The sequence below is a fragment of the Panthera uncia genome, chromosome D1 (assembly GCF_023721935.1).
Source record: "Panthera uncia isolate 11264 chromosome D1, Puncia_PCG_1.0, whole genome shotgun sequence".
NCBI lineage: Eukaryota > Metazoa > Chordata > Mammalia > Carnivora > Felidae > Panthera > Panthera uncia.
The window spans coordinates 93,165,189-93,287,200 of record NC_064808.1 but is presented as its reverse complement, the minus strand read 5'-3'; the positions used below and the strand labels follow the sequence as shown (position 1 = coordinate 93,287,200).

The following is a 122,012-nucleotide window of genomic DNA, read 5'->3' as shown; positions in this document are numbered from 1 at the left end:
CGAGGCAGGCTCCAGGCTCTGAGCTGTCAGCACAGAGCCCGACGCGGGGCTCGAACTCACGGACCGCGAGATCATGACCTGAGCCAAAGTCAGATGTTTAACCGACTGAGCCACCCAGGGGCCCCCCAAAATTTTTTTTTAAAAATAAAATAAAGAGTTCTCCATTGTCTTAGTGTAACAGCTAGCCTTGGGGACTCCCTTGGCCAGATAAAAGAACAAATTAGATCTAAGACAGAAAGAAACGTCTCCATCCAATGTAAATTCCCCTTAAAATCTGGTCTCCTCTGCCTGTTTTAACTTCCCTTTCCCTACTAGATTAACGGAGATCACTCTGGCCTAATATCTAGGTTCAAAGTACTAGGTTGCACGTGTTAACTGCTGAAAGCCAGGAAATGAAGTTAAGAAAAGTGCTGGACCTTCCAGGGCTCTGTTATCAGGCTCTGTCAACCTTAGGCATTTCTAGACAACATTCCTTAAAGAATGGGTAGGAATGTATCCTACCCACCTCATCCCACCCCCACACACTGCAAAAGAATTTGCATCCCTAGACAGCAGCAGAGCTTTTAAATTCTATAAAGCCTCTACTTTCAAAAGATCCTACCGAATTTAGAGAGTAACTAGAAAAAGTATTTGATTATATTTACAACCTTCCCTTTGCAGAGGAAACAAATGACCAAAATTCCTCTGAAGCCCTCCTATAGATGATGTGCAAAAGACCAATATTCAGCAGCTAATAGAAGCCAAAATTAAGTTATGTACCCAGAAAAAAAAAGGCTTTTGTTAAAATGCTTTATACAGACTTCATAAAGGCATAAATCACTTGGCTCCTATTTTAAATTTCTTCCCGATAATAAAAGAGGCAAGTTTAGTTTAAAAGATGGACCAATCCTTTCATATTCAGGCTATAAGCCAGTCACTGGGGAGTTAGGAACAGCTGTCTTTATTTTACAAATATCTATAAAACTAGAACTACAGCTCTAGAAACAAGTTAGAGCCCATCGATCCCTACCAACCTCCAAACCTTGAATATTCCTCTCAGAATGTTTATAAATGTTGTAAAACACCAGGATATGGGAACAAAATTGTACTTAAAAGTAAATTTCAGAGTCCAAAGTGCTAACCATTACACTATGGCTTTTGAAAATTACTTCTGAAAAGTAAATTTCAAATAACAATTACCCTGAAACTCTAGAAATTCTTTTTTTTTTTTTTTTTTTTTTTTTTTTTACCTTCTTTGTCCATTGAAATGATAAATCTTATGTCTTTGGAATGTAAACACAGCCCACAGTCTCCTGAGGCTGAAGAAAAAGAGGGAAGTATTTAAAAATTGCACCTGTAATGTCCTCTTCATAAATATCAGTAAAAACAAAATTAAGGTTTTGTTTGCATCTTGTATTTTTGTGTGTCCGTGGATGTTATAGATGAGATTTTCTCTACCTCCGGATGGTATTGCTAAAATTTGTAAACGAGCTTTATTTAGTTGGTTTAAAGGCAAGCACTTGTAAGGATTGCGCATTCTAAAACCCCGAAGGATAGAAACTAACCCAAATGTTTCTCAGTTTTATGTGATTTGGGAAAATATTTGGTATTAAAGCTAAAAACTTCAGGAGTAGAACCCAGTGATTCATTTCTTACATATGACCCCTTATTCCTGAAGCCAAGACAACACTCTATGTTAACTAACTTCAATTTTAAAAAATTTAAAAAACCAAGAGAATTAAATAGATGTAAATCAAATAAAAAGCTTTGTATAAACTTTTAGATAGCCTTTGGTAACCTTAGATTTTAAAGTTTTGCTAAGTTAAATGATGAGTAAATTTCATAGATCATGGAGGTCCTTTCTAAGTAAGGAATCATGTTCAGTACTTAACGTTGCATTATTGTATCTACTTTTCTCTTACTATAGAGAATCTAAAGCTATAGAGGATCTAAATTGGGTCTGTTAGTAAACATACACTTTACTGAAAGATGAAAAAAATATTTCAAAAAACTGTGAAATATATTCATAAATTTGCCAGCGTAAAGAGTTCTGGTGTAACCATTCACAATTGCTTACTATTTAGTTTCCACTAGAGATTAAAGTTTCTAAGCATTAAGAATTCTAAAAAAATTGGGGTGCCTGGGTGGCTTAGTCAGTTAAGTGTCCAACTTCAGCTCAGGTCATGATCTCACCATTTGTGAGTTCGAGCCCCACATCGGGCTCTGTGCTGAGAGCTCAGAGCCTGGAGCCTGCTTCTAATTCTGTTTCCCTCTCTCTCTCTGCCCTTCCACAGCTCGTACTCGCTCTCTCAAAAATTAATAAATAAACATTAAAAAAATGAATTCTAAAAAATGTAACTGAGACTACTACAAATAATAAGGGAAACAATTCTGGAAAGTAAGATGTTCTTTGTTTGCTTTTTGAGAGCAAGTCTGAAGAATAAAAATATGTATTTGTTAGGAAAAGAAAATTTTGTCCTAAAGGGAGACTGGTTATTGAAAGAGGGAAAATTTAGGACAAAATCTGAATATTAAAAAAAAAATTGAAATGATTTATATAGCATGAATGTTTGGGAAGAAATTTTGTGTGTGGTCAGTATTGGCTAAGATTAGAGTAAATTTAAGTAAATGTATTTTAATATCTAAAGCACACTGACACAAAGTTTTGGTTTTCCCTTTGTTAAAATACAAAGTTTTCTTGAATTACTGTCTGTCTGCTCTTAAGAAACCATAAACAAGTTTTTCTTTACCTTTTTATCTGCCTAAAAGACAATGATTCTGTTTGCCATAATAATTTGCTATATTTATCAGAACTTTGATTACATAAGAAAACTGAGTCTTAAGAGTAAAATAGCTAGGGGTCCCTGGTTGGCTCAGTTGGTTGAACGTCAGACTTTGGTTCAGGTTATAATCTCACGGTTCACAGGTTTGAGCCTGCTTCAGATTCTCTGTCTCCCTGTGTCTTATACACTTATACACTTATCTTATATTGGATAAAGGGTTAGCATCTAAAATCTAAAATTTTAGAAGAGACATTTCTCCAAAGAAGACATCCTGATGGCTAACAAACACATGAAAAGACATCACTCCTCATCAGGGAAATGCAAGTCAAAACCACAATGACTGGGTCGCTCAGTCAGTTAAGTGTCCGACTTGGGCTCAGGTCATGATCTTGCAGTTTGTGGGTTCGAGCCCTGCATTGGGCTCTGTGCTGACAGCTTAGAGCCCAGAGCCTGCTTCAGATTCTGTGTCTCCCCACCGCTCCTCCCCCGCTCACACTCTGTCTCTGAAAAATAAACATTAAAAACATTTTTTAAAACTACAATGAAATACCTCACACCTGTCAGAATGGCTAAAATTAACAACTCAGGAAACAACAGATGTTGGTGAGGATTTGGAGGAAGAGGAAACATTTTGCACTGTTGGTGGGAATGCAAACTAGTGCAGCTTCTCTGGAAAACAGTATGGAGGTTCCTCAAAAAATTAAAAATAGAACTACCCTATGACCCAGCAATTGCAGTAGTAGGTATTTATCCAAAGATACAAAGATGCTGATTCAAAGGGGCAGCGCTATCAACAATCGCCAAATTACAGAAAGAGCCCAAATCTTTCCATATTGACTGATGAATAGATACGGAAGACATGGCATATATATACAATGGAATACTATTCGGCAGTCAAAAAGAACGAAATCTTGCTATTTGCAACAAGGATGGAACTAGAGTGTCTTATGCCAAGCAAAATAAGTCCGTCAGAGAAAGACCAATATCATATGATTTCACTCATGTGGAATTTAAGAAACAAAACAGATGAACATAGGGGAAGAAAAGGAAAAGTAAGATAAAATCATGGAGGGAAACCATATGAGATAAATACAAAAAACAAACTGGGGGTTGCTAGCGGGGAGGTGGGTGCAATAATGGGCTAGATGGGTAATGGGCATTGGAGGGCACTTGTTGGGATGAGCACTGGGTGTTCTATGTAAGTGATGAATCATTGGGTTCTACTCCTGAGAACAATACTATGTTGTATGTTAATAAATTTAAATTTTAAAAAAATGTAATATTTTAGTTATTTTTTAATGTCTATTTATTATTGAGAGAGAAATAGAGCATAAGCAGGGAGGGGCAGAAAGAAAAGGAGACACAGAATCCGAAGCAGGCTCCAGGCTCTGAGCTGTCAGCACAGAGCCCAATGTGGGGCTCGAACTCACGAACTGCGAGATCATGACCTGAGCCAAAGTTGGATACTTAACCTACTGAGACACCCAGGTGCCCCTAATATATATATATATTTTTTAGGTTTTTTGGTTTGTGTTTTTTTCCCATTTGTTCATTCGTTTGTCAAATTCCACATATGAGTGATCATACGGTATTTCTCTTTCTCTGACTTATTTTACTTATTTGCTTATTTTGGTTATTTACTTATTTTGACCTATTTGCTTATTTTGCTTTAGATACTCTCCAGATCCATCCATGCAAGTGGCAGGATTTCATTCTTCTGGCTGAATAATATTCCATTGTTTATATATTCCACATCTTCTTTATCCATTCAGCTATTGATGGACACCAGGGCTGCTTCCATAACTGGGCTATTGCAAAGTTGCAATACACATAAAGGTGCACATATCCCTTGGAATTAGTGTTTTTGTATTCTTTGGGTAAATATCCAGTAATGCAATGTACTGGATCATAAGGTAGCTCTATTTTTAACTTTTTGAGGCACCATCCTACTGTTTTCCACAGTGGCTGCACCAGTTTGCATTACCACCAACGATGCACAAGAGTTCCTTTTTTCACCACATCCTTACCAATACTTGTTTCTTGTGTTTATTTTGCCATTCTTACAGGTGTGAGGTGATAGATCATTGTACTTCTGATTTGCATTTCCCTGTTGATGAGTGATATTGAGCATCTTTTCGTATGTCTGTAGGCCATCTGTAGGTCATCTTTGGAAAAATGTCTGTTCGTCTCTTCTGCCCATTTTTAATTGGATATTTGTTTTTTGGGGGTTGTATGAATGAATTCGTATATATTTTGCATACTAAGCCTTTATCAGATATGTTATTGCAAATATCTTCTCCCATTCAGTAGGTTGCCTTTCAGTTTTGTTCTCTTTGCTGTGCAGAAGGTGTTTACTTTGATGTAGTCCCGATAGTTTATTTTTGCTCGTTTCCTTTGCCTCAGGAAACATATCTAGGAAAGTGTTGCTAAGACCAATATCAGAGAAATTACTGCCTGTACTCTCTTCTAGGGCTTTCATTTTTTCAGGTCTAACATTGAGGTCCTTAATCCATTTTGTTTAGTTTGTGTATGGTGTAAGAAAGTGGTCCAGTTTCATTCCTTTGCGTGTTGCTGTGCAGTTTTTCCAACACCATATGCTGAAGAGACTTTTTCCCATTGCATATTCTTACCTCTTTGGTCGAAGACTGACTATATAATGAGTTTATTTCTGGGCTTTCTATTCTGTTCTATATTTTTGTGCCAACACCATACTGTTTTGATTACTACAACTTTGTAATACAGCTTGAAGTCTTGAATGGTGATACCTCCACTTTTGTTTTAATTTTTCAAGATCACTTTGACTATTCGGGTCTCTTCTGGCTCCATATAAGTTTTAGGATTATTTGTTCCAGGTCTGTGATTATTTGTTCCAGGTCTGTGAAAAATGGTGTTGGTATTTTGACAGGAATTGCACCAAGTCTGTAGATCGCTTTGACTAGTACAGACACCTTAACAATATTTGTTTTCCCAATTCATGAGCATGGGATCTGTTTCCATTTGTCTGTATTGTCTTCAATTTGTTTCATAAATGTTTATATTTTTCAGAGTACAGGTCTTTCACCTCTTTAAGTTTATTCCTAGGTATTTCATTGTTTTGGGAACAACTGCAAATGGGACTGTTTTCTTAATTTTGGCTGCTTCATTATTAGTGTATAGGAATGCAACACATTTCTCTATACATTGAGTTTTGTATCCTGCAACTTTATTGAATTCATTTATCAATTCTAATAGTTTTTATGGGGTCTTAGGGTTTTCTATATATATAGTATCATATCATCAGCAAGTAGTGAAAGTTTTACTTCTTCCTTCCTTACCAATTTGAATGCCTTTGTTTTTTGTTGTGTCGTTGCTATGGCTAGGACTTCCAGTACCATGCTGAATAAAAGTAGGGAGAGTGGACATCCCTGTCTTGTTCCTAACCTTAGACGAAAAGCTATCAGTTTTTCCTCATTGAGTATGATGCTTGTTACGGGTCTTTCATATAAGGCCTTTATTATGTTGAAGTACGTTGCTTCTAGGCCTACTTTGTTGAGGGTATTTTTCATGAATGAATGCTGTTCTTTGTCAAATGCTTTTTCTACATCTACTAAAAGGATCGTATGGTTTTTATCCTTTCTCTTATTGACGTGATATATATTGATTGACTTGTAAATATTGAACCACTCTTACATACAGGAAATAAAATCCCATGTGATTGTGGTGATTTTTTTTTTTTTAATGTATTCTTGGATTCAGTTTGCTAGTATTGTGTTGAGGATTTTTGCATCTATGTTCATCAGAGATATTGGCCTGTAGCTGTCTTAGTGTGTGGGTATAGGTGTGGTGTCGGTTTTGGTATCTGGTTTTGGTATCAGGGTGTTACTGGACTGATAGAATGAATTTGGAAGTGTTCCTTCCCCTTCTATTTTTTTTTTTTTTTTTTGGAATAGTTTGAGAATAAGTATTAACTCTTCTTTAATGTTGGGTTGAATTTGCCTGTGAAACCATCTGGTCCTAGACTTTTGTTTGTTGAGAGTTGTTTTTTGTTTATTTGTTTGTTTTTTGTTTTTTACAGATTCAGCTTCATTGCTGATAATCAGTCTGGTCAAATTTTCTATTTCTGATTCAGTTTTGGTAGGTTGTATATTTCTAGGAATTTATCCATTTCTTCTAGGTTGTCCAGTTTGTTGGCATATAATTTTCATAATATTCTCTAATAATTGTTTTTATTTCTGTGGTGTTAATCCTGGTTTCATTAATCTGTTGTTAGTTTTGTTTTTTTTTTTTGTTTTTTTTTTTTTTAGCTTCTATATCATTTATTTCTGCTCCAGTCTTTATTATTTCCTTCCTTCTGCTGGTCTTGGGTTTTGTTTGTTCTTTTTCTAGCTCCTTTAGATGTAAGGTTAGGTGGTTTGAGATTTTTCTTGCTTCTTGTGAGAAGAAAAGCTAATAAAAACAAGATAAAAGGGGCCAGCCAGATGCCCTGAGGCTGGATACTCCCCTTGCATACTTTTGGCTTCGGTAAACTTGTTTGCCTCCTGCATCCACCAACAGCCCAGAGCGCCACTGATAAGGGCCCCCTCCCCTTTTTCTTTTGTCTCTCAACTCCCTACCATCCCAGCCATGAAAGGAAGCTGATGCCACAGTTTGGTGTTCAGCCTTTGGAGGTGACTCTGCTGGGCCAGCACCAGTGCACAATAAACAGTCTTTCCTGATTCCCTGAGTGCTTGTGGCTTGTCTTTCCTGGGCACCGAGTATTTGCTGTAACACTTGAGGTAGGCCTATATTACTATAAATGTCCTTCTTACAACCACCTTTGCAGCATCCCAAAGATTTTGGACTATTGTGTTTCGTATTCATTTTCATTTGCATGTAATTTTTTATTTCTTCTTTGATTTCTTGGTTGACCCATTCATTGTTTCACAACATGTTACTTAACTTCCCTGTATTTGTGCTCTTTCCAGATTTTTTCTTGTGGTTGATTTCTAGTTTCATACCACTGTGGTTGGAAAAGTTGCATGGCAGGACTTCAGTGTTCTTGAATTTGTTGAGACTTGTTTTGTGGCCTAACATGTGCTCAATTCTGGAGAATATTCCGTGTGTTCTTGAGAAGAATGTGTATGCCACTCTTTTAGTATGAAAATTCTGAATGTACCCATTAAGTCCATCTGATCCAGTGTGTCATTCAAAGCCTCTGTTTCCTTGTTGATTTTTCTGCTTGGATATCTGTACATGGGGTGTTCAAGTTCCCTTCCATTATCATGTTACTATTGATTAGTTCCTTTATGTTACTGGTTTATGTATTTGGGTGCTTCCAAGTCTGGGTGAATAAATATTTACAACTGTTAGATCTGGTTCAATTGTCCCCTTTATTATTACATAGTGTCCTTCTTTATCTCTTGTTACAGTCTTGGTGTTAGTCTATTTTGTTCAATACAAGTATTGCTGCCTCAGCTTTCTTTTGACATTCATTTGCATGCTAAATGTTTCTCTATCCCCTCACTTTCAGTCTCCAGGGGTCTTCAGTCTGAAATGAGTCTCTTGGTGGCAGAATATATATGGAACTTGTTTTTTTAATCCATTCCATCACTGGATGTCTTTTGATGCATTTAGTGGATTTATATTCACAGTAATTATATATGCCCATACATACATATATTACATATATAATATGTATGTATGTATTGCCATTTTCTTGTTTTGTGGTTTTTATAGTTTTCCTACGATCCTTTCTTTTCTTGCTCTCCTCTCTCATGGTGTGTTGGCTGTCCTTAGTGATGTATTTGGAAATCTTTGTCTTTATTCTTGACATATCTATTATTGGTTTTTTGATTTTTTTGGCCACCATTAGGCTTGTCTGTAACATCTGCATATAGCAGTCTATATTTAGTTGGTTGCTTAAGTCTGAATCCATTCTTTCTCTCCACTGCCAACCCCACATTTTAGGTATATGGTACCATACTTTACATTCTTTTATTTTGTGAGTCCCTTGACTGATTTCTATACATATACTTATTTTTACTGCTTTTGTGTTTCCTACTTTTCTTGTTTTCATTTGTGGTTTTTCCTGTCCATTCCACGAGTCCCCTTTAACCTTTCTTGTAGGGCTGGTTTAGTGATCATGAACTCCTTTATTTTTATTTGAGTAACTCTTTATTTCTCCCTCCATTCTGAATGATAGCATTATTGGGTATTCTTGTCTAAAGGTTTGTTTTTTGTTTTTTATTTCAACAATTTGAATATATCATGCCACTCCCTTCTGGCCTGCAAATGTTCTGCTGAAAAGTCTGCTCACAGCCTTAGGGGCTTCCCCTTATATGTAACAGTCATCTTTTGCTGCTTTTAAGATTCTCTCTTTATATCAGGGAGCTGGGGTGGCTCAGTCAGTTAAGTGTCCAAATTTGGCTCAAGTCATGATCTTACAGTTCGTGAGTTCCAGACCTGCATCAGGCTCTGTGCTGCTGACAGCTCAGAGCCTGGAGCCTACTTCATATTCTGTGTCTCTTTCTCTCTGCCCCTCCCCCACTTGTACTGTTTCTCTCAAACATAAACATTTAAAAAATTTGTTTTAATTGTCTCTATCACTACTTTTTGCCATTTTAATTACTATGCGTGTTGGTGTAGACCTCTTTAGGTTGATTTTGTTGGGCGATCTCTGTGCCTCTTGGATCTCGTTTGCTTCCCTGGATTAAGGAAGATTTCAGCTATCATTTCAATTAAATTTTCTGACCCCTTTCCCTTTTCTCTCTCCTCCTTCTGGGATCCCTATGATGTGAATGTCATTACACTTGATGGAGTCACAGAGTTCCCTAAGTCTGTTCTCAATTTGCATAATTTTTCCCCTCTCACCTGCTCAGCTTTATTACTTTCCATTACTCTGTCCTCCAGGGTGCTAATTCATTCCCCTGCTTCCTCTACCCTGCTATTTATTCAATCTATTGTGTTTTAATTTATTGTGTTCACCTCTGATTTAAAAAAATTTTTTTAATGTTTATTTTTGAGAGAGAGAGAGGACAAACGGGAGGGGCAGAGAGAGAGGGAGACACCGAATATGAAGCAGACTCTAGGCTCTGTCAGCACGTAGCCCAACTCAGGGCTCAAAGTCATAAACTGCAAGATCATGACCCGAGCAGAAGTCAGACACTTAAGTGACTGAGCCGACAAGGCTCCCCGGTACTTTTTTTTTTTTTTTTTTTAATCTCTTTTAAGAGTTCCTGATATCTTAAATTCTCAAGTCCAGTGAGTATCGTTATGATCATTACTTTAAATTCCCTATCAGGCCTATTACTTATGTCCATTTTGCCTCTGGTGATTTGGTCGTGTTCTTTCATTTGGGACATAGTCCTCTGTCTCCTCCTCTTGTCTCTGTGTCTGTTTCTCTTAGGAAAGCCTGCTACTTTTCCTGCTCTTGAAATAAAGGCTTTATGAAGAAGAGGTCCTGCAGTGCCCTGCAGTGCAGTGCCCCTGTTCCTGAGAATCTGGCACTTCAGAGGTTGTCTGCTATTTGTGTTTGTGCCCTGCTGTTATGTCCTGGCCTTTTCCCTTCAGTCTGCTAATTTGCAGAAGTGCTCTTTGCCTGTTGTGGGCTATGGTTGGTTCCCAGCCAGGGTGTAGTATATAATTTTATCAAGGTGTGTGCCAGTCCTGCTTGTGAAATGAGGCCTATTACCACAGCCAGGGCTAGGGCCAGCCTGGGCAAATCTACAAAGCGTGCATGGGTGTGGCATGCAATTTTCACAAGGTATACCTCCAACTTCTGCAGGGCCTGCTGTCAGGTCAGGATCGAGGCCCCACACAATGCATGGGGTGTTGGCAAGGATTGTACCAGTGTCCTGGGGGAGGGGACCCACAGTGCTGGAACTGAGGCAAATGTGACTGGAATGGGCAGATCTGCCAAATTGCAGGGTGCAGGCCTTGGTGTAAGCAACTTAGGTATAGTAACTGTCAACACTGCTCTGGTTCCCATAGTTGGCAGCATGTTTATGCTGGTGGTCAAGGGAGAGAGTCTACCAGCTCCTTTGTTCCTGGTGAATTCTCTCAGGAATCTCTGCTCCTCTGGGACATGCTCCAAAATGAGTGCACTCCCCCCTGAATATCCCAGGCATTTTCAAAACTGCTTCTATGCTATATCTCCAAGCTTGTTTGTTGTATTATCTTTTCAAGGGTGGGGACTCAGGTTCCTATCACCCTCTGGGCTCTTCCAGAACACCCTGCTTATTTTTAAAATCTCAGGTCTTAAGTCATGTTGGTTGTAAGAATTGAGGAAATTCAGCCTCTCTGGTTTTCAAAAGCCAATGTTATGGCAACTTGTCTTCTCATTGTGGGCTCCCCCAGTGTAACAGTTTCTCTCCACTCTCTGCACCCATGAGTCCCTCCCTCCCATAGATGGCCCATGGTCCTTTTAGCTTTCTACCATGACTCTGCCCTTTGTTCCTGCTTAAATATGGTGTCTCTATATTTAGTGGTGGAGTTTGTTCTCCTAGTATTCATGTCATTTTCTGCGTTATATACACTAATGTGGGTGTTATGTACTTGTATCCATGGAACAAGGTGAGCTTCAGGTCCTCCTACTCTGCCATCTTCCCAGCAATCTTTTTCTCCAGATTTAAGTGAACTGTTTCTCTTAAGCTATCTGCTGACTTATAACTGGTAAACACCTTTGAACACTCTTTTCAAAGAGTGTTCAAAGAGAAACATCTTTTCTCCCTAACTGAACTCTCAAAACTTCAGACTCTCAAGTAAGTACTCCTATATTTTTATAGCAATATATTTATCTGCATAAATTCAGTAAGAGTATATTCTTCTTATGACAGGACATTGTTGGAAAGAAGGCTTTGACTGGCATATCATATTTAAGAGAGACATGCATAGATTTATATATCACCAGACAGCTTTAAAAAACTAAGATTCATGGAGCCAATGGGCCCCTTGGACATATTAGCCTGGCACCTTTCGTTACAGAGTCTCTAGCAGTTTAACTGGTTGAATAAAGGTCCCCTCCTGGCAGGTGCAAAAACCTCAAGATATTTGAGGGACCTCTAAGACATGAATTCACCCAAATCCACAGGTACTGTAGGCAAATTCTGATAGGAAGTATTTGGCTTGGTTTCTAGCAATGAGATGCTTTTAAAAGTTCAGTCTAGAGATTCCTTATGAAAATTTCCAAAGCAGGTTTAAAAAGTCTGTATGGCCAACCACTATTCTTGCTACGTTTACGTTGACATTCAGACCAAGGTTGTTATTGTTAAGATTTTATTTTTAAGAAATCTGAGCCCCATATTGGGCATAGAAACACATAACCTTGAGATCAAGAGTCGTACGCTCAGGGTGTCTGGATGGCTCAGTCAGTTAAGCATCTGACTCTTGATACTGGCTCAGGTCATGATCTTGCAGTAGTGAGATCAGCTGCCGCATCAGGCTCTGTACCAAGCATGGAGCCTGCTTGGGATTCTCCCTCTTCCTCTCCCTGCCCCTCAAATAAATAAACTTACCAAAAAAAAAGAAAAAAAAAAAGTCATTGTGTCTACTGACTGAGCCAAGTGCCCTTGTTTGTTTGTTTTAAACCAAACTTATTTTGCAAACAAACTAGTGTTAACTTGGCTATCTTTTGTGTAAAAGAAAAGGGAGGGGGCAGTTAGAGAAAATACTTCAATAACACATCTTTGTAGGTATTAGATTTTAATGCTACTCATTGTAAACTGGACTAGATCCTGATTTATTCTAATATCCTCCAATGTCTGGCTACAACTCTCCAAGTTACCATTTTTTTTCTCCCACCTGACTTCAAATCATTTGAGAACTAAAGCCGCCCTTTGTCCTGAAGCCCTGTGAATTAAGTATAAATGACTTGATGCAAACTTCAGAGAAATCACCACAGTACCTCATATATAGAAAATAGAAATGCCTTGTATTTAATACCTAATTACTTGAACCAGAATATACTTGCTTTACTGCCTCATGAAATGGGTTTGGCTTATTGTCAGGACCAAGAGACTAACTCAATGAGATGAAACCACTTACCAGCTCATTTTTTTAAGTTGTATCTTTTTTAATCTAAATGTAATTAACATAATATTTCAAGTGTACAATACGATTCAAAAATTCTATACATTACTCAGTGCTCGTCATGAGAAGTGTACTCTTAATCCCTATCACCTATTTCACTCCCTCATCTCCCCTCTGGTAACCATCCATTTGTTCTCCACAGTTAAGAGTATGCTTTTTGTTTTTTGTTTTTTCCCTTCTGTTTCTGAAATTCCACATATCAGTGAAATCATAGGATCTTTCTCTGACTTCACTTAGAATTATACCCTCTAGATCCATCCATGTTGCAAATGGCAAGGTCTCTTTTTTATGGCAGAGTAATATTCCACTGTATATATACCACATCTTCTTTATCCACTCATCTATGGATGGACCCTTGGATTGCTTCTATATCTTGGCTCTTGTAAATAATGTTGCATTAAACATAGGGATGCATACATCTTTTCAATTTAGTGTTTTAGTTTTCTGTGGGTACTCAGAATTATCATATAATCCAGTAATTCTGCTACTATTTTTAATTGTTTTGAATAATCTTCATCCTGTTATCCACAGTGGCTGCACCAGTTGTATTCCCACCAATAGTACAAGAGGGTTATTTTTTCTCCATATCCTTGCCAACACTTGGTGTTTCTTGTATTGTTGATTTTAGCCATTTTTACAGGTGGGAGGTGATATCTCATTGTGGTTTTGATTTGTATTTCCCTGATGATTGATTTTGAGCATCTTTTCATATGTCTGTGGGCATCTGGATGTCTTCTTTGGAGAAATGTCTCTTCATGTCTTCTGCCCATTTTTGACATTTTTGAATTGGATTAGTTGTTTTTTGGGTGTTGAGTTGTATCAGCTCTTTTATATATTTTGGATACCAACTTTTTAAGGGATATGTCACTTGCAAGTATCTTCTGCCTTTCAATGGGTTGCCTTTTAGTTTTGTTGATTATTTCCTTTGCTGTGCAGAAGTTTTTTTTTTTTTTTTGTTCTTTTTTTTTTTTAATGTAATCCCAATAATTTATTTTTGCTTTGGTTTCCCTTGCCTCAGGAGACCTATCTAGAAAAATGTTGTTATAGACTACAGCAGAGAAATTACTGCCTATGCTCTCTTCTAGGATATTTATGGTTTCAGGTCTCACATTTCGATCCTTAATTCATCTTGGGTTTTTGTGTATGGTTATAATAAAGAGGTCCAGTTCCATTCTTCCATATGTAGCTGTCCAGTTTTCCCAATATCATTTGTTGAAGAGACTTTTCCCATTATACATTCTTGTCTTTGTTGTAGATTAATTGACCATATAATTGTGGATTTAGGGGCTATTCTGTTCCATTGATCTATGTATCTATTTTTGTGTAAGTACCATACTGTTTCGAGTACTGTAGCTTTGTAGTGTATCTTGAAATTTGGAATTGTGATACCTCCAGTTTTGTTTCTCTTTTTCAAGATTGCTTTGGCTATTCAGGGTCTTTTGTGGTTCTGTACAAATTTTAGGATTATTTGTTCTAGTTCTATGGAAAATGCTTTTGGTATTTTGATAGGGATTGTATTAAATCTGTACATTGCTATGGGTATCATGGACATTTAAACAAGATTCTCATTCATGAGCACTGAACGTATTTCCTTTTGTTTGTATTGTCTTCAATTTGTTTCATAAATATTTTATAGTTTTCAGAGTACAGGTCTTTCACCTCTTTGGTTAAGTTTACTATGTATTCTACTTTTGGTGCAACAGTAAATAGGACCATTTTCTTAATTTTTCTTCTGCTTCTTAGTGTACAGAAATGCAACAGATTTCTGTATATTGATTTTTGTATCCTGTGACCTGACCGAATTATCAGTTCTAGCAGGTTGTTGTTGAATTCTTTAGAATTTTCTATATATAGTATAATGTCTTCTGCAACTAGTGAAAGTTTTACTTCTATACTGATTTTGATTCCTTTTATTTTCTTGTCTGATTCCTGTGGCTAGGACTTCCAGTACTATGTTGAATAAAAGTGGTGAATGGACATCCTTCTTTCTTAGAGGGAAAACTCACACCAGTGAGTAGGATGCTAGCTTTGGGTTTTCCACAGCTGGCCTTTATTATGTTGAGGTATATTCCCTCTAAACCTTTGAATTTTTTAATGGATGTTGTACTTTGTCAAATGCTTCTTCTACATATATTGAAACAATCACATGGCTTTTATCTTTTCTCTTGTTGATGTGATATATCACATTGAATTGTGAATAATGGACCACATTCCATCTCTGGAATAAATCCCACTTGATCGTGGTGAATTTTTTAAATCCCACTTGATCGTGGTTTAGTTTTTTGCTGTGGGATTTGGTTTGCTAATAGTTGGTTGAGAGTTTTTGTATCTATGTTCATCAGAGATATTGGCCTATAGTTCTTTTCTTGTGGTGTCTTTATCTGGTTTTGGTATCAGAATAATGCTGGCCTTATAGAATGAATTTAGAAGTTATCCTTCCTCTTCTATTTTTTGGAATAGTTTAAGAAGAATAGGTATTAACTCTTCTTTAAATGTTTGGTAGAATTCACCTGAGAAGATATATGGTGCCAAACTTTTGGGAGCTTTTTGTTTACTGATTCGATCATTGTCAGTAACTAGTAAATTTCCTATGCCTGATTTAGTTTTGAGAGGCTATGTTTCTAGGAATTTATCCATTTCTTCTAGGTTGTCCAATTTGGCATACACTTTTTCATAATAACTAAAATCCTTTGTATTTCTGTGGTGTTGATTGTTCTTTCATTTCTGAATATGAGTCCTTTTTGGTTTTTTTTTTTAATGAAACTGTCTAAAGGTTTATCAATTTTGTTGATCTTTTCAAAGAAAAAGTTCCTGGTTTTGTTGATCTGTTCTATTGTTTAAGTCTACTTCATTTCTGCTCTAATCTTTATTTCCTTCTTTCCACTGGCCTTAGACTTTGTTCTTCTAGCTCCTTTTAGGTCTGAGGTTAGGTTGCTTGAGATTTTTCTTGCTTCTTGAGGGTAGGCCTGAATTGCTATAATCTTCCCTCTTTCTGCTGCATCCCAAAGATTTTGGACTGTTGTGTTTTCATTTTCACTTGTCTCCATGCATTTTTGATTTCTTAGTAACATGTTATTTAACCTCCATATATTTGTGTTCTTTCCAGGTTTTCTCTTGTGATGATTTCTGGTTTGATATCACTGTAGCTGGAAAAGACGCACTGTATGACTTTAGTCTTCTTAAATTTGGGGAGACTTATGGCCTAACATGTGATCTATTCTGGAGAATGTCCCATGTGCACTTGAAAAGAATGTGTATTCCACTGTTTTAGGAATGTTCTGAATATATCTGTTAGATCCACCTGGTCCAATCATTAAGAGCTACTGATTCCTTGTTGATTTTCCTGTCTGGATGATCTGTCCATTGATGTAAGTAGGGTGTTAGAGTCCTCTAATATTATTGTATTACTATTTTGTTAATAGTTGCCTTATGTATTTGGGTACTCTCATGTTGGGTGCATAAATATTTACAATTGTTACATTTTCTTGTTGGATTGTTCCTCTTATTATATAGTGTCCTTCTTTGTCTCTTGTTACAGTCTTTGTTTTAAAGTCTATTTTGTCTAAGTATTGCTACCCCAGTTTTCTTTTCACTTCCATCTGCATCATAAATTCTTTTCCATCTCTTTTAATCTGTGTGTTTAGATCTGAAAGGAGTCTCATAGACAGCATATAGATGGGCCTTTTTTATCCATTCAGTCACCCTATGTCTTTTGATTAATTAGCCCATTTACAGTCAAAGTAATCATTGATAGGTATGTACTTATTGCCATTTTGTTGTTTTATGGTTGTTTTGCAGTTCTTCTCTGTTCTTTCCTCCTCTTGCTATCTGGCGGTGGTTTGATGCCTTTCTTTGATGCCTTTGATCTGCAAAAAAACAAAAGAATCCAAGCACATCTATTATAGGTTTTTGAACTGTGGTTACCATTAGGTTTGTATATAACATCCTATGCATGTTAGGTTGATGGTTGTTTAAGTTTGAACCCATTCTAAAAGCACTACGTTTTTACTCCCCTTATCCCCTGCATGCTTTATGTATGTCATACTTTACATTCTTTGTGAATCCCTTTATTGACTTTTTAAATAGATCTAATTGATTTTACTGTTTTTGTGCTTTAACCCCTGTACTGGTTTTATAAGGGACTGATCTACTTCTATTATGTTTGCATGTACCTGAGAAATCTTTTCCTTTCCTAAGAAAAGGATTATGGCCTGCCTTTCCACTCAAAGAATTCCCTTTAGTGTTTCCTGTAGGGCTGATTTAGCAGTCAAGAACTCCTTTTAGCTTTTACTTGAGAAACTCTTTATCTCTCCTTCTATTCTGAATGATAGTTTTGCTAGCTAGAGTATTCTTGGCTGCAGGTTTTTTCTTTCAGCACTTTGAATATATCCTGCCACTCCCTTCTGACCTGCAAAGTTTCTGCTGAAAAATCTGACAGCTTTATGGAGTTTCCTGTGTGTGTGTAAGTAGGCTCCATGCTCAATGAGGGGCTTGAACTAACAACCCTGAGATGAAGAGTTGGATGCTCCACCAACTGAGCCACGCAGGTACCCCGATATTTCCCTTGTACGTAATTGTTTTTTCTCTTGCTGCTTTTAAAATTATCACTACTTTTTTGCCATTTTAATTGTCTTGGGGAGGATCTCCTTGGGTTGGTATTTGGTGGCTCTCTGTGCCTCCTGAATCTAGATTTCCAATTCCTTCCCCAGGTTAGGGAAGTTTTCAGATACTTATTGAAAGTTATTGCCCCCTTTTTTCTCTCTTCTCCTTCTGGGATCCCTAAATGTGAATGTTGTTACACTTGATGGTGTTGCTGAGTTCTCTTGGCCTATTCTCATTTTTTCTTTCTTTTTCCTGTTCAGGTTGGTTGCTCTCCATTACTGTCTTCTAGCTTGCTTCTCTGTTCTTCTGCTTCCTCCGGTCTACTATTTATTTACTCTAGTGTATTTTTAATTTCAAGATTCTTCTCCCTGGGTTTTTGGTTTTCTCTTCACTAGAACCTGGTGCTTCAGAGGGGTCTCCTACGTGTGTTGCCTGTGCCCCACTGCTGCGGTTGAGCCACATGTGCCTTCAGTCCAGTTGGCTGCAATGGCCCTCTTTGCCCATGGTCATCAGGGTTTGGTCCCTGTGCTGTTAAGGAGCCAGTCTGGGCTTGAGTTGAGTCAGCTGGATCCTTGCCTTAGCCCATTTGCTGGAACCGTGGTTATGCTGAACTACAGGGCTCTCCCTATGTTGTCCCCAAGAGGCTTTCGTTGGTGGGCAGGGTCAGCAGTGAGAGATGTCTACTCCAGCCTTCTGCTGGGGCTGCAGTGACCTTGAACTGCTAGACTCTCTTTGTGCTGCCCCTATGAGGTTTCTGTTGGTTGGTGGGGCAGTCAGATTGGATGTCTGCCCACAGCACCCTGCTGGGGCTGCCCTTGAACTGCTGTGTGTGGTTATCTTCTCCTTTCCCCAGGGCAAGAGTCACTTTGGAGTGGTACTGGCCCCTGTTGAGGCTGTTTGTGCAATGAGACCCTTGTGGATCCACTTTGGAGGAACTCCTGTGGAGGGAGGCAGTACAGCAGAATGCAGGGGCAAGGCAAGTTGTTAGCAAGGTAGGTGCTGAGCATTCCGCACTGGTTCCCGTAGGTGTCAATGTATCTAGACTGGGGGGCAGGGGAGAGAAAAGACCCTGTCAGCTCTTTTGTTCTTGAAGAAGTCTCCTAAAGATCTCCCCACTTCCACCACAAGTTCTGAGATCAGTGAATATACCTCCGTCTCATATGCCTCAGGCTCCTTTCAAACTGCTGCTTCTGTGCAGTACTTGGGTACGGTTATTACGCAGTCTCTCTAAGGGTGGAGACTCAGTTTCCTATTGCTCTCCAGCTGAGTCGAGCCCATTGATTTTTTTAAAGTTCCTGATATTAAGCCCCACTTTTGTTAAACATTCGTGAAGTTAAGTCCCTCTGGTTTTTAAAGCCAAGGGAGGACTTGTCTTCCCAGTGCAGGTACCCCTGTGGCTGCGGTGCCTGCCCCATGCTCGTGGTGTCCCTTCCATTTGTGGTCAGTCTCGCAGACTGGTTTGGTTCCCGCACCTCCACCCTTTCTACCATTTTCAGTGTAGCCTCTTTATGATTTTCTGGGTTGGTTACACTGATGTGGCTTTTACCTAGGTGTATCTGCTACCAGCTCAAATTTTAAAGTGTGCAACTTCAGGGAAGTTTCAGAGGAGGTAACAGGCCCGAGGCAGGCTGTCCGAAGATGAACCACTTTGCCTTTCCCTCAGAATAACCTTTCAGGCCAATCAAGACCCTGTGGGCTCAAGAGAAATCTTTGCTCCTCCCTTGACTACATGAGTCTAAATTGGCAGTCTTCTCCAGAACAAGGGTGATGAGCAGAGATGAATTTTATCTGAGTGAGCCATCTATATGGCAGGGCAAACATCTAATTACCAAACTGCCCTATCTTGTGAAGTGCAATCCTTTCCTCTGAAATCCCAGACCCCTACCCTTTTCTCCTTAGTTCAGGATGACCTATATACCTCATTTTGCCTGTCTCTGGAATTTCCAGGTCTGGGTAGGTTCCCCATGTGTTGCTATTAAATTAGATTTTCTCTGGTTAATCTTTTTTTTTTTTTTGTCAGTTTGATTCTTAGTCCACCTAGGACCGTCAACAGGACTTCTTGTTCCCTGATAGCTTCGGCTATCCTTTGGCATTTGCTGTTCCATATCAATTATGGCATATATAATTTTCTTTCCTCAAAATACTCAGCTTCAATATATCACAGGTAAGTGTTTGACTTACAAATCAAGTAGGAGTATCAGTGTTACCTAATTTTCCTTATTAGTAAAGTCTAACTTGTTTCCCTTGTTAGCTAAAAATATTAATATAAATACAAGTTTAACATTTTCTGCCCACCCCCAGTGAATTTGGGGACCACTCATTTGCAGCAGTAATTCTCATCCATGGATGATAATAGTAGGACATCATCCCCCAATAGGGAAATACGTCCTTTCATTTAAATGTATTTAACTTATATAAGTATTCACTTTTCTGATTCAGTTCTCATCATCAAAAATGATGCTTGAATGATTCATTCCAGAAAAGTCTCATGCATTTTCATCACTCTTATCATTTCAGAAGGAACATATGAATAAGTTGTTTACTAGCAAATACTGTAACCTACATGATAGACCAGTCATTCTAATTACGCTTTAAAAGGAACAGAAATGAAAACCATTGACAGGAACTTCCATTACTGTTCTTGCTGCTCAAGCATGGAAAACAAGAATTCCCCCTTCCACATCTGCTTATACTAAGGGTCATGCTTCACCAGAAACTTGTCTTAGTTCTTGAATAGTAAATACAAAACCAAATTTTAGTCTCAATAACAAAACTATATTTGCTGTGGCTTTCATATATCTAAATAAGCTAAAACCTACCAAATATTTCCAGATTGTCTTCTAGGTGAGAGTGTGTTTTTCAGTAGATGTCTTCTTGAAGTTTCTGAGCCCAATATGCTGAAATTATAAATATATACATAGCTATGAATTCTGGGACATAACAGAATGGCATTATAGCCAGAATGCTGAGAACTGTCCTGCCCTACAGCCCAAGTTCATCTCTGCAATATATCACAAAGAGCCACCATTACAGATGGGCAGTTAAACTGTTCTGATGATTACAAATTATCACAGCGCATGACTTCCAAATTTGGGAGATGTTTGTCAAAATATGAATGTGCCCTTCAGAGTGTTTCCCACCTGAGAGAATCATTTATCAAGCATGTCATGGCAGCCAAAGGCTCAGAACTGATTGTTGCTTTAGAGGGTAGACATTGCAGTTCTGCGTTTCATTGTCTACTAGCCAGATGATGGTATGACCCAGTACACATTTTTTCAAGACTACGCTTTTGGGAATTTAATGTTAAAGAGACAATGTATGAGAGCTTTTGTTCTAAATTGTGAAGTGATTTGTTGGAAAATAAAAGGAAGCTAGGGAGGTTGAATTTTCCAGAGCAACATATTCTTCTATGTTTAACATAGCCAGAGGCCACCTTAATTCCTAATAACATTCCCAATTTTTTCTTAATGAATCGTGAAGAATATGGCTATTTATTTCTACTTTATTTAATACATTAGCCTCTTCCAAGCTGATATTTACACACACCTCCTAGTCAGAGCACTTATAGAATTAGGATATAAATTAAATTCATCATTCCCTCATTGCCTTTCTTTTCTCAACATCTCATTACACAATAAAATATTTGGCTATTAGAAGATCTACATCAATGTTGTTTATAAATAGGCCTCTTAAAATGCACTTGACAATATATTTTCAGTTTAAAAATCTAAGTTTAAGAAGATATGGGTGATATCAGTGAAAATGACAGAGTAAGGACCTCTGAAAACTCTCTATAAAAGCAATGAGGACACTGGCAAAACTTATCAACTCTGAAAAACAATCAAAGATTTAAGCAATTCGGAAACATCTTCAAGAGGAAATGGCAAGAACAATGAGACTTTTGACATTTTAACTTGCCCTATTCCCATCCAACACCTATGCTGGCCATGAAAACCAACAGCCCACAATCATAGCTAAAATCAAGTAGCCTGGCAACCACTGGAAGTAGCAGAAAGGAGCCGGTTGTTAAAAAAAAAAACAAAAAAACAAAAAAAAACCAAAACAACAAAACACAATAGGATAACCAAAAAGCTCTGGGTTAAAAGAAAAAACTGAGGAATAAGATACCTCTATGGAGCTTTGACATGCTTTGACTTATTCCTGGGAATGTAGAAGTCCATGCAGATGCATAAGGTTGTATGCAAGGCCAGTGCCATGCACGTGCTCAGGAAAGAGCTAAAAAGGTCCTAAGTCCTCCCTTCTGGCTACATTCTGCTTGAGTAGAGCCTCAAGGTTAAAGGGAAAACAGAGTTGTAAATGCCTGGCTGAATGTTGAAGGCATGGCCAATACACACACACGGCCCTTTTGCAAAGACTGGAAGACTTAATGATTCTAGACATCTAAGAAAATCTGTGTCCAATCATTGGCTCACCACTAAGCTAATCAAGCAGAGACTTCAGCCACACAAGACACTACAGACCACACATTTAGTTCAGAAAAACCCTAGACAAAGAGCAACAACAAATCCTGTGAAGAGAATCTGCTTTCCAGAATCGCAACATTATGTTATTTAAAATGCCCATTTTTCTGTAAATGGACTAAATGCTCTAATCAAGACATATGATGATGGGATGGATAAAAAAGCAAGACCCATCTATAATTTCAGACCTAAAGACACAGGCAGGTTGAGAGTGAAGGGATGGGGGCACCTGGGTGGCTCAGTTGGTTAAGGGTCCCACTTTGGCTCAGGCCATGATCTCATGGCCCCCACGTTGGGCTCTCTGCTATTAGCACAGAGTCCACTTCAGATCCTCTGTCTCCCTCTCTCTCTGCCCTTTCCCAACACGCACGCACACTCTCTCTCCCTCTCAAAAATAGACATTATAAAAATTTAGGGGCACCTGTGTGTTTCAGTCAGGTAAGCATCCTACTCTTGGTTTCAGCTCAGGTCATGAGCTTGTGACTTTGTGGGTTTGAGCCCTGCACTGGGCTCTGCACTGGCAGCATGGGGCCTGCTTGGGATTCTGTCTCCTTCTCTCTCTGCCCCTCCTGTGCACTTGCTCTCTCAAAAATAAACATTAAAAAAAAAAAAAACCCAACCTACACTCTCCAGAAGAGATCATAGGTCAGACCACAAGACAAGTCTCCACAAATTTGAAAAGACTGAAGTCATACCATGCATCTTTTCTGATCACAATGGTATAAAACTAGAAATCAACCACAAGAAAAAATCTGCAAAGAGCACAAATACATGTATGTTAAATAATATGCTACTAAACAATGAATGGGCCAACTGAGAAATCAGAGTGGAATCAAAAAATATAGAGAGACAAATGAAAAGACAATAGTCCAAAATCTCTGGGATGTAGAAAAAGCTGTTCTATAGGAATTTTATAGTAACATAGGCCTACCTCAAGAAGAAAAATCTCCAATAACCTAACCTTACACCAAAAGGAGGTAGAAAAATAACAAAGCCCAAAACCAGTAGAAGGAAGGAAATAAAAGATTAGAGCTGAAATAAAGGATATAGAAAATAAAAATACAACAGATCCATGAAACCAGGAGGTGGTTCTTTGAAAAGATCAACAAAATGGATAAATCTCTAGCCAGATGCATCAAAATAAAAAAGACCCAAATAATATCACAAATGAGAAAAGTAATAATTAATAAAGAAATACAAACAATCGTAAGAGAATATTATAAAAAACTATATGCCAACAAACTGGACAACCTAGAAGAAACGGGTAAACTCCTAGAACACAGCCTACTAAAACAAGAATAAATAGAAAATTTGAACAGACCAATTACAAGCAATAAAATGGAATCAGTAATCAAAAAACCCCCAACAAACAAAAGTCCAGGACCAGGTGGCTTCATAGGCAAATTCTACCAAATATTTAAAGAAGAATCAACATCTATTCTTCTCAAACTATTCCAAAAAGTAGAAGAGGAAAAAAACACTTCCAAATACATTCTATGAGGCCAATGCCCTGCTACCAAAACCAGATAAAGACACCACACTCACACCCGCAAAGACAACTACAAGCCAATATCTCTGATGAACACAGATGCAAAAACCCTCAACAAAATACTAAAAAACTGAATCCGACAATACATTTAAAAAAGTCACTCACCACAATCAAGTGGGATTTATTTCCAGCATGCAAGGGTGGTTCAATATTCACAAATCCATCAACGTCCTACATCACATCAATAAGAGAAAGGATAAAAACCATATGATCCTTTTGGTAGTTGTAGAAAAAGGATTTGACAAAATACAACATCCATTCATGATAAAAACCCTCAACAAAGTAGGTCTAGAGGGAACATACCTCAACATAATAAAGGCCTTAAATGAAAAACTCACATCTAACCATGGGGAAAAACTGAGAGCTTTTCCTCTAAGGTTAGGAACAAGACAGGGATGTGCACTCTCCCTGCTTTTATTCAACATAGTGCTGGAAGTGCTAGCCACTGCAATAAGACAACAAAAAGAGAGAAAAGGCATCCAAGTTGATAAGGAAGAAGTAAAACTTTCACATGATACCATATATAAAAAACCCTAAAGACTCCACCAAAAAACTATTGAATTTATTTGTCAGTTCTAGTAAAGTTGCAAGATACAAAATCCATGTATAGAAATCTACTGCATTCCTGTAACTAATAATGAAGCAAGGGAAAGTGAAATTAAGAAAACAATCCCATTTGCAATTGTTCCAAAAGCAGTAAAATACTTAGGACTAAGCTTAAGAGGTGAAAGACCTGTACTCTGACAACTATAAAGATGAAAGAAATTGAGACAACTCAAACAAATGGAAAGATATTCCATGCTCATGGTTGAGAGAAAAAACATTGTTAAAATGTCCATACTACCCAAAGTAATCTACAGGATTAATGCAATCTCTACCAAAATACCAACAGCATTTTTTCACAGAACTGGAACAAATAATCCTAAAATTTGTATGGAACCACAAGAGACCTTGAAGAGTCAAAGCAATCTTGAAAAATTAAAACCAAATTGGAGGTATCACAATCCCAGACTTCAAATTATATTACAAAGCTGTTGTAATCAAAACAGTATGGTACTGGCATAAAAATAGACACCTAGATCAATAGAACAGAACAGAAAGACCAGAAATAAACCCACAATTATGTGGTCAATTAATCTACAACAAAGGAGGCAAGAATATGCAATGTGAAAAAGTCTCTTCAGCAAATGGTGTTGGGAAAACTGGACAGCGACATGCAAAGGAATGAAACTGGACCACTTTCTTACAATCAAACCCCAAAATAAACTCAAAATGGATTAATGTGAAACCTGAAACTACAAAAATCCTGGAAAAGAACATAAGCAGTAATTTCTCTGCCATCAGCCTTAGCAACATTTTTCTATGTATGTCTCTGAGGCAAGAAAAATAAAAGCAAAAACAAACTATTGGGACTACATCAAAGTAAAAAGCTTCTGCACAGCAAAGGAAACAAAACTGAAAGGCAACCTAATGAAAGGGAGAAGATATTTGCAAATGACATGTCCGATAAAGGCTTAGTATCCAAAATATATCGGGAATTTATGCAACATTCAAAAGACAAATAATCCAATTAAAAATGGTCAGAAGACATGAACAGACATTTCTCCAAAGAAGACCTACAGATGGCCAACAGCCACATTAAAAGATGCTCAACCATCAGGGAATTTAAAATCAAAAGTACAATGAGATCAGGGCACCTGGGTGGCTCAATTGGTTGAGCATACAACTTCAGCTCAGGTCATGGTCTTGCGGTTGGTGAGTTTGAGCCCCACATTGGGCTCACTGCTGTCAGCACAGAGCCTGCTTTGGATCCTCTGTACCAACCTCTGCCCCTCCCCACTTGCGTGCACTCTCTCTCAAAATAAACATTAAAAAAAGAGTACAATGAGATATCACCTCACATCTGTCAGAATGGCAATATAAACACAAGAAATAAGTGCTGGTAAGGATGTGGAGAAAAAGGAACTCTTGTGCATTGTTGGTTGTAATTCAAACTGGTGCAGCCACTCTAGAAAACTGTATGGAGTTTCCTCAAAAAGTTAAAAACAGAACTACCCTACAATCTAGTAATTGCACTACTGCATATTTACCCAAAGAATACCAAAAAACTATTTCAAAGGGATACGTGCACCCCTATGTTTTTGGCAGCATTATTTAGAATAGCTGAATTATGGCAGCAGTCCAAGTGTCCATTGACCGATGAACGGATAAAGAAGATGTGGTACATATATACAATGGAATATTACTCAGTCATAAAAAAGAATGAAGTTTTGCCATTCGAAACAACATGGAGCTGGAGAGTATAATGTTAAGTGAAATAAGTCAATCAGGAAAGAAAAATACCATATGATTTCATGCACATGTGGAATGTAAGAAACAAAACAAGCAAAGGAGAAAAAAGAGACAAACCAAGAAACAGACTTAACTATAGAGAACAAACTAATGGTTACCGGTGGGGGGGGGGGTATGGGTGAACTAGGTGATGGGATTAAATAGTACATTTATCATGAGGAGCACTGAGAAATGTACAGTTGTTGAATGACTATATTGTACACCTGAAACCAATATAACACTGTATGTTAACTATACTTAAAAGCTTAATAAAAAGAAACAATATTAAAATAAATCCATTTCAATCAGGTTTTGGTCTTCACCCCTCCATAATTGAAAGTATTCTTAATGCAGTCACCCATGACTTCTAATATTGCCATGTCCAAAGTCCCTTCTCTGTTCTTGACTTACCTAAAGTCTCAGTAGCAATTGAAACAATTTTTGAAAATCAAGTTTGCTGATGTATAATTTCCAAAATGTACACATATTAAGTGTATAATCTGATATACATCTCTGTACCCATCACTACCACAACATCTAGAACCTCTCCATCACCCCAAAAGGTACCTTTATTCCCCTTCCAATCTAACCCCACAATCATCCTGACCCTAGACAACAACGGACATGCTGTCACTATATATTTAGATTTTTCTTAGAGTTTCAGATTAATGGAATCATATATGATGTATTCTTCTTTTGACTTATTTTGCTCGGCAGTTTTTGAGATTTATCTGTTATTGCATCTATCAGTGATTCATTCCTTTTTATTAGTGAGTAGTATGGAAATTGTATAGACAAGCTACAATTTGTTTATCCATCTACCTGTTGATAGACATGTGGGATGTTTCTGGTCTGGAGCTTTTACAAATAAAGCTGCTATAAACATTCATCTTGGTGTGGACATATGTTTTCGTTTCACTTAGATCGATGCTTAGAATGGAACTGCTGGATCATAAAGTATATGTTTAAATTTATAAGAAATATCAACCTGTTTCCAAAGTGGATGTACCATTTTACATTCTTAGTAGCAATGATGAGAGTTCTAGTTAGTCCACACCTCACCCATGCTTGTCATTGTCAGTCTTTTTAGTTTTAGTCTAATAGATGTTTTCTGACATCTTGTGGTTATAGCTTGCATTTCCCTGATGACTAATGATACTGAATATCTTGTGTTCTCATTAACAAACTGCATATCTTTTTAATAAAGTGTTCAAATCTTTTGCTTATTTTTTATGGGCTGGTTGTCTTATTGAGATGCAAGTGTTCTCTACATTCCAGATAAATCCTGGGTTGCATATATGTATCATATGTTTTTTTCCCCACTTTATGTGGGCTTGTGTTTTCATTTTCTTTTTTTTTTAATTTTTAAAATATTTGTTTATTTTTGAGAGAGAGAGAGAGAGAGAGAGAGAGGAAGGGGCAGAGAGAAAGGGAGACACAGAATCCAAAGCAGGCTCCAGGCTCCAAGCTGGCAGCACAGAGCCCAATGTGGGGCTCGAACTCACAAACCATGAGATCATGATCTGAGCTGAAATCAGATGCTTAACAGACTGAGCTACCCAGGTGCCCCACTGTCTTTTCATTTTCTTAATGGCGTTCAAGAAGTTTTAATTTTGATGAAGCTCATTTTATGAAATGTTTTCTTATGATTCATGCTTTTGTGTCCTAAGAATTATTTGCCCACTCCAGAATCTCAAAAGATTATATTCCTTGTTTTCATCTAGAAGTTTTGTAGTTTAATGCTTACATTTTGGTCCACGATTTATTTTAATATTTATATGTGGTGTGAGGTCAAAGTTAAAGTTCTTCCTTTCTAATGGATATGTGGTTGTTCCAGCCCCCTTTGTTGAAAAGAGGTTTTTTTTTTTCCTTCAGTTACCTTATTTCTTTTGTCAAAATCAATTGACAGTATACGCATGGGTCTATTTATGGACTCTGTTCTGTTGGTCTCTAAATTTTGACATTTCCTTGCTTACTTTCTGTGATGCTATATTCTCCTGGGTTTCCTCTTTGGCCAGTTCTCATTTTTTTTTTAAACATCCTTCTCCTGGTTTTCTGCTTTTATAAATGAGGTATCCAGGACTTCATCCTAGGCCTCCCTCTATTTTTCTATCTACACACCCTCCCTTCATCAAAGATTAATAGGTGTTAATTAGAAAAAAAGAGTAGGAGAAGTGGAGAGAGGGAATGGAGAAGAAAAAGAATAAAAATGTGTTAGAATGATGAGCAGGGGCAGAGCCCAGGAGATGAGAGAATATGATGCATGGAAAGTACGTATAGCTGAAGTCTAAAATGTGAAGGAGAAAAGCATGAGGTCGGACTTCAAGCTGTATTACAAAGCTGTAATCATCAAGACAGTATGGTACTTGCACAAGAACAGACACTCAGATCAATGGAACAGAATAGAGAACCCAGAAATGGACCCACAAACATATGGCCAACAATCTTTGAAGAGCAGGAAAGAATATCCAGTGGAATAAAGACAGTCTTTTCAGCAAGTGGTGCTGGGAAAACTGGACAGTGACATGCAGAAAAATGAACCTGGACCATTCTTCTTACACCATACACAAAAATAAACTCAAAATGGATGAAAGACAGGAAGCCATCAAAATCCTCGAGGAGAAAGCAGGCAAAAGCCTCTTTGACCACGGCCACAGCAACTACTTCTTACTCAACACATCTCCAGAGGCAAGGGAAACAAAAGCAAAAATGAACTATTGGGACCTCATCAAAATAAAAAGCTTCTGCACAGCAAAGGGAACAATCAGCAAAACAAAAAGGCAACCGATGGAATGGGAGAAGATATTTGCAAATGACATATCAGATAAAGGGTTAGTACCCAAAATCTATAAAGAACTTATCAAACTCAACACCCAAAAAACAAATAATCCAGTGAAGAAATGGGCGAAAGACATGAATAGACACTTCTCCAAAGACAACATCCAGATGGCCAACTGACACATGAAAAAATGCTCCACATCACTCATCATCAGGGAAATACAAATCAAAACCACCATGAGATACCACCTCACACCTGTCAGAATGGCTAACATTAACAACTCAGGCAACAAATGTCATTGGCCAGGATGTGGAGAAAGAGGATCTCTTTGGCACTGCTGGTGGGAATGCAGACTGGTGCAGCCACTCCGGAAAACAGTATGGAGGTTCCTCAAAAAATTAAAAATAGAACTACCCTACGACCCAGCAATTGCACTACTAGGTATTTATCCAAGGGATACAGGTGTGCTGTTTCGAAGGGACACATGGACCCCAATGTTTATAGCAGCACTATCAACAACAGCCAAAGTATGGAAAGAGCCCAAATGTCCACCAATGGATGAATGGATAAAGAAGATGGAGTATTACTTGGCAATCAAAAAGAATGAAATCTTGCCATTTGCAACTATGTGGATAGAACTAGAGGGTATTATGCTAAGTGAAATTAGTCAAAGAAAGACAAATATCATATGATTTCACTCATATGAGGACTTTAAGATACAAAAGAATGAACATAAGGGAAGGGAAGGAAAAATAATATAAAAACAAGGAGGGGGACAAAAACATAAGAGACTCTTAAATACAGAGAACAAACAGAAGGTTGCTGGAGGGGTTGTGGGAGTGGGGATGTGCTAAATGGTAAGGGGCATTAAGGAATCTACTCCTGAAATCACTGTTGCACTATATGCTAACTTGGATTTAAATTTTAAAAAAAATTTAAAAAAAAAATTTAAAAAAAAAAAAAAAAGCATGATGTGAGGCAATACAAAGTTTAAGAATAGTCCTGGAAGCCATGCCAAGTTTGTACCTAAACCTGTGAGCAATTAGAAACTGACATAAGATGTGTAAGAAGTATTTAATGGTTGTGTAAATAAATAACCACACAGTCGTTAAAATGGAGTTTGTGGAGGCGTCTGGGTGGCTCAGTTGAGCGTCTGACTTCAGCTCAGATTATGATCTCACAGTTTGTGGGTTCAAGCCCCGTGCTGGGCTCTATGCTGACAGCTCACAGCCTGGAGTCTCCTTTGGATTCTGTGTCTCCTCCTCTCTCTGCCCTTCCCCTGCTCGTGCTCTGTCTCCATCTCTCTCCCAAAAATAGATAAACATTAAAAAATGTTTTTAATAGAGTTTATGAAGGATATTTTGCCCCTTTTAAAAATCCACATTATGTTTCATCTGGGAAACAAGATCTGTATGAGCTACATAAAATTTATATTTTAACAGGAGCACTTACAAAGAATAAAAGAAAAATGTACCACATGTTTAACAGTAGCTATTCCCAAATGTTAGATTGCAGACAGCTTCATTTTCTTCCTTTTGCTTTTCTATACATTCCATTTTTTTTTTCTAATTAGTCTGTGTTAATTCTATAATGAGATGCTTTTAAAAGCATGCTAGAAAACAAATGACTCATTTTTAGAAGAGGTGCCAAGTTACTGTTAAGAATAATTAATCTGGGCTTGAGTCTGTGGGGCTGTGGTTTAGGCAGCGTGGGGAGCCCAGAAAGTTGCCACTTGGAGCTCCAATCCTAAACTTCCTATCCTGCCCTCTGTATGTTCTAGATTGGGGCCACCCCACACCTAAGGCAGAATATGGCGGCCACAAAGAAGACAAAAATGTCACTGGAGTCCATAAATTCTAGGCTCCAGATCATTATGAAAAGTGGAAAGTACGTGCTGGGGTACAAGCAGAGTCTGAAAATGACCAGACATAGCAAAGCGAAACTCTGGTCATCCTCACCAGCAACTGCCCAGCTTTGAGGAGATCTGAAATAGAACACTCTGCCATGTTGGCCAACACTGGTGTCCATCACTACAGTGGCAATCATACTGGACTGGGCACAGCATGTGGGAAATACTGTCAATATGCACACTGGCTACCATTGATCCAGGTGATTCTGATAGCATTGGAAACATGCCAGAACAGACTGGTGAAAAGTAAATCGTGCAAAATTTTTAATAAAACTAGCCAGAGCTTGTTTTAAAAAGAAAATAAAAAACTAAGCTGAGTGTCATCACCACCACGGCAGAGTAGGAGACCCCACCCTCCATCCACCCATAAAGATCAACAGCTGGCTATCCACAAACAAAAATGGCTCTGATCAAGTTCAGGGTCCACTTGAACTTCAGCAAGCAACACAGTGGAACAAAACCTGAGAACAGCCACACAAAAAAGAAAGAATAGGACTGCTTTGCCTGCATCATCCCATCCCCCAGGCCAATACTGCACAGCACTGAGTGTTCCCTCAAAGGCAAAGGGAGAGCAGGGAGAGCGACCAGCTCCCCCAGTCTTTTGGGGCACTGCACAAAGAACCCACTTTGGTCTCATCCCACCCAGAGACTGAAAAGGCTGAGACATAATGGAGGTAGCTAGGAACAAAAAAGAGCAGAGCTGCCTGCAGTAGCCACACAGCAGGAGTGACTGTGGTTCCCAGTGACCTGCTCCGCAGAGGACAGCAGTAGCTTTTGCCACGGAAGAAACCAATGACCGACACAGCCACCGCGGACCCCTACAGATTGCACCACTGAGGGTTTCCCCGGAAGGTTTTCCTAATCACGGATGCCAGCTACCTGAAGCCCCCGTAACTCTGTCCCCAGTCCCACTCCCTTCCAGAACTGCTATCCATGCTGGCAGCCAGCCCTGGCCTCTGTGGCTGTGCGAGTACACGACACAGCCTAGGTGCTGGAGGCTGACCCCTCGCCGCTGTGTGCACATTTGGAGCTAGCTAGCCCCTCCAGCTGTGCACCTCCATGCTGCCGGCCTGATTTCCACCGCCAGCCTCTGCCAGCACATGCTGGCACCCACGGAGAGATCTTACGGTCACTAGAGTGAACACCAACAGCCAGGGCCCCGACGGCTGCTGATGGGCCTGGATCCAGCCCCGTCGCCCGGCACTGGCCTGCACCAGGGGGCTCCCCCGCAGCTAGCCCCTCTAAGGACGCGTGTGTGTGCCTCCAGGCTAACTCCCATCACTGGCTTATATACTGCTCTGCTGTGCCCACAGGGAGACGCTGCAGCTACGGAGTGCATGCTGACAGCCAGAGCCCCTGCAGCTGCGAGTGTACTCGCACTTGGCCATGGTACCTTGCCGCTGGCCCTGGCCACCACCACCACGTCTGATCCAACCGCTGCCACTACAGGGCGTTTGTAGCTGGTCCCCACAACTGAGTACCTGTGCATCTCCAGCTCTGGTCGCCACCGAGGCCCACCCTGGTCCCTGGCCACTGGACCTGAAGGCACCGCCGAGGACTCCAACAGGCCTTGTAGCCATGCCATCCCTCTGCAGTCCTTGTCTAGAATCATGTAGTTATCGTCACGGACCCCAGCAGGCTGAGATGAGACATCACAACCGCTGGACCTGGACAAGGCCCTACACGTGGTGCTCTGTGCTGCTAGAGCCAGGTTCCACATGCTTAGCTTGTCCCCACCCACAGGGGTAGAGGTCTTTCCTAACCAAAGACAGTCCGTAAAGTCTGGAAGAGGTGACTGTGCCTTCCAATGTGCAGATATCTGTATAAGGCTAGAGGGATGGTGAAGAATCAGGGAAACATGCCACCACCAAAGGAACATAATAAATTATATATATATACATATATATTATATATATATATACACATACACACAGTTATATATATATATGTATATAGTGATATATAAAGTTATATACGTAAGTGTATTAATCATATATCAATAGATATAAAGGGAGAAACAGACAGAAATACAGCGAAGGTAGGGAACTCAATACCCCATTTTCAACAATGCACAGAGCATCCAGACAGAAAATTAATAAGGAAACACTGGACTTGAACTATATTTCAAAACAAATGTTTCTAACAGAAATATATAAAACATCCTATCCAAGAGCAGCAGAATACAGATTCTTCTCAAGTGCACGTGGAACATTCTCCAGGATAGATCATACGCTAGACCACAAAACAAGTCTTAGCAATTTAAAAAATATTGAAAATCTACCAAGTAGCTTTTCCAACTTCAGTGGTATGAAACTAGAAACCAATTTTTTTTTTAAAGTTAAACTAGGAAATTCACAAGTGTGGAAATTAAACAACACGCTTCTAAATAAGCAATGGGTCAAAGAAGAAATCAAAAGGGAAATAAAAAAAATATCTTCAAACAAACAAAAACAGAAGCAACACAACTTACTGGGATGTAGCAAAAACAGTTCTAAGAGGAAAGCTTACTGATAAATGCCTAAATTAAGAAAAAAAAGAGATCTCAAATAAGCAACCTAACTTTACACCTCAAGGAACCAGAAATAGAACAAACTAAGCCCACAGTTCAAAATTAACAGAAAGAAGGAAATAGCAAATATCTGAGCAGAAATAAAAAATAGAAAAATAAAAAAAGATCACCAAAATTAGGGGCTGGTGTTATGAAACGATAAATAAAATCCATAAACCTTCAGCTAGACTTACCAAGGAAAAAGAAGACTCAAATAAATAATACTATAAATGAAAGAAGGGACATTACAACTGATATACAGAAAGATAAAGGATCATAAGAGACGATTAGGAACAATTATGCCAACAAACTGGACAACCTCAAAGAAATGAATAAATTCCTAGAAACATACAACCCACCAAGACTGAATCAGAAGAAATAGAACATCTGAATACACCAATCCTGAGCAAGGAGGTTGAAATAGTAATCAGAAACCTCCCATCAAAGAAAAGCCCATGACCAGATGCCTTCATGGATAAATTCTACCAAACATTTAAAGAAGAATTAACATCAATCCCTATCAAACTCTTCCAAAAATTTGATGAGGTGGGAACACTTCCAAATTCATTTGAGAAGGCCAGCATTACCTTGATACCAAGACCAGACAAGGACATGACAAGAGAACTACAGGCCCAAATCCCCAATGAATACGGATGCAAAATTCTCAACAAAATACTAGCAAACTGAATTCAACAGCACAGTGCTCGCTTCGGCAGCACATATACTGAATTCAACAGCACATTATAAGGATTATGCATCATGTCAGGTGGGATTTATCCCTGGGATGCAAGGATGGCTTATTTATCCTATAAATAAATAAACGTGATATACCACAATAGAATAGAATATAAAAATCATAAGGTCATCTTCATGACAGATCATCATCTACAGAAAAATCATTTGACAAAATTCAACATTCATTCATGATAAAAATTCTCAATAAAGTGAATACAGAAGGAAAGTACCTCAACATAATAAAGGCCATATATACAAGCCCACAGCTAATATCACACTCAACAGTGAAAAGCTGGGGCGCCAGGGTGGCTCAATCGGTTAAGCGTCCGACTTCGGCTCAGGTCATCATCTCACAGTTCATGGGTTCGAGCCCCGCGTTGGGCCCTGTGCTGACAGCTCAGAGCCTGGAGCCTGCTTCAGATTCTGTGTCTCTCTCTCTCTCTCTGCCCCTCCCCTACTCGCACTCTGTCTCTCTCAAAAATGAATAAATGTTAAAAAAAAAATTTTAAAAAAACAGTGAAAGGCTGAAAGCTTTCCCTCTAAGATCAGGAACAAGATAAGACTCCTATTTAACATAGTATCGGAAGTCCTAACAGAGTAGTTAGGCAAGAAAAACAAATAAAAGGCGTCATCAGAAAAGAAGTAAAATGGTCTCTGTTTGCTGATGACATGATCTTGTAAATAGAAAATCCTAAAAACCTCACCAAAAATACTGTTACAATGAAAAAATTAGTTCAATAAAGTTGCAGGATAAAAAATCAAAGTGCAGAAGTCAAATGCATTGCTGTACACTAACAACAAACTATCTGAAAAAGAAAGAAAACAATCCCATTTATAATAATATCAAAAAGAATAAAATACTTAGGAATAAACTTGACCAAAGAAGTGAAAACTATGGAGACACTGATCACAGCAACTGAAGAAGACACAAATAAGTGAAAAGACATTTCAATTCATGGATTGGACACATTAATATTGTTAAAGTGTTCATAATTTCCAAAGCAAAACCCAAAGGTATTTTTATAGAAATAGAAAAACAATCCTAAACTTTGAAATGTAATCCTGAAACTATAAAAATCCTAGAGGAAAACATAGAGAAAAATCTTGATATTGGTCTTGACAAGACTTTTTCAACAGGACACCAAAAATACAAGCAACAGCAACAACAAACCAGTAAATGGGAATACATCAAACTAAAAAGCTCTGCACAAAGGCAACCTACTGAATAGGAGAAGATATTTGCAAATGACATTCAACAAAGGGTTAGTATCCAAAATATATAAATAACTGACACAACTAAATACCCCCCAAATAAATAAACCAATTAAAATATGGGCAGGATGAGCAGAAGGCACGGACAGACATTTCTCCAAAGACGACGTACAGATGGTCAAAAGACACATGAAAGGATGCTCCACATCACTCATAATCAGGGAAATGTAAATGAAAACTACAATGAGATATCACCTCATACCTGTAAGAATGGCTAACGGTAAAAATCAAAAACAAAAACAAAAAACACAGGAAACAACAAGTGTTGGCAAGGATATGGAGAAAAAGGAACCCTCTGGCACTGTTGGTGGAAATGCAAACTGGTGCAGCCACTGTGGAAGACATTACGGAAGCTCCTCAAAAAATTTAAAATAGAACTAGCCTATGATCCAGGAATTGTACTACTGGGTATTTACCCAACAAATACAAAAACACTAATTCAAAGGAATACATACACACTTATGTTTGTTGTAGCACTATTTACAATAGCCAAACTATGGAAGCAGCCAACTCTCCATCAATGCATGGATTGATAAAGATATGCATCAATGCATATACCGATAAAGAAGATGCGGTATATATATACAATGGAATATTACTTGGCCATAAAAAAGAATGAAATCTTGCCATCTGCAACCACATGGATGGAGCTAGGGAATTTAATGCTAAGTGAAATAAGTCAGAGAAAGGCAAATACCATATGATTTCACTCACGTGTGGAATTGAAGAAACAAAACAAATGAGCAAAGAAAAAAAAGAGACACAAACCAAGAAACAGATTCTTAACTATAGAGAACAAACTAATGGCTACCAGACGGGAGGTGGATGGGGGGATGGGGATTAAAGGTTACACATGATGAAATAAAATTAAAAAAATTAAAAGCTCTGCACAGGAAAAGAAATAAGGAACAAAATGAACAGGCAATCTATAGATGGGAGAAAATATTTGCAAACCACCTCTCTGACAAGGAACATCTGAAATATAAAAGGCGCTCATACAAGAGCAAAACACACACACACACACACACACACACACACACACACACACAATCTGATTTAAAAATGGGCAAAGACCTGAATAGACATTTTTCCACGTAAGACATACAAATGGCCAGCAGGTACATGGAAAGGTGCTCAGCATTACTCATCATCAGGGAAACGCGGATCGAAACTGCAGTGAGGTATCACCTCACACCTGATAGGATGGCTAGTATCAAAAAGACAAGAGATAACAATTGTCAGCCAGAATGTGAAGAAAAGGAAACGCTTGGTGCGTTGTTGATGGGAATGTAACTTGGGGCAAACCACTACGGAAAACAGGATGGAGGTTACTCAAAAAATTAAAACTGGGAAAAATGTAAAAATGGAACTCTCATACGATCTGGCAGTTCCATTGCTGAGTGTATATTCAAAGGAAATGAAATCACTATCTCGAAGAGGCATCCGCACGCTTGTGCTCACTGCAGCATTACTCACGATAGCCACGGCATGAAAACCGCCAAAGCGTCTGTCGATGGATTAATAACACACACACACAGTGGAATGTTTAGACAGTCTTTAAAAAGAGGGAAATCCTGCCATTGCAACAATACGGATGGACCTGGAGGGTTACTAGGCTAAGTGAATTAAGTCGGACAGAAAAGACAAATACTATCTGATCTCTCTTAAGTGTAGAATTTGAAACAGGTAAACTCACAGAAGCAAAGAGTAGAACCGTGGTTGCCAGGGACTGGAGATGGGGAATTGAGGAGATGTCGATCAAAGAGTACAAACTTCAAGTTATAAGCGGAGTAAGCTCCAGGAATCTAATGCACAGCACAGTGACCATGGTTAACAATACTGTATTATTACAAGTGCTATCAGAGTAGATTTTGAATGTTCTCATATTAACACCAATGAATGATGTTATGTGATATAGAGGGTGTGTTAACTAAACTTTTTGTGGTAAACATTTTACAAAAGATATGTGTACCAAATCATCACAATTGTACATCTTAAACTTACGCATACCTTATACGTGATTATATCTCAGTAAAGCTTAGGGAAGACAAGTATAGTTAAGCTATAAGTTTTATATGTTCCAAAGTTTGAGTCTTATGATTTTATTTCTACTTCTGAGCTCAGTGTTTGGTAGATCTTAGGCATAATAGATGAAGAAATAAAACCTTATGGGACGTCAAACAATCAGCTGGTGAGAAATAAAATGTCTGGATTGAAAGTGCTATTCCCTAAGGAACATTCCCTAAAGGACATACAAATTACAACACCCATGTCTGGTTCAAACTAATGCAGACTGCTGCAAATACTTCCTTCGAATCACTTTCAAATATTTGTTTAAACCTTCTCGGCTTTTGATCATGTGGTGTAAATGAATGAGAGCATATTTTGAAATGATCTGATCGTTTGGGACAGATATTCTACTTACATAAATACAAATTGCTGCTGTTATGTTTCTGCCTCACACTCGAGTCCTGAGCCAGCTTTTTAAATTTTATATATAAATTTGCTCACAAACTGGTAAGCCAAAGAGACATAGCGAAGGCAGCGAGCCAGGCAAATTTGCATCTGGATTCTCTGTAGGACTCTGGGTAAGTGTTGTCTTGCAGCTTCAGAGGCAAATTTATTTGCGTCGCACAGATGGTTGCCTCAAGAACAGTTTGTAACACAAATGGCTATTACAGTGTGTCATTCTCATTAATGTAGAGCCAGATCAGTTTTGCCCCAGTTACAAATGGATACAAAGTCTATCTGTTTCAGGCTTTCAAATATACACATACATATATATTGAAGTATATTTTATATACATATATGTGTGTGTATAGATAGATAGATAGATAGATAGATACTATATATCTACTTTAACTCAGGAAGTAAAATAAGGATGGGTGAACAATTATAACTCATGCGTCTGCCTCTCTCTTGAGGAAACACTTTTAGGAGCTGGCATTCCGTTGTTTCCTCAGTCACTCCTTGCGACAGCTGCTACTTAATCCTCTCTTTTGTTTCCTGCTTATTTCACATCTGATCACGACTCAAACTAACTTCTCCTGAGGTAAAGCTATGACAGCCAAGAGGGTCTCCACGGACTTGTGCTCAGGTGGATTTAGTGTGATCGAGAAGATCATGGAAAGCTTTTCAGAGGAAGTTTCTCTTGAACCAAGTCTTGGAAGATGCAAGGGAATAAGGTAGACGAACGAAAATGCATTCTATGGAGAGGAAGGCATGGTATACTTATTAACTCAGGCAAAGGGTAAATCTGGAGCTGAGAAGCAATAAACTGATACCCAGCTTAGTGTACTTACAGACACACGAGTTTTCTGACTTAGCTGGAGTTAAGAGATGAGCCTGGAGAAGTGACAAGATCATGAAGGGACTAGATTATGTAATGAGCGTGATTTTACAGACGTAGGCATTATTTACAGAAGTTAGTGTGATTGACAACCATTTCGCCTTACTTCATATTTTGAGTTTTCCTGTCGGATTTGAACCCACCCCCGTCTTTCTGGCGTGGGTGATCTAGCAGTTGACCTCTGTCTCACCCGGTTAGCAGTGCTCTTGAGAGCATTATGAAACGCCCTCTAAGCTTGTCTCACATTCTCCCAGTTCAGTTCCCAACAACTGCCTGATTTGCTCATTATGCCTAAAACTAGAGAAATAAGAGTAAGAAAGGAGATAATCCCTCTCTTTAGCAGAGCATTCCATGACAGACCGTATCAGAAGCTGCTAGCCTGAGCTTGGATTGGCTGCCCTTGGGTGAGACCCCGGCCCCGACAGCAACAGGAAAGGTGGCTGTGGTAAAAGTGCAGAAATCACACAGTACAGAATGTGGCTGCCACAGGCCACACCTTCAGCAGAGGTTGTGAGTAGGGCCTTTCCACTCTCACCGGGCCACCCGTACGGCAGGCACAGCACTGGCATGGGATGAACACTCCACTCTACCACTTTGCCAGCTGCGCTGCCCTGAGCAAGTGACTTAATTTCATAAAGCACCAGACCTAGAAGCTTTACACTGAGAAGGAAAAGGACTTAATTTGCAGACTGACTGTGAGATTTAGAGGTAATATATATATAGTATCTGTTTCACAGTAAGCGCTCAGTAAATGGTGATACGCATATCAAACGCTACATTTTTAATTTTTCAGAAGCACGTAATGTTTAACCCAGTTTACAGACGATGCTGTTCCTGACCACTCCCTCTATTGTCGAGCATTTAAAGTTTTTCCAATTTTCAATTTTATAATTAATGCTGCATTAAACATCATCATGAATATAGTTTTATCTTTTGAATTATTTTAAAATAAATCCTTATGACATTCCTCATTAGAACAATGGATGTGAATATTATTTCTATGCGTTTAATGCATATTGTCCAATAGGGATCCAAAATGAATTAAGGAATAATTCTTACAAATGTTGAGTTAACCAGTTATCTTGAACACATACCTAAACTATTACACTTACTTGTTTACTTTTTCTTTTATAAGATGTAAGTGATATTTTATTACCATTTGGATTTGTGTTATTATGATTAACACTATTAGATTTAAAATGTTTATTTTTTAAAAAATATTTTTAATGTTTATTTACTTTTGAAGGAGAGAGAGTGGGGGTGCAGAGAGAGAGGGAGACACAGAATCTGAAACAGGCTCCAGGCTCTGAGCTGTCAGCACAGAGCCCGACGCGGGGCTCAAACTCACAAACCAAAAGATCATGACCTGAGCCGAAGTCAGATGCTCAACCGACTGAACCACCCAGGCACCCCTAGATTTAAAATGTTTATTAGCTGATATTCCTTCTCTGTGACTCAATGTACCTTATTGATGAGGTTTACAAAGTATATGATATGCATATACAAACACATATATACACACATATTAATCTCATTTATGACACTCATTATATATTTTATGTGTAATTTCATACATTAATAGATTTTCTACTTTGCCATACTCTTTGTAGCATCTGTTTTGGATCAGTTCTAGATTTAAAATGCATTCTAACATGTGGAAGAAATATTCCCTTTACTCTTTTTTTTTTCTTAAAAATTATTTATCATCAAGATGGTTGCTTAGAAAGACTAGTGAATGAGAGAAAATAAAAAATGACTGGAAAAGAAAAAGACAAGGAAAAAATCAAAAATTGTTGGAATAAAAAAGGGTATGAACAAACACATGCTGCAGGGATTTTAAAAAGAATATTGTGAACAACTTTCTGCCAATTGGAAAATGTAGACACAATAGACAATTTCCTATAAATATAAATTGAATTTATTAAAACTGACTCAAAAAAATAGAAAACTTAAAACATGGGGAAAAAAAAAACCACCCTGAATTAGGAGTTTATAATGAATGTACAATCAATAGCGTAGCTAAATACATGGATAAAAAGCCAACCAACTTATATGTAGCTTCTGAATCATAGGGTTAGTTTCTAGATTAAGCACCAGGACGTACTGAATTCCTAAAACTTGATCTAAAACTGATTTTATTACAATTTGAAAAAGCCCCATGATGCCCCTCTTTCTCTAGTGCCCTAATGCTACAGACTGAATATGTCCTTCCAAAATTCACATGCTGATCCCCAATGTGATGATGTTAAAAGGAGGGGTCTTTGGGAGGTGATTAGGAGTGAAGCTCTTGTGAACGGAATTAGTGCCCTTATAAAAGAGGCCCCAGAGGGGAGATTCCTTATCTCTTTCTCCACATGAGAACACAGGGAGGTGAAAAACAAAACAAACAAACAAAAACCAAAACAACAAAAAACACAAAAACCAAACCAGAAACAATGGCCATCTAAGAACCAGGAAGTGGGTGCTCACTAGATACTGAATCTGCTGGTAAATTGATCTTGGACTTCCTAGCCTCCAGAATTGTCAGAAATAAATATTTGTTGTTTTTAAGCCAACCAGTTTATAGTATTTTTGTTATAGCATAATAATATGCTATTATGTTACAGGTGTTTTGTGCAGAACACCTAAGTATGTGCTGATTTTGCTTAATGGTTAATCTAGGGTTAACTCTCTCTCACAGTAGAGATATAGTTTACCTGGATTACCATTTAATACTATCCATGTTATACTCTATGGTATGCACTGAAAGTCTATGTCTCCCCAAAATTCATATGTTGAAGCCCTAACCCCGAATGTAATGATATTGGGAGGTTGGACCTTTGGGAAGTAATAAGGTCATGACAGTAGAGCCCTCATCAGTGAGATTAGTGCTTTTATAAAGAGTCATGAAAGAAATCATCTCTCTCTGCCATGTGAGCATGCAAGAAAAAGGTGGCCATTGTTAACCAGGAAGAGGTCTTCACCAAGAACGTGACCTGCTGGTACCCTGATCTCCACCTTCCAGCCTCCAGAACCAGGAGAAATAAATATCTGATGTTTCAGCCACCCAGTGTGTGGTATTCTGTTAGAGCAGTCTGAACAGACTAAGACACTACACCATACTAGTAGGACAACTAGTAGGAGGGTATATGAATATCCATGCTCTGAAATATATTTGCACTTCTACAATTAAAATATTCAAGTAATCCAATAGGAGAAGGGTACCCAAAATCTAGCCTTGATATTGTGTCATTTACTTACTGAGGGTTTTTCTTACTGTTCTATTGAAATATGCATCAGGATGCTTTCAACTGAAAGTAACAGAAAAACCAAGCAAAGCGATTTGACTCAAACAATAAAAAACCGGCCAGCTGGCATTTACATGAGGTCCAGGGATGGGGCAGGCTCCAGGGTTGGTTGGTTGAGCGACTCACTTGTGTCATCAAGAACACAGCTTCTTTCCCTTTCTTTGCTCTATAACCACAGCGTCTGTATGAATCCATGTCTGGTTTCCCCTCCAGGTTGGAGGACAGCTACCAATTACAATAAAGCTTGCTTACTCCTTTATTTACATCCAGCAGATGAGAGAAATTGCCTCTCCCTAAGCCACCAAAAGAGGAAGTCTTTATCTTCAGTTTTTGGGGACGAATTTACATTTCCCCAAAAACAATGGTAGGGCTAGGTCCTTGAAACAATCACTGGCTCCCATCCAAGTACTAACCAGGCCCTACCCTGCCTAGCTTCTGAGATCAGATGAGATCAGGCGTGTTCAGGGTGGTATGGCCATAGACATGAAAAGCCCACAGCTAATATCATCCTCCATGGGGAAAAGCTGAGAGCTTTCTCCCTGAGATCAGGAACACGACAGGGATGTCCACTCTCACTGCTGTTGTTTAACATAGCGTTGGAAGTGCTAGCATCAGCAACCAGACAACAAAAGGAAATCAAAGGCATCAAAATTGGCAAAGATGAGGTCAAGCTTTCACTTTTTGCAGATGACATGATATTATACATGGAAAGCCCGAAAGACTCCACCAAAAGTCTGCTAGAACTGATACACGAATTCAGCAAAGTTGCAGGATACAAAATCAATGTACAGAAATCAGTTGCATTCTTATACACTAATAATGAAGCAACAGAAAGACAAATAAAAAAACTGATCCCATTCACAATTGCACCAAGAAGCATAAAATACCTAGGAATAAACCTAACCAAAGATGTAAAAGATATGTATGCTGAAAACTATAGAAAGCTTATGAAGGTAATTGAAGAAGATATAAAGAAATGGAAAGACATTCCCTGCTCATGGATTGGAAGAATAAATATTGTTAAAATGTCAATACTACCCAAAGCTATCTACACATTTAATGCAATCCCAATCAAAATTGCACTAGCATTCTTCTCGAAGCTAGAACAAGGAATCCTAAAATTTGTATGGAACCACAAAAGGCCCCGAATAGCCAAAGTAATTTTGAAGAAGAAGACCAAAGCGGGAGGCCTCACAATCCCAGACTTTAGCCTCTACTACAAAGCTGTAATCATCAAGACAGCATGGTATTGGCACAAAAACAGACACATAGACCAATGGAATAGAATAGAAACCCCAGAATAGACCCACAAAAGTATGGCCAACTAATCTCTGACAAAGCAGGAAAGAATATCCAACGGAAAAAAGTCTCTTTAACAAATGGTGCTGGGAGAACTGGACAGCAACATGCAGAAGGATGAAACTAGACCACTTTCTTACACCATTCACAAAAATAAACTCAAAATGGATAAAGGACCTGAATATGAGACAGGAAACCATCAAAACCCTAGAGGAGAAAGCAGGAAAAAACCTCTCTGACCTCAGTCGCAGCAATCTCTTACTTGACACATCCCCAAAGGCAAGGGAATTAAAAGCAAAAATGAACTATTGGGAACCTCATGAAGATAAAAAGCTTCTGCACTGCAAAGGAAACAATCAACAAAACTAAAAGGCAACCGATGGAATGGGAAAAGATATTTGCAAATGACATATCGGACAAAGGGCTAGTATCCAAAATCTATAAAGAGCTCATCAAACTCCACACCCGAAAAACAAATAATCCAGTGAAATGGGTAGAAGACATGAACGGACACTTCTCTAAAGAAGACACCCAGATGGCCAACAGGCACATGAAAAGATGCTCAACGTCGCTCCTCATCAGGGAAATACAAATCAAAACCACACTCAGGTATCACCTCACGCCAGTCAGAGTGGCTAAAATGAACAAATCAGGAGACTATAGATGCTGGAGAGGATGTGGAGAAACGGGAACCCTCTTGCACTGTTGGTGGGAATGCAAACTGGTGCGGCCGCTCTGGAAAACAGTGTGGAGGTTCCTCAAAAAATTAAAACTAGATCTACCCTATGACCCAGCAATAGCACTGCTAGGAATTTACCCAAGGGATACAGGAGTGCTGATGCATAAGGGCACTTGTACCCCAATGTTTATAGCAGCACTTTCAACAATAGCCAAATGATGGAAAGAGCCTAAATGTCCATCAACTGATGAATGGATAAAGAAATTGTGGTTTATTTACACTATGGAATATTACGTGGCAATGAGAAAGAATGAAATATGGCCTTTTGTAGCAATGTGGATGGAACTGGAGAGTGTGATGCTAAGTGAAGTAAGTCATACAGAGAAGGGCAGATTCCCTATATTTTCACTCCTATGTGGATCCTAAGAAACTTAACAGAAGACCATGGGGGAGGGGAAGGAAAAAAAAAAAGAGGTTAGAGAGGGAAAGAGCCAAAGCATAAGAGACTCTTAAAAACTGAGAACAAACTGAGGGTTGATGGGGGGTGGGAGGGAGGGGTGGTGGGTGGGTGATGGGTACTGCGGAGGGCACCTGTTGGGATGAGCACTGGGTGTTGTATGGAAATCAATTTGACAATAAATTTCATATATAAAAAAAATTTTTTAATTATAAAGAAACAATCAATCAATCAATCAATCACTGGCTTCCTAACCAGGGCACATCAATGGAGCTCAAGTCAGTTCCTGGAAGTTCACTGCTGCCTTACAATGGGAAGGGGGAGCAAATGTTGAGGAGTCAAGCACTCTCCATCCACTACAAAAGATTTGCTCAGAAAACACTCACGTTTTCACTGGTGATACTTGATTGCACATTCATTTTGGAGTTTGCTACGACAAAAGGAATTACGGTGTTTCTTCCAGTTAGTGTCTGAAGTAGATCTTGGCAAAGGTTATGTGTCAGTTTGAGACTGCTGTTACATTTCACTGGGGTTATAAAGAAACAAGACTCAAACATAAACAAAAAGGGTAAACTGATTTTTTTCAACTTAATCGGGGGGGGGGAAGTCAGTTGTTAAGATAAATCATTTTAAGCTAAAAGTTATAGCTAAATATTAAGGGCAATGCGCATGTCCAAAGACACACAGGAGAGAGCCTTTCGATCCAAGCAAGACCCTTCTCCTGACAATCTAAGTTCGTCCTATGCCACAGCGCATAAACATATACATGTTTATACACACATATCCGGTTTTATAACTGGATATAAAATCTGTTAGATATAAGATATAAAATCTGTTAGAAAGCATCAATGTGCTTTATCTGTAGGAAGTTTATCAGTGTGATGGCATCTACATGTATAGAATACATAGCATTTTCTCTCTGTAAAATTTGTATGAGGGAGTAATATATGCACATTGCAACAAAACTCAATGAGCATCAATAAGTAGACAGTGAAAGAAAAACAAAGTCTCCTTCTCAATTTCCCCAAGAGTCCTCCCCCCTCCAAAGGCCTAGGTTATCGCTTTCTTCTTTGTCCTTCCCCAGATAGTCTAGATATATGAAAACACACATATATCCTTTTTAAAGATACAAATGGGGGCACCTGGGTGGCTACGTTGGTTAAGCACTCGGCTTCCGATTTCAGCTCAGATCATGATCTCACGCTTCATGGAATCGAACCCCCCATCAGGACTCACTAACCTGCTCGTGAACAGCGTGGAACCTGCTTGGGATTCCCCTCTCCTCTCTCCCCCTCTCTCTGCCCCTCCCCTGCTCGTGTGCATGTGCACACTCTCTTTCTCTCAAAATAAACTTTAAAAAGATACAAATGGGAACATATGCCACCATCAGTTCTGTCCTCTGCACGTTTTCATTCAACAATTTATTCACACATCTAGAGTGACCTAAATCTTGAACGGTGGCATGAATTCATCTTATGACCTTAGAGGTGAAGTGAGGGCAGCATTTGAGCTTAGGCAAAAAAAAAAAAAAAAAAAAAAAAAAAAAAAAAAAAAAAAAAAAAAAAGTAGGAAGGAGTTCTCCAATACTCAGGCAGGGGACGATGCAATAAACAGGAGGTCTGGAGGAAGATGCCACAGCACTGGAAGTAAGGGGAAAAATCTGCCTCTGCCTGCGACAGGTATGCTGTTTTGTTTCTGAAATTCCACATCTGAGCGAAATCGTATTTTTTGTCTTTCTCTGACTTATTTCACTTAGCATAATACTCTCTAGCTCCGTCCAGGTCATTGCAAATGGCAAGGTTTCATGCGTTTTTACGGCTAACATTCCATTTTATGTATACACCACATCTTCTTCATCAATTCGTCAGTCAACGGACATTTGGGCCCTTTCCATACTTTGGCTACTGTTGATAATGCTATCATTAAACATCGAGGTGCATGTATCCCTTCAAATCAGTACTTTTGTATCCTTTGGGTAACCACCTAGTAGTGCAATCACTGGATTGTAGAGTAGTTCTATTTTTAACTTTTTGAGGAAGCTCCATACTGTTTTCCAGGGTGGGTGCGCTAGTCTGCATTCCCACCAGTAGCGCCAGAAGGTTTCCCTTTCTCCACATCCTCCCAAACACCCATTGCTTCCTGTGTTGTGAATTTTAGCCATTCCGACAGGTGTGAGGTGGTATCTCATTGTGGTTTTGATTTGTATTTCCCTGATGATAAGTGACGTTAAGCATCTTTTTCATGTGTCTCTTTGGAGAAATATCTACTCATGTCTTCTGCCTATTGTTTAACTGGATTATTGGTTGAATGGGCTATTTTTGAACAAAAAGCCTTACATCCTCATGTATTATTCGTTTATTCCTTGTTTGAGATTCTCTAATCCACCACTAGATGGGCCTGTTTGATATTCTGTCTTTGGAGAAAAAACCGCTGCAGATTCAGGGAGGTCTTCCTAACAAGGATTTAGATCACTGATCTTAAAACAAGATTTGAGTTTAAAAAAAATAAACAATTCATTCATATGAAATAGTGAATGACACATATTCCTATACTTAAATAACGGTAATGAAAACAAATACCTGTGTGTTAAGCCTCCTGGTTCAAGTAATAAAACACAACCCAATAAATCTGTTAAGCCAACTATACTCCCTCTCTGATCTTCTTCAATTTCTTACCATTCATATGAAACCAACATTCTGAATTATAAGCTATTAGCTAATTTTTTAATGTTTATTTAGTTTTGAGAGAGAGAGAGAGAGGCAGAGAGAGAGAGGGGGACAGAGGCTCCGAGGCAGGCTCTGCACTGACAGCAGAGAGCCTGACGTGGGGCTCGAACTTCCCAACCGCAAGATCATGACCTAAACTGAAGTTGGACGCTTAACTGACAGAGCCACCCAGGCGCCCCAACTATCAGCTACTTTTAAAAATTCTCTCTCAAAAATAAATGTTAAAAAAATTTTTGTAATTAGTTTTACAATACATGATGTATCACTTAACAGCATAATGTTTGATTTTTCTAGGTCTTGAAACTTATATAAAAGAACTTCCATTAAATGTATTTCAAATGCTCTTCTCACTCTTCATTCTATTTCTGTGATTCATCCGTGTTGGTACGAAAAGGTCTAGAGCTTTTTCAAACTGCTCTATGATATGCTGCTGTGCTGTACAAGTAGACTAAAATTTGTTTATCTGTGTTAAGGATTTTAGACTTGCTTTTTTTCATTCAACACTATGATTTTAAGATTCTCATTTTCATTATGCAGACAAAATTTAGACACACTAAACACTGTTGATATGTAATCTGTATATAGTAACTTCAATATCAATGTTGGGAGTCTGATCCTTCAATTTATTATTTTTTTTCCTGTTGACTTTCATTTACTTGGGCTTGTTTCTTCATGGGCTTTAGTAATTAAGAAAAAACTGTGAGTACATGTTCCTTGGTGGAAATTCCTTTTTAAAAAAATTTTTTAATGTGTATTTATTTTCGAGAGAAAGAGAGACAGAGTACGAGTGGGGGAGGGGCAGAGAGAGAGGGAGACACAGAATCCGAAGCAGGCTCCAGGCTCTCCGCTGTCAGCACAGCCCCAAGCGGGGCCCAAACTCACAAACCCCAAGATTATGACATGAGCCAAAGTCGGGCACTTAACCAACTAAGCCACCCAGGCTCCCTGGAAATTCTCTTAAAATAGTGTTTTGTTTTTGTTTTCTCCCCCGCGCTAATATATCCTTAATTAACTGCAAGGAGCTCTCCATTTTTCTTATTGGAAATTATTTCACCCATTGCTCTGTTTGGATAATAGTCTCTGTCTTTAGCAATGATGAGGCAAGTATTCTTTCTTTTGGGCAAGGAAATCCATGATTATCGTCTTCTCCAAAGATGAATATTTTAGAAAGCCTGGTGGCAAAGCTACTGCCATCTTTCACATGAGTCACATCAAGAGCAGCTTGTCTCTCTCTATTGGTGTCCCAGGTTAGCGCGTTCAGTCAACATACATAGGCTGGCAGAACTTGATGAAATGCCTAATTGATTTGGCCAAGCTCCAAATCAATCAAGAAGATGTCAATCTGGGTGGTACCTACAAAGATTTTTCTCATTTCATAGAACTTATACTTGGCCTCCTCCGGCATAGTTTGATGAACAGCAACGTGACCCTTGGGTCATAGATTCGATGGAAATTCTCACCACTATTGTCAATATTGAAGACATCCATAAAACTAGTAGGGTATCCTATATCAGTATACAGCCTGCCATCAATCTTAAGGAACACTGCAGGTAGATCTCCTTTTTCTCCTTTCAGAGCACACTTGAGTCTGTTCTTCAGTAAAATAACGAGAGGGCCCAGTGGATGCACAAAGGACATAAACCTCAGTTAGTATGTCTAGCATCCAAGGCTTTGGAGCTGCTACATGCTTCAGGACCATGAGTCATGACTGTTCTGGGTACAGAAAGAGCTGAAATCCATGTTTTATATCAATTATACAGGGAAGATTTGCTTTGCTCCTGCCAGGCATATAGGGACAATACCAACCTATGGTTACTTTAAAGTGAAATCTGGCTTGGTGGTATTCAGACCACACAGGTAGAGTGAATTCTGTCCCCAAAAGCAAGAGTGTATGCTTGTGGTTCAAATTTCTCAAGTAGATTCTTTTTCTCTTTTCCTACTCATCATACAGCCAACCTAAACAAGTAAGTTCCACCTTGAGCGGTCAGTTTCTACATCAACCCTTTTTAGAGTTCCAACTTATGTTAGAATCTTGGATTCTACCTCCTACCCTTCCTTAGATCCTGACTCTGCCTCCTGTCTACTAGAGGTCATTAAAATCCAAGTTCCAGGCCTTCCAACTTTGACTCACAAAAGATTGTTACTGCTATCCTAACAATACCAACAAAAAATCAGATAAGCTACAAAATCAGTTTTTAAACCTACCAGAGACCTGAGGACAGAAAATAAACCTAACCATGCGAAAATCTAGAGGGTAAAGAGTCCTTCCCTTAACAGTCAAGACCTATAGATATTTCATCCTAGCAGAGAAGCTGAAAGATGAAAGGAATGCATCATAGCAGGTGATAGGGTGAAGCCAGCCACATTTTAATGAATTTTTAATGACTGCAAGTGAACTAGCATGATGAACGAGAATCCCAAGGAGCCCCAGCCACAGAGTATGCACCTACCTGCTATTTACCATAGGCCCTCACCAAGGGCACATGGATCATATGCTAAAGGCTGAGACAGTGCAGAAGGGCTTAGAGAGATCCCGTATAAGGTGCTCAGATCTTTCCTAAGTAAATAGAATGCTTAATGAAGTATACGAGCAAGGCAGAAAGAGGAGAGAACTCTTTCTCAGTCACTTTTGAGTGCAGAGCAGCAACTGCCAAAGACTGAAAGAAGAGTAGAGCAGAGAGAGCTCTCCTTGAGTATATAAAGATAGGGATGGAACTAAATGGCAAATAGAAATTTCTAGTGACTCAAAAAGCTAGAACACAGGCTGTGAAGCAGAGAGAAATCTCTCATGGTTCACAAAGCTGGTATCTAGGCTGTAAATTAACAATGAAATTTCTGAGGTCTTACAGGTACTTACTTGGTGTCTCTGCAGGGCTAGGGATTCTAGGCATTCTGACAGAAGGGCTGAGCAATTTTCTGGGGAAGAGACCATTTCCTTTAGCCTCTACTATTCTTTTATACACTGTGCAATGTACAATTAAAACTATGACATCTACAGGGGCGCCTGGGTGGCTCAGTCGGTTAAGCGGCCAACTTCAGCTCAGGTCATGATCTCGTGGCCCGTGGGTTCGAACCCCGCGTCGGGCTCTGTGCTGACAGCTCAGAGCCTGGAGCCTGTTTCAGATTCTGTGTCTCCCTCTCTCTGACCCTCCCCTGTTCATGCTCTGTCTCTCCCTGTTTCAAAAATAAATAAAACGTTAAAAAAAAAAAACTATGACACCTACAAAGAAACAAGCAAATGAAACTTACAATCATGAGAGGAAAGAAGCAGACCAAGAGATGAATCAGATATTGGAATTATGAGACAAGGACTCTAAAATAACCATGAAAACATGTTAAAGGATCTAATAGGAAAGCTGGACAACATTCATAAACATATGGGGAATCTCAGCAGAGAGAATGAAACAGTAAAAATGACCAAATGGAAGTGCTAGAAATGGAAAACGTCATATCCTAGTGAAGAATCCATTCGAAGGGATCAGAAGCAGCCTGGACACATGGAAGAAAATGACCTATGACTTAAAGATAGTAGAAATTATATAAACCAAAATACAGAAATTGGACAGAAAATGCAATGAATACCTGCAATCTCTGAAACATGCATGAACTGGAGTACCAGAGAAAAAGAAGAGAGAATGGGGCAGAAGAAATTGTTAAAGACACAATGGCTTAGAGTTTAACAGAATTGTTGAAAGATGTCAATTAGCAAACTCGAAGCGTGTATACACACACACACACACACACACACAGTACCCAGCACATCTAGGCACATCAGACTCAAGCTGCTGAAAACCAAGATAAAATTTCAAACCAGCCACACGTATTACACATAGGGAAACAACAGTGAGAAATACTGATGACTTCTCATTGGAAACCAGGTGGGCCACAAGACAATAGAAAGGCAACTTTTAAATACTTGAAAGGAAAAAAAAGTTAACAAAGAATTCTATATATAGCAAAATACATCCTCCAAAAGCAACTGAAAAGTATGTTTTCAGACAGACAAAAGTGGAGAGATTTCATCCCCAGAAGAGCTGCATGGCAATAAATACTAAAATAAATAATCCTAAAATTTGTATGGAAATAACCAAAGTAATCATGAAAAAGAAAAACAAAGCTGAAGGTATCACAACTCCAGATTTCAAGACATACTACAAAGCTGTAATAATCGAAACAGTATGGTACTGGCACAAAACAGACACATAGATCAATGGAACACAATAGAAAGCCCAGAAATAAACCCATGATTATATGGTTAATTAATCTTCGACCAAGGAGGCAATAATATGCAATGGAAAAAACTGGTCTCTTCCACAAATGGTGCTGGGAACACTGGACAGCTACATGCAAAAGAATGAAACTGGCCCACTTTCCTAACCATACACAAAAGTAAATTTTAAATGCATTAAAGACCTAAATGTGAATCCTGAAACCATAAAAATCCTAGAGGAGAGTAGTACAGGTAGTGATTTCTCTGACATCGGCCATAGCAACATTTTTCAGGATATGTCTCCTGAGGCAAGGAAAGCAAAAGCAACAATAAGGTGTTGGGACTACATCACAATGAAAAAGCTTCTGCACAGCAAAGCAAACAACCAACAAAACTAAAGACAATCTACTGAATGGGAGAGATATTTGCCAAGGACATATCTGATAAAGGGTGAGTATCTAAAATATATACAGAACTGATAAAATTCAACACCAAAAATCAAATGATTCAATTAAAAGATGGGCAGAAGACATGAACAAACATTTCTCCAAAGAAGACATACAAAATGGCCAACAGACACATGAAAAGATGCTCAGCACCATTAATCATCAGGGGAATGCAAATCAAAACTACAATGAGATATCTTATTACACCTGTTGAATGGCTAAAATAAAAAGCACAAGAAACAATAAGTGTTGATGAGGATCTAGAGAAGAAAGAACCCTCTTGAACTGTTGGTGGGAATGTAAACTGGTGCAGCCATGGTAAAAAATAGTATGGAGGCTCTTCAAAAAATTAAAGATAAAATTACCATATGATCCAGTAATTACACTACTGGGAATCTGCCCAAAGAATACTAAAACACTAATTCAAAAGGATATAAACACCCCTATGTTTATTGCAGTATTGCTTACAATAGCCAAACTAGGGAAGTAGACCAAGATAAAGAAGATGTGAGGTATCTATATACAAAAATGGAATATTATTCAGCCACAAAAATAATGAAATCTTGCCTTTTCAACAACATGGATGGAGTTAGAGAATATAATGCTAAGCAAGATAATTCAAAGAAAGACAGATGCCATTATAATTTCACTCATATGTGGAATTTAAGAAACAAATGAGCAAAGGGGAAAAAAGGAGACAGATCAAAACGCTGACTCTTAACTACAGAGAACAAACAGATGATTACTGGAGGGAAGGTGAGTGAGGGGGGATGCGTGAAATAGGTGAAAGAGATTAAAAATACACTTTATCTTTTTTTTAATGAAATGTTTACTTGTTTGAGAGAACGAGCGTGAACGAGTACACACACACCCACATGAGCAGGGGAAGGGCAGAGAGAGAGGGAGACAGAATCCCAAGTAGGCTCCACATCGACAGCAGAGAGCCCAAAGCAGGGCTCCATCTCACTAACAGTGAAATCATGACCTGAGCTGAAACCAAGAGTCAGACACTTAACTGTCTGAGCCACCCAGGCGCCCCTACACTTATCTTGATGAGCACTGAGTAATGTATGGAATTGTTGAATCACTACATTGTACACCCGAAACTAATACAACATTGTATGTCAACTACACTAGAAATAAAATTTTTAAAATTAAAAACTAAAAGACCCTGGACTGCTTAGAGCAAAACAATAGCATTTTGTACCGTTTACAGCACACGTAGAAGTAAACCACACAAAAAGTGCAATGTTGTCTAAGAAGCGATAAATAATATTGTAAGGTTCTTATGTTACTTAAAAATAGTACCAGACTACTTGAAAATAAACTATAGTAAGTTAAAGATGTATATTTTAATCTTTAAAACACCACTAAAAATGTCCCCAAACAGATATAAAAAATACTCAGTTCAAGTCCGCTACCAGCCGCATAGCAATGAAGGCATCAGGGAATGATGGGTGGGGGCTGGGTGCAGTGGGCAGGGGGGTTCAGGGGCTGTGGGTACACAGCAGCAACAGATCACTAATACACATGGAGATCCCCTTTCCAGTTCACTAATATCCCAGAGTTCGCTAATAATCACCATGCTAATTTTAGGGTGTCACAATTTGGCTGCTGAAATTCAACAAGATACTCGTTTTCCTGACTCGCAGCTAGCAACCTCAGATCAATCGCTGTGAACAGAAATGCCTTTCCTCATCGAAGTTACATACTTGTGTTGCTGTTGCCTGCATGCTTAGTCTGCAACTTTCTCAACGTTATCAATTACTCCTCTCTCTCTGGCTCGCTCTTGGATTTTCCTACAGTCTGAAAGAAAGAGCTAGCATTCCGGCACCATGTTATTTTACTGTCACATCACCAATTGCTCCAGCTTGGTGGATACTTTCTAGAACAACCAAGAAAAGATGACAATGTCTCAACCAACTTCTTTTCTGGGCACAGAACAAGCTCTGCTAGCTTTCCCACCTTGGATGGAGGGTTCTTCCTTGAAGTCCTCTCATCCACTTTGACTTAATCAGTTTTATATATATTTTTTAACGTATTTATTCTTGAGAGACAGAGAGAGAGAAACAGAGCATGAGCAGGAGAGGGGCAGAGAGACAGGGAGACACAGAATCCCAAGCAGGCTCCAGGCTCTGAGCTGTCGGCATAGAGCCCGATGCAGGCCTTGAACTCACGAACCATGAGAGATCATGACCTGAGCTGAAGCTGGATGCCTGACTGAGCCATCCAGATACCCCTATATTTTCTTTTTTAAAAATCAGCATAAAATTCATGTAAGATTAATCATTTTAGGGGCGCCTGGGTGGCTCAGTTGGTTGAGGGGCTGACTTCGGCTCAGGTCACGGTCTCGCGCTCCGTGAGTTGGAGCGCCACGTTGGGCTCTGTGCTGACAGCTCAGAGCCTGGAGCCCGTTTCGGATTCTGTGTCTCCCTCTCTCTGGCCCACCCCTGTTCATGCTCTGTCTCTCCCTGTCTAAAAAAAAAAAAAAAAAAAAGATTAATCATTTTAAAGCGTACAATTCGGTGACATTTAGTACATTCACGGTGTTGTGCAACCATCACTTTTATCTAGTTCAAAAACATTTCCATCACCCCAAAAGGAGCCTCATATCCATTAAGCAGCCACTCTTCGTTTTCTCCTTCTTCCAGCCCCTTGCAACTGCTCATCTGCTTTCTCTCTGTGGACTTACCTACCCTTTTATTTTATATAAACTTTACTTATATATTGTATATAAATTAAATCTGTGTGATCTCTTGTGTCTGGCTTCTCTCACTTAGATTCAGTTCCATATTTTATGGTCATTTTCAACAGACCATCATCTCAAGTATTGATTTTGCATTAGCTATTACTTTTTGGAAGCAAGTAATGAAACACATTTGAACCCATCCCTAGATCAGCAGAACAAAGTCTCATTATGGTGGACTCAGAGTTCCGGGAGGAACACTCTTCAAATACTCCCATTATTTTGTACAACACGCTTTGTCTACAAAATGCTGATGCAACGTGCTATAGTGTTTCTTACGCCTCAGAAAACGTGAAGAGCTCCTTCAACTTTTGCTTGCAGACAGGCACACACCCTATATTACTTGGTGTGTACAAACTGTTGCAATGTGAATGATGTCTTTCCACAAGATGTTCTCAATATTGCTTCGGTCTATTTCAAATGTGGTGGCTTGGGATTTCTAGATTTGCAATTTCCTATTTCACCCTTTCTAACATTCCTTGTCAATGGTGACCTAACGCAAGCCCACAAAACTAACCAAAGAAATGGTTCATTGTTAGCCTTTCCCTAAGTGTGTTTTTCAGAATGTTCTTCAGACACTAAGGGGAAAACCAGAGTACCACTGTTGATAATGCTGGCCTAAGTTAAAGGATGGTGTCTTTATTGCAGGTTTTCTCAGACTCCTTAATATAAGTATACGTACTGTAATTCTCTAAGAATGAGTCAGAGTTTTGGGGAGACTTGGTGACTCAGTCAGCTGAGCGTCCGACATGACCTGATCGTGATCAGGTCATGATCTCAGGGTTCATGAGTTTGAGCCCTGCCTGCATCAGGCTCTGCTGTCAGCACAGAACCTACTTTTGGATCCTCTGTCCACACACCCCCGCCCCCCTGCCACCCCGCTCTCTCTGCCCCTCTTCTGCTTGTGTTCTCTCTCAAAAATAAATATTTTTTTTTAAAAAGAACAAGTTAGAGTTTTAAGATTTTCTCAAGTGTATCTGGCTGTAAAATCCTTTACTGACCACTGCATCATAGCACCAACATCCCACAGAACATTTGGGGAAATACTTATGCAATGTGGTGGATTGTCTGCTGTCAACTGAGGACCTTTTCCTTCAACTTTTTTTTTTTTTTAACGTTTATTTATTTTTGAGACAGAGAGAGACAAAGCATGAACGGGGGAGGGTCAGAGAGAGGGAGACACAGAATCTGAAACAGGCTCCAGGCTCTGAGCTGTCAGCACAGAGCCCGACGCGGGGCTCGAACTCACGGACCGCAAGATCATGACCTGAGCCGAAGTCGGCCGCTTAACCGACTGAGCCACCCAGGCGCCCTTCCTTCAACTTTTTATGTTGTCAGCCGAAAGGTCTCTTTCAGCATGTTTTAGAAGCTTCCTTCTTATTGTTGATTCTAATATCCCCTAGCAGTTGGATGTGCCTTATTGATGGAGGAATCACCACTCTCCCTGCCAAATTTGGAAGCATATTCGTTACATTCCTGAAGATCTCTTTCTGGGGGCGGGGCGGGGGTAGATTTGGCCAATACAAGGCACTCGTAGGACACCTGAAGAACAGGTGAGGAAGCCATTATTTACACCAGAAACTGGCACGTGGACTTGTGGGCAGAGGGCAGATAGAAGGTTTGTAGTAGCTTCCAGGAGCCCTTTTGTGAATTTCCTGTGTCAGGACTATAGGTAGCTAACATTATCTATGGCAGCTTCCCGTGATTCTATGGTCTTTACCTTTCTGGAACCCTGACCTTTACTCCACCCAGATCTTCCTGTAATTTTTCAGGTATCTAAATACATGTATTAAATCCCTTCTTGTCAAATATCTGTTTTCCGATTTCCTGTCTGAATCCTAACTAATAACTAGTTTGATGTCGGTATTGGTTCCAAGAAACAGATCCTTAAGAATTGATCATATAGAATTAGTTTTCTTTCCTGATTATACATGTAATCAGGGATGACCTTCCTAGTAGAAATGACACTAGTAATCCATGGAATTCAGTGAGAAGTAACTATTAAAAATCATTACTGGGGCACCTGGGTGGCTCAGTCGGTTAAGTATCCAACCTCAGCTCAGGTCATGATCTCACGGTTCATGGGTTTGGGCCCTGCATTGGGCTCTGTACTAACAGCTCAGAGCCTGGAGCCTGCCTCAGATTCTCCCTCTCTCTCTCTGCCCCTCCACTACTCGTGTTTTCTCTCTCTCTCTCTCTCTCTCTCTCTCTCCCACCCCCCTCCCCTTCTCTCTCTCAAAAGTAAATAAACATTAAAAAAATCATCACTTATAGTTGAAACAACAGGACCTTCAGGTGGAAATGAGGACTGTAAAAACTACAAGGGTGGGCTAGATGCTTCGGACTAAACATCCCACAGAAGCAAAAGGACAAGCTCACTTCTTTAAAATCTTGGGTCAAAGCACTCTTAGAGCACCAAAGAACATCCAAGAGCCCCTTGGAAAAGTCTCCTATCCCTTGTAGTCTTGGGGGTTGATATTTCCAAAAAAAAAAACAAAAAAAAACCCAAAACAAAACATAACCAGATTGAAATTGATACTTATTGCAAAATTACAATACAGACTGTGGTCACAGCCTTGTCAAGTCTCTTACATCAAATTTTGGGTGTTAATTGAAAAAAATGGGATCTTGAATGAAATGATGACATCTGTATGCACTTCAATGACTGAGACACTTGAATATCTGTATACTTCCCTTCCAGTAGAATTAGCCCGTTTTCCCGTCAAAGGTTAGCCTCTCAGGCTTGAAGATCCCATAATTTTCTCACTTAAAGCAGATTCGGGCTCTCCTCAAATGCACCCCCGCCATCTCTCATTGCATTTAGACATATAATTAGAGTCATAGCCCATCACAATCTAGGACAGAGGTTGGCTTTTTTTTTTTTTTTCTTAAAAAGCCACATTGTATTTTTTTAATTTTTTTAATGTTTATTTATTTTTGAGAGAGACAGAGCATGAGTGGGGGAGGGGGAGAGAAAGAGGGAGACACAGAATCTGAAGCAGGCTCCAGGTTCCGAGCTGTCAGCACAGAGCCTGTCGTGGGGCTCAAACCCACAAGCAGTGAGATCATGACCTGAGCTGAAATCTGATGCTCAAACAACTGAGCCACCCAGGCACCCCTTAGAAAGTCACATTGTAAATATTTTAGGATTGCAGGCCACATAGTCTGTGTCACCAATATTCAACATTGCTGTTGTAGGGTAAAAGCAGATATAAACAATATGTTAAAAAAAATGGGCATGGTTGTACTCTGATAAAACTTTATTTACAGTAACAAGTAATTCACAAAGCAGAATTTCCTAATTCCCCGTCCTACAGGGATATGTACAAGGATGGACTTGGGAAGAGAGAACTTCTACTTATTTGTAGGTTTTTACCTGTACATATGCTATATGTTAATAACAGTTTACTTAAAACAGTGATAAGTATGCTGGACTTTCAAGGAAGATGGCAGAGTAGGAAGACCCAAGGCTCACCTTGTCCCATGAGTACACCCAGATAACACCCACATCAGTGTAAATGACCCAGAAAACAACCCAAAGACTGGCAGAACAGACTCTCTGCAGCCAAATGTAGAGAAGAGACCACATCAAAGAAGGTAGGAAGGGCAGACACTTGCTCCAGAGCCAAACGAACCCATCGAACTGTCTGCAGGAGGGAGGGAAGCCAAGAGTATGGAAAGGGGAGAGGAACAGGCCCCCACCAGGTACCCCAGGCATGGGGGACCTACACTGGAAAGACAAATCCCTGTAGCATTTGGCTTTCCAAACCAGAGGGCCCTACCTTCGTGACTTCTTACAACTAGTGGGGCTTAACACCTAGAACATTAAAAATCATCAAGCTTGGGTCTGGGAGAGCTGAGAGGGTGACAGGAAATGGAGTCCCTGACCCTAAAGAGACAGCACAACAAACAGCCCCACTGAGATACAGCATAGAAAGAGTAATTTGAAACATGCCTAGGGTTCATAGGAGGGGAATTTATTTGTTAATCTCAGAGCCTATGCAAGAGAGGCAGGATCTTTGGGAGACTTCTCCAAGAACAAAAGAGCTGGTGGGCACCATTTCCCTCCTCTGCCCTCCAGCCTAGATACATGGATACCTGTGGGAACCAGCTCAGAGTGAACATTCTCCACCCAACTTGCTAACAGTGCACCTGCACCCATGCTTTCCTGCAGACCCACCCCTCTCCATCCTGGCCTGGGCAGGAATTTCCCAAGGTGGCTGCAGTTTCCCACAGTAGACTGGCACACCACGCCCCAGCATTCTTTCACAGACACACCAGCTCCAACACATCCTTGGCAGGAGTCCACCCAAAGTGCTGCAACAAGCCTGCCAGCTTGCCAACAGCCCCGCCAGCGACCAGCACCATCCCAAAGTGACTCCTGCTCCAGAGAGGGCAAGATAACCACACACGTCAGTCTGACTGTGGTGCTAGCAATGGGCTAGGGGCAAATATCTGGTCCGACTGCAGCCCTCCCCGCCTCCCGCCAACAAAAGCTTCTCAGGAGACAACACAGGGAAAGTGCCCTGTGGTTCAGTGCTACCACAGCTCTGGCAAATGCCTGGTCTGACTCAACCCAAGCCCAAGGTGGTCCCACGCTGGCCCACTAACAACACAGGGACCAGACCCTCCCCACAACAAAGAGAGCCACTGCAGCTGACTAGACTATAGGTAAAAGCAGCTCAGCCACAAGAGCAGTGCCCATGCAACACACATAGGAAATGCCCCTGAAGTGCCAGATTTGGGGAAAGGGGGTACTGCACTACAGGGCACTGGAGGACCTCTTCTTCATAAAACCACCACTTTCAATGTTTTATTTATTTTTGAGACAGAGAGAGACACACAGCATGAGCAGGGGAGGGGCAGAGAGAGAGGGAGACACAGAATCTGAAGCAGGCTCCGGGCTCTGAGATTCAGCACAGAGCCCGATGTGGGGCTCAAACTCACGGACCGTGAGATCATGACCTGAGCTGAAGTCGGACGCTCAACCGACTGAGCCACCCAGGCGCCCCATAAGACCACCACTTTCAAGAGCAGAAGACGTTCATGAGTTTCATAACCCATAGAAACAGACACAGAGAGTTAGACAAAATGAGGGGACAAAAGAATATATCCCAAATGAAAGAACAGGTCAAAATCACAGCAAGAGATAAACAAATGGAGATAAGCAATATGCCTAATAGAGAATTTAAAGTAATGGTCAAGGGAGCCTGGGTGGCTCAGTCGGATAAGGTCCAACTCTTGATTTCAGCCCAGGTCATGATCTCACAGTTCAGGGAATCAAGCCCCATGTATTAGCACAGAGCCTACTTGGGATTTTCTTCTCTCTCTCTGCCCACCCCCCTGCTCACACTCTCCCTCTCTCTCTCTAAATAAATAAACATTAAAAAAAAATTGAGTAATGGTCATAAAGATACTCATTGTGCTTGACGAAAGAGTGGAGGACCTCAGTGAGACCCTCAACAAAGATACAGAAAGAAAAAAAAAAAAAACAATCACAGATGAAGAACTCAATAACTGAAATTAAAAATACACTAGATGGAGAGGTGCCTGGATGGCTGAATCTGTTAAGCGTCTGACTTCAGCTCAGGTCATGATCTCGCAGTCCGTGAGTTTGAGCCCCGTGTCAGGCTCTGTGCTGACAGTTCAGAGCCTGGAGCCTGCTTCGGATTCTGTGTTGCTCTCTCTCTCTCTCTGCCCCTTTCCCGCTCACATTGTCTCGGTCTCCCTCTCTCAAAAATAGATAAACATTAAAAAAAATACACTAGATGGAATAAATAATAGACTAGAAGAAGCAGGAAAATGGGTCAGCAACCTCAAGGACACAGCAATGGAAAGCAATCAAGCTGAATGCGAGAAACAAGAACAACAACAACAACAAATAGACTTAGGGAACTCAGTGACACAATCAAGCATAGTAACATTTGCAATATATTGCAAATCCTAGAAAGAGGAGAGAGAGAGAGAAAATGGGGGGTAGAAAATTTATTTGAACAAAAAATAGCTGAAAACTACCCAAACCTGGGAAAGGAAACAGAAATCCAGACCCAAGAGGCACAAAGAACTCCCAACAAAATCAAACCAAAGAGGTATACACCAATACATACAGCAAAAAGTAGTAGTAAAAAGAGAATTTTTAAGCAGCAAAGAGAAAACAGTTACATACAAGAGAAACCCCTTAGGGCTATCAGCTGATTTTTCATCAGAAACTATGCAAGCCGGAAGGGAGTTGCAAGATATATTCAAAGTGATGAATGAAAAGAAAAAAAAAAAAAACTCCAACCAAGAGTACTCTATCTGGCAAGGCTACCATTCAGAATGGAAGGAGAGAGAAAGTTTCCCAGACAAAAAGGTTGAAGGACTTCATCACCACTAAACCAGACTTCAGGATATGTTAAAGGGAACTCCTGGAGCTGAAAGGAAAGACTGTAAGTAAGGGTAAGTAAGGAAAACACAAAAGCAGTACAATTAAGTATATCTATAAAAAATCAGTCAAGGGATTAACAAAATAAAAGGATGTAAAGTATGACACCACATACCTAAAATGTGGGCAGGAGGGGGGAGGAGGAGTAAAAATGTAGTGCTTTTAGAATAGGTTCAAACTTAAGTGACCATCAACTTAATATAGACCGCTATATGCAGAGGTGTTAAATATAAACCTAACGGTAAGCACATATCAAAAACTGCTAACAGATATGCAAAAAAATAAAGAGAAAGGAATCCAAGTATTCCAAGTAAAGAAAGCCAACTAACTGTGAGACAGAAAGGAAAAGAGAACTACAAAAACAACCATAAAATGAGTAGCAACATGGCAATAAGTACATACCTATCGATAATTACTTTGAATGTATTCTGAATGAGTATTCAGAATATCCCAACCTAAAAGAGTAAAATTCACATTGTTTTTCAAGCATCCATGGAATATTCTCCAGAACAGATCACAAAACAAGTCTCGACAAATTCAAAAAAACTGAACTCATACTATGCATCTTCTCTGACCACAAGGCTATGAAGCTAGAAATCAACCACAAGAAGAAATCTGGAATAACACAAATACATGGAGGTTAAATAACATGTTACTAAACAACAGATAGTCCAACCAAGAAATCAAAGAGGAACTTTAAAAAATACATGGAGGGGAGTCAATAAGGTAGAAAAATAGGGGGACCCAAAGTTCCTTCGTCCCTCAAACATAGCATTATTAAGGCCAGAAGTTTTGGAATTCCAGGAATCAAGGCTACAGAGTGACAGAAACATCTCCAGGGGCCCAAGGGGACGACCTGGAGGGCCACAGGTGCATGCTTGCAAACTTGGAGAGATAAAACAGGTGGTGTAGGCACGGAGGGGAAGGATCCCTTCTGTGGAGAGATAAAAGGAAGACAAAGACAGGCTGTGGAAGTGTAGGGTTGTATCTGGACAAGAGGAAAACCTCCCCAGACCACGGACTGGACCAGGGAATGGAAAAAAATGGATAAAGAACCAATTTCTAACTTGCAAATACCCTTAAGAGTGAGGATCCAGGACTGTGGGTCTTCCTCCGGACTGGGGCCAGCTGCCCTGTGCACAAACCTAGAGGGGAAAGGAGCCATCCCAGGGTTCGGAAGTGAGCTCAGAGGCGCAGTTGGAGAGAGCAGTCCCCTCCCTTGAGTGCTAAGACGCTATATATACCTGTTCCAAGGACAAAAGACCTTGCAGGCACCCGCCAGCCAGAGGCTCTTCGTCAGCTGGGTGGAGTGGCACTACTCCGGAATCAGGGCGCGTGGAGTGGGATCCTTTAAGACGCTGGGGTTTGAACCCCAGGCGAACACGTGGGAGGCGCTGGAGACCGTGCAGCAGGAGAAACCAGCTCACTCATGCCCGTGCAGCTCTGTGAGCACAGCCTGAACAGAGTGGTCTGGGACACCCGGTCCGGGGAGGAAAGACTGGGGTGTCACCATTGGTCTCCCCATCACCAACGAGATGGGGCTTCGGGGAACAAGACATCAGGCCCACAGCGGAGGGGGGACCTGCTCACACCAAACCCCACCCCTCTGTGCTTGGTAACTGCGGATCTACTGGAGCAAGATTGACACTGATCAAACCAGACAGTCCCTCCTCCAGACCAGCACAGCCACCAGTTCCAAGGCACTGTCAGATATCGGTCCAGTGGCTTTGCATTTTTGGATCTGATTCTTGGTCAACTCTTATTATATATATATATTCTTGGTCAATTATATATTGGCCAATTATATCTTGGTCAATTATATATATATATTCTTGGTCAATTCTTATATATATATATTTCTTTCTTTTCCTCCTCTTATTTCTTCCCTTCTCTATTCTGGTTGTTGATTTGTTTAGGCAGACATTTTTAATCTATTCTTTTCACACCTCTTCTATATCTCCTTTATTTGCCTCTCTCTCTCTCTCTCTCTCTCTCTCTCTCTCTGGATTAAGCCATATAGTTTCTCTGATTCTCTGCCTGGTCAATTTTTTTTTTCTTTTCTTTTTTCTCCACCCCTGTCATTTCTCTCTTTGTATGAGAGATAAGGCTTCTTCCACCACCACCCCTTTTTAAATTTTTTTCAGGGTTACTTCAATGAACAAATCAAAGCACGTCTGGTAGAAGGTCCAAACTACCACTACGAGTAGGGAGATAAAAGCAACCAGAGTCACAACAACAGACAGCAAGCAACACACTCCAAAAACACCTCCTGAAGGGCGAGGCCCTGGACAGTGTATGACCCCTTTTTAATATAGTAGTGCTCACAGGTGCAGGACACATAACAAGCTATTAAAACACATAAAGGACAGAAAAGTAGACAAAATGACAAAACGGAAGAATCTTCCTCAAAAGAAATTACAGGAAGAAATGAGAGCTAGAGAACTGCTCAAAACAGATATAAACAATGTATCTGATCAAGAATTTAGAATAATAATCATAAGATTAATGGCTGGGATTGAAAAAAGCATAGAAGACAGCAGAGAATCTATTGCTGCAGAGATCAAGGAACTAATAGCCATGACGAATTAAGAAATGCTGTAAATGGGGTGCAAAATAAAGCAGATATAGTGACAGCAAGGATGGAGGAAGCAGGCAGGAGATTAAATGAAATAGAAGATAAAATTATGGAAAATGATGAAGCTGAGAAAAAGAGAGAAAAGAAAATACTAGACATGAGGGGAGAATTAGAGAACTAGGTGATTCAATGAAACATAATAATATCCATATCATGGGCATTCAAGAAGAAGAGAGACAGAAGGGGGCAGAAGGTTTACTTGAACAATTTATAGCTGAGGACTTCCCTAATCTGGGGAAGGAAGCCGACATCCAAATCCAAGAGGCACACAGAAATCCCTTCAGATTCAACAAGAATAGGCCTTCTACACAGCATATCATAGTGAAACTGGCAAAATACAAAGATAAAGAGAGAATTCTGAAAGCAGCTAGGGACAAATGGTCCTAAGCCTACAAGGGGAGACACATAAGGGCAGTAGCAGACCTGTCCACTGAAACTTGGCAGGCCAGAAGGGCCTTTAGTTTAAAATCTAGTTTGTCTGATATAAGCATTCAATGTGCTAAATAGGAAAAATATGCAGCCAAGAATCCAGCAAGGCTGTCATTCAGAATAGAAGGAGACATAAAGGCTTTCCCAGACAAACAAAAACTGAAGGAGTTCATGACCACCAAACCAGGCCTGCAAGAGATCCTAAGGGGGACTCTGTGAGTGGAATGCTGCAAAGACTACAAAGGACCAGAAACATCACCACAAGCATGAAACTTACAGATAACACAATGACACTAAATCCTTATCTTTCAATAATAACTCTGAATGTAAATGGACTAAGTGCCCCAATCAAAAGACATGGAGAACCATCTATCATGCTACTGGAAGTCAAAAGAAAGCTGGGGTAGCCATACTTATATCAGACAAACTAGATTTTAAACTAAAGGCTGTAGGGGCGCCTCAGTGGCTCAGTTGGTTAAGCTTCCAACTTCGGCTCAGGTCATGATCTCACAGCTCATGGGTTCAAGCTCAGCTCGAGGGCCTGAGGTCTGCTTCAGATTCTGTCTGTCTGTCTGACTCTCTCTCTGTCCCTCCCCCACTCACGCTCTGTCTCTCTCAAAAATAAACATTAAAAAAGATGTTAAACTAAAGGCTGTAACAAGATGAAGAAGGGCATTATATCATAATTACGGGGTCTATCCATCAAGAAGAGCTAACAATTGTAAATGTATATGCCCCCAACTTGAAGCACCCAAATAAATAAATCAATAAATCACAAACATAAGCAATCTTGCAGGGGACTTTAACTCCACTAACAACAATGGACAGATCATCTAGACAGAAAATCAATAAAGAAACAATGGCCTTGAATGATATACACTGGACCAGATGGATTTGACAGATATATTCAGAACTTTTCATCCAAAAGCAGAATACACATTCTTCTCCAGTGTACATGGAACATTCTCCAAGATAGATAACATACTGAGTCACCAAACAGCCCCCAATAAATATAAGAGAATTGACATCATAACATGCATATTTTCAGATCACAATGCTATGAAACTTGAAATCAACCATAAGGAAAAATTTGGAAAGCCTCCAGATGCATGGAGGTTAAAGAACATCCTACTAAAGAATAAGTTAACCAGGGGCGCCTGGGTGGCTTGGTCGGTTAAGCGTCCGACTTCGGCTCAGGTCATGATCTCACGGTCCGTGAGTTCGAGCCCCGCGTCAGGCTCTGTGCTGACAGCTCAGAGCCTGGAGCCTGCTTCCGATTCTGTGTCTCCCTCTCTCTCTGACCCTCCCCCATTCATGCTCTGTCTCTCTCTGTCTCAAAAATAAATAAATGTTAAAAAATTAAAAAAAAAAAAGAATAAGTTAACCAGACAATTAAGAAAGAAATTAAAAATATATGGAAACAAATGAAAACACGACAGTCCAAACCCTTTGGGATGCAACAAAGCAGTCATAAGAGGAAAATACATTGCAATCCAGGCCTAGATCAAGAAACAAGAAAAATCCCGGATACAAAACCTAGCCACACACCTAAAGGAAGAACTAGACGCAGAACAGCAAAGAAACCTCAAGTCCAGCAGAAGAAAAATAATAAAGATTAGATCAGAAATAAACAATATAGAATTTTTAAAAAAGTAGAAAAGATCAATGAATCTAAGAGCAGGTATTTTGAAAAAATAGACAAAATTGATGAACCCCTAGCCAGACTTCTCAAAAAGAAACGAGGGAGGACCCAAAGATAAAATCACAAACAAAAGAGGAGAGATCACAACTAACACCACAGAAATATAATTATTAGAGAATACTATGAAAAGTTGTATGTCAACAAACTGGACAATCTGGAAGAAATGGACAAATTTCTACACATTCACACACTACCAAAACTCAAATGAGAATAGAAAATTTGAGCAGACCCATAACCAGCAAAGAAACTGAATCAGTTATCAAAAATCTCCCAACAAGCAAGAGTCCTGGGCCACATGGCTTCCCAGGGGAATTCTACCAAACATTTTAAGCACAGTCAATACCTATGCTTCTCAAGATGTTCCAAAAAATAGAAACAGAAGGAAAGCTTCCAGACTCATTCTATGAAGCTAGCATTACCTTGATTCCCAAACCATACAGAGACCTCACTAAAAAAGCGTTATAGGCCAATATCCCTGATGAACACAGATACAAAAATTCTCAAAAGATACTTGCAAATAGAACTCAACAGTGTATTAAAAGAATTATTCATCATGATCAAGTGAGATTCATTCCTGGACTGCAGGGCTGGTTCAACATTTGCAAATCAGTCAGTGTGATACACCACATTAATAGGAGAAAGGGTAAGAACAATATAATCCTGTCAATAGATGTGTGGGGAAATAGGTACTGCTTACATAAATGGGTTAGAAAAAAGCTTAGGGCGGAAAGCCACCACCACGGGGAGAAAGCATCCGATATTAGCTAGTGAGATGTTGTAAGGGGATCATTAGTAACTTGTTATATCACCTGCAGGAAATTACTTTCCATCTAACACCAATATACTATCGTACTTTGATCACAAACTCCACTTGCCCCCCAGACCCTTTGCTTCATACACACATAAGTTAATGATTACTATCTAATTGCTTTCTTCATGTTCAACCCGTGTATAAGATCTTGTTTTCTTCATGTTCACACATGTATAAGATCTTGAGTGCTCAATAAATATGGAGACAAAAGCCCTGCTCGGGGCTCTTGTCTCCTTCCAGACATTAACCTCTCTTGTTTTCAATTCTGGGTCCGCTCTCTTGCTGGACAAGAGACTCCTAGTCTGGGACATAGATGCAGAAAAAGCATTTGACAAACTACAGCACCCATTCTTAATAAAAACCCTCAAGAAAGTTGGGATGGAAGGAACACACCTTACCATCATAAAAACCACATATGAAAAGCCCACAGCTAATATCATCCTCAATGGGGAAAAACTGAGAGCTTTCCCCCTGAGATTAGGAACATGACAGGGATGTCCACTCTCACCACTGTTGTTTAACATAATATTGGAAGTCCTAGTCTCAGCAATCAGACAACAAAAGGAAATCAAAGGCATCAAAATTGGCAAAGAAGTCAAACCTTCACTTCTCACAGATGACATGGTACTCTATATGGAAAACCATAAAGACTCCACCAAAAAGCTACGAGAACTGATACATGAATTCAGCAAAGTTGCAGGATACACAATCAATGTACAGAAATTGGTTGCATTTCTATACACCAATAATGAAACAACAGAAAGAGAAATCAAGAAATCGATCCCATTTACAATCGCACCAAGAACCATAAAATACATAGGAATAAACCTAACCAAAGATGTAAAATATCTGTATGCTGAAAACTATAGAAAACTTATGAAAGAAATTGAAGAAGATACAAAGAAATGTTAAAACATTCCATGCTCATGGACTGGAAGAATAAATATTGCTAAAATGTTAATACTACCCAAAGCAATCTACACATTCAATGCAATCTCAATCAAAATTGCACTGGCATTCTTCTCAGAGCTAGAACAAACAATCCTAAAATTTGTATGGAACCACAAAAAACTCCGAATAGCCAATGTAATGTTGAAAAAGAGAACCAAAGCGGGAGGCACCACAATTCCAGACTTTAGCCTCCACTACAAAGGTGTAACCATCAAGACAGTGTGGTATTGGCACAAAAACAGACACTCAGATCAAAGGAATAGAGAACCCAGAATTGGACCCACAAATGTATGGCCAACTAATCTTTGACAAATCAGGAAAGAGTATCCAATGGAAAAAAGACAGCCTCTTTAGCAAATGGGGCTGGGAAAACCGGACAACAAAATGCAGAAGAATGAAACTGGACCACTTTCTTACATCGAATACAAAAATAAACTCAAAATGGATGAAAGACCCAAATGTGAGACAGGAAACCATCAAAACTCTAGAGAAGAAAACAAGCAACAACCTCTTTGACTTGGGCCACAGCAACTTCTTACTTGACACATCTCCGAAGGCAAGGGAAATAAAAACAAAAATGAACTACTGGGACCTCATCAAGATAAAAAGCTTCTGCACTGTAAAGGATAACATCAACAAAACTAAAAGACAACCAACGGGATGGGAGAAGATATTTGCAAATGACATACCAGATAAAGGGTTAGTATCCAAAATCTATAAAGAACTTACCAAACTCAACACCCCAAAAACAAATAATCCAGTGAAGAAATGGGCAGAAAACGTGAATAGACACTTTTCCTAAGAAGACATCCAGATGGCCAAAAGACACATCAAAAGATGCTCAACATCACTTATCATCAGGGGAATACAAATCAAAACCACATTGAGATACCACTTCACACCTGGTAGGATAGCTAGTATAAAAAAGACAAGAAATAACAAGTGTCAGCAAGAATGTGAAGAAAAGAGAATACACCAATAATGAAGCAACAGAAAGAGAAATCAAGGAATCAATTCCATTTACAATTGCACCAAAATCCATAAAATACCTAGGAATAAACCTAACGAGAGAGATGAAAAATGTATACAATGAAAACTATAGAGAGTTTATGAAAGAAATTGAAGACGACACACAAAAAAATAGAAAAATATTCCATGCTCATGGACTGGAAGAACAAATATTGTTAAAATGTCAATACCACCCAAAGCAATCTACATATTCAATGCAATCCATGTCAAATAACACCAGCATTCTTCACAGAACTAGAACAAACATTCCTAAAATTTGTATGGAACCAGAAAAGACCCCAAATAGCCAAAGCAATCCTGAAAAAGAAAACCAAAGCAGGAGGCATCACAATCCCAGGCTTCAAGATGTATGACAAAGCTGTAACCATCAGGACCGTATGGTATTGGCACAAAAACAGACACTCAGATCAATGGAACAGAATAGAGAACCCAGAAATGAACCAACAAACATATGGCCAACTAATCTTTGACAAAGCAGGAAAGAATATCCAATGGAATAAAAACAGCAAATGGTGCTAGGAAAACTGGACAGCAACACGCAGAAGAATGAACCTGGACCACTTTCTTACACCATACACAAAAAATAAACTCAAAATGGATGAAAGACCCAAACATAAGACAGGAAGCCATCAAAAATCCTAGAGGAGAAAGCAGGCAAAAACCTCTCTGACCTTGGCCACAGCAACTTCTTACTTGACACGTCTCCGAGGCAAGGGAAACAAAAGCAAAAATGAACTATTGAGACCTCAACAAGATAAAAATCTTCTGCACAGCGAAGGAAACAATCAGCAAAACTAAAAGGCAACCAATGGGATGGGAGAAGATATTTGCAAATGACATACCAGGTAAAGGGTTAGTATCCAAAATCTATAAAGAACTTACCAAACTCACCCCAAAAACAAATAATCCAGTGAAGAAATGGGCAGAAGACATGAATAGACACTTCTCCAAAGAAGACGTCCAGATGGCCAACAGATACCTGAAAAGATACTCAATGTCACGCATCATCAGGGAAACACAAATCAAAACCATATTGAGATACCACCTCACACCAATCAGAGTGGCTAAAATTAACAACTAAGGAAACAACAGATGTTGGTGAGGATGTGGAAAACAGAACCCTCTTGCACTGTTGGATAGGAATGCAAACTGGTGCAGCCATTCTAGAAAAGTGTGGAGGCTCCTTAAAAAATTAAAAATAGAATTACCCTATGACCCAGCAATAACACTATTACAAATTTATCCAAAGGATATAGGAGTGCTGATTCATAGGGGCACATGTACCCCAAAGTTTATAGCAGCTCTTTCAACAATAGCCAAATTATGGAAAGAGTCCAAATGTCCATCAACTGATGAATGAATAAAGAAGATGTGGTTTATATATACAATGGACTACTACTTGACAATGAGAAAGAATGAAATCTTGTCACTTCCAACAACTGGAGGGCATTATGGTAAGTGAAATAAGTCAGTCAGAGAAAGAAAGGTGTCATATGTTTTCACTCATGAGTGGAATTTGAGAAACTTAACAGAAGACCATGGGGGAACGGAAGGGGGAAAAATAGTTTCAAACATAGAGGGAGGCAAACCACAAGAGACTCTTAAACACAGAGAACAAACTGAGGGTTGATGGAGGGGGCAGGAGGAGAGGGGAAAATGGGTGATGGGCACTGAGGAGGGCATTTGTTGGGATGAGCACCGAGTGCTGTATGTAAGCGATGAACCATGGGAATCTACTCCCAAAGCCAAGAGCACACTGTACACACTGTATGTTAGCTAACTGGACAACAAATTATATTTAAAACAATAATAATACACGGAGATAAATGAAAATGAAAACATAATGGCCCCAAATCTTTGGTATGCAGCAAAAGCTATTCTAAGAGGGAAGTTTTAGCAATACAGGCCTACTTCAAGAAGCAAAAAAAGGGGCGCCTGGGTGGCTCAGTCAGTTAAGGGTCTGACTTCAGCTCAGGTCACGATCTCACGGTCCGTGAGTTTGAAGAGCCTGGAGCCTGCTTCCGATTCTGTGTCTCCCTCTCTCTCTGCCCCTCCCCCGGTTCATGCTCTGTCTCTCTCTGTCTCAAAAATAAATAAACATTAAAAAAAAAATTTTTTTTTAAAAAAGCAAAAAAAAAAAAAAAAAAACCTCAAACAACCCAAACTTATACCTAAAGGAATTAGAAAAAGAAGAATAAACAAGCCCCAAACCAGTAGAAGGAAATATTGAGATTAGAGCAGAAATAAACAAAATATAAACTAAAAAAATATAGAATAAATCAATGAAGCCATAAGATGGTTCTTTGAAAAGGTCAACAAAATTGATAAACCTCTAGTCAGTCTCATCAAAAAAATAAAAAGAAAGAGGACCTACATAAACAAAATCAGAAATGAAAGAAGAAAATCACAACATCACAGAAATACAAAGAAACATAAGAGAGTACTGTATTATGAACAATTACATGCCAACAAATTGAACAACCTAAAAGAAATGGATTTCCCGACACACACAACCTCCCAAACTGAATCAGTAAGAAAGAGAAAATTTCAACAGATCAATTACTAGCAATGAAATTGATTCAGTAATCAAAAAACTCCTAACAAACAAAAGTCCAGGACCAGATGGCTTCATAGGTGAATTCTATCAAACATTTATAGAAGAGTTAATACCTATTCTCCTCTAATTACTCCAAAAAATAGAAAAGGAAGGAAACCTTCCAAATTCATCTTATGAGGCCAGTTATTACCCTGATACCAAAGCCAGATAAAGACACTACAAAAAAAAAAGAGAATTACAGGCCAATATCTCTGATGAACATAGATGCAAAATCCACAGCCAAATACTAACAAACCAAATCCAACAACACATTAAAAAAATCACTCACCATAATCAAGTGGGATTTATTCCAGGGATGCAAGGATGGATCAATATTTACATATCAATCAACATGATACATCACATTAACAAGAAAAAGGATAAAAACCATATGATCATTTCAGTAGGTGCAGAAATGCATCAGAAGTACAGCATCCATTCCTGGTTAAAAAAAAAAAAAAAAAAAACTTAACAAAGTAGGTTTAGAGGGAACATACCTCAACATCATAAAGGCCATATACGAAAAACTCACAGCTAACATCATACTCAATTGGGGAAAACTGAGAGCTTTCCCCTTAAGGTCAGGAACAAGACAAGGATGTCCACTTCTTACTACTTCTAGTCGACATAGTACTGGAAGTCCAAGTCACAGCAATTAGACAACATAAAGAAAGAAAAGTCATCCAAATTTGTAAGGAAAAAGTAAACATTTCACTCTTTGCAGATGACATGATACCATATGTAGAAAATTCTGAAGACTCCACCAAAAAAACTACTAACACTGATCAATGAATTCAGTATGTTTGCAGGATACAAATCAATATACAGAAATATGTTGCATTTCTATACATTAACGATGACGTAGAAGAAGAAAACAATCCCATTCACAACTGCACCAAAAATAGTAAAATAGCTAGAATTAAGCTTAAACAAGAAGGTGAAAGACCTGTACTATGAAAACTATAAAACACTGATCAAAGAAATTGAACATGACACAAATAAACGGTAAGATATTACATGGTCATGGATTGAGAGAATATTGTTAAAATGTCCATACTACCCAAAGCAATCTATAAGCTTAATGAAATCCTTATCAAAATACTTAACATCATTTTTTACAGAATTACAATAAATAATCCTAAAATTCATACAGAAGCACAAAAGACCCCGAAATAGCCAAAGCAATCTTGAAAAAGAACAAAACTGAAGTTATCACAATCCCAGATTTCAAGATATAATCCAAAACTGTAGTAACCAAAACAGTATAGTACTGACAGAAAAACAGACATATAAATTAAAAGAATAGAGAACCCATAACTATATAGTCAATTAATCTTTGACAAAGGAGGCAAGAATGCACAATGGGAAAAACATGATCTCAACATTGTTGGCAAAACTGGACAGCTACACGCAAAGAATGAAATCGGACCACTTTCTCACACCACACAAAAATAAACTCAAGATGGGGCGCCTGGGTGGCTCAGTCAGTTAAGCGTCCGACTTTGGCTCAGGTCATGATCTCACGGTTTGTGAGTTTGAGCCCCGCGTTGGGCTCTGTGCTGACAGCTCAGAGCCTGGAGCCTGCTTCAGATTCTGTGTGTGTGTGTGTCTCTCTCTGCCCCTCCCCTGCTCGCGCTCTGTCTCTATCTTTCAATAATAAATAAACGTTATAAAATTTAAAAAAATAAAGATGGATTAAAGACCTAAACATGAGGTCTGAAACCATAAAAAGCCTGGGAGAGAACACAGGCAGTAATTTCTCTGACAGTGGCCGCAGCAACTTCTTTCTAGATATATCTCTTGAGGCAAGGGAAATAAAAGCAGAAATAAAGTACTGGGGCTACATCAAAATAAAAAGCTTCTGAGCAGCAAAGGAAACAATCAAAAAACCAAAAAGACAACCTACTAATGGCAGAAGATATTTGCCAACGACATAGCTAGCTGATAAAGGGTCAGTATTCAAAATATACAAAGAACTGATACAACCCAACACTAAAAACTGATCTAGTTAAAAAAGAAGAAGATATGAACAGACACTTCCCCAAAGAAGACATCCAGATGGCCAGCAGACACATGAGAAGATGCTCGACATCCCTCATCATCAGGGAAATACAAATCAGAAATACAACGAGGTGTCGCCTCACACCTGTCAGAATGGTTAAAATCAAAAACATAAGAAACAACAAGGATTGGCAAGGATGTAGCAAAAAGGGAACCCCCGTGTATTATTGGTGGGAATGCAAAATGGTGCAGCCACTGTTGGGAGACCGTATGGAGGAGGTTCCTCAAAAAAATGAAAAATAGAATTACCAAACGATCCAGTAATTCCACTACTGGGTATTTACCCAAAGAATATGAATACACCAAATCAAAAAGACATAGGCATACCTATGTTTACTGCATTATTTACTACAGGCAAACTATAGAAGCAGCCCAAGTATCCACTGATAGAGGAGTGGATACAGAAGATGCGGTACACACAGACACCCAGACACACACACACACACACACACACACACACAACTATTATTCAGCCATAAAACAAAGAATGAAATCTTGTCACTTGCAACAACATGGATGGATGTAGAGGGCATAATGCTAAGTGCAGTAAGTCAGAGAGAGACAAATGCCACATAATTTCACTCATATGTGAAATTTAACAAAACAACAAACAAACTAAAAAAGAGACAAACCAAAAAACAGTGTCTTAACTATGGAGAACAAACAGATGGTTACCAGAAGGAAGGTGCATGGGGGCATGGGTGAAATAGGAAAAGTGGATTAGGAGTACACTCACATTGATGAGCACGGAGTAATGTTTAGAATTGTTGTTTTTTTGTTTTCTTTTAAATTTTTTAAATGTTTATTTATTTTTGAGAGAGACAGAGTGTGAGCGGGGGAGGGGCAGAGAGAGAGGCAGACACAGAATCTGCAGCAGGCTCCAGTGCTGTCGGGCTCTGTGCTGACACATGTGGGGCCTGAACCCACAAACCGGGAGATCATGACCTGAGTAGAAGTTGGACACTTAACCAAATGAGTCACCCAGGTGCCCCTACATACACCTGAAACCAGCATAACATTGTATGTTAATTATACCGGTATTTTTTTTAAAAAGGTCAGCAGCCTTAAAAAAAAAAAAAAAAAAAAAAAACGAGAAGTGTTTAAGGTATATATAATACCTATGATGTGTTGTGAGGAACAGAGGAGGGAGTGACCTGGAAGATAGTTGTTATGAGTTGGGTTGAAGTCCACAAAAAGTAACGTTGGAGTCCTAGCTCCCAGTGTTTCCGGAGGTGATCTTATTTGGAAATAGAATCGTTACAGAAAGAATCAGTTAATGAAAATGAGGTCCTACTGGAGTAGTGCGAACCCTTAATAACTGATGTCCTTACTAAGAAATACGGAAATTTGGATATACATACAGGGAGAACACCATGTAACTGACAGAGGCAGAGGTTGAGGTGAGGTCACTGCAAGCCAAGGAACTGAGGAAAGAACCTCAAATCAGGAAGAGGCAAGGAAGGATTCTTTCGTAAATTTTTCAGAGACAGCATGTCCCTGCTGGCACCTTGACTTTGGACTTTCAGCCTCCAGAGCCGTCAGACAATAAATTTCTGTTGTTTTAAGCCACCCAGATTGTGGCATTTTGTTACGGAAGCCCTAGAATGTAATAGGTACAGTACGCATTCGTGTCCTGTGTGTTACGGGGGAGGAATGAATCCCCAAAGTCACCAACTTTGTGTGTAACAATGCTGGCATTGGACGCAAGCCTTCAAATTTATTGTTCTTGTCACTAACCTAGAGACCAGACTAAATTTGCTCTGGCATTCAAGGTCCATTGGGGATAAGTAAAGCAGTAAGTAGATTAAAAATATTTGAAAAAGTCCAGCTCTCTGTCATTGGATTAGCCATTTCCACGTTCTTTCCTTTACCCAAATTTTATAAAGCAAAGAAATCTGGAAATAGTTTTCTCAGCATATAAGGTGACAGTAAATAAAACGCTAGCCTTTTCAAAAGACGGTTTTCATTCTGTTTCTGATTATTTGGTGACCTAGGTATCTGGATAAACTTCTTCACTAAAAAATTTCCACCCCTGGCTCCAGAGGACTACAGAAGCAAATAAATAAATTCAAATGTTGGTGCTGAGCAAAGGGAGGAAATCACAGACAAGAACTTAGAACTGAGGGGCGTCTGGCTGGTTCAGTTGGTGGAGCATGGGACTCTTGATCTCAAGGTTGTAGGTTTGAGCCCCACGTTGGAGGCACACATTACTTAAAAATAAAATCTTAACAAAACAACAAAACTTTAGAACTGAAAGCCAGCCCACAGGCCAAATTCTTATTGTCTTGGTAGTATTAAAAACCTCAAAGTGAGAATTTTAGAGTGATCTTGGATTAGTGGACTCCCAGGAAACCCAGCAGATGCAAATTAAACTCGCCCATGGAGAAATTCATCCCAAGCTTCAAAGGATGCCAACAAATAGAACCCAATCATCGGTCCATCCTTCTAGGTCTCATTTATGTAGAGGCCACTTTTAGGCAAGCAGGCTTGAGCGAAAGAATGTAGAAAGGGCCCGCAGCAACCACCAGGCTGGGTACAGACAGGCCCATCAGGCGACTCACCTCAAAATATCCATAGGCCCTAACTGACCCATGGGATACTTACAACCAGGCATAGTTACCAAAAAGGGAGAATTCCATACTTCACCGTACCTCCTCACCTTCCTTCCTTAAAAACAACCTCCTCCCGGGGCGCCTGGGTGGCGCAGTCGGTTAAGCGTCCGACTTCAGCCAGGTCACGATCTCGCGGTCCGTGAGTTCGAGCCCCGCGTCAGGCTCTGGGCTGATGGCTCGGAGCCTGGAGCCTGTTTCCGATTCTGTGTCTCCCTCTCTCTCTGCCCCTCCCCCGTTCATGCTCTGTCTCTCTCTGTCCCAAAAATAAAAAAAAAAAAAAAAAAAAAAAAAAAAAAAAAAAAAAAAAAAAAAAACCTCCTCCCACTACCTTGTTTCAGATAGCCTCTCTGCTGTCCTGCCCCCCAGGACATATTCAATATCCACCTGATCATTGCCCCACATTTGGGGCCCCATCTGATTGAGAGACACTCCATTTAGACAACACAGTTCATAAGACAATTCTCGACTTGAGTGTTTTTTAAATGTTTATTTATTTATTTTGAGAGAGAGACAGAGCGGGAGAGAGGGAATCCCAAGCAGGCTCTGTGCTGACAGCACAGCGGGCTCAATCCCAAGAACCGTGAAATCATGACCTGAGCCAAAGTCAAGGGCCAGAGGCTCAAATGACTGAGCCACCCAGGCACCCCTCAACTTGAGCTTTATAGTGCCATGTTCACATTCCAGAACATGCTGTGGTCTTTTATGCTGTCACCCACAGCACAAACAATTCCCTTCCCCTTCTCGTCCTACCTCTCACCTGACACTGGTGAACTCCCATTTCTCCTTCAAGTCTTAGCTTGACCTGTGAAGCTGCATGGAGTTCCTTAGAGAAAGTCAAAACCATCTCTGTGCACTCTTCTATTCCAGAACATACTTTTTATTTATAACTCAAGTTTCCTCAGGCACCACGAGCCCACGGTTAGGAATGACAACACCTCAACGTTAACAGTTCAAATGTCACAGGGCTGCTCCTTTACCCACTGTCTCTTCCTTTGTTATTTCTGGAAACTTATGGGTGTGCGTCATGGGTGCCTGTGAATGATCCTATGTTCTTCTCTGCTATGGAGTCCATCTAAGGGAGTGCTAAAAAGAAACAACAGGCCCAAAGTGGAGTGTCACTTTTGTGAAGCCCCACCAAGACTTCATACCCAACTGAACTGCAGTCTCGGCCTCCCCCAGGAGTGAAATTTTAAACCAATCAGCCTGGGACTTCCTGGTCAGCATCAGTGAGGTCATCTGTGAGGAAGTCAAGCAATGGAGGATAGTACTGCCTGAGAAACAGGAAACAAATGAATGAGCCCAGTGACCGACCCAGTTTTCTGACCTAAGAGAGTTTCTAGGCTGTGGGACAGGGACAGAACCATGGTGGGGTCCAGTGGACTGCCCGAGCTGAAGAGACAGAGTGAGGAGTGTGGAGAGGTTGTGTGCCCTTGGCCAAGTTATTTAAATTCTCTGTGCTTTCAGGGCACCTGGGTGGCTCAGCCGGTTAAGCCGTCGGCTTGAATCAGGTCATCTTACAGTTCATGGGTTCGAGCCCCAGGTCGGGCTCTATGCTGATAGCTCAGAGCCTGGAGCCTGCTTCAGATTCTGTCTGTCTCTCTCTCTGCCCCTCCCCTGGTTATGCTCTGTCTCTCTCTCTCTCTCTCTCTCTCTCTCTCTCTCTCAAAAATAAATGAAAGTTAAAAAAAAAATTTTTTTTTAATTCTCTGTGCTTTCAATTTCTTGGTCTATAAATTGTTCAAAAAAAAATGCATTTACCTCAAAGGGTCGGTGTCAGCATTTTAACAAGATAATACAAATAAAGGACTAAAATTGGTGCTTGACACTTGTTAAAGTGTTAGTTTTTATTATTATCCAACATATTTGGAATTGGTTGGTTAATTGAAAAAGCTTACTGAAGTGTGGAATCATAAAAAAGAAAGATAAATACACTGGAATAGGTTGCTTGTTTCTCAGTTATCTGCTTTCCCTTCTCTCAGAGTAATTAATGACAGCATCTGAAATACAACCTATGAGTCCCTGCCTCCCGGTATTCGTGTTGTGAAATCCACTCCCTTGAATGTGGACTGGGCCTATGACTTGCTTCTAACAAAAGAATATGGCAAAAGTGATCGAATATCACTTCTGAGATTAAGTTACAAAAAGATTCTGGCTTCCATCTTGCTCATTCTCTTGCTTTCTCCCCTTCCTCCTCTGTTCCAGCTTGCATGTGATGAGCTGCCCTCTGAAGAAGCCCACAGGACAAGCAATCAATTCCTCTGGCAAGAGCCAACAAGGACTTGATGGCTGCCAATGGCCTTGTGAGTAAGCTTGGAAGTGGATCTTCTGAGGCTGCTGACAGCCAACAGAGTGAGCCCAGAAGCACTCCTCTCCAAATAGAGCCTTGGCCAACACCTAGACTAAGCTGCATCCAGATTCCTGCTCCACAGAAACTGTGAAGTAAATGTTTCTCGCTTTAAGCCGTTACATTTTGGGGCGATTTGTTACAAAGCAATAGTTAACTGTTACAGTTACAGAAACTCTGATTTTAGCTGAACAAACAGACTTCCAGCCGATTTCTACCAGGCTGTTTCTCAGCCTCCCTAACAGTTAGATGTGGCCAGGTAACAGAGTTATAGCCAACAGAATGTGAGAGATGATGTATGGAATTTTCAGACCAAGGCTTTCAAAATGTGGCTATGCAGGTTCCATTGCCTTGCCCATTCCTCTAGATAAGACACAGAAAGTTCAGGGGCGCCTGGGTGGCTCAGTCGGTTAAGCTTCCGACTTCAGCTCAGGTCACGATCTCGCGGTCCGTGAGTTCGAGCCCCGCGTCGGGCTCTGGGCTGATGCCTCAGAGCCTGGAGCCTGCTTCCGATTCTGTGTCTCCCTCTCTCTCTGCTCCTCCCCCGTTCATGCTCTGTCTCTCTCTCTGTCTCAAAAATAAATAAACGTTAAAAAAAAAAAAAAGACACAGAAAGTTCTGAAAATAGCAGAACTACAAGATGGAAAAACCTGGATCCCTGAATCACCCTGTAGAGGAGGGCTACCCAGTGACCAGGATCATCCATTTGAACTATCTGTGAGTGATAAATAAATTTCTATTGTGTCGGAGTCATTATAATTTGGGGGTTTGTGGCCGCAGACAGCCATGCTAATTAACACTTTTATGTGAAAGAAAAGAAAAACTTTTCTCTGGAGTAAATCACTATTATTTTGGGTGTCTGTCACATGAAGTCTAACCTGTATCCTTATCAATATATATGCCTTAAGAATATTATTTTTTGGGAATGCAAGCTGGTGCAGCCACTCTGGAACACAGTATGGAGGTTCCTCAAAAAACTAAAAATAGAACTACGACCCAGCAATTGCACTAGTAGGCATTTATCCACGGGACACAGGTGTGCTGTTTCGAAGGGACACAGGCACTCCCACATTTATAGAAACACTATCAACAATAGCCAAAGTATGGAAAGAACCCAAATGTCCATCCATGGATGAATGGATAAAGAAGATGTGGTGTATATATAAATACACACACACACACACACACACACACACACACACACAATGGAGTATTACTCGGCAATCAAAAAGAAGGAAATCTTGCCATTTGCAACTACGTGGATGGAACTGGAGGGTATTATGCTAAGTGAAAGTATCAGTCAGAGAAAGACAAAAATCATATGACTTCACTCATATGAGGACTTTAAGAGACAAAACAGATGAACATAAGGGAAGGGAAACAAAAATATAAAAACAGGGAGGGGGACGAAACAGAAGAGACTCTTAAATATGGAGAACAAACTGAGGGTTATGGGGGGGATTGTGGGAGGGGGGATGGGCTAAATGGGTCAGGGGCACTAAGGAATCTACTCCTGAAATCATTGCTGCACTATATGCTAACTAATTTGGATGTAAATTTAAAAAATGAAATTAAAGAAAAAAAACGAAACCTTGGAATTCTAACTTAGAAAAAAAAAGAATATTATTTTTACCTAGATACGTATTCCCTTGTCATTCTCCAAGGTCTTTCTCTTGAGTATGGTCCGTCTGATTGGAGTTCTTGCACAAACTATATGCCTAGTGCTTTGCATTTGACTTTGTTTCATTTTGTTCAAAGTAGAGACAAGTCAAAGACTCTTGCAAATCAAATCGAATGCAGAATCCTACCAGACCTGGGGCTTTAAAAAGTCTTTCTAGGGGGCTTGTTGGTGGCTCAGTCAGTTGAGCGTCTGACTCTTGGTTTCGGCTCAGGTCATGATCTCACAGTTTGTGAGTTTGAGCCACACATCGGGGCCTACTTGGGATTCCCTCTCTCTCCTTCCCTCTCTGCCCCTCCCCACCATTGTTTCACTCTCTCTCAAAATAAGTGAAAAAACTTAGGAAAAAAAAAAGTCTTTCTAGTCGCTCATAACCACTTTGCCTACACCCAATTCAATAGTTTTTTTTTTTTTTTAAGTTTTAAGCAATTTATTTAAACATTTGTTAATGATGAGAGGGAGAAGAAATGATCATTGTGGACAAGATATAAAAATAGACATTTATACAATTAGTGTCTTTACATCTTAATTGCACAGTATTAAATTTTGAACATCTTTTCTTTGCCTTTTGATGGAACTATCTTTGCAGTTAAAATGACCCATGTTGAAAAAATACAATCTAAAGCCTTACACAAAAAGTGGAAAATAACATGAATAGCTATTTTTTATTAGCATTCATCTTTATCCCGTCTTTCCAAAGCATTCTTGGTTTTCTTTTTTACACTTTATTTATTTTTGATAGACAGAGACAGAGCACAAGTTGGGGAGGGGCAGAGAGAGCCGGAGACACAGAATCCGAAGCAGGCTCCAGGCTCCCGACACGGGGCTCAAACTCACAAACCGCGAGATCATGACCTGAGCTGAAGTCCGACGCTTAACCGACTGAGCCACCCAGGCACCCCGACCTTCTTGGTTTTCTTAGAAACAGTTCTTTTTCTTTGCCGACTCAAATTTTATCAATTTGTGTAATTTAGCTACATAATTATGAGTATGATGGAACTAGATTGGTAACAAACATAACCAACTCTTGCTAAGCATTCTTCTCAACTGGTGGAAGCAGATACACCGGAGTGAACCAAAGTGAAGGCTACTAGCTGTGTAGTACTTTCTTTAGTACTCCCTGAAAGGGCGGGCCTACGCCGGCCGACTCCATCTTGTTTTGTGTCCTCCACCTTGAGTGACTATGTCCCCGACATGACCCCTTTTCCGTGAAAATCACAGAAACCTCCGACCGTGCCTCCTCCCCTTGAGTAACCTCCTGCTCACCCGTTCAAACTTCCTGATCACGCCCAGCGACCTGCGTAACAGGACTCCGACCCTTCCCCAGCCAATCGGCCGAGGCCACGACCCCTCCCCAGCCAATCGGCTGAGGCCACAGCCATTACCTCACCAACTGCCCCTAGACCCCTATAAAACCTTTGTGCTTTTGAAACTCGCGCTCTCACCCTGGTATCTCACCGCTGCGTCGGTGCCGGTAGGGGATTGAGCTCGAGCTAGCTCGAATAAAGGCTCTTTTGCTTTTGCATCGGACTCGGCTCCCTAGTGGTCTTTGGGGATCACGAATTCTGGGCATAACACTCCCCAGGGATCAGCTGCATATTTCAGAAAGAATATTAAAAACGTTAAGTGGACAGTGTTTAGGAAGAGCTTCTACTATATACAATGTGTACTTTTAGGGGAACAGAGACCATAGATTTCATCTACTTTTCAGAGAGAGCTCTGATCTCTAAAATATTAAGTACTATACTAAAAGTTAAAACCTAATCCATGGCACCAAGCTGAGGCCTAAACATCTTCTCTTCCTATATCTGATTTTGGACACTTGTGCATCTACCTTTTTCTTGAATATTCCTTTTCCTCTAAAAACTAAATACATACAGGGGCACCTGGGTGGCTCAGTTGGTTAAGCATCCAACTCTTGGTTTCAGCTCAGGTCATGATCTCATGGTTCGTGAGGGCTCCGTGCTAACAGTGTGGAGCCTGCTTGGGATTCTCTCTCTCCTCCTCCCTTGCTCGCTCTGTCTCTCTCAAAAAAAATTTTTCTTTTTTTAAACTAAATGCATACAAATAGATGTTTGAGAGCCGGTGACCCTAACTGTTCACCAAAAGCATTCAGACCCTAGGGGAGCCTGGGTGGCTCAGTCGGTTAAGCATTCTACCTCTGATCTCAGATCAAGTCATGATCTCACAGTTCATGAGTTCAAGCCCTGCACGAGGCTCTGCACTGACAATGTGGAGCCTGCTTCGGATTCTCTAGCTCTCCTCTCTCTCTGCCCCACCCCACTTGCATGCTCTCTCTCTCTCTCTCTCTCAAAATAACTTAAAAAAAAAAAAAAGCCTTTCAGACTCTGAATCTCCGTTCAGAATCTTCCAACTAAATGGGGCCCCCTAACTCTGCTGTGGTCAAATGTTCCCCACACAGAGAGACTCTGACCATGCTGTCTAAAGGAATAGCCCTCATCAATTTTGATCCTTTCACCCTTTTGTTTTCTTCGTAGCACTTATGACTGTCTGTTTTACTATCCAGTACATATTCAATGAAAAAATTCAAACTATTCAGGATATTATTTTTGACATTTGTTTATAATTTCAATATCAGATTTCCCAGTCTTTCACGATAGTCTGTCATTTTTTTTTTTTTTTAATGTGAAATTACTTAAGTGAAGGAGAAAAATACACTGGACTAAACAAACCACACAAGGCGCCTACAGCAGCTGCAAATTTGGAAACTTTGTGCTAGGTCGATGCCTTTTAAATCTGTATCAATACAAGGAAATCTCACTAAAATGAAGCTGAGAGGTCAGCAGCCGGTGCTTACACACCCTAGCACTCCTAGTCCATTGCGGACACAACAGCAAGAGCCTACCTTGCAAGTCCATTTACTTTTGCTATTACTTGACTACCCGAGTAGGAGAAAGGTTTTCCTCTGCCCGGGCAACAGCTCAGCCAATGAAAACCACCATGCTTCCAACTCCCAGTGCATTCCGATGGACTTCCAATTTATAAAAGCCGTCCCACGTTCCCCTTTTCCTCTATAAACTGGCAATCCTTTCTTTTGCTCTGTGGATTTGCCTGTGATTTTCCCATTGCTTGCTTGTCCCCAAGTGTAATTCTCTGCTATTCTCAAACAAACCCCCCCTTTTTTTGTTTGCTGGCAAAATAACTAGCTGTATATTTTTAAGGTTAACAAGCTGCATGTTTATGTTCTCCAGAAACAAAACCAAAAAAATCTTAATTTCAAAAATTAAAAGATGAAATGAGAACAATAACAAAAGAAACAAAGGGGAAGGTATGCGATTTAGAAAGTAGGAGGCGGGGCGCCCAGGTGGCTCAATTGGTTGGTTAAGCATTTGCCTTGGGCTCAGGTCATGATCCCCAGGTGTGTGAGTTGGAGCCCCACATCCGGGTCTCTGCTGTCAGCGCAGAGCCTGCTTTGGATCCTCTGTGCCCCTCTCTGCCCCTGCCCCACTCTCTCTTAATAAATAAACTAAAAAAACAAAACAAAACAAAAGTAGCAGGCAATTGCACAAACCATTATGTTATCATACTGTTATCAAGGCATTATGTTGCACACCTGCAACTAATATACTGTTACAGCTAATTAAAAAAAGAAAATAGGAGACAAGCCACAGATATTGAAAGCAGTAGTCACATAACAGGTGTTTATGATCGGAGTTTAATAATTTCTCCCCTTACATTGTTGCACTTCTGACGGTCCTATAAGGAAACAGAAATGATTTCCCAAACTTTGTCATCTCCTACTTTCCAGCATTTTTTTTTTTTTTCTATGTATCCCCCTGGAGGGAGCAAAACTGAAGGCCAGATTTTCTTCTGATTGGTCAAACTCATTAGAGCAGTGGTTCTCTACCAAACATTAGACTCACTTACGGTTTATTAAAAGACAGATTCCTGCCCGCCCTCCCCCCGCCCCGGGGGAGATTCTGATCCAGTAAGTCTGAAATTTGTATTTCCCCCACATTTGTATTTCCAAGAAACTCCGTGATGATGCTGACACTGCTGGTTGGACTGTGGGAAGCACTACACTGAGGCTCGCAGGAAATTTACAAGGGTGACCACCGCAATTTACGTCTAGAAAAGCAAACTTCGCAAAAAAAAAAAAAAAAAATTAAAAAAAAAGTCAATCCAACAAACAAAAACCCCGACACACTCCCAGACAACAGCAAAGCTCTAGGAAGCCACACATATTCCCGTTCAGTCTGCACAGATTTGCTTTATCGGTTCTATGAAAAGCTTCGTGTCAGTTAAAACACCTACCTAAACTGGTTCAGCCAAACTCCCGCCATTCAATGCTATATAAAAGGGCAGGCTCCCGGCTAAGAAATATCAGCAATCCTCTTACGGATAATCGAGCCTCCTTCACCTGGGTCGAAAAATGCACCGCCTCCCCCCCCCTCCCCGACCCGACATTCACCTCAAAGGAAATATCTATTTCCCTCAACGTACAGCATCGGTTTTAGGGATGTTTCCATTAATACAGGAAACCTGATTCGGGCAGGATCTGAGCTACACACGTCAGTGACAGTGAAAAAAAGACAAAAACAAAACCTGAAACTCCACCCGCCGCCGCTACGGTACCTGAACCAGGGTCCCGCCCTCTCTTCCACTGGGAGGACGAAGGGGGCAGGGCCGAGTGCGCGGCGCCCACGTGACCGCCAAGCGCCGCGCGCAGCCAAGTCGCGCGATCTGCCGTCATATCAGCTTATGCCGCCGGCCCCTGATTGGCTGGCGGCTCCAGCCGCTAGGAGCGTGGTCTGGCTACGCCCCTCCCTGCCCGGCCGGCTGGCTGAAGGCCGCTGGGCTCACTTTAGCCCAAGGCAACCTGCGACGTCGGCGGCGGTGGAACTTGGAAGGTAGGGATGTCCCCAGGGAAGGCGGCGGCGGCGGCGGCGGAATACCTCCGGAGAGGGTTGGGCGAGGAGAGGAAGGGAAGTGGAGGGAGAGAAATCCGCAGGATGGGTCCCAGGTGGGGAAGTTGGGAGCGCGCCAGACTCTTTCTTTCACTACCGGCTGCGGGGTGTCAGGCTCCGGGCGGGCGCCGGGGCTCCAGCGGTGACCCACGGCAGGGATTGGCAGGCAGCCGGGCATCCTGACAGCGTGCGCAGGCCGTGATGCGTCGAGTGCGGGCGCAGGGGGCGCTCGCTGGCGCTCCCTGGCGGGGATGGGGAGAGGGGCGACCGGAGACCTGCGGTGTCTGGGGGCTGTAGCCCGATCCGAGGACGTTTCGGGGCGCCGAGGAGGCCCGCACATGAAAGCAACACACACGGCGAGGGACGTGAGGAAAACGACAAGTTGGCTACTGCGGATCGCTTATCCCAGGGAAGTCTGTCCAGTGAACGCTAATGCTTTGCTTTGAGACAGACTTCCCTATGTTTTGGAGGGATTTTTCCCTTTTTTGTTTTTTAAAGGGGCAAAGAAATTAGGCTGTGACCTCCTGACAATTGCAGTGCAAACCCCAGTTACTGCAGCGTAATTAGGATGGAGGGACAACAGTCCGCGGTTTGTAAAGACTAAAAGGGAAGGGAAATAATGTATCGAGTTAGCGTCGCAAAAGGAAGAAATCCTGTCTCTTGGCATCCCAGTGTTATAGCAGAATACATTTGGAGGTGGTGTAGATAGATAAAGTTCCAAATGTCAGTACGTAAAGTTCCCAAACTGGAAAGCTTGCGGTAGGCAGATATTTTTTAACCAAAACCTTCCAGCAGGTTACCTGTCTTTATATCACCGTTGGTGCGTGCGTGTGTATTTAGGTTTCTAATGATAAGCATCTAAAAAATAATAAGTACATGGTCCTTGATCACTTACAGAATGCTTTCCCATTCATTATGTAATGTAATTAGCATGGAATACTCAGAATGCCGCATCCGTATGCGTATAACTTGAGAGATAATATAATGTAGAAGCTGGGAGAACAGACTCTAGACTATACATCCCAGTTGTTACTTGTTGCTTAAGTTATTTAAACACTCCTGCCCTCAGTTTCCCTTTCTCTAAAGTGAAGGTTACAGAATTATCTACCTCCTAGGATTGTGATAATTAAGCCAAGTGATACAGAAAAAATGTTTTTAAATAATACCTGATTCTCAACAAATGTTAGCCGTTACTGTCTATACTTTTAAAATAAAGCAAAAGTAAGAGTAGACTCAGATATTCTAAGCCTAATTGTGTTTTATTAAAAACTGTGTTTTATTTTTATAAAGTTTCTTTGTTTCTGTAAATGTAAAATAGTACCAGCTTTGTTTCAGTCATGGGTAGTTAACTTAGGGTCTGTGAAGACCCTGACTTCAGTGGGGTATAAACCCCTTAAAATCATATGCAAAATTATGTGAATTTGTAGTCACTGAGAATTGTAAACATTAAGGAGCTGAAGAGTTGAGATAGTGATGAAGAGGCAGTGGAACTTGGTGCAAGTTTAAGAAGTTTGACTTTGTGGGGTGCCTGGGTGGCCCAGTCAGTTGAGCGTCCAACTCTTGACTTGGGCTCAGATCATGATCTCACAGTTCGTGGGTTTGAGCCCTGTATCAGGTTCTGCACTGCCATTGTGGAGCCTGCTTGGGATTCTCTCTGCTCCTCCCCTACTCCTGCTTGCTCTTTCTCTCTAAACAACTAAACGTTAAAAAAAAAAAAAAAGAAAAGAAAAAAAATAGAACTTGGACTTTGCAGCCAGACTGCATGTGTTTGAGTTCCAGCTCCAGCATTTGTTACTTGATGGTCCCAAGCAGATTACTAGTATTTCCTGTGCCCAGCTTCTTGATCCATAAGATAATACCAGTACCTAACTCATGGGGTTTCTTGAAAGGGTTAAATGAGCTAGTATTTACAGTGCCTAGTGTACAGTAAATATTGATACTAGATATTATCAGTTATTTTTCAAAGAAAAACCAAATGACCTCTTTCTCCCTTAGGTTAAAGTAATTTTGACTCAGCTTTGGCTCCCGTAACAGCAGTAATAATAGCTCCTGTTTCTTGAATAACTTCTCTGTGTCAGATAGTGCCAAGAGACTGGAAACTTAGTCCTTAAACCTTAAGAACAATTCTATAATGAAGATACATTATCTCATTTTATAGATGTGGGTTTCAATGTAAACTTCCAAGTTGAATTGCAATTTTGAGATTATATTGTTACTGATTTCGAAAGATTTCTTTGTTAGACGTCAGAAAGTATGGCAACGTATTTAGGAATACTTAATTTCTACATTCAACAAATAAAATTAATTGAAGCCAAAATTCTAAAAACACTTAAAATAGGTTTCATTTCACAGTATCTAAACCGCCTCCCTTTCCGGCACTGGTTTGTCGTTGCAGCAATTATGCACAGGGAATGTACAAATGAACACAACTAGCATGGTCCTCAGATAAAAGCAAAACTGAAGTTAGGGACTGAGATCTTGTGAAAGTTATTACTCACGTCTGATATTGAAGGTTGATTAAAGTAGATTTTTGGTTACCGTTTGAATTTGTTTTGGCTGCACTGTACTTACTGTATTGTCTTAGGGCTATGGGACTCTATAGGTAACAAGTAAACTCTTGTTTGGAAACTCTTAACCAACCTTTAGTAGTGTCACAATATCTAGTTGCTGGGTTGTTTTTAAATGTTTATGTTTCCTGGTATGACTTAGTGTACTTCCTTTGCTACATTATTTCCCTTAGCAGTCTCTACTCCTTATGGCTTCAGCTTCAACCAGTACAAGCTCACTGTTGAACTTCCGATTCATATTTGCATGTAATCTACTGCTTTATGTCTAAGAGTAAGCATAGAGTTAAAGCTTATTAGTCTATGCTAATTAGATTTAAGACCCAAACTGACTCCATCATTCCTTACACGCCCTGCGTGTCCCAAATATATATATTTGTCCCTGCGGCACCAAATATAACAGCTCTCCCAGAATTCCCTCTTTTGATTATGATGACATCATCATCCACATGAGCCAGCTTAAATCTCATAGTCATCCTGCATTTCTCCCTCTTTCATATTCCAGTATTTAATTGGTTGTCACGCCCTGTGGGTTTTATGGGTTTTTTTGTTTTTTGTTTGTTTAAGCAGGCTCCACCCCCCAGTGCTGAGGCCAACATGGGGCTTGAACTCATGACCCTGGGATCAAGACCTGAGCTGAGATCAAGAGTCAGATGCTTAACCAGCTGAGCCACCCAGGCATCCCAAGCCCTGTGGGTTTTTTACTTGCTGAATCTCTGATGAATATGTGTGTTCTTAGAGCTGGGCCAGTCTATCACAGGAGCAACCAAATTAGTCTATCGCTGGCTCTGGCTCTTGCTCTATATTTTTCTCATCAATACTCATATTCCTAATGGAATGATTTCTATGAAGCACGGGTCTAATTATAATCTCTTCCCTGCTCAGAGACCTTTTGGTATCTCCCCGTCGTGTATGAGGGAAAGTTCGATTCCCTAGCAGGGCAGCAGAGCCCTTCACAGCCTGACACCACTTTCCTTTTATAAGGTTTATCCTCAAACATTTTTTTCCCCTCTGTTTCACCCGTCACGCTGTTTGGCACCCACCAGTGACACCCATTGAGTCACGAATGTAGCATGACTTTTTTCCATGCCTTTGCAAGTTGTTACTTTTATTTGAAATGCCTCTCTCTAAACTTTTCTTTCTGACAATGTCCTTTAACGCCTGAATCAGATGTGTGTATACCTTTGTTATAGCACTTGCATTGATGTAATTATTTCTAAAATTGCCTTATCTTAAAGATGGATTTTGACTGTATCTTTTCGATCTTTATAGGCTCATTATCTAGTGTAGAGCTTGATGCTTAATTGTTATTTGAATGAATTAACAGTGTATGATGAAGGATATATGTCAATATCTGGCATTTGGCATTAGTTAACTAAAACTAAGCACCGGGGTGGCTTGGTCAGTTAAGCATCCGACTCTTGATTTCAGCTCAGGTCACGATCTCACAGTTCGTGAGTTCGAGCCCCGCATCAGGCTCTGTGCCAACAATGCGGAACCTGCTCGGGATTCTCTCTCTCCCTCTCTCTCTGACCCTCCCCTGCTTGCTCTCTGTATCTCTCTCAAAATAAATAAAAATAAACTTAAAAAAAAAACTTTCCATGCCAAAGTGAGAAAAAAATGTTTGCAACGCCTATCACAGAAAAGGAGCTAAACACTCTTAATAAATAAGGACTTCTAGAATTTGATTTTAAGAAACTGACAACTCAGTGGGAAAATGGGCAAGGGATAAAGACATAACTTCACAGAAAAAAATATAAATTATTCTAAATATGTGGAGTCATGTTCAACCTCACTCATAATAAGAAAAAGGTAAATATACACCGAGATATCATTTTTGTTGCTATCAGATTAGCAAACATCTTAAAGTTTGATGATATTGTCTGTTAAGGTTGTAGGGAAATAGGCACTGTGGCCTTGCAAAGTGGTACAGTTCCTGTGCAGAGCAATTGGGCAGTGTCTACCAGAGTGACCAATGCAGTTCATCTCTGTCCTAGCTTTTCTGCTTGTAGAAATTTACACAAAGTAGGGTTAATCGTTGTAGCATTGTTTTAAATCGCCTAAGATTAGAATCTATCCACATCCTTGTACGTGAGTTAGATAAACAGCAGCAAAGTCACACAAAGGAAACATATGTCCATAGTCCCTTAGCCACACTTTCAAAGTCCGAAAAGCCCTGAAAAACCAGAAGTTTTTTTGTTTTTTAAAGGTGGGCACTCAAACTCATTTGGTGGCAAGGGTTTACTCCCAACTGACTGAGGTGCCCATTTTGTGTTGGTGACCTGTCAGGTACCCCCACCCCTTGCAATTTGCTGGGACTGTTTTTGTTACTTTGGGTTTAATTGCATATGGCAACATTAAAAAAAAAAGAGGTAATGGAAGCCCACATGAATAACAGAATGAATGGAAGCACCTGTCATTGGTAATAGCACAGAACATGGAGTTATATATGGCAGGAACTTGTGCGTCGTGTGTCTGTGAGGCCTCCTGCTGAAGAAGACGGTGTGGGCACTACCACCATGGGACTTAAAGACTAGAAGAACAGATTGCCAAAGTTTTACACTGGTGGTGAGGACCAAGAGAGAACTAACGAAAACCAGGAAACCACCACCCAGGACAGAAAACAAAGATCCTAACCTAATGTTCCGATTAAGTGGATGTGCCAACAAGAACATAAATAAATGCCACCGATTGCTTCGTGGATCTTGAAACAAGCTGGAATATATCAGGAAGAACTACTGAAGAAGAAGGTTAGTATTAAGAAGAGAGGAATCAAGTTTAGGGAGCAGGGTACTGAAAAATATCTGAAAGTATGGTGAAAATTACTCTGCCGGTCAGGAAACAGCTACACCTAACCCTGGTGAATTGGCTAAGGTAATACCCGATGGAAACGTGAGTGCTGAATACATTTGCAGTGGTGGTGGAATATTGTGGCAACATATTGTTAAATTGCTCTGCACAGGAACTGTATCACTTTGCAAGGCCATAGCAATGTAGGGTAGTGCCTGTTGCCCTACAACCTTACCGGCAGAGAATGTCCTCAAACTTCAGGACATTCGTTAAGCAGGAACTTCATATATAGTTTTTCTAAAAATGTTTCGCATTAAAAAATATCAACATGGGTAAATAATTGTTGCACGTGCTTATCCTTCAGGGACTAAGATGGATCTTGTACTCAGTGCTGCAGATTATTATTTTTTTACGCCGTACATCTACCCAGCCTCATGGCCCGAGGACGACATCTTCCGACAAACTATTAGTCTCCTAATTGTAACAAATCTTGGCGCTTATATCCTTTATTTCTTCTTTGCAACACTGAGCTATTATTTTGTCTTTGATCATTCATTAATGAAGCATCCACAGTTTTTAAAGGTAAGTGATTTTCTTACCTACTTTTTAACTGTTTTTACCGTAAAAATAATACGTATTTGTGTGTGAGATTTTCAGGTTAAACTGGTTATAACCATTAAGAAGAATTTCTGCAACCAGCATTAGATGGGTTAGATAGTTTTGGTAGGGCTAATCCCCTCTCTTAATGGAAACAAATAAATGAACCCAACTTCTTTTTTTTTTCTTTTTTAATTATAAGCCTGGTGTCTTGCTAGATATATAGAATTTCTTTGCTAACAGTGATGAATAAGTAAATGCACACATTTGTGTATTTGCTTTAATGTTTGACTTTCACAAACTGAAGTATGTTTTCACTATGTGTGTGTGTGTGTGTATATATATATATATGTATATATATCTTTTGACACGATAGGAGATTGTAAATTTATTTACAATCATTTTCTATTTCAGTTATTTATATTTATAAGTTCCTCCAAGGACTAAAAAAAGAAAAAATCAAGAGAGGTTTGGGGATGGAAGTTATTTATGAAAGAAAGGCTCATTTTATAAATAGATGTGTAGAATGCGGATTTTGTGAGAAAAAGAGTAAGATCAAGAATTCAAGGTACTTAGCGTATTTGCTTTTTAAAAAAGAAGTGTCTTTCTTACACATGCATTCCCACGTATTAACATTTTAACGGAAACAGCTTAGCAGTAAGCTCCTTCACATAAAAGAGGTTGGAAAATCCATTCCAAGACAATTTCATCAATTTCATGCTGGTTTTGTTTAACATAGACTTTGTGGTTTTTAAGTATTGGAAATTTCGTTTTCAGAATCAAGTCTATAGAGAGATTACGTTTACTGTGCAGTCATTGCCGTGGATTAGTATTCCCACTGTTGCATTGTTCCTGCTAGAGTTGAGAGGTTACAGCAAATTATATGATGACATAGGAGAGTTTCCAAGTGGTAAGTAAATAATATGAACATGAGGCACAGAGTGGTTTCTCTCAAGAACCAAATCTGCCTCTTTTTCTTCTTTTAAAATAATTACAGATTGTTTGTGGGTTTTTTTTTTTTTTCAGTTAAAAATTTTTGATGTTGGTTAAATTTTTTTTAATGTTTATTTATTTTGAGAAAAAGAGACAGAGTGCAAGCAGGGGAGGGGCAGAGAGAGGGGGAGACACAGAATCCGAAGCAGGCTCCAGGCTCTGAGCTGTCAGCGCAGAGCCCGATGTGGGCTCAATCCCATGACCCCAGGATGATGATCTGAGCCAAAATCAAGAGCTGGACGCTCAACCACCTGAGCCCCCCAGGCTCCCCATTTAATTGTTTTTAATGCTTTGTTTTTATGCATTCATGTCTTGCCACATAATGCACATTTCCTAATCTATCAATTTTAATCTATCAATTAATCAATTAATCAATTTCCTAATCTATCAATTTTGTGGATGGAATTATGCTTAGGGGAAGATGGATAGATCAGAGATAGAGCTTTGCATTCATTTACTATTCTCATTATTGAATTCAGACTCCCTCAAAAGCTCAAATAGTACATAATTATAGAAAATCAGAAAATACAGATTTTAAATCCATTGTCCTGCTACCTAGAAACTACCTCTTTTGACATACATCCTCCAGTTTTCTATGCATGTATACTTCATCATTTATGCTACAAAAATGAAAGCCTACTACACATACTGGTTTGGACTTTGCTTTTTTTTCTTAGTAGTGTATATATATATGGCCATCTTTTCACTCAGTAAATATTGACCTTATATAGTGTATGAATTACAGTATCACATTATGTACATATCCATAGTTTATTTAAATGATCCCCAATTTTTAGGCCTTTAGATTATTCCTTTTTTTCTCTTGTAGCCAGTCCTGCAATGACTAAATTTTTGTGAAATTCTGAAATTACTTAATGAAGAGACATTTCTGGTGTCTAGTATTAGAAAGCGAGAATAGCAGTTAACATTTATCGAGTGTTAATATGTACCAGCTACTTCTAAGCTTTCCACACGTATCAATCCATTTTATTCTGTATCAGTTCTACGACATAGGTCCTGTTATCACGTTCCTCTTATGGGTGAGTAAATTAATGTACAGAGAGTGTCAGTAACTTGCCCATTCAGCAAATAAGTGGTCATTCAGCAAATAAGTGGTCTATCTGGGACTGGCCCTCAGGCTCGCTTGTACCCGCACAGCTGCTGTCCAAGTAAGAGGTTAGATATTTAAAAGAAGGAACAAGAATTATACAGTAGGGCGATGCATTGACTAGGCCTTGAAAAGTGGATAGGACTCTGAGTAAATATAAAAGGAGAAAGTGCATTCTAGGTACATGGGACAGAATGAGTCAAGGTTCAGAGGTGAGACTTTCAAGATGTTGGGAGGACATTGAGTAAACCAGCCCGGTCAGTACAGGAATGGATCAGGCAGGAAAGATCAGAAAAAGTTGGGTTGTGGAGGAAATGCTAGGTTTTAGGTATTTAGCGGGAAATGAAGTTCTGAGCAGGAAAATAGTATGTAAAGATATGTTTTATGAGGATTAAGATGAAGGAAAAATAGGGGCGCCTGGGTGGCTCAGTCGATTAAGCGTCCGACTTCGGCTCAGGTCACGATCTCGTGGTATGTGAGTTCGAGCCCCGCGTCGGGCTCTGTGCTGACTGCTCAGAGCCTGGAGCCTGTTTCAGGTTCTGTGTCTCCCTCTCTCTCTGACCCTGCCCCGTTCATGCTCTGTCTCTCTCTGTCTCAGAAATGAATAAATGTTAAAAAATAAATTAATTAATTAAAAAAAAAAAAAAAGGATGAAGGAAAAATAAACAGTGTTATTTATGCCCAGAGATTTAAATAAGAAAGATGCCTTAAGCGTATGTTTTTTTCTGTCTCATAAATGTCTTCATAGTTTAATATTTGAGGTGGGGGCACTTTAAGGTTTTATGCGAGGCAAATGAGGAAATGAGCAGATACCAGAGAGATTAGGAAGATTAATTTATAATGTATTGAATTAGCCAAGACAGTTGATAGTGTTAGGTCTAGGATCATATTTGGTCCACTGGGATGGACAAGTACAAAGTAAATTCTGATCCTGGAAGCCGGATCTTGGTTCTGATCTATCGCGTTGTCTCTTCTAGGCTGGTTTCGGCTCATCGTTAGTATACTGTCCTTCCTCTTTTTCACTGACATGCTGATCTACTGGATTCACAGAGGCCTTCATCATAGACTTGTGTATAAGGTAGAGTGATATTCAGGGGAAAGAGAAAAACCACATCCATTTCAGCAGTGTATGGTTACGAATTCTGTTTTCTGTTTCCCAGAATTTCCTGTAACTTACTAAATACCTAAGTAGCCACAGCATGACAGATACCAGGTTCATTTTGCTTGTGTTCTTTATGGGTCTGGAGGGGCTATGTTAAAATGTTACTGTTTCAGGTAAAGGAGGGCATTTTATAACATGAGTGATTTTGCTGAATTTATAGAGATTTTTTAGTTAGGTCGTTGGAAATGACATGCTCATGACATGGGCATGGAAAGCTCAGTTGAAAAGTGACGGTGGTTATTAACTGTGTTCTTTCCTTCTGTAGCGCATACACAAACCTCATCATCTCTGGAAGATTCCTACTCCATTTGCAAGTCATGCTTTTCACCCTGTGGATGGCTTCCTTCAGAGTCTACCTTACCATATATACCCTTTTATCTTTCCACTACACAAGGTGGTTTACTTAGGCTTGTACATCCTGGTCAATATCTGGACGATTTCCATTCATGATGGTGATTTCCGTGTGCCCCACATTTTAAGGCCATTTATTAATGGCTCAGCCCATCATACAGACCACCACATGTTCTTTGACTATAACTATGGACAGTATTTCACCTTGTGGGATAGAATTGGAGGCTCATTCAAAAATCCTTCCTCCTTTGAAGGGAAGGGACCACTTAGTTACGTGAAGAAGATGACAGAAGAAAAGTGGAACAGCCACGCAGAAAACGGTTGTAAAAATGAAAAATTATTCAGTGGAGAGCTTACAAAGACTGAGTAGTAGATTTTTGCCCTGTTACTGAATACGACAAAATATTTTTAGTTAAGGAAAAATAATCTACATACATACAACCAAGAGACATAGCAAGTAAATGGTATTTGAAAGTCCGCGTTGTGGGTTCTGCTCGTCATGATGGTAGGTCAAGGAAAGATGCTGTCTGTGAACACCAAGATTTTCAACCTCGTGCTTACAATACTAAGTGTTGGTCTAAAGGGCAAGTTATGTCTTTCTAGCCAGCATATCTATAATTTGTATAGCCTCAATGGTTTTTGTAAGGATAGAGAATAAATTATCGAGGGGACTAGGTTATGTCCTTCTGCCTTAATCCACCCATACTGATTAAGAAAAATATGTTATGCTTGATAATACCAACACTAAGCATCATAACAAAGAAATACTAATAGGAATAGGGTTCCTTATTTCAGGAATGGTTAAGTCTTCGGCGTTGGTATGGTAATGACTACCCATAGTGTTTGTTCAAGTGGACACATCAGTGTGAAAAAAAACCCTGATAAAACATTAGCAGCCAAGTAAATGACCTAATTAATAGCAGGTATAAGAAGATTATCATCTTCCTACATGTAGGAAGCTTCTCTGTAGACATTGTCAAATAATTGCATTTTACTGATGAAAACATAAACTAGAATTTTTAAGAAAATATTCATGCTACCATGATTTAATCCAAACCTGGGACTATTTTAAGATTTTGATGGTTATTGTTTTAAACCGTTGTTTAATAAGTATTATGTGAACCTGAGTATATTTAGAAAGGGAAATTTGATGCCCAAGTAATATATTTGACATTACTGCTTTTTTAATTAAAAGGATGCACTGCACTTTTGATATGTTTCAAAGTTACAATCCTGTAATTTCCTATGAAAGGAAGTAATTGCCAAAAATTTAGGCCTATCACTGAAGATTAGCTTTGAAATCTTATTTTCTCTCCTCTCCCTTCACTTTCCCCCACATTCTGTGCAAGAAGATTTAACAAATACTTTCGTAAAGAAATGTTATGTGTTGTAACAAATATGTTGGAAAACATGATTTGGAAAGGCATTCTATAAGCTATTTATGTAAAATCAATAAAAGTTGATTATCACTATTATTAAACTGTATCAGTTAAATATTGTAACCGCACAAAGTATTCTTTGTACAAATTTTGTGTCAACTTGAAACCACAGACATGATGTGGATTGTTGAAACTTTTAAATGTTCCCAAATGCTCCCCGTCAAGAGAGAAAGAAGGGGGTAGCACATTCTTTTTATATTCACATTCTTACTAGACATGAGTGTTTTAGCAAGAGACCCGTCATAAAACTTAATGCTTGGTGTCCTGAAGAAAGTATTTTTTTCTGAGTTACTGTTGACAGCGTCCTACTACTTAAACACACTAGCGTGCCAGCCGGTGTTTTGTAACTGACAAATGCAGACAAGTGATGTTCACTAACCCCCCCTGGCTCCAGTGCTCCACTTGGACCCCCCAGAATTAGGAAATTAAGTAAACTTTGTTTCCTCTGATAATGACGGCTAATATTCAAGTTTTCTATTTCTGTTTCAGTTTTGGTAGTTTATCTGTCTCTAGGAATTTACCCGTTTCTTCCAGGTTGTCCAATTTGTTGGCATATCGTTTTTCATAATATTTTCTTGTAATAGTTTGTATTTCTGTGGTGTTGGTTGTTAGTTCTCTTCTCTCATTTGTGATTTTATTGATTTGGGTCCTCCCTCTTTTCTTTTGGGTAAGTCTGGCTAGACGTTTATCAATTTTACTAACTTTTTTCTCAGAACGTGCCCCTGGTTTCATTGATCTGTTCTATTGTTTTTTTTAGTTTCTATATCATTTATTTCTGCTCTAATCTTTATTATTTCCTTCATTCTGCTGGTGTTAGACTTTGTTGTTCTTTTTCTAGCTTCTTTACGTGTAAGGGTAGGTGGTTTATTTGAGATTTTTTTTTTTGCTTCTGAGGGTAGGCCTGTATCGCTGTATAGTTCCCTCTTAGGATCGCTTTTGCTGCATCCCAAAAGTTTTGGACTCTTGTGGATGACAGCTAGCGTTTATTGAGTTTCACTCCTGATCAGGCACTATTACAAGTCCTTGACATGAGGAAATTGGAATGCAGTTGTATGACTTTTCCAAGGTTATTTCTCTCATGTAAAGCCCAGTGTGGATGTTTCTGGTCAGTGGGCAGCTCTCCCCAGTCATTCTGAGACCCAGGCTCCTTCCATCTTGGGGCTACCTATCTCTAGTTTACAGTCTTGCTTGTTGAAGAAGCCCACAGAGGAAGTGGGAAAGGTACCCATGGAAAATGTTTCTGGGCCAGGCCTAAAAGTCATGCATATCCCTTGCCATGTTCCTTTGGACAGAACTTAGTTGTATGGCCAATCACACTGAAAGAGATTCTGGAAAATGTGTCCAATTGTGCCTGGAAGGATGGGGCAACTGCTTTCTGGAACAGCTAGCCAGTTTGCCATGCGCACATAATTTATTCTTTTCGGGGGTCCCAGTAAAAGGCATTGAAGTGATGAATGAGCCCCCAGAGTATTTCAAGTTATCCATCCACTGGATGTCTTTATGCCCTTAATTAACTGTGTGTTAGTTTCCTCTAGGTTCTTACTACTGTGTCGCTAATAGAAAAGAAAGGACAGAATTTGTAGGGAGAGGAAATCTTCCCAAAAACGTTAGTAATAATCAAGCTGGTCTGTACTCTCCCATCTTTTTTTTTTCTTTTTTTCCACCTTTTTAAAAAAATTCTAATCTTATTAAGCAGTATGATGTTTAGTAGTCTGCCATTACTTTCTACACTACTACTGCATTGGCCAGTCTCCTTTAGAGGAATTCAGACAATATTCGTGGAAGTGAGGATCTAAATTCCCTCTCACAGGAACATCAAGTGAAAGGTTTTCCCCCTTGACTTTGAAACCTTTTGTAGTTAAAGAGCCGAAAGGGACAGTCAACATTTTCCACTTTTATGATAGAAATTGGGAAATGGATGGAGGTGGTACAAGAACACATTTCAAAAACCCAGAGACTTTTATTAGGTGCTGTCCCTGTTCTTTGCTGTCTCTGTTTCTTTGTCTCTCTGTCTCTCTGTGCTGTGAATTTCCTACTTCTCATTTCTCTGTCCCATGTTTCTTTCTCTTCCCATCTTAAAAGAAGTCAGGGGGGCGCCTGGGTGGCGCAGTCGGTTAAGCGTCCGACTTCAGCCAGGTCACGATCTCGCGGTCCGTGAGTTCGAGCCCCGCGTCAGGCTCTGGGCTGACGGCTCGGAGCCTGGAGCCTGTTTCCGATTCTGTGTCTCCCTCTCTCTCTGCCCCTCCCCCGTTCATGCTCTGTCTCTCTCTGTCCCAAAAATAAATAAAAAAACGTTGAAAAAAAAATTAAAAAAAAAAAAAAGTCAGGGACAGATCTGGCAAAGAATTATGAGTTCAGGTTTTGATACATGGGGTCTGCAGTGCTAGCAGATTATTTAAATAGGGATGATGTCTGGGAGGAAGAAGGAAAGTAGGAAGACAAATCAGAACAAAGATCTGAGATTAATTCAGAGAAGAAAAAGTTTAAGGCCATGGGATTGCCAAGAGAGCATGAAAAAAGCTATCCAAAGAAACAAACCAACTTAAGGGATAAAGAACTTCCTTTCCTTGTCTTCCCAACTTCTTCAGTGTCAAAAACCTTGACTGGCAGTCTTCTATCAGCCATTACTGCTTTCTGTCCTGTATCATTGTTAAGTGCACCCAATTTATTCCAGATCCCGGAATCCTTCAAAGTAGAGACCGGGTGTGAATCATTACTGTATTAAACTATGTGTCCTTGAAAGACATGGTTGAGGTTAGGGGCACCTGGGTGGCTCAAACATCTGACTTCGGCTCCGGTCATGATCTCACGGTCTGTGAATTTGAGCCCCGTGTCAGGCTTTGTGCCAACAGCCCCCGTCTCCCCCTCCAAAATATGGTTGAGGTTTGATAAATACTTTGCTGAATGAATTAATGAAGTGGTGGAAATGCCCTTCCCTTCAATAAACATTTAAGGAACCCCTACCAGGGGTCACACACTGCACCAGATGCTGCAAATATTTATGCTGTAGATTCTTTTTTTTTTTTTTTGGCGTTTATTTTTGAGACCGAGAGAGACAGAGCATGAACAGGGGAGGGTCAGAGAGAGGGAGACACAGAACCTGAAACAGACTCCAGGCTCTGAGCTGTCAGCACAGAGCCCAACGCGGGGCTCGAACTCACAGACCGCGAAATCATGACCTGAGCCGAAGTCGGCCGCTTAACCCACTGAGCCACCCAGGCGCCCTAATGCTGTAGATTCTTAAGCACTGTCTTTTTAGCCAACAATTCAGGTCTTATTCATTAGCTGACTTTTGCTGAGTGCCTGGGAGGAGCCAAAGGGAAAGTAAAGAGGATTCAGATGGGTCCTAATCAAGGATGGACTGTCCTTTTTTTTTTTTTTCTTTCCACTCAAAGTTCACTCAGAATGAAGGAACAAAACTTGCCAGTACCCTGGATTCTGACCATATAGGAATCAGTAGTAAGAGAACCGATCAGGGAGTTGAATGCGTCCGTGAGGAGTTGCTACATAACAGTGTTCTGGATACAAAAAAAAAAAAAGATCTTCAAAATTATTGGTTGATTACACCAAGAAATGACGAACCTGGGAGGACAATCTATAACTTCAGCTGGAGTATAATTCACCTCAGAGGAATTACAGACACTAATTGCTTTAGAGTTAAATAGTTTTGAGTCCTGGCTCTGCCCCTTGCAAATTGCATGACCTTGGTTTCTCTATCTGCAAACTGATGAAAATACTGCCTACCTAATAAGATTAAACGGGTTAGAAACACTCAATTAAATGTCAACAGAGGCTATAATTCATGTAAATTGTGAGCCTCTGCTTTCTAGGTTCAATGATTATTGTCATTACACCTAGGATAGCCCCTCAATGGAAATCAACTACTGGGAGAAAAAAAACGCCCCTGGGTGCTTTGGCCTTAACATGGGAGGGTGAAAGACACGGGGTGAACAAGAAATAGGGAGCACAGAGGAAAATCCTAAGAAAAGCCAAAGTTAACACATATACTGTAAATTTTCTTTGTAACAATTGTAAGATATCTAAATTATTTGTTGCTAAATAATTTTATTTTCAAAATGCATTGCTGGGGCACCTGGGTGACTCAGTTAAGCATCTGACTCTTGGTTTCAGCTCAGGTCATGATCTCACCGTTCGTGGGGTCAGGCTCTGAGCTTACAGTACAGAGCCTACTTGGAATTCTATGTCTCTGTCTCTCTGCCCTTCCCCCTGCCACCAGAATAAATAAATAAATAAATAAACTTCAAAAAAATAAAATATTTGTACTATAGACTTTCATCCACTCCTTATATCATTTTATCTATTTTAAAATTATAATTTTACACACTAAGCCATTTCCTTGTATGAAAATGTGGCCTCCTGACATGTTCTACCAAACAAATAGGAACCTGGACACTTAGTGCACATTCCGATATTTGAGAGCACTTGCTGTGGTGAGTTTTGTCCAGTGCTTCATCAAGATTTTTTTCTTTTAATTAATTTAATGGAGGTATCATTTAAATACAGTAAAAAGTACTCATTGTATGGTTCAATGAGCTTTTACAAATACGTACACCATCCAAGCAGCACCCAGTTAAGATCTAGAGCATTTTCAGGGTGCCTGGGTGGTGTAGTCAGTTAAGCGTCCCACTCTTGATCTCAGCTCAAGTCATGATCTCACGGGTTCGTGAGTTCAAGCCCTGCATCAGGCTATGCGCTGATGCCGTGGACCCTGTCTCTCTTTCTCTCTGCCCCTCCCCCACTTGTTCTCTTTCTCTCTCTCTCAAATAAACTTTAAAAATATTAAAATTAAAAAAAAAAGATACAGAACATTTTCTTTACCAGAAAAAAATTGATCTTCCTTCACAATCTCTCCACATCCCTTAGGTAACCACCAATCCACTTTCTGTTACTGGAGATGAATTTTGCTTGTTCTAGAATTTCTTATAGATTGAATCAGTATGTACTCTTGTGTCTAGTTTTTTTAGCTTACATGTTTTGAAATTCAGGCTGTTGCATAGTCTGTAGTTTGTTCCTTTTTATCTCTGTTCCATTGCGGTATATTACAATTTGTTTATCTGTGTGTCTACCGATGGATTTCTGGTCTATTTCTAGGTGAGGTTATTATGAATAAAGCCGCTACAAACAAATGTACAAGTCTTTGTATGGATCTATGTTTCCGTTTCTTTCTGGTAAATACCTGTTCATATAATGCCTCAGTACCAGGGTAGATATGTGTTTAATTTTACAAGAAACGATCAAACTCTTCTCCAAAGTGATTGTACCATTTTCCGACTACAAATGATGAGAATTCCATTTCCTCCACATCCTCACAAACAGTATTGTCAGTCCTTATTTTTAGCCATGCTAGTGGTGTGGAGTAGTGTCTCATTGTACTTGATTTGTATTTTCCTATGACTAATTATGTTAAACACATTTTTTTCTCATGCTTTTTGGCTGTTGTACACTTCTGAAGTATCTGTTCAAGTCGTTTGGCCACATTTTAGATCAAGTTGTTTTTCTATTATTGATTTATAATAATTTTTATGTATTGGCACAAATCCTTTGTCAGATATATGTGTTACAAACGTTTACTCCCATCTGTAGCTTGCCTTTTCATTTCCTTAATTGTATTTTTAAAGTCAAAAACAGGAAAGTTATTTAATTTTGATTAAGACCAATTTATCAATTTACATCTTTGATAATTATTGCATCTTATGCCCCATTTAAGAAGTCTTTGCCTATCTCAAAGCAAGCTCGGACTTCTTTTTGTGGGAAGATTTTTGATAATGCATTCAAATTCGTAATAGATAGAAGACTTTTCATATTTTTATTTCTCCATTTGTCAGTTTTGATACACTGGTTTTTAAGAACTTTGTTTATTTCGTTTTAAGTTTTCAGGTTTTTTTGCCATAAAGTTGTAACATTCCCCTATTACACTTTTATTTTTTTTAATGTTTATTTATTTTTGAGCAGGGGGCGGGGCAGAGAGTGGAAGACTTAGGATCTGAAGCAGGCTACACAAGGACAGTAGAGAACCCGATTCGGGGCTTGAACTCATGACCCAAGAGATCGTGGCCTGAGCCACCCAGGCGCCCCTCCCTCTTACACATTCAACGCTTACAGAATCTGTAGTGATGTTTCCTTTTTTTTTTTTTTTTTTTTTGAGTTTAGAAGATCTTTTTTTTGATGTTCCTTTTTAAAATTCCTGATACTGATCATTTGTTTTCTTTCTTTTCTTGATCAGTAGAGCTGAGCGAATATACATTTAGTTGATCTTTTTTAAAGAATCTACTTTTCGCTCTGTTGATTTTTCTCCATTGCTTGTCTTCGGTTTTGTTACTTTCTGCCTCTTTTTCCTTTTATTTTTTTGGGGTTACATTGATCTCTCTGTCTCTCTCCCTTTCTCCCTTTCTATGTCTTCTCTTTAACTTCTCAAGACAGAAGCTCAGATCAGTGATTTTTTTTTTTTTCCTTTATAAATATAAACATTTAAAGCCACCGAATTTCCTGTAAGGTCTGCGGTGACTGCATGCCACACATTGTGATATGCTGTGTCTTCATTGCTATTGAGTTGCAAGTATTTTCTATTTTTCAGAGCGATCTCTTCTGTGACCAGTGGTATGATGGCCTTGTACTGGGTCAGCTTAGCCGAGCCAGAATGGTGTTTCCCGAAATTACTCTCCTACACGCTTGTGGGTTAGCACAGCTGCCCAAGTCGTTTTGTGTCAGATTTAGAAGGTGGAAATGGAGCGGCAACCACGTTACTTTTCATGCTTGGAAAGATGAGGCGGTCTGGGAATCACTGTTGCCGATTCAGTCATGTTGTAACTTCACAGTTGGCTCGCCTGGTCGGCCCAACGCAGCATCTGGGCCTGCGGCAGCCGTGACTCCGCTCTGCTCCCCTTCGGCTTCTCCCAGTTCTGGGCCTGATGTGTGTTTAAGCCTCTGCCGCCCTCCATCTCAAAGGGGTGGTGAGGGGTTGACAAAGGCACTGGTCCACCGTCCTGAGTTGCACAGTCTCCCAAGTGCTAGTCCGTCCTCGTCACCCCCTCGTGCCCACCTCACATTTGCCTTTCCTTCCTGACTTCCTCCTCCACAGACTTCAGATCCCAACACCAGCCAGAAACGATCACCTCCTATGAACTGTAAGCAGCCTTCACAGTTAGCTGTGGTCAAATCCTCGCTTCTCTGATGGAACGCTGATAAAGAACCTGCCACTGAAAGTGATCCCAGGGGTCAGAATCTTAAGAATCAGACCTCTGTTGGGGCACCTGGGGGGGCTCAGTCGGTTGAGCATCCGACTTCAGTTCAGGTCATGATCTCACAGTTCATGGGTTGGAGCCCTGAGTCAGGCTCTGTGCTGACAGCTCGGAGCCTGGAGCCTGTCTCAGATTCTGTGTCTCCCTCTCTCTCTGCCCCTCCCCCGCTAACACTCTGTGTGTCTCTCTCTCTCTCAAAAATAAATAAACATTGGGGCACTTGGGTGGCTCAGTCAGTTGGGCGTCCGACTTCGGCTCAGGTCACGATCTCGCGGTCCATGAGTTCGAGCCCCGCGTCGGGCTCTGGGCTGATGGCTCAGAGCCTGGAGCCTGCTTCCGATTCTGTGTCTTCCTCTCTCTCTGCCCCTCCCCCATTCATGCTCTGTCTCTCTCTGTCCCAAAAAATAAATAAACGTTAAAAAAATTTTTTTTTTAATAAATAAATAAATAAACATTAAACACAATTTTTTTTAAAGAATCAGATCTCTGCAGACTTTTCAAGTCACTATGTTTGGATACCTGAAACTAGCATAACATTGTGTATTTCAATTAAAAAATTTAAAAAACAATCAGTTCTCTGAACTGGTCTTGTGTTATCTGCAAGCGGTTCTCTGATTCAGTTAAGCTTTAAAGTCATTAGTGACCCTGTTTCCAAAATTAAAGGGGACGTTGGAAGTCCGTGATCTTGCAATAGCAAAACAGTTACTTAAATAATCACTTGGAGACACCCGTAATCAAGTGCGTGTGGAAGACAAGGCGTGGGAGGAACAAGTGTTTGAGGCATAGAACATTCTAGTGGAAACGGAGTGTAAGGAGCTTATGGAGAGCTTCTAAGTGTGCTGAGAAACTTAGACAAAGGTGATGAGTTTATGACTTTAAATTCCCAGTTCAGCACCCAACTAAGGAGCCCAAATGCCCTAAATGAGAATTGCCCTAAATGAGAATATGATTGCTCTAAAATAAACTCTTACCTCTGCAGTTGTAGAGCCAAATTTCTGAAAGCCACGTCAAAGTTTCATTGTGCTGGCAGCAAATTAAATTCCTGATCTTATTGACTTTTATATGTTAAAGGTGTGGCATTGATGGGGAACGAATAGGACTCTGAAAATGAGATAAAGGTATTAAAGGAATTCTGCACCCCAACTCCATTGTGTGTGTGTGTGTGTGTGTGTGTTGGGGAGGGAGGGATTCATACCACCAAGCAATTCTCTGACCCCAGCTGGGTGAACTGCCTTTCAACTCCACTCTGATTCTACTCAGAGATCCCATCAGATTTCACAGGGTGAGGGCTCAGTCCCACAAGACTGGCCACTTCAGAGGCCAGTTGTTACCTGTACTTGCTTCTGACCCACAGGCTATAACCCAGAGGTTTTCACAACCGCCTCCTTGAGTTTGAATAATTTGCTGGAGTGGCTCACAGAACTCAGGGAACCTGTTTACTCGCTAGATTACTGGCTTATTACAGAGGATATTAAAGGATACGAATCAGCAGCTGGGTGGAGGCTTACGTAGGGTGGGGTCCTGAACAAAGGAGCTTCCCTCCTTGTGGAGTCCAGGGCTTGGCCTGGTGCCACGCAGAAAGGTTCCAGTTCCCAAACTTATACACTCTGAAACCCCCCCCCCCCCCTTTTTTTTATGGAGGCTTCATTACAGAGGCATGATTGATGAAGTCATTGGCCATTCGTGATTGATTCAACCTCCAGTCCCTCACCCCTCCCAGGAAATAAGAGGACTGAAAATTCTATCCCTCATGGTTGTCTCTCCTGGCAATCAGTCCCCATCCTTCAGTGTGGTCCAAAAGTTAGCCCATTAACATAACAAATGACACTTTTATTACTCTCCTCACTTAAGAAATTCCAAGAGTTTTAGGAGCTGTGTGTGCCAGAAACTGGATGAAGACCAAATATATATATTTTTATTATAAATCACAATATCACAGGTAGATAGGCAGATTTGATGCAACTAGGGACCTTGAGCCCATAAATTCTACTGAGCCTCCTCAGGCAGTAGAAGAGAAAATTGTGTAGTAGGCAAAGTATTGTGATAGCACTATTTAGCAGAAAGATATATGGCATAAAGGTAATATGCATTCAGATACTGGTTCTGAGCTTATATAGTTTCTTCTATTGATAAGGAAAAATCTGTTATAAGATGGCTGACAGGACTGATAGGGGGATTCCGGTCCCTGCCCGGAGACCCCCCCTTCCGGGTTTTTCTTCCTACCCAAAAGACTTGCCACACTCCAAAAGACTATAAATTGTCCCCACTGCTGACGCTCTGGGCTCAGACGTCTGGAGAATGATCTCCTCTGCACCCACCTGTGTAAAATAAATCTCTTGCCTTCCAAGATCTCCCAGTGGAGAGCCACCCAGGTGCCCCAAATAATATTTTGTGTAATACCTTGTGCAGAGCCCATTACATGCATTATCTTATTTAATCTTTCCCAAAAACCTATGAGGCACATTCTATACTTTACATATGAAGAAATTTGAGACTGGGAAGGTGAATCTGTGCAAAATCACAGAGCAAACTTATGGGGAAGTCAGGATTTGAACTCAGGATTTAAACGTAGGTCTGTTTAGGGGCACCTGGGTGACTCAGTCGGTTGAGCGTCCAACTTCGGCTCAGGTCATGATCTCGCAGTTCGTGAGTTCAAGCCCCACATCAGGCTCTGTGCTGACAGCTCAGAGCCTGGAGCCTGCTTGGGATTCTGTGTCTCCCTTTCTCTCTCTCTCTCTCTCTGCCCCTCCCCTGCTCACTCTCTGTCTCTCTCTCAAAAATAAATAAACGTTAGAAAAAATTTTTAAAAAATGAACTCCCACGGTGCTGCTTCATAAGCAGAGCAGAGACCCGCCCGCATGAAAAGAGAGCGAGCCGCGTGGGCATCTGTGAAAGAAGCATTCAGGGCAGGTCTTTGGGGTGTTTGAGAAAGAACAATGAGGCTGCTGTGACCTGGGCCTGGTAAGATCTGGAAAGTTATGGAACTATGAGGAAGTCTAGAAGTTACACACAGAGGTAAGGAGAGTGGGAAGGCCGGAAGGTGCGCCCAGGTTGCCTGGAGTCTAGAGGAGTGAGTACCAGGACCTGTGAGTCGAAGGAGAAAGGGTTTGAGGTATAACGTTTAATCAAAGTGCTACAATGTTGCGTCAGTCTCAAAAGTGCGGAAATAAATCTGCACGACCTGACTTTTTGGCAGTCAGACGCTTGGGTCTTGACTTGGGGCAGCTGGCTTACCCCTCCAGGCTTCTGTCCCCCCCCCCCCTCGTCAAAGAAAGAGCCAAATTTCCTACCTCTTCCTTCTCCCGTGCCACCGTCTTACATATTAGACGTTTAAATATACGAATGAAGACTGATAACGGGACAACACACAGGCGTTAAAATTACAATCGCTTTGAAAGGCTAAAGTAAAAGCACATGTAATGGGCGGGGGGCGGGGGGGTGTTCTTTGTTATAGACTGACACTACATTCTTTCCAGTGGGGTTTTTTTTTTTTTTCCTCTCCCCAATTTTGTTTGTTTTGTTCTGTTTTTCCCTGCTGAGGCTGAGTAGTTCCCAGGATCGGACTGTAGGTGGAGCAGTTACACTTTTCCCCACGTGCTAGCAATACAAGCCAGCGCATCCACACTTCTTGTCTAGACAGAGGACGTGCACAGAATCATAAAACCTGCAGACCGGAGGGCTCTGGAAAGGTCATCTGCTCCCTCCCTTGTCTTTAGAAAATCTCGCCCCTCAACCAGCCTGGCGCTGATGCATCCATTCTCCCTGCTAGGTTCCTTTTGGCTGAGTTTAAATCTCCACCGTTCCGGGCCTGGCCGTTTATTTTAGGCGCAACAACAACAAAATACGCAAACCGAATAAAATCCTGTATGTGCCTGTGCCCACATCCCCTCCCCGTGGGGCAGCATAGCGCTCTTGGTGCGGCAGGCTATCGGAGTGATTTTCCACATTCTGATGGTTTAGTAAATGTCATCTGCGGGCTCTCACAAAGCATCGTGGTTGTCTTAGGTTACTTCCCAGTATCTTGGGTCCTGATAGAGAGAGAGAAAACACCAGCAAATATATTTACACAATGGCAGGACTAAAAATCAGCAGGGCAAGATTTAGACAGATGAACATGCCCACTGGCCCCGGGAAGATGCTTATGTCAATAATGTGTGTCTCGCCCAGAAGGAGGTGTATGAAAAGATTTTTTTTTTTTTCAATTTTATGCAACTAGTATGCTCCTGAAATTTTTTCTGTGAAGCTCTGCTGTCTGCATATTTAATCCTGTTTTTCCATTAGAAATCACAGCGTTAGGGCACCAAGGTGACTCAGTTGGTTAAGAGTCCGTCTCGATTTCAGCTCAGGTCATGATCTCATGGTTCGTGGGTTCCAGCCCCTCGTCGGGCTCTGTGCTGACAACACAGAGCCTGCTTGGGATTCTCTCTGCCTCTCTCTCTGGTCTCCCCCACAAAATAAATAAATAAACCGAAGGAAGGAAGGAAGGAAGGAAGGAAGGAAGGAAGAAAGAAATCACAGTGTTTCCCCCTTCTTTGGAAAAACCTAGGCCTAAGAGTTAATAAAGCCACATTTAGGGGTATAGTAATTTTTAACTGTTTAAAGGACAATGTTTTCATGGTCAACCACTAATCATACTACTCAAAGCAGGTTGCAGAGTATGTGTGCAAATTAGCGAGCAAGCCTAAAGGGAATAAAAGCCGTGAGTTATTTAAATCAGATGTTAGACGCCTTTTCAGTTAAACTCGCGCCCAGTTTTCTACAACAGGAGAGGACACGGCTGTCTTTTTGTGTTGCAACCTTTTCCTCCACAAGTTTATAAAAGAGCCTAGTTATTTTCAAATGAGCAGGTTGGTTTGGAATTAGCAGTTGATTAGCAAATGGGAAAATGCACAGGGACCACCTTCTGGAAGGAATGGGAAAATCCTCGCATATGAATGTTCAGATAACGTTGTTATTATCATTCAGGTAAATTTGTTCATTCAACTAGCAGTTGTGAGAATCTAGTGTATGTTGGACATTAGATAGGAGGTGGGATAGAGCTGTGAACAGTTAAATGGGAAATATCAATAAATAAAAAATAGTGAATATTTTCATAGGAAAGATACAGAAGTGCTATAGGGTCCCAAGGCAGTAGGACCTAACTCAGCCTGGGGTTGGAGGTGGGGGGGAAGGAAAGGTCTCCAAAAATGATGGACCGTTAATCACAGATCTGAAGGTGACACGTGGAAGGGCCAGTAGAAGAAGAAGGTTCCAGGTAGAAAGAACTGGATGGAAGGAAGTCGAGAGTTGGAAGAACATGGGCCATCAAAGACCAGGAAGGAGGTCTAGCACAGTGGGAATATGGAATCCTAGAAAGACTGGTATGCAAGGTGAGGATGTTCGGTTTTATCCCAAGAGCGACGGGAAGATACTGAAGAATGTATTCAGGGAAGTAACAGGTTGAGACCTGTGTCTGAGGAATACCACACTGCCTGCTGTGTGAATGGATGGGTGACAGGGGGATATAGATTTGGAAGTTAGTATCTAACATTAAGTTAGATGTTAATAAGAGCCCTGAGAGAGGTGGCCCAGGGAGTATGTGTTGAGTGAAAAAAGGGCCAAGGACAGAAACCCAAATAATATTGGAAGGTCAAGCAGAAGAAGAGAAACCAGTAAAGAAACTTGGAAGGAGCCCACGCAATGAGGTTAACCAGGAGAATGTTGCTTTGCAGGAACCAAGATAAGAGACTGCTTCAAAATGGAAGCAACTGTCAGCGGTAACACATGTGGCCAAGTAGCCAAGCAAACTCAGGACTGAGGAGCTTCTAGTGTATTTAACACAGGGAGGTCTAGGGTGAGCTTGGCTCAAGCCATGTCAGTAGGGTGAGAGGAGCAGAGCTAGCCTGGGGCGGGTGTGCAGTGACTGGTTAGTGAAGACATGAAGATAGATGGCTCTTCAAGAAGTCCAGCAGCAAATGCAGAGCAAAGATGGAGCCAGGGGTGGATGGTGGGGCATTAGGTCAAGGTGGGAGATGTTTTATAAATACGAGAAAATTGGAGGATATTTAAGTACTGAAGGAAGTGACAGATTGAGCGGAGGGAGTTGAAGAAAGTCTGTGAGGAAGTCACTGGAGGCTGGAGAGGCTGAGATTCAGGATACAGGAAGAGCAGCGACTTTGGAAAGAAGGAGGAATGTGCTTCTGCTGTCAAGGGAGGGAAGGAGGAGAAACTGGGTGTGGAGATTGAGACATTTGTGAGTTTAGCGGCAAATATTTGAGATTGTTCCTGTCCGGTGACTCTCATTTTCTCTGTGAGGGAAAAAGGGTCTAAGGGGGACCTTTTTCAACATAGCCATTAAGAAGTTTTAAAATTCTTGTTGATCATTAGAGAACAGAAGAGAGAACCCAGAAATGGACCCACAAATGTATGGCCAGCTAATCTTTGACAAAGCAGGAAAGAATATCCAATGGAATAAAGACAGTCTCTTCAGCAAGTGGTGCTGGGAAAACTGGACAGCGACATGCAGAAGAATGAACCTGGACCACTTTCTTACACCATACACAAAAAGAAACTCAAAGTGGATGAAAGACCTAAACATAAGACAGGAAGCATTCAACATCCTAGAGGAGAAAGCAGGAAAAAACCTCTTTGACCTCGGCCACAGCAACTTCCTATTCAACACGTCTCTTGAGACAAGGGAACCAAAAGCAAAAATGAACTATTGGGACCTTATCAAGATAAAAAGCTTCTGCACAGAAAAGGAAACCATCAGCAAAACTAAAAGGCGACCGACGGAATGGGAGCAGATATTTGCCAATGACATATCAGATAAAGGGTTAGTATCCAAAATCTATGAAGAACTTAATCAAACCCAACACCCAAAAAACAAATAATCCAGTGGAGACATGAATAGATTCTATTCCAAAGAAGACATCCAGATGGCTAACAGACACATGAAAAAAATGCTCCACATCACTCATCATCAGGGAAATACAAATCAAAACCACAGTGAGATACCACCAGTCAGAATGGCTAACATGAACAACTCAGGCAACAATAGCTGTTGGCGAGGACGTGGAGAAAGAGGATCCCTTTTGCATGGCTGGTGGGAATGCAAGCTGGTGCGGTCACTTTGGAAAACAGTATGGAGGTTCCTCAAAAAGTTAAAAATAGAACTACCCTACGCCCCAGCAATTTCACTACTAGGTATTTATCCAAGGGATACAGGTGTGCTGTTTCGAAGGGGCACATGCACCCCAATGTTTATAGCAGCACTATCAACAATAGCCAAAGCATGGAAAGAGCCCAAATGTCCATTGACAAATGAGTGGATAAAGAAGATGCAGTATATATATACAACGGAGTATTACTCGGCAAACAAAAAGAATGAAATCTTGCCATTTGCAACTACATGGATGGAACTAGAGGGTATTATGCTAAGCAAAACTAGTCAGTCAGAGAAAGACAAATATCATATGACTTAATTCATATATGGAATTTAAGATACAAAACAGAGGAACATAAGGGAAGGGGAGCAAAAATAATATAATAACAAAGAGGGGGAAAACATAAGAGACTGTTAAATACAGAGAACAAACTGAGGGTCGCCGGAGGGGTTTTGGGTGGGGGAATGGGCTAAATGGGTGAGGAGCATTAAGGAGGACACTTGTTGGGATGAGCACTGGGTGTTATACATAAAGGATGAATCATTGGAATCTACTCCTGAAATCATTGTTGAACTACATGCTAACTAACTTGGATGTACATTAAAAAATAAACAAATAAATAAAATAAAATCCTCGTTAAGAGGAAGTGTCTAAAAAGCTTTCGTGAACTTGACATGAAGAGAAAATTCTTAAAATGTTGTATTTTTAAAAACAGATTTCTATAGGGGCGCCTGGGTGGCTCAGTCGGTTAAGCGTCTGACTTTGGCTCAGGTCATGATCTCATGGTTTGTGGCTTCCCTGCATCAGGCCCTGTGCTGACAGCTTGGAACCTGGACCCTGCTTTGCATTCTGTGTCTCCCCCTCTCTCTGCCCTTCCCCCCGCTTGCACTCTGTCTCTCTCTCTCAAAAATAAATAAACATTTTTAAAAATTAAAAAAAAACAGATTTAGATAAATGTAATTCACGGTCAAGACAGAGTATGAAGATAAGAGACTCATGAAAATTCTGTCCTTAAGCAGTTGATGGTGGGCTCACTAAAGATATTAATTCAAACTCAAGTTGTACATCTTACCCTAACAAACATTTTATGAACAAATCTAATGGTTAGCTGAATTAAAACAATTTACCTTACACATCCAGATTTAATGTTTTTTTTTTCTCCTCTGAACAGTTGGATGAATACATAATCGCTAATTGCAGTAGAATTATATTAAACTTTATGGAACTGGATGATAATTAACCCGGTAACCTGAACTTGATTAGATGCTTGTGTTAAATGCTGGCAATAAGCAAGTGCTTTCTTTGATATCCACCTCAAGTGCATACTAAATATCACAGCATGGTCCAATAAGGATATACACAAACAGAGTCAATGAAGTTTGAAGAAATTAGACAGAATAAATGAATCACACTTTTATTCACATGGAGCCCACCCTGGGGGAGGGAGGGAAGGAGAGCACAGGGAGGTAGCACAAACTGGTTGTTTCCTTGTCTTAAGATCATGCAGAATCCAATGTTCCAAACCATAAAGAGTTAATCCTCCTAGCTGAAGCTGAGATCTTTTCCATGGTATCATTTTTTGAGAGGAGGAAGCACCTGTCTTCCAGAAAGGACCCGTAAAGCGTCAGGAGGACTACTCAGCAACAGGGACCAAAGTTCCCTTTGTTAGAACTCAAGCTACAATTTTCCCTATTTTCAAGCCAGGTCCGTAGGCGGGAACGTTCTCCGAGTAATCATTATGATAGTCCTTCAGATCTTAGCTCTTTGGAAGTCTGCTCTGCACAAAGTCCCTCATATTAATTGTTCTCTACAGCAAGCTTGGAAGATTAACGTGGAAGCCACAGTTAACCCACAAGGGCACAGAAGCTCCTTCACCTCATTCTAAATATAAACTCTAATGACTTTGGCTTTGGTGGCGCAGTCCTGGAAGCCATACTCACATGGGTCCTACTCTAATGAAAATGCCAGCCACCACTGACATCCGCCCCGTGTCCCTTTGTCACATTGGAGCAACTCATTCACGACAGCAAAGAAGAAAGAAGACTTACTCTTTTCCTGAAGGTCATTACCCTGCTTCTCCAAGAATCTCGCAGCCAGTGTTGGCTATACTAAGACATGCAATACCCTGACCATCCTTCTCATCCTTCCTGGCTCTATTTCAGGCCATGACCAAAAAGCCGTACAGCTAATGGTGTTGGAGGGGCCAAAAGTGACCACCACAGAAGCCACCCTCCTCTTGCTTCCTTCCTCCGTCCCTCTTTCTTCTCTCGTTAAAATCTAGTGAACTACATTCACCTTTTGAAAGCCTTCCCAATCAGCCTGCCTACCCCTCGTATCTCATTTTCTTGTCCTTCATACATTTATTTACTCAGAAACGTCAGGCTTGCCTTTGCCGGGTGCATTTTGGGGATGTTTTGTATATGTTGTGATGATATAATCCAAGGAAAGGTAACGTAGACAGCTTTCTTTTTCTTCAGCTTGTGTCCTAGGATGCTTGTTGCTGCTTCTGTGTGATGCAGACTGAGATACCTGGGCAAAGCTGGACTGTTTATTTGTTAGAGGGCTAAGCATATGAGTTTTGGCATCGGACAGATCTGGCTTCGGATCTTGCCCCTTGCCACTTGCTAAGTTTGGAGACTGGGGAAGGTTACTGAATTTCTAATTGGCCTCATTTTCATCATGAGTAAAATGAGAATTGGTATGCCAAGGACTCTGTAGCATTATTCCAGTACCTGACACACAGTGGATTCTCAATCCAACTGCTATTAAGAGTCTGAGATGTGATCTTTACCTTTCACAGTTTTATAAGGAAAGGAAAGGGACAAGTTTTTATGCCCATGTTGTGTAAGATATTGGCTCTGTATATATGAAGGGCCCAAAGTGAGGGCATCCTCGTTTCTTTTAAATGGTAAGAAAACACTGTCTCAATGACTCAAATGGAGATGAGCCTTAAATCAAACTGTATTTAGTAAGACCTTTTTAGTGAATTATAATTGCTTTGAATACAATACTATATTAGGAGTGGCTTGATATTTTTATACATAATGACCAACATGATTGGTCTAGTTACGATCTGTCACCATACAAAGTTATTACAATATTAGTGCCTGTATTCATTACGCTGTACATTACATCCCTGAGACTTATTTTATAACTGGAGTTTTTTACCTCTTAATCCCCTTCACCTATTTTAGCCATCCCTCTACTCGCTTCCCCTCTGACAACCACCAGTTTGTCTCTGTATCTACGAGTGTGTTTCTGTTCATTTTTTTTTTTAGATTACACATATAAATGAAATCATGCAGTATGTGTCTTTCTCTGGTCTGACTTAATTCACTTAGCATAATATACTCTAGGTCCACCGATATTATCACAAATGGCAAGGTTTCTTTTTTAATGGCTGAGTAATATTCCCGTGTGTGTGTGTGTGTGTGTGTGTGTGTGTGTGTATACACATATATACCACATCTTCTTTATCCATTCATCTATCAGTGGACAGTTAGGTTGCTTCCATATCTTGGCTATTATAAACAGTGCTACAATAAACATAAGGGTGCATATATCTTTTCAAATTAGTGTTTTCATTTTCTTTGGATAAATACCCAGAAGTGGAATTGCTGGATCATGGGTAGTTCTATTTTTAATTTTTTGAGGCACCTCCATCCTGTTTTCCACAGTGGATGCACCAATTTGCATTCCCGTCAACAGTACATGAAGGTTCCTTTTTTTCCCACATCTTCACCAACACTTGTTATTTCTTGTCTTTTTGATATTAATCATTCTGACAGATGTGGGTGGTATCTCATTGTGGGTTTTGATTTGCATTTCCCTGATGATGAATGATGGTGAGCATTTTTTCATGTGCCTGTTGGCCATCTGTATGTCTTCTTAGGAAGAATGTCTATTCAGATCCCCTGCCCATTTTTTTAGTTAAGTCATTTTAATTAGGATTTTTTTTTGTTATTAAGTTGTATGAGTTCTTTATGTTTTAGGTATCAACCCCTCATTGGATATATTGTTTGCAAGTATCTTCACCCATTCTGTAGGTTGCCTTTCACTGATGGTTTTCTTCACTGTGCAAAATGTTTTTAGTTTGATGCAGTCCTATTTGTTTATTTTTGCTTCTGTTGCAAATATATATACATATATATATATATGTATATATATATACATATATATACATATATATATGTATATATATATGACTGATGTCATTGAGTAATACATTTTGCTTCTGTTGCAAATATATATGTATATATGCATGATGATATATATATTTTATATGATGTCATTGAGTAATATATTTTTGCTTCTGTTGCAAAGATATATATATGTGTGTGTGTGTGTGTGTGTGTGTGTGTGTGTGTGTGTGTGTATGACTCATGTCATTGAGCAATACATTTTGACAATCTTATTCTGGGCCTTAAATAACCCAAGGTCAAATGCTACCCATCTTCAGCTAAATAAGCTGCATGAATTTCCTACAGAGATCTAAGAACAGAGCCAAGAAAGGGCTCATGCTTTAGTATATTTTCTATAAGTAGGTGATAAATTAAAAGCAAATACTGAACTTTTATTTCTCTCATTTAACCAGTATTTATTGGGCTTCCGCTAGATCACAGCCTCTGTGCTAGATGCTAAAGCTGTAATGAGAAATGAAGCGGGTGTGGATCCTGTCCATCTGCCCTCACGGACCTTAGAGTCTAGTAGGGAGAGCCCATTGACAAGGAAACAAACAAATGAAATACACTGATGTGTGCTATGAAACATCACCAGCACACTGCAAGCTGGAGTCATGGCGGGGGGGATCCGCTTTAGATGGCATAGTCATTAAAGGTCTCTTAAGGGATGATATTTAATCCTGAACTTAATGGATAAGAAACCAACAGCCAAGAGAATGGGAGAAGAAGACATTGTCACAAGAAGAGGAAACTTCAAGAAGGAGGGGCTGAGTTGAGAAGGTCCTGGGTGTGGCTGTAGGAGCTGGGTTGGGAGCTGGGCGGTGAGTGCGAGCGGCACTTTCTAATAAACATGATCCTGTTCCTCCTGTTGTCTCCCTGAGTGTTCCAGAAACCCATTCAAACATGCTCTCAGAAAACAGCTACTTTCATACTTCAGTCTAAAAGTTGACACGTTATTAAAGCAAATTGGGAGTTTCAGTAGAGCATAACAATTCATAGAGGGACATTTCAGGCTCGGTAACCTGAACTGGTAACTGGAATTGCATTATTATTTTCAAATGGCCCATCTCCACCTTTTAGTGTAGAAAACGATTATGCCTAAGATCTCAATGTGTCAGGAACCATCTGGATGGTGCAGCCACAGGCACCTTTAATATGTAGCAGGCTTTCTCTTTTGTGATGAATTTTAATACATTTGTAGTCGCCAAAATTTTCTCTTGCTCAGTCTTCTTTAATGTTTTTGAAAATCATCATTGTAATTAAAAAAAATTTTTTTTACAATTAAAAAAACTGTGGGCTAAATTAAAATGTTTGCGGAGCACTTCGACAACATTATTAATGCCATTGTTAGGCTCAAATCAAACTTCTTATTTGGCTAGGTCAGGGTGACCTGCTGTGGCTTTTTTGCACCTTCAAATCCTACACCTCTCCTTCCAGGTCACTTGCACTTCTGGAGAGATGTGTACTCACAACCCACAGAAATTGAGCGACACTGCCCCCAAAGGTCTATGGATCCCCCTTGTCACTCCCCTTCCACTCAGTGCACGACTGTCCTGGGGAGGGTCAGCTTGCTGCTTCAGGCTGGAGAAATGAGCAGTGCCCAGCCTTGTTTACGTGGTAAGGACTGGCTCCCACCCTCGGGGTGATGGGCCAGCTTCTCCTACACACTGCTGCTTTAACCCGTTTCTCTTTGAGCCCATTTCACCCCTTCTCTTGAGCAGAATAAACATCAACCACTCACACTGACCTTATAGAAGCACCTCATTGACTTCAACAGATCCTTTGAGGGCAGAGAACTCAATCACTTTTATTCACAGGGCTTTAAAACATGATCACGGTAATGATGATGAAAACACCAAGCTCTCTCGCCATTTCCTACGAAATGAATTAGTATCGGTAAACTTCGTCTTGAGGCCTGACCTATATTAAATGTTAGCTACCGTTAAAATCATCATTATCATCTATTAAGCACAGGTTAAGTTTCAGGGCACTATGCTGAACCCTTTCCATACATAATCTCATTTAATCAGTCCAAGAACTCCATAGGGTAGCAGATAATTCACACCCATTTTACAGATGAGGAAATGAAGAGTGTAAGAAGCCTAGAGTCCCAAGTCCCACAGCTATACATTTTGGAGCTGGGATTCAAATACAGTCTCCCCAGCCTTCGTCGTCAGTCCTCTAAATCAACTGTATTTATGTTCAAATGGGAATGCTTTAGGGATAGTCTTTTGCAAATGTTTGGGGGATCACCAAGCTGGAAGATTCTCTCACACTTGAAATTTCTCTAATGAAGGTTTGGATGGTTTCTTAAACATGAAATGCATTTAGGTGCGCTAAGGGAGAGAAATAGAAGAAAGGAAGAAGAGAAGCATTTACTGAGCATATACACTTATTATTTATATGCACACATAAGCTTATAAAGTCGTCCTGACTTTACAAGAATCCCACTTTTGGAGGTTAACTTGCCCAAGGTCATCCAGTTCACTAGCGGTCGATTCAAAATTCAAGCCCACGTTGGTCTGGCCTCAGAGCCCAGCCTCCCACCCAGGGCTCCAGCCCGTACCTTTGTCCTCCTATGCCTTAACTCTATGCATTGCAAGTGCTTCAATGATAATTTCATATTTTCCGCTAAGGTACTAAAACATCTTATCCAAGGAGGTCAGGGAAATAGCTTCCTTAGAGAACAGTCAGAGAAAAGACTGGACAGTTGCCTTTGGGGGATGGTTTTCCGATACAGAACTGCCCACAGGTGTGAAAATAGATGAGCTGACCTCTTAGGTCCCTCCCAGGCCCAGGGCTCCAGGGTTTATTTGCCAATGAAAATGTCAGGCTTTTTCTTCCATAAAATGATGTATGATGGTCTGAGTACATTCTCCACTCCCACCCCCACCTCCTTTCATCTGATTAAAAAGCAAGGATTAAATCAGCAGAAGCTGCAGAAAGGAAGGATTTCTCCAGGAATGATGAGGTTTTCCTGAGACAAGGCAACTAACGGGACAGGTAGAGGGAGGCAGAGGGAAACCTAGTGGTCTGGCAGGGACAACTGAGCCAGGCAGAGTGGGTGGATGGGACAAAGGACAGATGCGGCTGAGCTATGAGGCCTGTCACCCCGCATTAGTCAACAGGCATGAGGTGTAGACCAGTCTCTACTTCTGAAAAGCATAGACTCTAATTACACAAACCGAATTAATGGATGGGAAACAATTGGAGAACCATCCATTTTTAACCAGGAGATAAGAGGTCAGACTTGAATCAGAAATCATTCATTCAACTCAATATTCATTGAGTACCCTCTCTGTGCCCGACGCCGTTCTGGGTGTGAGGGATGCGGAAATGAACCAGACGGTTCTAAATTGTGCCCTGCTGGGGGAGGCAGAGAATAAACAGGGTAAGAAAGTGAAACGTGTAGTATTCTGTTCGGCGTTGAGTGCTAAGTAGAGAAATAAAGCAGGAGACGGATGCCACTGTCAGGGGCAGGGGTCGGAAGCTATAATGTCTGATGGGGGCGGCGGGGGGTGGGTGGGGTGGGCGTGGCACAGGGGTTATGCCTCACTGAGAAGGACGTGCCTGAGTCAGAAGAGCTGAGGGAGCAAAGGAGAGAGAGAGATAATGAAATCTGGAGGAGGAGAATTCCAGGCAAGGGAAGGTCAATGCAAGGTCCTGAGGCAAGAGGGGCCTTGGTGTCTTAAAAAATAGTGAGGGCATCAATGTGGCTGAGTAGAAGGCGGAGTCGAGGGCCAGATCGTGTCGAGCATTTGAAAGGATTTTGGCTTTCACCAGCACGCGGCAGCAGCCATTGGGGCCACTGAGTCACTGAAGGACTTCATCTGACCTACATTGTAATTGGATGTCTCTGGTGTGGTGTGGGGAACGTTCTGTCCCCTGGGAAGGATAAAGCAGAGGGACCAGCTAGGAAGCGGTCGCAACAATCCAGGCCAGAGATGGGCTAGTAGCCGTGGTATGGGTGGGGAAAAGTAGTCAGTTTCTGGATATACGCAAACACTAGAACTTCAGATGTGAAAAGGAAGACAAGTCTTAGGGGAAGGAAGGAAAACTTTACTAATGATCTGTCCCTCAATCCTTCTGCCACAGCTTGTCTTCTCAGCAAAAGAACAGTGAGGCTGTGTCGAGGCTGATTGTGTGATGGTCCAGCTTCCGCTCTTAGTTGGTTTCCACGGAGAGTCGTGCCACAGGGTCACGTTTTCCATCTTTGCAGGTGACTGACCCGAGCACCGTGCTCGGCACTTGGTCTGGAGACGTAAAGACACATAGGGCAGAGTTCCCGGTCTCCAAGAGCTCTTAGTCTAGTGAGAGAGACAGGTGTATAGGCCACAAATTCAATGTGATGGAGTAAGGGAAGAGCCCAGGGTACGATGAGGAGCGCCTAGTAGTGTCTTGGGTCAGTCTCTGGAAAGAAGGGCATTTGGGGGGGCTGTGAAAGACGTCGGAATTAGCCAGGAGGTAACCATGGGGTGAATCCTGTAGGCAGAAGAAAAGCGGGTACGGTAGCACAGAGCTGTGAACTGGCCGGCGTGTACATGCACCAATGTGGGCTGGGTGGGCCGAATAGCCAGGTAAAGCCAAGACTCACCTTGATGTAAACATCACATCAGTGAGCCTTTTGGAGGCACCCCACTCAGGGTCACGAGCAGAGAAGGAAAGATTCATCCTCATTCTTAGAAAAATTAACCCAGCGTGTCTATGTTTATTCCTGACTTGAGTCCTCCATGTTTTTAAATATCAGATCATATGCGTATAAAGCCTGGAGACCAAAAATATACTTTGAAGCCTGCCTTTGCTGCTTGTCTGACCTTGAGTAAGTCACTCCTTCTGCGAGTCTCGCTTTGTGTCTGCAGAACAGGAACGTAATAACAGATGCCTCGTAGCGCTGCTATGAAAACCAAATGAAATATGTCTGCAAAAACATTTCCCCAAATGTAAAGAGCCGTTCAAACATTAGTTACTGGTTTAGAACCTTGTAACTGAACGAAACCACCACGTACTGATGACCTCTTCTGTTTACATTGTTTTCGCATGCCCTCAGTGCCACCTCTCGAGTTTCATAGACCACTGAGTTCCTCGCTCTTGCCATTTCCACGCGGTGTGCGGGGAAGCTCCTGTCTCCTCTGACCAGGCTGGCTCCAGCCTAGATCCCCGGGTCCTCGGTTAGAGTCCCCTCTCCCATTCTGCCTGGTGTTCAGGACAAGCCTCCAATCTTTTCTCAAGTCCCAAGGCCATGTCAGCACGTGGCCTTGCCTCCTATTTCACCAAAAACACTGAGGCCACTGGCCTGAACTTCTACTGCTGTCCTTTTCTCCAGCCGTCACCAAAAACTACTTCAACAAGGAGACAATGCCTGTCCCATTTGCAAACACCCTTCCTTGTTCTTCAGGGTCTCTGGGAAGAAGGCATCTCCTCTTCAAGATAACTTCTTCTCTTCAAGGGGCCACCCCCTCCTCCCTGCCCTTAACCCTCTACCCCCTCCCCCCATGTCAGCTTTTAATTCATTATCTCCTGTCCTCTTTGGGACCTTGCTCGGTCCATAATCCCCTTTCTTCTATAAATTCCCTTTCTTGCCCTCTGCCCTCCCTCAAGATTCACTTTCAGAGGAGAAAGTCTCTCTTGACGTCCCCTTGGCTTCTCAGCCGAGCGTCTTAAAAACAGCCCCTCTGAATGGGGTCTTCACTCCTCACTGTACCTGGCGTCTGACCATACCACTCAATCCAAACCGCTTCCAAAGGCATCGCCTCCACATTGCCACTGGACACTCCCAGTCTTAGTCTAACTGGGCCTCTCTGCTGTGTTCGACGCAATTTCTCCTTCGGTTCTTTCTGAAATTCTCCACTTGTTTGACATCTCTCATGATTCTCCCCCTGCGTGTCTGATCATTTCTTTCTGTCCTATTTCATGGGGTCTTCCTCCTCTGTCAACTTCCTAAATGTCTGCGTTCCCCAAAGGGCCCCCTTCTGGCCCCATGTTCTATTTTCCCACACTATCCCACACAACCATGATTATAATGCTCCCTTGGAAGCTGATGGCTTCCATATTTAAATCTTCCATAGTGACGTACATCACTGCTGGACTTGAGACCCTTCCTGACCGTAGGCTTCAAGACATCTCACCTGGAGATCCCAAACATAAAAATCAGCATGGCCCAAACTACACGCATCATTGCCTCACTTGCCCCTGAGCAGATTGTTTTCCTGTTTCCTTTCTTGGTAACTGACATTATACATTTTTTTAACGTTTATTTATTCTTGAGAGAGAGGGAGAGATAGAGTGTGAACGTAGGAGGGGCAGAGAGAGAGGGAGACACAGAATGGGAAGCAGGCTCCAGGCTCTGAGCTGTCAGCACAGAGCCCAGTAGGGGGCTCGAACTCGCAAACTATGAGATCACGACCCGAGCTGAAGTCAGACGCTTAACCGACTGAGCCACCCAGGTGCCCTGGTAACTGACATTATAATCCACTCAGTTACCGAAGTCAGGAAACGGGGACTGATCCCAGACTCTTCTAATGCATTCCACCACACATGGCCGATACTCAAATGTCACCCATATGGTCTCCTAGCATCTACTGGATCATGCTCTCCTCTGTGCTTTGTCCCCTGAGGCAGCTCAGGCCTCGCCTTCCTCAACACATACTGCTGCAGTCACTTACAGATTGGCCTCCCTGCCTTTGATTTTGTTTCTGTAATTCCCCCCAACATCCATGTTCTACACTGTTGCCAGAGCGAACAACTGTAGAATGTAGTTCTGAGAGGGGTACTACCCACCTTAAAACCAATCAGAGGGATCCAACCCATGGCCTTGGAGACAAAGGACCTGGCTCTTCCAAATCTGTTGAAACTCATCTGCTGCCCTTCACACTACTAGACACCTTACATCCCCATTGTGTGTGTTCTAGAAGGCCCATCTAGCACCTCTCTTCCCTGCTGGAGTTCTGAATCAATTAAGTATATGAGAGGAGATCGCATGCGAAAGACCAACATACATACCCCCTTTATTACGGATAAAATCCACACTGAAGAAAGTGACTCTTATTTGCAGTGGAGGGGGCTTCCTCCTTGTAGACCCCAGAAGGAGACAAACGTGAGCTCCCTGTAAATGGCTCACTCCCATTGGGAAAACAAGGGAGCTGAATCGGGCGCATGGAAATTATTCTTCTCAGATTCACTAATCAGAAGCCACTCTGATTAGTCAAGGGAGAGAGAGGGTGGGAATTGATAATGGAGCTTCCTCTTCATGGAGATAAGCCACCGGCACGCAGAAGGTGCATCTCCTCTCTGTCACCTCACATCATGCGCCCTTTCTCATGCTGCTTTGACTCCCTAGCGTGTCCTCCCCAGATTTTCCACCTGCCTAACTTCTACTCCTCCTCCAGGACTCAGGTCAGATCGGACCTCCTTCAGAAGCTCCCCATGAATTGCCAGGCTGTGCCCCTCCTCTGTGCCCCTATGTCTCTCCCAGAGCATTCACCTTCGTGTCATTAGTGTCTATTAACTGGCATGTTTCCCTTAAGGGAAATATCATGCCATTCAGTCGTGTGGTCCCAGTGCCCGGCTGGTACATAGTAGGCACTTAACAAAAGCTTGATGGACTGGGCTGAGGTCATCTAAACAAGCCTCTTCGTTTGCTAAACGACCTTTAAAATCCCCATTTCGTTAGGCGCCTGGGTGGCTCCGTCGGTTGAGCGTCCAACTTCAGCTCGGGTCATGATCTCACAGTTCGTGGGTTCAAGCCCCGCACTGGGCTCTGCGCTGACAGTGCGGAGCCTGCCTGAGATTCTCTCTCTCTTCCTCTCTCTCTGTTCCTCCCCCACTTGTGTTCTCTCTCTCTCTCTCAAAAGAGATAACTAAAATCTTAATAAAAATTTATTTAAATAAAAGTAAAAAATTAGTTTGTAAAGCCTTGATTGTTCAGATACTTAGCTGTGTATGGTCCTTTCAAAGGAAGGGGGGGGTGGGTGTGCAAAGCACACACACAAGAAGATCCCATGGTTCTGGGGTGC

The 122,012-nt window shown here is 40.6% G+C and overlaps 1 protein-coding gene, 1 long non-coding RNA gene and 1 pseudogene across 2 annotated transcripts; 2 read left to right on the top strand and 1 right to left on the bottom strand.

Annotated features, from left to right (window-relative positions):
- Positions 1-13,745: 13,745 nt before the first annotated feature.
- Positions 13,746-84,157, bottom strand: LOC125915247 (uncharacterized). Its single transcript, XR_007455612.1, has 4 exons — positions 84,080-84,157; positions 69,075-69,171; positions 20,228-20,305; positions 13,746-18,451 (listed from the first exon to the last, which is right to left on the bottom strand). It is a non-coding gene; the product is annotated as an uncharacterized LOC125915247 (long non-coding RNA).
- Positions 30,289-30,799, top strand: LOC125915240 (60S ribosomal protein L30-like; annotated as a pseudogene).
- A 99-nt stretch (positions 84,158-84,256) lies between the features above and the next one.
- On the top strand, positions 84,257-95,371 carry SC5D (sterol-C5-desaturase). Its single transcript, XM_049620936.1, has 5 exons — positions 84,257-84,354; positions 90,130-90,347; positions 91,140-91,272; positions 93,441-93,541; positions 93,891-95,371. Exons 2-5 carry the CDS (start codon positions 90,138-90,140, stop codon positions 94,344-94,346), a joined length of 900 nt encoding a protein of 299 aa, XP_049476893.1. The 5' UTR covers positions 84,257-84,354; positions 90,130-90,137; the 3' UTR covers positions 94,347-95,371.
- Positions 95,372-122,012: the final 26,641 nt, after the last annotated feature.

Coding starts and splice junctions, on each gene's coding strand:
- SC5D (XM_049620936.1), top strand. CDS start 90,138: ATGGATCTTGTACTCAGTGCTGCAGATTATTATTTTTTTACGCCGTAC. Junction 90,348..91,139: donor AGCATCCACAGTTTTTAAAG/GTAAGTGATTTT, acceptor TTTCGTTTTCAG/AATCAAGTCTATAGAGAGAT. Junction 91,273..93,440: donor CATAGGAGAGTTTCCAAGTG/GTAAGTAAATAA, acceptor TGTCTCTTCTAG/GCTGGTTTCGGCTCATCGTT.